General features: G+C 38.1%; 1 protein-coding gene and 1 long non-coding RNA gene across 6 annotated transcripts in view; both read left to right on the top strand.

The window, feature by feature from the left end:
• Positions 1–4061, top strand: part of LOC131941742 (uncharacterized) — a 4350-nt gene extending 289 nt beyond the window's left edge. The window contains exons 2-4 of the long non-coding RNA XR_009386673.1: positions 407–432; positions 1225–1252; positions 3908–4061. This is a non-coding gene — a long non-coding RNA (uncharacterized LOC131941742). The remainder of the gene's footprint in view (positions 1–406; positions 433–1224; positions 1253–3907) is intronic.
• A 58077-nt stretch (positions 4062–62138) lies between these two features.
• On the top strand, positions 62139–132971 carry LOC131941729 (uncharacterized). 5 transcript variants are annotated; one of them, XM_059301192.1, is made up of 4 exons: positions 62139–62283; positions 75905–76057; positions 93968–94100; positions 128415–132971. In XM_059301192.1, the coding sequence occupies exon 4, from the start codon at positions 129192–129194 to the stop codon at positions 132426–132428; it is 3237 nt and encodes a 1078-aa protein (XP_059157175.1). In that variant the 5' UTR covers positions 62139–62283; positions 75905–76057; positions 93968–94100; positions 128415–129191; the 3' UTR covers positions 132429–132971. The 5 variants fall into 5 exon arrangements, with proteins under 5 accessions (XP_059157175.1, XP_059157177.1, XP_059157178.1 ...); XM_059301194.1 differs by lacking the exons at positions 62139–62283; positions 75905–76057 and adding an exon at positions 82951–83058; XM_059301195.1 differs by lacking the exons at positions 62139–62283; positions 75905–76057; positions 93968–94100 and adding an exon at positions 97388–97716.
• Positions 132972–144179: the final 11208 nt, after the last annotated feature.

Below are 144179 nucleotides of genomic sequence, written 5' to 3'. Positions count from 1 at the left end.
GTTTTGGGAAATATTCATCCATCTATCAATTTATTTTCGACAGATATTCTTGCTATTTTATGATTATATGAATGTTTAACCCCCCCCCCAACCCTCTTTTTTTCTATTGAGATTGTGAATGTTTTCAAAGTTTTTCAAGCTCCAACCTACCGCATTAGTTAAAACAAGCCTTGTTTAACTCTTGTTAGTCTAGAAATCAAAAGTGTGAGAGAGTAGAAAAACTATTTTTAAAAAAGCACCCCTTTAATGAATTCATTTTTTTCCCTTGAAATGTATATTAACAGTAAACTTTATCTAGGCTTGTTTTAATTACATTTTCGTATCAATCTACATACAATTATCTATCTTTTCGTAATAATAAGAGATTTGATAATTAAATTTACCGACATTCTTTTGAACTCCATAGGACAAACCACAGCGTCACCAAGGGAGGTAAGAGTTATTAAGCCATCTAGCCATTTTTTAGATCAGGGGTCTCCAAACTTTTCAGTCCGAGGGCCGCATTAACTATGAAATATCAGTTCGGGGGCCAGAGTTTCTTCAAGACATCTATGGGGAGGGCCCCCCCCTCCAGAAGAACGTATACCCCCCCCCCCCCCCACGAAATATAATTTATATAGAAATATTTGCAAATTTCAAGTGTCCACCCCCCTCCCCTAAGATACTAGATTTCTCTCTCTTGCCGTTTTAGGTTCAGAAAATTTAAATCAATGCAGCAGAGGCCAATTTCTATACCCCCTCTAATGAACACAAAAAGTTGAGGTGGAACAACTGTCCAGCGACTCATCCATTGCAATTGAAAAATGGCGAAGCTTGCTTGCATATTTCGCTATTTGAGTCACGATGTTTTCACCAATGTCTGCAACACGGCCGGCAATGGTATTTGCACCCAAAGCTACATTTTCAAATTGTTTTGAATTTTCTGTGCAAAGTTCCTCAGTCACCTCTAACAACATTTATTCAGTGGACAAAAAGATCGCCGCGGGCCGGATGAAATGACCTCGCGGGCCGCATCCGGCCCGCGGGCCGTAGTTTGGAGACCCCTGTTTTAGATGCATCAGATCTTTATATTGTAGAACTTCTTGGTGTGGTGTGATATAGCGGTTGATCGTTTGAGAATGGACGTGTAAGTGAGTAAAAGAAAAGCTAATAGTAAGGTTATTAAATTTACTATAACAGATCTTATAATTTGTCATTATGTTATTTATTGTTTATCTTCTATAGGAATTTATCCCAGGAAAAGCCAAGAAACGTGAGATTTACACGAATTTTTTAACTAAAATTGTGCAATTCATTTATTTTTACGTATCGACGTCTAATTGTTGTACCAACAAAACAACTCATTAAATTGTAGTGGGTGTCAGTGGTCTATAGCAGGTCAGCAGTGTTTAGACTCGAGAACCGCTCAATCACAAATTAAAATAAATAACATGAAACAAATATCTTACCCTAGGGGGTTATCCATAAATATTTTTATAATGCTAAAGTGTGACGTCGCACCATCTGAACCCCCCCCCCCCTCCTCCTCATCACACACCGTCACAAAAATACGGACCCCCCTCCCCCCTACGAGTGTGACATTTATGGACGACCCCTAACCCAAAATCGACGAACCCTGATTTCTTATTACCTTTAATAAACAATATTTAAATCATATTCAGTTACTTGACCGTAACCTCCTGGTCTATTCCATTTAACGGCGACGCTGTAGCTTGACTGTTATCTTGATTCTTTGAAGAATAGTTGACTCGGCTCGTAGATCCTATACCAAAGTAAAGCAAACGACAGCTATGTTTACACAATTCTAATTTGTGATTTTAGAATTTTTACTTTCTCATATACAAAGTACAGAAGAAGTATTGTAATCGTGAAAAAAAATCGTGATTTTCCCTTGGTCGGAAAAAAAAAAGTTTTGCAATTTTGTCCGTATGACTGTGTGTGTGTGTCTGTGAACATGATAAATTGAGTACCGTTACAGCTAGGTTGATGAAATCTCATATATAAGTATTATATTAAATTTCTAGTTCTGTATCAACTTTTTACCGATTTCCGACAACCGGAAGTGAAACTTATTCTACTTTTAGTTTTTCAAAATCTTATAACTTTAGTACTGTTTCAGAGAAATAAATGACATTTCAGATGTAAGAAAAAGATCAAATTCACTGCCTTTTCTCAAATTGTAAGTAATTTCCGTTGATATGGAAGTAGTAATTTACGCTGTTTCCGATTTCTCAAAAATACGAATAAGAATTAATAAAGTACTAATTCTACGCATTATTATTCAAATATTTTTGCCGTTCACTTAGTGCGTATTTCTTTTTTCTACAAAATTCTATTCAATTTTAAAATAAACCGGGAGTGATCTCCCCTAAACTTTCTCGAATATTCTTATATAAAATAACAGGTGATGGGAACTCGGGCTATAGACACGATTTTTAATCCATTTTAAATACTTAAAGTTTTAAAAATAGAATAAAATCTCGTAGACAAATTAATTGCACACCAAGTGAACGCCAAATAAAAAAGTGCATAATAGTGCGCAATATTATTAGTACTTTAAAAATTTACATTTGTTTTTTGAGAAATCGGAAGTAGCGTAAATTACTACTTCCGGTCAACGGAAATTACTCAAAATTTAACAGAAGGTAGAGAATTAGATCTTTTACTTACATGTGAAATTTCATTTATCTATATGAAATAGTACTCAAGTTATAGGCTTTTGAAAAATTCAAAGTAGGAAAAGTACCACTTCCGGTTATCGGAAATCGCTCAAAAGTTGATACGGATCTACGATTTTGAAAAAATACTTATAAATGAAATTTCATCAACCTAGCAGTAACGGTACTCAAGTTGTTATCGTGTTTACACACGGACAGACAGACAGACAGACAGACAGAATTACATACATACGGACAAGATTGCAAAATTATGTTTTTCCGTATCAGTGAGGTGTAAAACGTCGAGATTTGTAAAAATCTCGTTTTTTTTTTTGCACTATTACAAGACTTTCTCTATACTTCGTATATACGAGAAAGTAAAAAAGTTTAAGTAATTAAAAATTAATTAAAAATCATGTCTATTTCTCGAATTGCCATCCCACGTAGTGTTAAGAAGAATATTCGAGAAAGCTTAGGTGAGATCACTCCCGGTTTATTTAAATAATAAAGTAGGGCCTATATGTTTAAAGAAAAACATCATTTCTTTTCTCCTCTTTAGTGCATTGTGACGTCAAGGTTTGCAATTAAAACGTTTTTACAAGCTATTATTTAAATTGCTTTCTATGCCGTCAGTCTGTCGTCAGTCATAGATCTAAACGCCAAAGTGAAATTTAGGGCAATTCTAACTGACCGATTTCATTCAAAGTTGGCACGTGTGTCAAGACAAAAAGACAATGCAACATGACATTAAATATGACATAGTGGATGCTTAATTTAAATTTTTATGAATAAATTAAAATTGTTTCCAAATTATTAGGCTGTCATACCCAACTATTTCGCACTATTATACGAGTGTTATTATGTTCATTAGGTGTGCAATGGTTTTTAGTCACACAACTCTACTGTAAACTTAAAAATTTTAAAGTATTTTTAATTTTTTTTTATAAAAAATGTTTTAACAAGCTTTTATGTAATGATGCACTAAGAAGTAGAAAATAAATTATATACTACTAAAAATAACTTTAAAGACAAGCGTGGGTCTCTTCCTAAATATTAGTAAAGGTATCCAATAGATTCTAAAGTGACCCACGCTTTTTTATAGTTATTTAAGTAGTAGTGTGTAATTTATTTTCTAGTTTTTAGAACATTATTTCATAAAAGCTTGTTATTAAAACGTTTTTATGATTTTTTTTTGTTAAAGAAGTACTTGCAACTTTGGTAGATAATGTATTATTTTGTTTACCCTACAGGATGTGTCAGGGTCTGTGCTAGATGGGGTAAATTTGGTGTCTGTTTGGAATGGAGATGTAGTTAAATGCTTTCGAGACGGAAAGACAATACATCATGTCTGCTTTGGATTTAACCTGAAATCCTAGCGTAATTAAAATTAATTGAACTGCTTAATGTGTCTTTTTGGCTTTATTATAAGCTTTAATTTAGTTTATAATGCATTTTTGTTTGTTTGTTTGTATGTTTTTGGGTTTGTGTCAAAGCTTGTGACGCAATTTTGACACTTTTCTAATGTAGTGATTTAGTTCAATCTTCCTGTATACATTTTACTCTGGTAACAATGTAACAATGTAAGTGTATCAACCTTTAATCTAATTATACATTTGGAGGGCTTGGACTTAGCGGAAGAGCGCTAAAATGCGTATCGAAAACTTTCGCGTTTTAAACCAGGGTTCCCCTCAGTTGAACATAAAGTCCACCCAGCTCTATTGACGTCTACCTAATGTTAGGGAAAGTAAAGGCGGCTTGGGCAAAGTAGCTGACCACACTGTAAGTTTATATGCCGAAGCCAAGAGACATATGAACTCTACTTCATCTACCTACTGGATCGCTGGGTCAAAAGTGTTTTTTTTTAAACGTTAAATTAGTAATTAAAATTAAATTTATCTATATATACAATTCTCTTCTGGGAGACGCTAGAAAACAAGCTGTAAACGCGCTCCCTACCATCCCCACCCCTACATGGTCTTAGTGAGCTGTGGTTCACGCTATGTTTACCTTCGTGGAGTCGGGTTTAGTGACGGCTATTAGGGGCAGATAATTTAGTTTGAAACGATTTTAAACGTTGGGGGGGGGGGGGGGGGGTGGGGAAGGAAAGGGGGGGTGGGTTATGGTCCTTAACCAGCTACTTATAGTGTTTTAAAGAAATATTTTCAGTGTCAGCGTTGGTACTGTCGAATTCACAAATTATGAATTACTGAAAAGTAGAAAATAAAACAACTAAATAGCGGCGTATGTTATGCCGCGGGCCGGCTTGTAGATTATAATATTCATGTATAAAAGGGGAGAGAACAAGATTAAGTACTGGCGATAGTTTTGTCACGGCTGGTTGATTTCTAGCCAGGGAGTCGAGTCCGAAAAAAAGGGAGAAATAATTGCCTTCTAAAGAGTGTAAGTTACTAATTGAGATTTTAAAAAAAATATTTTAGTATTAAGTGCTGTCGACTTCATTAAGAATGAATTGCTAAAAAAAATTAAAATAAAACAAATTTGCAAAAAGCTATATAATAATAAGCTGCTGAATTCAGCGATATTTAGAAAAAAGGTACATAACCAACGCAAAATGTTAAAAGTGTAAAAAACATGAGTTATCCTCCTTTAATAATTCTATGGTTAAAAGCAATATTGCAACTTTTAACTTAATCACAGTTCGATGATTCCTATAGGGTTTCTATAGTGCTGATACCACAAAAAGACATAATTAAGTGCTCTAAGCTTTTGATTATAAGGACATCTGTGTTTTATAAAGGACTGGAACGTAAAAATTTGCATAGGATGGCAAGTTTGGCAAACATTGTAACACTAAGGCAAAAGAGAAAGGGTAAAGGCTTTTAGAAGTTGCCAAATATAACTACTTTTGGGGCTATCACTCTAGGAACACACAAAGCGTCGAGAATCAGCACACGGTCTAGTCAAAAAGGAGTATCTTCCAGACATCTTTGGAGGGGGCGGTGTGGGGGGGGGGGGGAATAGTGCGAAATAGAATGTTGATAAAAAATATACACTTTTACCTGTTTCCGCCACCCCTCAACACCCGGAATATTTAGACGACACCCCGCTCCTCCCCAAAAGTGTGTCCACTTCCTCCCCCCCCCCCCCACTCCAGAGAAAAATGTCTGAAAGAAACACTGAACATCACTCACAGATAGAGTATATCATGTTGCAGAGTCGTTCAAGATCAAGCATTCACACCTTTACGACACGGAGTTTCCCATTGGAAATTTGAAAAAGCCATCTGTAATGCCCCAAATACACAGGACTTTATATGTACACTCCAGTTCTGTATCTATACACTCCAGTTCTGTATCTGTAGACTCCAGGTCTCCATCTACACTCCATGTCTGTAGCTGTACACTCCAGGTCTCTATATGTACACTCCAGGTCTGTATCTGTACACTCCAGGTCTGTATCTGTACACTCCAGGTCTGTATCTGTACACTCCAGGTCTGTATCTGTACACTCCAGGTCTGTATCTGTACACTTTAGTTGTGTATCAATAACTACAGGTCTGTATCTGTACACTCCAGGTCTGTATCTGTACACTCCAGGTCTGTATCTGTACACTCCAGGTCTGTATCTGTACACTCCAGGTCTCTATATGTACACTCCAGGTCTGTATCTGTACACTCCAGGTCTGTATCTGTACACTCCAGGTCTCTATATGTACACTCCAGGTCTGTATCTGTACACTCCAGGTCTGTATCTGTACACTTCAGGTCTGTATCAATAACATCAGGGTGTATCTGTACACTCCAGGTCTGTATCTGTACACTTTAGTTGTGTATCAATAACTACAGGTGTGTATCTGTACACTCCAGGTCTGTATCTGTACACTCCAGGTCTGTATCTGTACACTCCAGGTCTGTATCTGTACACTCCAGGTCGGTATCAATAACATCAGGGTGTATCTGTACACTCCAGGTCTGTATCTGTACACTCCAGGTCTGTATCTGTACACTCCAGGTCTGTATCTGTACACTCCAGGTCTGCATCTGTACACTTTAGTTGTGTATCAATAACAACAGGTCTGTATCTGTACACTCCAGGTCTGTATCTGTACACTCCAGGTCTGTATCTGTACACGCCAGGTCTGTATCTGTACACTCCAGGTTTGTATCAATAACTACAGGTGTGTATCTGTACACTCCAGGTCTGTATCTGTACACTCCAGGTCTGCATCTGTACACTTTAGTTGTGTATCAATAACTACAGGTGTGTATCTGTACATTCCAAGTCTGTATCAGTACACTCCAGGTCTGTATCTGTACACTCCAGGTCTGTATCTGTACACTCCAGGTCTGCATCTGTACACTTTAGTTGTGTATCAATAACAACAGGTCTGTATCTGTACACTCCAGGTCTGTATCTGTACACTCCAGGTCTGTATCTGTACACGCCAGGTCTGTATCTGTACACTCCAGGTCTGTATCAATAACATCAGGGTGTATCTGTACACTCCAGGTCTGCATCTGTACACTTTAGTTGTGTATCAATAACTACAGGTCTATATCTGTACACTCCAGGTCTGTATCTGTACTCTCCATGTCTGTATCTGTACACTCCAGGTCTGTATCTGTACTCTCCATGTCAGTATCTGTACACTCCAGGTCTGTATCTGTACTCTCCATGTCTGTATCTGTACACTCCAGGTCTGTATCTGTACACTCCAGGTCTGCATCTGTACACTTTAGTTGTGTATCAATAACAACAGGTCTGTATCTGTACACTCCAGGTCTGTATCTGTACACTCCAGGTCTGTATCTGTACACGCCAGGTCTGTATCTGTACACTCCAGGTTTGTATCAATAACTACAGGTGTGTATCTGTACACTCCAGGTCTGTATCTGTACACTCCAGGTCTGCATCTGTACACTTTAGTTGTGTATCAATAACTACAGGTGTGTATCTGTACATTCCAAGTCTGTATCAGTACACTCCAGGTCTGTATCTGTACACTCCAGGTCTGTATCTGTACACTCCAGGTCTGCATCTGTACACTTTAGTTGTGTATCAATAACAACAGGTCTGTATCTGTACACTCCAGGTCTGTATCTGTACACTCCAGGTCTGTATCTGTACACGCCAGGTCTGTATCTGTACACTCCAGGTCTGTATCAATAACATCAGGGTGTATCTGTACACTCCAGGTCTGCATCTGTACACTTTAGTTGTGTATCAATAACTACAGGTCTATATCTGTACACTCCAGGTCTGTATCTGTACTCTCCATGTCTGTATCTGTACACTCCAGGTCTGTATCTGTACTCTCCATGTCAGTATCTGTACACTCCAGGTCTGTATCTGTACTCTCCATGTCTGTATCTGTACACTCCAGGTCTGTATCTGTACTCTCCATGTCAGTATCTGTACACTCCAGGTCTGTATCTGTACTCTCCATGTCTGTATCTGTACACTCCAGGTCTGTATCTGTACACTCCATGTCTATATCTGTACACCCCAGGTCTGTATCTGTACACTCCAGGTCTGTATCTGTACACTCCATGTCTATATCTGTACACTCCAGGTCTGTATCTGTACACTCCAGGTGTGTATCTGTACACTCCAGGTCTGTATCTGTACACTCCAGGTCTGTATCTGTACACTCCAGGTCTATATCTGTACACTCAAGGTCTGTATCTGTACACTCCAGGTCTGTATCTGTACACTCCAGGTCTGTATCTGTACACTCCAGGTCTATATCTGTACACTCCAGGTCTGCATCTGTACACTATAGTTGTGTACCAATAACTACAGGTCTGTATCAGTACACTCCAGGTCTGTATCTGTACACTCCAGGTCTGTATCTGTACACTTCAGGTCTGTATCTGTACACTCCAGGTCTGTATCTGTACATTCCAGGTCTGTATCTGTACACTCCAGGCCTGTATCTGTACATTCCAGGTCTGTATCTGTACACTCCAGGCCTGTATCTGTACACTCCAGGCCTGTATCTGTACATTCCAGGTCTGTATCTGTACACTCCAGGTCTGTATCTGTACACTCCAGGTCTGTATCTGTACACTCCAGGTCTGTATCTGTACACTCCAGGTGTGTATCTGTACACTCCAGGTCTGTATCTGTACACTCCAGGTCTGTATCTGTACACTCCAGGTCTGTATCTGTACACTCCAGGTCTGTATCTGTACACTCCAGGTGTGTATCTGTACACTCAAGGTCTGTATCTGTACACTCCAGGTCTGTATATGTACACTCCAGGTCTGTATCTGTACACTCCAGGTCTATATCTGTACACTCCAGGTCTGCATCTGTACACTATAGTTGTGTATCAATAACTACAGGTCTGTATCAGTACACTCCAGGTCTGTATCTGTACACTCCAGGTCTGTATCTGTACACTCAAGGTCTGTATCTGTACACTCCAGGCCTGTATCTGTACATTCCAGGTCTGTATCTGTACACTCCAGGTCTGTATCTGTACACTCCAGGTGTGTATCTGTACACTCCAGGTCGGTATATGTACACTGCAGGTCTGTATCAGTACACTTCAGGTCTATATCCGGACACACCCCCTCCTTGTAAATCTATGTTTTTAAAATAAGCGTTATACTTCTTCTATAGCTGATTAGATATATTTAAACGTACATAAAACAAAATATATTAAAGACCTACCCAATGTAGACAAAGCTTACTTGGCTTCTTCACTTTCTTTCAATTAAATTAGATGGAATTTGTTTTTACTCTTTTGATTTGACTGTGTAGTGCACTGAAAATGTTTCTTCTCTCTGTTTATAATAACTTTATAAATGAATTTCTTGTCAATGTGGAAATTTTTCTGTGCACGGCAAAGCAAGACTTCTCACTTTGTTCTGTTAAAGACATCAGCAGAACTAACTATGGGATCATTTTAATTCTCTTTTCCTTATGTAAATACTTTTACTATAATTATACCAAAACAATTTTCAAAATTAATTTGGTTAGATTTTCAAAACAGATAAAAAACGCAATAAATATAATTTTACAAAATGAAACATTTTTCAAGAACCACTGATCTAAACTTAAAGTTTATTTTAATTAATTAAAATTGATATTGTTAATGTGAAACGTAATTACGACACCGTCACAAACCCATTAGCGACAGTGTGAATATTTGGGTAATGAATTCACTTTTATTAAAATCTTCAGATTAAAGGAAATTCACGATATTTTAGTTACAAAGCGGAATTAGAAAGTATTAAAATCTTTTAAAATGGTATAACGAACTTCAAATTCCATTACGGAAGTTGAGGAATGACGTCAAAATTTATAAATATATCCATATAGCCTACTTTTTATGTATTTCATTATTCTCACGAGTAGAATTTTATTGTGAAATATTACATTTTTTTATCAATTTTTTTTTCCTAATTCAGCATAAAACTTAAGGCAAATGTTAAGAGTCGTATGGCCTTATATTCGTATTGTGAAATACTTCTGTACGCAAAAAATGAAGAAAAAATTAATCTGGTCCGCAAGGCACGATTACACAAAAAACCGGCTTAAAAAAAATTCAATTTCGACATTTCGTTACTTTGATGCGGGCTGTCTATTTTGAGAAATATTCTTATATAGATGAGAGACAAATGGCGTAAATTGACAGGACGTTGTGGTCTAGCGTTAGGTAGCGTACTGGTCAAACCTAAGGTCGTCCCACGACAGAATAAACTGTGATGTTCCTGAACCAGATGCGCAGAGTTTCTTCCACTCATCTCTCATGAGAAAGCCCACTTTCCTCCCCCCTCCCCCCCCCCCCCTCCGGAAACCGTCTACCCTTCCGCCTTCCATGAACGAAATTCAATTTATATAGAAATATATACTATTACCCAGAGGCGTAGCGACCCTTCCCGGCGCCCGGGAACAAACTTTCAATTTTTCGCCCCCCCTCGGGAGCAAATTTTCGATTTGCACCCCCCCCCCCCCTCAAACTTTCGATTTGCACCCCCTCCCCCGCTCCTCAAACTTTCGATTTGCACCCCCTCCCCCGCCCCTCAAACTTTCGATTTGCACCCCCCCCCCCTCAAACTATAATTTGTTTTTCGAACCCATTTTGGCGCCCCCTAAGGTCGGCGAACGGGGACATATGTACCCCGCCCCCCCCCCGTCGATACGCCTCTGCTATTACCAGTGTCTGCCCCCTCTCCCCGGAAATTTCAAGTGCCCACCCTGGAAATTTTAAATGCTCCCCCCCCCCCCCGAAAGAAACTCTGCCTGTGTGCGAGGTGCTGAAAGAAAAAGTCTGACAGAACCCCCTTGTCTAGCGATTGGTAAAATGATTGAGAGGAATGATCGATTCCCATTCTGTTTGTTAATTGGCGTTGCTTTTAGTAGGTTATTGCCGTTCTATGGATTATGGGCAACCCATGATAGCTTTATTATAAGCGGTGCTCACCCTGAGATTTTCAACTTTCCAAGTTACCTCCATTGTACCCGTACCAAAAAAAATAATTGTTCTGTTGTGGGAAATGAGTTGCTCTTTTGTGGGAAGATCATTAGATGTAGTCTTATGCTACTCGCCAAAAAATTAAATGCTTTGTTACATACAAAGATGAATAAGTCCACTCCTATTGCGGTTTTTATACTCCACTATCATTATAAGTGGAAATTATTTTTCTTTCCATTATGTAGTTATTGAACCATGTTGACCAAAACTGTACACCCCAAGGCTCTAGATTGTTCTTTTGAAATTTGAAAATCTGAACACTGTACAAACCTATTTGCATTTTTTACGCTACAAACTGTATTCATTCTATGTATTCACAGAAAATAAAATTATCTAAATATTTGTTGGTTGCTATAACTGTTAGGGGTCGGAGTGGTCGAGTCGGTAAATGCTCATGATTACTCATGAAAAGTCCCGAGTTCGAACCACAGGGGCAATGAGGCTCGATAGCTATAAACAGTCACCCATCTAGGATTTTTATTTAAAACACCCACAAAATAAAACAAATGCTGCATTGTAGTTTGTTCTAGGGTTTACCCCAATCCAGAAAGAAAAGCAGGCTAAAGTCGAAGTCAACAGCTTATTTGTCACATACGATTTCGATGTGTAATTCGTAATTGATTTGAAGTTAATACCGTCCAACATTACAATTTAAAAATAAAGAAGAAAAAGAAAATATAACTGCAACGACGCAATCCCCTAAGATTTTTTTGCGAATTGGATACATTTTATTCCGCCATATGTGCAATCAATATTTGTATTATGTTTTTTTAATTTCTTTAATTTAGTCTTTAATTTAGTAATGCCACAAGGAACACAACACCGTCAAAACAGTTTTATGTAAAGCGTAGGAGTCAGGAAATCTTCAGAGGCTAAAAAATAAATACCCAACGATCCATTATTAACAGCTTTTAATTACCATTATTAACACTAGGCTTCGCTAGACAGAGAAAAACAAATCAGTAAAGATCACGCGTATTAGCTTTTAATGAAGGCTTTCAGTAGCCCGTGAGTCAGCTGGATTATAAAACGGACAGGTTGTTTGGTTTTTTGGGTTGCCGGGCAAAACAAAACCAAAAAAAAATATTCGGCACAAAACAAGTGTTGACCTAGATAAGCAGCGATGACGTCAACACCTTGACCCAGATATTGGAAAATGCTACAAGACGCGGCAACTCTAGACGGAGGGAATCGACGGAAAATTAAAAGTCGGAAATTTGAAACTTCTCTTTCTCCCCCTCCCCCTCTCTGTCTTGATGTGTGTCGGTGTCATATTGATTGTGTGTTGTTGTTTTCTTTTTTTTAAATAAGCGAGATGGGTTTTTTTCTTTTACGTTGTATTGGCTGCGTGAATTTTTTTTTTACAAATAAGCAAGACTGTTTTTTTTTTTTTGTTGGTTGTTTTTTTGTGTGTGAAATCGATTGTGCTGTTGGTGTTCTGTTTTTTTTAATAAGTGAGATTTTTTTTTAATTACAAAAAGGTAAATAATAGAATAGGAGTAATTCCTGTTTTTTTTTTTAAACTGGTGTGTTAAGAATGTATAGATCTGTTGTAACAATATGGTTGAAATGTGTTTTTAGAAGAAATACGGTTATCTTATGTGTCTGCGTGTGTGCACTAGCGTGTGTGTATGTGTGTGATTGTGTCAGTGTTTCTGCGTATTGTGTTTGATTGTGTGTGTGTGTGTGTTCGTGTGTGAACCTTTGTCGTATGATCATATAACGTGTGTATTGGAGCAGTGGCGTAGCGAGGTCGGGTGTCACTCGGTGCGGCACTAAATGGTGTCACCCCCCAGAGGCGTAGCGACCCTTCACGGGGACGAACTTTCAAATTTTCGATTTGCCCCCCCCCCCCCCCCCTCAAACTTTCGATTTGCAACCCCTCCCCTCTCAAGTTTTTCTCTATATATATGCTATTTTTTGCCTTGGTGTCACCCCCCCCCCTAAATGGTGTCACCCCCCTAAATGGTGTCACCCGGTGCGGTCCGCACCCCCGGCCCCCCCCCCCCCTCGCTACGCCTCTGTATTGGAGTGAGGCCTTGTTTTTGTGTATGTCCTTATCACTGCGTTGTATATAGAAACAGTAAGTTATTTATATATTTGTATGTGGGTTTGTGTCATTAAATAAGTGGCGTGTGTCAATGTGGTTTAGTGTGTTTGTAGAAAAAATATACGTGTACGTCATTCTTTTTTGTGTGTCTATAAAGCTCTATATAAATATTGAAGTCTATGTAATTACGCGTTTTTTTTTATGTTAGAATGTGTGTATATATCGTGGTGCCTGGGTTAAATATATATATACTTCAGTATGTGTATGTGTGTGATAAAGTTTGTGCGCTTTGTGCAAGGCGAGATTGCATACTAGTACATAAAAGCGTTTCGAATGATAGATCTTTGTCTATATGTTGCTTTAATTAAATCTATTGAAAGTAATTGGCAGTGTGTCAATGGGTATATCTCAGCGATATATAAGCCGGCCACTTCTGACATTTGATATCTTATCCAATTCTGACATTTGATATCTCAGAGATATGTAATCTAGCAAATACTGACAATAGATATCTCAGCCAATACTGACATTAGATATCTCAGCCAATACTGACATTAGATATCTCAGCCAATAATGACATTAGATACCTCAGCCAATACTGACATTAGATATCTCAGAGATATGTAATCTAGGAAATACTGACATTAGATTTCTCAGCCAATGCTGACATTAGATATCTCAGCAAATACTGACATTAGATACCTCAGCCAACACTGACATTAGATACCTCAGCCAATACTGAAATTTGATATCTCAGCCAATACTGAAATTTGATATCTCAGCCAATACTGACATTTCATATCTCAGCCAATAATGACATAAAATACCTCAGCCAATACTGACATTTGATATTTCAGAGATATGTAATCTAGCAAATACTGACATTAGATATCTCAGCATATACTGACATTAGATATCTCAGCAAATACTGACATTAGATATCTCAGCCAATACTGACATTAGCAACGTGAATGAGTGTTGTGTTAGTGCCACTGTGTGCTGCTAGGGATCGGCGAGTATCGAGAAAACTCCAAACAAATAACAAAACAAAAGGCACGGCTGGGAGAGCTCATGGTTGCCAAGTCTAAAAGTCCCGAGTTCGAATCCCCTGGCAGATGAGGCTCGTTATCTAAAGACGGCAATACATATATGAGATCAAACTCCTAAATCAAACAATTATTGCCTTGAAGATTTTTCTTATGCGGAAGCAAATCTGTGGAAGCAATTCCATATTAAGTAAAACTAGCTAAAGACTGTGTCTACTAGCATTTTGCACGGAAAATGCAAACACGTAATATTCAACTTACTGTATTGCAGGAAATTTCATCCAATATCTATCTATATATATATAATTCTCTTCTGGGAGACGCTAGAAAACAAGCTGTAAGCGCGCTCCCTACCACCCCACCCTTACATGGTCTGGTGAGCTGTGGTTCACGCTAAATGTTTACTATCGTAGAGCCGGGTTTAGTGACGGCTATTATTGGCATATAATTTAGTTTTAAAACGATTTTAAACTTAGGGGAGGTAACTAAGAGGAGCCTGCTTTAACGGGGGGGGGGGGGGTGTAGGGTAGGGGTTGGGGGAAAAGGAGGGTGGGGGTAGCATCGTTCTTAACGACCTACTGATAGTGTTTTAAAGCAAATACTTTCAGTGGCAGCATTGGTACTGTCGAATTCACAAATTATGAATTACTGAAAAGTAGAAAATAAAACAACTAAATAGCGGCGTATGATATGCCGCGGGTCGGCTCGTTTAAAATAAAGAACTAAGAAAAAAGAACAGATATCTAGTTAGGTAATATAGTACGCATGCGTAAAACTATCTTCTTGTATTACAGGAGGCATAAACAGCCTGCTGTAACACAACCACACGTTTCCCATTTTAAGTGTAGCAATCACTTTCACATTTAGGTGTATGATAGTAATCAAGCAAGCGTCTAAAGATGCGCGCTCGATAATTGGTACCTGACTTACAATTTTGTTACTTCCTGGAAGGCAGTGGAATGTGAACAGTATAGCGTGCGTGTGTCTGTGTGTGTGTATGCGTGCGTGTGGTATGTGTGTGTGCATGTGTGTGTGTATGTGTGTGTAGGAGTGGGGCGTGATTGCTTTATGAGCCATGGACTCGTTGTCTGGACAAGGTTGATTTTACGAGGAAAGAAAAACAAAATCCTGTTCCTGGTTCAGTAGCAGTGTTTCGTCCAGGTTTTTTTCTCCGGGGTGGGGGGGGGGGGCGCACTTATTTTGGGAGGGGGGGGGACTGGATTTTCCGGGGAGGGGGGCAGACACTGGTAATAGGATATATTTTCAATATAAATTATATTTCGTTCGGGGAGACGTTTTTCGAGGTATGGTGGGGGGGGGGGGGGGGGGATGGAGTTCGAAGAGATGCCTGTAAAAAAAAACTCTGTTTAGTTGTAGACGGAGAAATTTCTTTCACGAAATACGGCCAATGAAAAGGGTTTGGATTAGCCAGTAGGTTAATGCATATATGTTCGGACAATTTACATGGTTTGGATTAGCAAATTGGTTAATGACTGTGTGCACGATCAATTAAAAAGGTTTGGATTATCCAGTAGGTTAATGACTGTGTTTACAGGGTTTGGATTAGCCAGTTGGTTAATGACTGTGTGTACGGGCAATTAACAAGGTTTGGATTATCCAGTAGGTTAATGACTGTGTTTACAGGGTTTGGATTAGCCAGTAGGTTAATGACTGTGTGTACGGGTAATTAACAAGGTTTGGATTATCCAGTAGGTTAATGACTGTGTTTACAGGGTTTGGATTAGCCAGTAGGTTAATGAATGTGTGTACGGGCAATGAACAAGGTTTGGATTATCCAGTTGGTTAATGACTGTGATTACAGGGTTTGGATTAGCCAGTTGGTTAATGAATGTGTGTACGGGCAATGAACAAGGTTTGGATTATCCAGTAGGTTAATGACTGTGTTTATGATTCATACGGCTGATAACATTCCACTGCGCGTGACTTCCCCCCATCCAGTGAATTGATTGGTCGAGAGATCCCATGTCTGAAAGTGTTGTTGAGAAACTACTCCGCGAAGTAGTGCGGGGGAGGGGGGGGGGGGGGTCTGATTATTTTCATGGCGTGAATAAAAATGTGTTAGAGTGGGAGTGAACGAGAGAGATGTTAGATATTTTTTAGAGTTAATCGTTGTGTGGTTTAATGTGGGTTTTATGTGGTGTATTTTTAGGGTGTGTGGGATTGTGTCTAGGGGGTGTAGTATTGGAGTGGGGGAACGATGAGGTGGTGAAGTGGGGTGGTTAATCTGTGTAGTGTAGAGGGGTGGTGTGGTATTGTTTAGTGAGGTGAGGTGGTCTAGTGTGGTGATGTAGTGTAGTGGTGTAGTGAGGTGTTGTAGGGGAGTGGTATGGCTTAGTGTGATGGTGTACGGGGGGTAGTGTGGTATAGTGTAGTGAGGTGAGGTGAGGTGGTGTGGTGTACGGGGGTGTAGTGAGGTGGTGTAGTGTGGTGTGATGGTTAAGCTGGGTGGTGGAGTGTTGTGGTGTAATAAGGTGGTGTAGTGGGTTGGTGTAGTGGGTTGGTGTATTGGGTTGGTTTAGTGTGGTGGTTAAGGGGGCAGTATCACCCAGAAATTTGAAAATTGACGAAAAAATTTGCCAAAAAAAAACTATTATACATACACACATAAATCTTTTACCATAATAGTAAATAGCAAGGAGCTATAAAACAGCAAATAAAAGAAAGTTAACGTATGATGCAAACATTTTTTATAAATAATTTTACCAAAAAATGTTTACTAAGTAATTTTTGGCTGCCGTTTTTCAACATTTAGGCCCTTCCTTCTGAAAATACTCTAGGAGATGCATAACAGGGTTGCCTATGTCCGGGGCTAGGAGATATCAATTGTGACACTTTTTGAAAACTTTAGAATTTTTCAAAGTCAGACCAAAATTATTGAACTTTGAAATTTCCTAAAAAAATTATCTCTCAATAGAATACTATTATCTTAGTCTCGGACGTAGCCAACAACGCAAGGAAGGTTTATACCAAATTTTAAGTACTTTACTTATGGTTTCGAAAAAATGTTTACAACAAATTAAAAATGTGATAAAATATTAACAAAATAATTTTTTGACAATTTATTGCCATACATATACCCTACAATTTATATACTGTATTATAGCAGAAGAAACGTTACTATTGCTGTAAAAATTTGACATGTGTATGTCAAATAGTTTTTTTTTGGTGATAGTTTTTGTTTCCCTCCCTTAGTCTGGGTGATACTGCCCCCTTAAGCTGGGTGGTGTCATGTCACCATTTGATTTCAGCCTGGATTTTTTTTTTATCATCTTGCAAATCATTTTCCACCACACCACTCCACCACACCACTATACCACACTACACCAACTCACTACTCCATCACACTACGCCAACCCATTCCACCACTCCACTAGACCTCTAAACTACAACGCCTCACTACGTTAATAAACACACAACATTGACATTCCATAATGATGTATTTAGCGACTATTTGTTTTGAAATAAGAGCTGCACGTTGAAACGGTCAAGTGGGCGACAAAAACTTATTTCACGTAAAATGTTCCGTGTTTTATTTATTTATTTTTTTTTTTAAATATTCATAAAACTCAATTTTTTTATTTAGTTAATTTGGCCACTATCTTCTTTAAAACCACATAAAAACTGCGCTAAACTGCTACTATTTCTAAGCTGGTGGTGCAATATAGTCGGATGTTCTGATTTTGCCATTATCTATAAAATAATTGTAATGGCCGAACTATCGCATGGCATTATGAGAGAAAACTTCTTTGTCTTTATAAAAAAAAAAGTAAAATTAAAACAGAATTTTGTAATTGCTTAAAATCAATATCAACAAAAAATGGGTTTTTATACAAAGTGGTATTAAGCGTCCATTAACTGGAATCAATTTCCTTTCAAATCTACTGAATAATTTATCAAATTATGTCTATCTAACACTATAGAGTGTTTTCGAGTTTTTATAAGCCCTGTAGACAATAAGAGTTGTTGTGAACTCTTTAAGTGATGGGGGGAAAGTCGGCCTGATGCTTTGATTACATTTTAACCCGAAAACAATAAAAGAACTCTTGAATATAATCATATTTACGACCAGAGTTTCTTCCAGGCATCTCTTCGGGCCCCCCCCCCCCCCCCGAAGAAAGTCTACGCCCCCCCCCCCCCCAGAACAAGATGAAATTTATATTGTAAACATACACTTTTACTAGTGTCCGCCCCCCCCCCCCACCGAAAATATCAAGTGCCCCCCCCCCCCCCCCGGAGAAAAAAGTCTGGAAGAAACACTGTATACGACAAATTATTTTCATATAAACCGGCAAAATATTTGATTCTAAGATTTTAAATTTTGAATATATATAAGTCTACTGCTCGACATTTTTTAAAAAACTTGGTAATAAAATAAACTTTTAAAAATCATCTCTTTTTTCATAAGTTGTATCTCAGTGACGTCACTTGGCGGGAAAGGTCACGTGGTGGTTTTAGCAACGGGAGTCAGCCACAACCCCACTCTCCGGTGGAGTTACGTGTCGTCTTTATTGAGGTTTTTTTTTTTTTTTTTTTTTTTTTTTTTTTTTTTTTTTTTTTTTTTTTTTACTTTAAAATAGTTTTTTTTTCTTAGTGTCACCCCTAACAAAATCACTTGGTTTATTTAAAAAAAATTGCTTAGTGTCACCACATTGCTTAGTGTCACCCAATTGCTTAGTGTCACCCAATTGCTTAGTGTCACCACATTGCTTAGTGTCACCACATTGCTTAGTGTCACCACATTGCAAGGTGTCGCCACATTGCTTAGTGTCACCACATTGCTTAGTGTCACCACATTGCTTAGTGTCACCACATTGCAAGGTGTCACCACATTGCTTAGTGTCACCACATTGCTTAGTGTCACCACATTGCTTAGTGTCACCCAATTGCTTAGTGTCACCCAATTGCTTAGTGTCACCCAATTGCTTAGTGTCACCCAATTGCAAGGTGTCACCACATTGCTTAGTGTCACCACATTGCTTAGTGTCACCCAATTGCTTAGTGTCACCCAATTGCTTAGTGTCACCCAATTGCTTAGTGTCACCACATTGCTTAGTGTCACCACATTGCTTAGTGTCACCACATTGCTTAGTGTCACCACATTGCTTAGTGTCACCACATTGCTTAGTGTCACAACATTGCTTAGTGTCACCACATTGCTTAGTGTCACCACATTGCTTAGTGTCACCACATTGCTTAGTGTCACCACATTGCTTAGTGTCACCCAATTGCTTAGTGTCACCACATTGCTTAGTGTCACCACATTGCTTAGTGTCACCACATTGCTTAGTGTCACCCAATTGCTTAGTGTCACCCAATTGCTTAGTGTCACCACATTGCTTAGTGTCACCACATTGCTTAGTGTCACCCAATTTCAAGGTGTCACCCAATTGCTTAGTGTCACCCAATTGCTTAGTGTCACCCAATTGCTTAGTGTCACCACATTGCTTAGTGTCACCACATTGCTTAGTGTCACCACATTGCTTAGTGTCACCACATTGCTTAGTGTCACCACATTGCTTAGTGTCACCCAATTGCTTAGTGTCACCACATTGCTTAGTGTCACCACATTGCTTAGTGTCACCCAATTGCTTAGTGTCACCACATTGCTTAGTGTCACCACATTGCTTAGTGTCACCACATTGCTAAGTGTCACCCAATTGCTTAGTGTCACCACATTGCTTAGTGTCACCCAATTGCTTAGTGTCACACAAATGCTTAGTGTCACCACATTGCTTAGTGTCACCACATTGCTTAGTGTCACCACATTGCTTAGTGTCACCCAATTGCTTAGTGTCACCACATTGCTTAGTGTCACCACATTGCTTAGTGTCACCCAATTGCTTAGTGTCACCCAATTGCTTAGTGTCACCCAATTGCTTAGTGTCACCACATTGCTTAGTGTCACCACATTGCTTAGTGTCACCCAATTGCTTAGTGTCACCACATTGCTTAGTGTCACCACATTGCTTAGTGTCACCACATTGCTTAGTGTCACCACATTGCTTAGTGTCACCCAATTGCTTAGTGTCACCCAATTGCAAGGTGTCACCACATTGCTTAGTGTCACCACATTGCTTAGTGTCACCACATTGCTTAGTGTCACCACATTGCTTAGTGTCACCACATTGCTTAGTGTCACCCCATTGCTTAGTGTCACCCAATTGCTTAGTGTCACCACATTGCTTAGTGTCACCACATTGCTTAGTGTCACCCAATTGCTTAGTGTCACCCAATTGCTTTGTGTCACCCAATTGCTTAGTGTCACCCAATTGCTTAGTGTCACCCAATTGCTTAGTGTCACCCAATTGCTTAGTGTCACCACATTGCTTAGTGTCACCCAATTGCTTAGTGTCACCCAATTGCTTAGTGTCACCCAATTGCTTAGTGTCACCCAATTGCTTAGTGTCACCCAATTGCTTAGTGTCACCCAATTGCTTAGTGTCACCACATTGCTTAGTGTCACCACATTGCTTAGTGTCACCACATTGCTTAGTATCACCACATTGCTTAGTGTCACCCAATTGCTTAGTGTCACCCATTTGCTTAGTGTCACCCATTTGCTTAGTGTCACCCAATTGCTTAGTGTCACACAAATGCTTAGTGTCGACCAATTGCAAGGTGTCACCATGCACGATCAGAACCCACTCCCTCGTAATACGGCACCACTGTTTTAACCCGCTACATCAAAACTTTAATTTAGGGTAAATAAATAAAGCTAGCAAAACTGTTCAACTCCCTATGATTTTAAATTTCTGAATAATAAGGGTTCATCCATAAATGACGTCACGCTTTTTTGGACGAATTTTACCTCCCCCTTCCTGCTCATCAAACACCGTCACAAAATGATAAACCCCCCTTCCCCACTACGAGTGTGACGTCATTTAAGGACGACCACTAACGCAATATGCACTTTTTGGTCTTCAATATCATTGTAAAATGTTTACAAAATATTTTTCGCCACACAATCACTACCACAAAACACCCCTTGGTTCTTTCAACGCCCCGCACCACCTCACCCACATCACGTTAAAACCACCTCACCCACATCACGTTAAAACCACCTCACCCACATCACGTTAAAACCACCTCACCCACATTACGTTAAAACCACCTCACCCACATTACGTTAAAACCACCTCACCCACATTACGTTAAAACCACCTCACCCACATCACGTTAAAACCACCTCACCCAAATTACGTTAAAACCACCTCACGCACATCACGTTAAAACCACCTCACCCACATCACGTTAAAACCACCTCACCCACATTATGTTAAAACCACCTCACCCACATCACGTTAAAACCACCTCACCCACATCACGTTAAAACCACCTCACCCACATCACGTTAAAACCACCTCACCCACATCACGTTAAAACCACCTCACCCACATCACGTTAAAACCACCTCACCCACATCACGTTAAAACCACCTCACCCACATCACGTTAAAACCACCTCACCCACATCACGTTAAAACCACCTCACCCACATCACGTTAAAACCACCTCACCCACATCACGTTAAAACCACCTCACCCACATCACGTTAAAACCACCTCACCCACATCACGTTAAAACCACCTCACCCACATTACGTTAAAACCACCTCACCCACATTACGTTAAAACCACCTCACCCACATTACGTTAAAACCACCTCACCCACATCACGTTAAAACCACCTCACCCACATTACGTTAAAACCACCTCACGCACATCACGTTAAAACCACCTCACCCACATCACGTTAAAACCACCTCACCCACATCACGTTAAAACCACCTCACCCACATCACGTTAAAACCACCTCACCCACATCACGTTAAAACCACCTCACCCACATCACGTTAAAACCACCTCATCCACATCACGTTAAAACCACCTCACCCACATCAAGTTAAAACCACCTCAGAAATATTTTATAACCTAATTCTTAAGGTTAAAACACACACAATTCAATGATTTCACAGGTAAATAATTTCTAAAGGTTAAACCACACATCTTTAAATGATCCCGCATGTAACTCAATTCTAAAGTTTATAACACGTACATTTTAATGATTTCGCATCCAACTTAAGTATAATGGGTAACACGCACATTTAGAGGATTTCGCATTATTTAAAATATTACGCAAGTAATACATGCACAACAAATCAATACATTTTACACTTAATTAAATTTTTTTTTTAAAATGTAAACGGAAACCTTAACGGAAAAAAAAGAAACGCTATTTTGTAAGCAAAATATTTGTCACATAGAATTGAAAAGGTAATTATATATCTCATATATCGGTCAAAATAATGAGTTTTTTTTCATTAAATTAGAATTATAAAATATTAATTAACAAAAGAGTAAATAAAGATAGGATCATATTTATAGGCAAGGAAATCTAAGCGTGGGTTAACTGAGTTATATAACACAGAAGAAAACAAAGTAAAATGTGTCAAAGAAGTCAGCTGAACTGCATTGGATTCGTGTCAGAAGCTGATTGATGTTCACAATAATTGTGAAGGTAAGGATTAACGTGAAATCTTATAAAGTGGGACATCTTATAAGATAAGACGGGGAGGGGTAGATGTCTAATAGAAATGTGTGGACAAGGTCTAAAGGGGCGTTTAGTAGAAATGTGTAGACACGGACTGGGGGGGGGGGGGGGCGTCTAATAGAAATGTGTAGAAAATGGCTGGAATGGAGGCGTCTAATAGAACTGTATAGACAAGGAATATGGGGGACGTCAATAGAAATGTGAGGAAAAGGGATGAGGCGACGTCTAGTAGAAATGTGTAGAAAATGACTAATTGGAGGTATAAGAGAAATGTAAACACAATAGGAGGGGGCGGGGCACGGCCCATTCGAAGTGATTGGCTCTGTAGATTTTAGATATCAGGCATCAAAGTTTTCTTTAATTTCGAATGGCGGTTCCTTCTTGCGGTTGACGAGAGGAACTGGCGAGGTCTTGAGACCAGAAGACCAAGACAAAAGGCCATGCTCTGACCACACTGCCCCTCACGTCCAAACCAGATGGTCCCATGCACTTAGATTTGGGAGATGAGCCCTGCCGGAAACCAACTGGCGTAGCGGCTGGTAACAATGGTCGTAGTGGCTGGTATCAAGGGTCGTAGTGGCTGGTATCAAGGGTCGTAGTGGCTGGTATCAAGGGTCTTAGTGGCGAGAGACATGATCGGTTCCTTGCCATGTTCGAGTTAGCCTGGATAAAGCGAAAAACGCGAGCTGGTAATAATCAGATACATAGAGAGAGAGAGAGAGAGAGAGAGAGAGAGAGAGAGAGAGAGGGAGTGAGGGAGGGAGGGAGATATCAAATAGCATCTATTGTCCAAAAAACATTTAAATTTTTTACCATAAAAAACCAACAAAATCGAAGCTTTGAAACAATTTTAGTTCTAACAGTTGTATTTTTCCTGAGACTTAGATTTAACTTTGTAATGCACAGACAGTTTTAGAATTCACTTTGAGTTGTGATAGGTTCTAGAAATAAAAAATTCAGAAAAGACTTCAAACAGTACATAACATTTTCCTGAAACTTGATATATTCAAACTGCATTTGAAAGATTTATTTTTTTTTTAAATAAGGTGACACCATATTTGGACTTTAAATGTCTTGAATGTATCTATTTTAGTCAGAAAAGTGATTTGCTAAACTGAAAACCGATTTAGAAAATCGTTAAAAAAAGACCTGCCAGCTCGAGATTTTTACTCGGTTAAATGTAGATAAGATTTTGTTGTGAATACGATTAGCGACACAGGTACAGAAAGAGTTATTTGAAGACATTGTTAGGTAAATATAGAGATTCGCTATCGCAAGTGGAAGATTTAATTCATTAATTTGATATTTAATTAGCTTTATAAATGTATTTATTTAAAAGTATGTCTAATTCTGTATTTATCTTTTTGTAGTTGCCACATAAAAAAATTGAAGGAAAAACCAGCGTTACACCTCTGGGCAACTGCCCTCAGTCCTTTCAATGTCCACGGAATGTTCTTTCGATCTTTTGCACCATTGATAAAGAGTACGGTTCTAGACTGGACGCCTGATGCTTGAAGTAACTGCTAGGTCCCTTTACACAAGCGCATCATTTCCATGAGAGTTTTATTTTACGCTACACCATCTGCACTTAAAGAATCTTAAGATAGTAATAATGAGAAAAAAAATGAACAAAGAAGTTAAAATTCCTTTTGTTTTAAATTCAAAACAAAAACAGAATGTAATAAAGTACTAAGGTACTAATACCAAACACGTGTACGCAATAAATTGCAAACACAGCAAAATAAAAACAAAATGCTTAGACACCAAACACTCAAAATTTAATAAATCACAAAGAAAAAAAAAACACCGATAGTACAAAAATTATTAACCAATACATTCAACAAAGTATACATTGCCACATTAAGTTTTCATACATTTGTTTTCATGAAAACAAAAACCCAAGGACAGAATGATTACCGGACTAAGAGAAATAACAAAGCCAACTTATTATTTTCTTGGTCTGTGTGCGTCACACGTAAACTTGACCCAGTAGTCAGCTAATCGAACCGCCACCCCCACGGGCCATCGTACGCCCGCTGAGGTAAACATCCCCGCCCACACGGGGCTGGAGAATGTACTGGTCTAGGAAAACACGTGACCACATCAAAAGTTCTTAATCTCGTGGACAAGCTCCCCTTTTGTGTACATATTATATTGAATTGGGTATTCCTTCGATACTATTCAAAAACATAAGCGTTTAAGTAACGGGATATTGAGTTTCTTTCATGCATCTCGCGGAGCCCCCCTCGAAGTAAATCTAACACCCCCCCCCCCCGAACCTATTGGAATTTATATAGAAAACATACTTTTATCAGTGTCCGCTCCCCCCCCCCCCCTTCAACCGGAAAATTTAGTCCAGCCCCCCCCCCCCCACCCCTTCTTAAAATATCAAGTCCCCCCACCCCACCCTCGGAGAAAAAAGTCTGGAAGAAACACTGGATAGTGAGAGACTCTGTTCTACAAGGAAGTTAGTTGGAACAAAGAGTTTCCCAATGGGAAATGGAGATTTGATTTCCCCCAAAAGGCTTCGATCAAGAAAGAAACGAATAAATAACCTTTTCTTTAGTTTAACATTTTTAAAAATTATTTTATGACTACTAGTCTTATCTCTATTTAGTTGAAGATACTTTTAGTAAAAGTTTTACAGTGAAAAGTTAACTCATCTTTAAGATAGGCGTTTCACATGCTTTTATTGTCTTAAGCAAAGCTTAGATAACCCTGGATATAACTGTAAAAAAATATGATCGATTACACTAAATCCGGATGTGTTTAATTACAATCGCTGTAACCTCGGTATAAAAAGAGAAAGAGTTTTCAGTTATGTGCCGCCTTTTATTTTTTTTTCAATAAGCCAGGCACCCATTACAGCTGAGTAGACTCAAGGAAGTCCAAAAGATTCGAGCCAGTGATCCGTTCTTCAGACTTCCAGGTTAACAAACGTGCGCTATACCACCCAACCACGCCCTCTTGCGGTTTGGCTAAAAGACGCCCATAAATTCAACCAGGCGTTAAGGAACCAGACCATAAGTTTATTTTCAAGTAGTTGACCACAGTGTTGACCACAGTGTTGACCACAGTGTTGACCACAGTGTTGACCACACTTATTGACCATAGTGTTGACCATAGTGTTGACCACAGTGTTGACCACACTTGTTGACCATAGTGTTGACCATAGTGTTGACCATAGTGTTGACCATAGTGTTGACCATAGTGTTGACCACACTTGTTGACCATAGTGTTGACCATAGTGTTGACCACAGTGTTGACCACACTTGTTGACCATAGTGTTGACCATAGTGTTGACCATAGTGTGGACTACAGTGTTGACCATAGTGTTGACCACAGTGTTGACCACAGTGTTGACCATAGTGTTGACCAAAGTGTTGACCACAGTGTTGACCACAGTGTTGACCATAGTGTTGACCACAGTGTTGACCACAATGTTGACCATAGTGTTGACCACATTGTTGACCACATTGTTGACCATAGTGTTGACCATAGTGTTGACCATTGTGTTGACCACAGTGTTGACCATAGTGTTGACCACAGTGTTGACCACAGTGTTGACCATAGTGTTGACCATAGTGTTGACCACAGTGTTGACCACAGTGTTGACCATAGTGTTGACTAAAGCGTTGACCACAGTGTTGACCATTGTGTTGACCATAGTGTTGACCATAGTGTTGACCATAGTGTTGACCATAGTGTTGACCATAGTGTTGACCATAGTGTTGACCACATTGTTGACCATTGTGTTGACCGTAGTGTTGACCACAGTGTTGACCATAGTGTTGACCATAGTGTTGACCATAGTGTTGACCATAGTGTTGACCATAGTGTTGACCATAGTGTTGACCATAGTGTTGACCACAGTGTTGACCATAGTGTTGACCATAGTGTTGACCATAGTGTTGACCATAGTGTTGACCATAGTGTTGACCACAGTGTTGACCATAGTGTTGACCATAGTGTTGACCATAGTGTTGACCATAGTGTTGACCATAGTGTTGACCACAGTGTTGACCATAGTGTTGACCACAGTGTTGACCACAATGTTGACCATAGTGTTGACCACATTGTTGACCACATTGTTGACCATAGTGTTGACCATAGTGTTGACCACAGTGTTGACCACAGTGTTGACCACAGTGTTGACCATAGTGTTGACCACAGTGTTGACCACAGCGCTTACCATACGATAACGTCACAGCATCAACCTCGTCATCATCGGAACCATTAGATCGAAAGTGGTGATAATTTTTTTTCACATTCCCTTTGTTTGGTTAAAGGTAAAGTACTAAGATTTAAAAGTAAATCAATCCTTAGAAGGAACTTGTTTTAAATAGGAAAGGAAGAAGAAGTAGAGTTCATCTGTTTTTATAACATCGGTACATGAAGTGATAGTGTGGTCGGTTATATTCCCTAGTGCGTGAATTATTGTCAAAAAAAAAACATGCGTTACCTGACGTACTAGGTACTAAAATGGCGGTACGTCTAACCGACAAGTTGCCTACCTATTGAGCTTAACCTGAGTTGCGATCATCAGTTGTCACTAGTTGATTTAACAACTTACCGGAGTAGTTTCCCCTGAAACTATTTTTAAAAAAAACACCCAGGGCTGATCGATCAGAGTCACGTGACGTATGTTGACTTAAACTGCTTGACCGCGTTTCCCCACACCCCTACCCCCCTGCCCGCACTCCCCACACACACATTCACAACCCCCCTCCCCATTCCGCACGCTTCATAATACAGAATTTATCTGAAATCAATGCACGGGTTTACTAAAGCGTATGGGTAGGAGAGAGGGGGAGGGGACGCTGCTACGAGTTGTGGGGGCTGGAGTGTGGGGAGTGCGTGTGGGGTGGGGAGTGAGGGATGTGATTTAGCGCTGTCCTTTGTCTCCCAGACGGCTTAAGTCTAGGTAGGCGACTGCTATGACGTCATCCAAACAGCTGCCGCCTCCTGCCGGATCGTTCCCACGCAACTTCCTGGTCTCTGGGGGGTGAAGGTCACTGACCGGTTGGGGGTCAAGGTCAGGCTATGGCTGTAAAATAATAACGGAGGGTGGAGAGTGGTTTTCTAAGGTTGCACGCGAAAAAAGAGGTCATGTTTGATTGCCTGGAGAGAGAAAATTAGGTCAGTCATGGCTGAATCAGGTGGTGAAGACGTGAATGTTATGTCAGATGGGTTGTCCGAGTTGGCCATAACTGACCTCACGCGCTCTGACCTTTAAACTTCTTCGCGGCATAATGGGGGGGGGGGGGGGGGGAGCAAGTACAGTAGGGAAGGAGGGGGCGGGGTTGGACAATATGTCATTGAATATATTGATTAATATATTAGAAATAAAAATAAATACATACATGTAAATATTGTGAGGGTTGTTTTTACAAAGGCGAGCCCTTTGTGTCATTATTTTTAGGGGAGGGTCATGTAGTTTAGGACTTTGCGGAGATCATTCCAGGAAGGAGCGTTAGAACTGGGTCACGTTTAGAGAAGCCTTTTTTTGCAAGGCCTCGTACTATTGTTTTATTACAGACTTTCACTTTGATTAGAATGTCAGTTTGGTAGACGTGTGTTCAAATCTTGTAATTTAAATAAATCCTCTTCTAATACAGGTATTTCGTGCAAAAGTTCCTGGTATATGCATTTCCAATAACAACGTAAAAATCTAATTTACATTGGTGTATTGCTGCTATCAGATATTTTTCTCCTGGGTGTGTGTGGTGGTGGGTAGGGGGTTGAGGGGGGGGGTATGGAACATCTGGTGTCGAACTGCAGGTTGAGGGGTGGACACTGATTAAAGATTATATTGTTCGGCGGAGGTGCTCCACCCCCCCCCCTATATAGATGCCTGAAAGAAACTCTGTTCTGATGGGCTCTCGTAGGGTTCAGTGATTTATTTATTTTTAAAATTGTTCGCAGTTTTTTTAAAATATGTGTAATGATAAAAGAACTATTGCGTGATTTTTGTATGATTACTTTTTTTTTTCTAAAGATTTTTTAACATATTTTTTTTATTTTTATTATTTTTGATAGCGTAACAGAAAATGATTTAAAAGTCAAAACAAGTTGTTTTGCCACTTAGTACGTAAATGCCATCAAATATGACTTAACTAGGTTATGCTTTCTTTTAAAAGTATATATTCTACTAAATATTTTTATGTTTAAGAAAAGAAGGGCCAGAGAACTGGAATCTTGGCAAGTGATATAGCCTATCATTTTGTCTTACTAAAATGAAAAAAAATTAGCTTAAAATAATATTTTCACGTTTTTTTTTACTTATTCTTAAAAGGTTATACCTTTACAATTTTTGATTGATTTGTTTTTTGAGATTTATTAAATGTTTTATATGCATTATTGTCTTCGTTGTTTTATTTTTTAAATACTATTACCCAGAAAACAAAATTTAGAAAAAAAAAGTTTTTAGTCAATGTCAACAAAATTGATCCGGCTACTTTGACCAAACATGATCGATGCCCTTAGAATTTAGATTAGCAAACTAGTGTTTTTAATAACAAAAGAAAGAATTAGGAATACGTGAAGGTTCTCAATCAGTCACGTGAACTATGCTCACAGATGTTTACAAAAATTAGAGAAAACCCAAACTTGAATAAAATGCTAATAATTGTTGTTTAGAGTCACTGGTGGGTTTTGCATTACATCATTATATATCAAACGGAATTAAAATAGCAAATATTGTACAAATCTTTTTTTATTTTTTTGTATATTAAATTAACTATCTAATTAGGCCTACCTTGTCGCTTTGTAATATTCAAATACTAAAATGTGGAGAAGAATAAAAAAAGAAATGAAATCTTTTTTAATAATAAACACAAACCTTTTTCTCTGATTTTGTTTAGCATTAATTGATAAAAACGTTTTTAAAAAAAATGAATTTTAAAACAAATCTGGAGCGACAGATGATTTTGAAAAAAAACCATTTAGTCTCAATTCCGTTTTAATTTAATTAAATATTTTCTTCTGTATTTCTAGGTAATCGATTTATCCTCATTCTTTCTTATTCTTTAATGTTTGTGTTTTTGTTATATTAAAGTTGTTTATGATAAACAAAATATTGTTGTTGATTTTCCGAAATATCATATTTTATCATTTTAAATTAATTTTTTCCTTCTGTTTTTAATCTTTGTTATATATTTCTTCTGCCATGAACTATCCAGCACCATCATCTTGATTATGAATTGTACGTTTTTTTCTCTTCTAACATGCTATTTTGTGTTTTAATTATTTTATATTCGTCTACATAGCGTCTTGTTGCTGCCTTTGATTGTATTTTCTTCTTTTAATGTTATTAAATAAATGTTAGATGGAGTATCGCTATCTTAGCATTACATTTTTAAGAAATAGTTGCTAGATGTGTGTTTTTTTCAGTATTGCTCCGTATATTCGTTTATCATACCTCCTAGATTGATAAACTAGGTAAAGGGTGCTTAACGCCATCTAAATGTATATCTGTTATATCACACAGTTATCAAGATAATCTTATTTTATTTACATTTAGGTAATGAAACAGCCGGCAGGCTATCAAAGCTTTACAACTGGTACTTTGTCATTCATATAGACATTAATGGCATAGAACACAATTAAATACACTTAATAAAAAAAAATAGGGTTTCGTAAAAAAATTTGATTTGAAATGCTTTTAGAAGGAAATTTTAAAATAAAAAAAAAATATTATTTTAATGTAATGATTTAATCATGTATTTATTGTTGCAGAAGAAACGTATTAGGCATAATGATAACTTATATGATTCATCTTTAAATAAAAATTGTTAAACAATAAAGCAACTTAAATGTATTTTAAAATACACAAGCGTAGAATAATAAATGTTTTTCAATGGCTGATTTTTTTTAATTAAAAAATTTTGTTTGAAAAAAATTGTTTTAAAAATCAATCCTCGATTTATCTACTGAAAAATAAATGTGTGCATAATAATTTATAATGGCGTTTCTATAGAAACGCCTGGTCCAGAAATTGTGGTTTAATTTTATAAGTTAAAACATCGCCTACAAAAACAAATATATTATACGAGCCGACCCGCAGCGTTTCATACGCCGCTATTTAGTTGTTTTATTTTCTACTTTTCAGTAATTCATAATTTGTAAATTCGACAGTACCAATGCTGCCACTGAAAATATTTGCTTTAAAACACTAACCCCCCCCCCCCCCCACTTTCCGCTAACCCCGACCCTACACCCCCCCCCCCCCTCTTAGTTATTTCTTAGTTACCTCCTGTAAGTTTAAAATCGAACTAAATTATCTGCCCCTCATAGAAACCCGCCTGTACGGCTCTTCGATTTGTAAACATTTAGCTTTGTAAAAATTTAGAGTGAACACCGCTCACCAGACAATGTTGGGGTGGGGTGGGGGGTGGTAGTGATAGTGATAGAGAGAAAGAGAGGGGACTGCAAGGAGGCGCTTGCAGCTTGTTTTCTACCTGATCCCAGAAGAGAATTATATATATAGATTCACAAAATGTGTAAAGAAATAATATAAATTTAAATTAAAATTTCGCGATTTATATTACTCACCCCCTACACCGTTTGCGGTTCAAATTTGCTGCAAAAAAAAAAAAAGAAAAAATTGAAAGAAAACAAGAAAATAATATTTCCGTGCTTTTCTTGTATTTCAATAAAATCTTGTATTTTTTTAATTTTAATAATTATTCCACATTAGCTTAGCTTCTAGCTTTGGCTTGCGAGTAGATTTGCAAGAGAAAAATGTGTCAACTTATGACGACCTAAAGAGTAGATGTACGGTAAATAATTTTCCAAAAAAAAAAAAACAACTAATTATGAAACGGAACTACAATAAAGTAAACATAAACATGTTAAATATTCAAACAGCTATAACGAAAAACAACTATTTGAAATTAATACAGCCGTAAGAGAGAAAAAAAACATTAAAATTAACTATCTAAATATTAAGTAAACGCAATACATTTTAAAAATACACATAGGCCTACTTATGAAGCCAATTTAAAGCTTTTTGTTGTTTTATTAGTTTTATGTTAAAATACTAATATCTGTTATATTTAAAAGCCATCTTTAAAAGTTCTTTATGTTAAATATGTGCTGGTTTTATTGAAATTTTTTGGATGAATAAATTACATTCTTGGCAGGGGTCGACTGGACCACAGGTCTATCAAAAAAATGTCCGGTGATCCCCCTTGAACAAGGCTCTAATAGGCTTATTAGTGAAAACAACATTATTAAGTATTTTTCCCTTATAACCATCCTTATTCCTTCATATCAAGGTGCGAATTCAATGTGATGGGGGAATTTATGAAGTTTAGGGCCCCTTTTAAAATATTCCATATTCTCTTATTTCGTCTCACTCTTTAAATAGCTAAGCATAGGGATTTGCAGTAACAATATACTTTTGATGTAGAAGATTCAATGCAATATATATATATATATATATATATATATATATATATATATATATATATATATATATATATATATATATATATATATATATACAATAACAAATGGATCCCAACAATTAAGTCGCATCGAAATCTAGAGTGTAGTGGTAAGAAGTTAAGTTGTTAAGTCTACCTTGTTGAACTTTGTTGGGAGTAGCCATATGCGTTAAAATTCACCTAATTTTGAATTTACAAAAATGTAAATTTGAACAAGGGTTCAAAACGGTAGATTCCAGTAAAAGTTATCTTCCATAATGAATCAGTAGAAGGAAAAATGTTGTTGTAGCCAATACCTGCAATCATTTCTATGCAACGTAACAAGCGCGACAGTAAATCGTCTTTCTGGAAATCAATAAATGGGATAAGTCTTCTTAATTAATAGGATTACAATGACGTTTGTAAGTCTTTTTTTTTCCTCTCAAGTCTGTTCCGTACTTTGTTTTTTTTTCTTTTTAAGTTAATTTTTACTTCGTAAGCAATTTTTAAAGTCTCTTTTATTTTTTCCGAAAACTTTAATTTTTAAAAACAATTATTTGATGAATTTATTTATTTTTAAATCTGTTCTAAAGTCTGTTCTTAAATTATTATTTTTTTTTTTTAAATATTCAGTTTGTCTGTTCTTAAGTGTACTTGCGATAATTGACAGCAAATGGTAATGAGTTTTGTTTATATTATTGCCACTGGTCTTTTTCTCCCTGCTGTCGTGTTTCGCATATAATTTACCAAGAAGAGAAACTTGATCAGACGACAGTTTTAATTGTCTGTTGACATGGGTTAAAAATGAGGTAGGTCACTGAGCTGGGGTCAGCATGACATAGCAGTAATTGAGGACAAGTACTCTATTAGTAAGAGATAATATATCTCTTAATATAATAATTATTTCAGCTAGCGAAATAAGTAAAGTCACATCAATGTAATTAGCTCCTCGTAATTTGATGACTTTTAATTCTATTTCGTCATGTGGAGATCATGTTTATATGTACAGGAGCAGATTGATTATTTAAATATTAGTTTGTTTATTTGTTGCAGATTTGTAATTCAATTTAATAATTTTTTGTATTGAGAAAACAATTTTTTTTTAATATTAAAAAGCAATTTAACAATTATATAAACCAATAAGCCGTTCTTAATATAGACAGCAGTAGCCATTTATACAAAAATAGTCACATTTTGTGAAACAAATATTTGGACAAGAAAAGGGACATATAGACAAAAAAAGATAAGACACTCTTATTTTGACGAAAAAATCTACCTTTGGATTTGGGAATTGAATTACTACAAGAATAATCCACTCTCGCCCATGAAACTAACCGTACGAGTCACATCGTCAGAAGAAAAACAAATTAACATAATTATTATCACAAACTAATACAATAATATTTTGATATTTCGACGAGTTAAAACAACAAAACAGAAATAATTGAAGTAACTGAGTCGCACTGCTGTTAATTTGGGAACCGCTGTCCGGCACTTCCTACGTCATCGACAGCGTAACCTCGTGGAACTAAAAGAAAACAAGGCTGCGCACTTCTTTCTTTCCGCGTATTGATTTATCCTCGCCATTTCGGTTCCAGAGCATCTAGGTCACAAAGCTTAGAGTTATTCATTAAATATTCCGATAACTCAGACAGGTGCCGGGCAGACTGGGCGGACCGGGGGACCTGTGTTCGGAACATCATGATGTATGGGGTTTCGTGATCATTTTAACATTAGTTTTAAAGCGGAGTGTAAATGAACCATCAAGGAAGTTAAATATTGTTGTTGCTCCATTTATGCACTTTGAGACAGTCGTTTATTCTTAAAGTGTTATTCAAGCTTATTCAAAAGTGTTGGAGTGGGCGTGCCCTTTCAAACATATGCTATATATATATATATATATATATATATATATATATATATATATATATATATATATATATATATATATATATATATATATATATATATATACGAGATATTGTAAAGATACAAACATGATTTCAAGCATTTTGTTTTTACTATTTTTAAGTTGTTTACTAAAAAAATGTATTATACATTTACACTTTAATTTTAAATATGCAAATGTGGGGTCATACTCACAGTAGGGCACTTCCTAATTGTGATGACGCAAGATTACGTCAGACATGTTTAGCAGATATAGGTTAGCAGAAACAGACTATAGGCCTAGTTGGTTGGTTAGAGAGGCCAATGGGCGCACAGGGCTGACCGGTCACGTGGGACGGTCAGCTGACCACTGAAGCGTGGGCCACTGTTAGGCCGGGGGATGAGGATTAGCTAGCGGGGAGAGAAGGTGTTAGGTTGTAGAATGGAGCAGACGTAGTTATGTAGAGAACAGTTAGAATGTAGATAGTGGTAGGATTGGTCATGGAAGGGCGTGTTAGTAGAGTTAGTAATAGTAGTGGTAGTGGATATTATTTAACAGGCTAGTTAGGTAGAAACTTGATTTTTATAATTTTAATAAAGAACTGTGTATTTGGAACTGAACTGTGTGTTATTGGATTCATTCGTTCCGCCTTTCTTAAACATCCCCACCCTCACAACTGGTGCAACAAGAAGAAATTCAAACCAGATTCTTACGTACCATTACAACTGGTGGAGCGCGGGTCGAGGACAGGAAAGACAGTATATCGGTTACTCATGACGGAGTGTACTGGTGTACAGCTTCCTATAACTCAACACAACAGCGGGTTTCTTCAACCGGAACGAGTGGATTACCAATACAAGGGAACAGTCACCATGTCCAAAAAGATAAGTACCTTCCATCATTTTTTTAAACGTTTGGGTTTATACCCGTGCTGGATAGTTTGTGCCAGCGGTTTTTCTGCCTTACACATTCTATTGTTACGCCCTGTTGCCTTAGTTATTTTGACTTTCCTCAACACACACACATACACATACACAACCATGGAGGCAGAGTTTCAGTGCTATAAACAGGGCATACCATTAGACAAAACAGGAGAAGAAGTTGAAACATTTGTAGAGAGTAGGTTAAGAAACAAGATAGTCAAGATAGTAAGAACTGTCAAGAACAAAAGCAGAGTTAGCGTTACAATTAGTGAATCGGAGAAACAAATAGATAACACGCAACTGCCCTAGAACATCAACCCCATGACCAAGAATGTGACCCGGACCGCCCCCATAAATGATTTTGAACAACGGACATAATTGTGAAGTCAAGTCGAGTATTTTTTGTGTTAATCTAAGTAGTCGAAAAAATCGGCGTGAAGTCGATATAGTTGAAGTCGAAGTCAGTGTAGTCAAACTGAAGTCAATTGTGTTATTGAAGTCAGTGAAGTATAAGTCAGAACTGAAGTCAAAGAAGTTATTTGAAGTCAGTAAGTTGTTGAAGTCGTAGTTGAGGTCATAGTGACGTAGTTGAAGTCATGTTGCAGTCAAAGAAAAGTCTTTGAAGTTAAGTCAAAGTGAAGTCTTTGAAGTCATATTGAAGTTGTTGAAGTCAAAGTGAATTATTTGAGGTCATATTGAAGTCGGTGAAGTCAAAGTGAAGTCTTTGAAGTCATATTGAAGTAGTTGAAGTCAAGGAAAAGTCTTTGAAGTCAAAGTGAAGACGTTTAAGTCGTCGAAGTTTAAGTCGGTCAGTGAAGTCTTTTAAGTTGAATTGAAGTGAAGTTAGTCGTCAAGTTGAAGTAATTGAAGTCGTCAAAGTGGAATCAGTCGTTAAATTGAAGTCAGTGAAGTTACTGAAGTCAGTTAAAGTGAAATAAGTCAAGTTACTGAAGTCAAAAGTGAAGTCAGTCATTAAGTCAAGCCAGCCAGTTTTTGTCAGAAGTCAGATAGTGAGAGCTGCTCCACTATATGATTACGTGTTCAAATATTGATTTGAAATGGCACTATATTATTGATATACACTCACATGTCTATTCTTTTTGTGAAGCTATTTCTAAGCTCTAGTAGTGTTTACGTCTATTGAGTTTATTAGGCTTTACAGATTGTTGTTAGATTAGAGTGTACTGATTTTTTATTTGGTTATTTTTGTAATGTTATATTTGTAATGTTATTTTTTTTAATGTTTGTTATGCCGCCAGACAAATGTTCAGCACGTTTAAATTCGGGATTGAGGTTTTTTTAATGGAAGGTACCTCTGTCTGAATACTTGTCTGCGCGGACACTAAATTGTTCACGTAAAACCATTGCTCATAGTCTCGAAATACAATTTTCAGACCCACTACGCTTATTCAGAATGAGACGAGATGAAGCAGACACTTCAAAGAATGCCGCCACCTGAAGCCCTGATTACGTTGAATTACCTGGACAGCGAACAGCCCTGCTTAACAGAGAATTGCCCTGGTCAAGACAGCGGACGCATCGCCACCGCTTCGCCCCCGCACTGGGGTTGAATAACAGACCGCCAGCTACGTACACCTACGTCGGCACATACAAAGGGTAGAAGACCCATCGTCCAAGTTCCCAGCGTCGGAATGTTACGTCATTGTTCACCACCGCATCAGACAGCTCCAGTTCATCGTATAACCACTCTACGTGGACGTCTCAACCAGCGTTGAGTTTGTTGCGTCATCACATTGACCAACGAAGTTACGCCTACACCCGCCTCACGGGAATTTACATCAAAACTCGCCACAACCCACCCACCACAGAGGAACGACAACAACTACATAACACTTCCACATACACTTACACTGCTCGCAGAGACCGTTCAACCAGTTACACATTCTACTAAGATTAGCTCAAGGCCAGTACACGACAACCGAGCCAGAACTGAGTTGCACATGATTGGATTCACACATAACATAACATAGACGTACATTATCAAGCAGAAACACTACAGACGTCAGGATACTTACACAAGAACTAGAACAATGACATTTTTTTTTCAGGAACACAGACACAAGATTTTATGTTTTTGTAAACTGTGCTGTCCCATTTTTTTATTTTTGATTTATATGATTGATGTTAGGGATAGAATAGAGTAGTAAGATAGATAGTTGTTGATGTAGTAGATAAGTAGTAGACGCTGAAAAATATAATTTGTCAGCTACAGAAAGGGAGGGAGATATGTGATGACGCAAGATTACGTCAGACATGTTTAGCAGATATAGGTTAGCAGAAACAGACTATAGGCCTAGTTGGTTGGTTAGAGAGGCCAATGGGCGCACAGGGCTGACCGGTCACGTGGGACGGTCAGCTGACCACTGAAGCGTGGGCCACTGTTAGGCCGGGGGATGAGGATTAGCTAGCGGGGAGAGAAGGTGTTAGGTTGTAGAATGGAGCAGACGTAGTTATGTAGAGAACAGTTAGAATGTAGATAGTGGTAGGATTGGTCATGGAAGGGCGTGTTAGTAGAGTTAGTAATAGTAGTGGTAGTGGATATTATTTAACAGGCTAGTTAGGTAGAAACTTGATTTTTATAATTTTAATAAAGAACTGTGTATTTGGAACTGAACTGTGTGTTATTGGATTCATTCGTTCCGCCTTTCTTAAACATCCCCACCCTCACAACTGGTGCAACAAGAAGAAATTCAAACCAGATTCTTACGTACCATTACACTAATCTACTTAGCTGATACTTATGAAAAATGTTGATTAGCTACTTACAAACACTGACAAATTACATTTAGAACAGGGACGGTATTGTGGGATGTTCGAGTATATAACTGCTAACCCGAAAGTCTCTGTTCGAATTTTGGGTTCGTTTCCGTGAACTCTACTTCACCCACCCCAGTGGACCTTCAGGTTTACTTCACAAGGTACTTCACTAGAAGTTAAACTAACTTTTAACTTTTTAGCAGTCTTGATTTTTGTAGTAATACTTATCATCGTAAAAAGTTATCTATTTTTTTTAAATGTGACTTTCTAGATTTAAGGAAGAAATTTCAAGTTATGTAGTCAACATAAGCCACAGGCTAAGACCGCATTCGAACAAAAGATACCCGTTGTGCTGTAGCATTTCTCTCATTATATCATTTAACTTTTTTTCCTTTTTTTTCTTTCGTCACATTGGTTTTTGCCTGACACAGATTTTGAACATTGATTTTGACCTAATTTTTTTGTTAATGCGGTATCCGGTTTCTGTTTTTTTTTTTCGGATTCCGGTTACTGGAAAATGTTTGTTGTGGCTGTTGGTTGTAGCTAGAATTTTTAGACTGCTGTTATAACTTGACAGGCGAACTTATGTTTCAGTTAAATGTCAGTTGACATTGTGGGCTAAATTACATATACATAGCGAGTGACCTAAAATCTAACCCTGGCGAATACATCGCTAATATCAGATTAATACCTGACTAAAATCAGAATAATATCTGACTAATATCTGACAATAGCTGACAACTACCAGAGTAATACTAGGCTAATATCTGAGTAAAACTTGAAAAATACTTAACTAATACTTGACAAATATAAGTCTAATACTTGACCAATAACTGACAAATACCAGAGTAATACTAGGCTAATATCTGAGTAAAACTTGAAAAATACTTGACTAATACTTGACAAATATAAGTCTAATACTTGACTAATAACTGACAAATACCAGACTAATACTAGACTAATATCTTACTGATGCCTGACTTATATGTCATAATATCTGTCTAAAATATGTCTAATATCTGACTAATACCTGACAAATGCTTGACCAGTACCTGACCAATACCGGACTAATACTTGACTAACATCTGACTAATATCTGACTAATACGGTACTAATATAGACTACAACGCAAACAAGATGTACATCGTCACACGTCGCCAAAAAGTTAGCCCCCCCCCCCCCCCCACCTTTCCCTAAATTAATCTGACGCCATTTTTAAACAACTTTTATGTGTGGTCCGGTGATAGAGCTCTCGAATCCTAGCCCGAAGTTCTCGAGTTCGGATCCCGGACCTCGCTGAGTCCACCCAGCTCTGATGATTAGCCCACTCTCGTTAGGTAAAGTGAAGACGTATAAGCAAAGTGCTGACAACACCATCCCTTTATATGCCGAGGTCAAGAAACACATGAACTCTAGTTCATCTGCCCTATGGATTGATAGGTCTAAAAGGGAATCTTTACTTAGGTCATTGACACAGTGACCTGGTCTAGTTAAGACGAGGTTTAAAAAAAAACCTGCAAGATGTAGGCGTTGAAAATGATACTATTTGAGAAATCTTCCAAGTGGATGAAATAAAAAGGTGAATTTTAAGGACAGTCACACTGAATTTTTTTTTCATGGGATAGTGTGGCCTAGCATAGAGCGCTAGACTGCTAAGTTTCGAGTTCGAATCCTGGTTCAGATCAGAAGGTGGTCTTGAGTCCACCCAGCTCTAATGAGTACCTAAATAATGTCGTCCAGATTGTACATTAAATACAGAAGATTAGTTACGATCAATCGCACTGCTCAGTAAATGCTGAAACCTATTTGAGGTCAGTCATTCACAGGGTGTCACTCTACCCCTCCTCTCCAACTCTTTAGAATTTTAAGTTTGGTGTCACCCTCCTTCGCTTTCTATTTTATTATGTTTACTGTTTTGACAGTACATTCTATGGTTTTTTGTTTTCGACTTGGTGTCACCCCCCCCCCCCAAAATGGTGCCACCCGGTGTGCAGTCCCCCCCCCTCCCGCCCCTGTCTTGTGATTCTATGGACCCCTATGCAGGCTGCTTGTACTTTTAAAGTCGGCCAACTGTTAATCTCGGTAATCCATATGACAGCTAATCCACCGCATTAAACATTAATCTCTTGTTTAAATTTGGATTATCTTAATTCATCAGCAATGTGGTTGTCAACGCCTCTAGTGAACCCTTGTTCTGCTTGGTTAGATTTGTGGTCAATGGTGGACTGGCATCAGGCCTCCGGAAAAAAATCCGATAGACCTCAAGGATCGGTGCTTTTTTAGACCTTCATTCCTTGTAGTTGTTCTTCTGCTAAACTGTTTCTTTCAGGCATCTCTTTAGTACTCGGGTTATCGTATTCAAATTCACAAACACAGTCGGAAAGGACTGCAATACATTAAAAAGTGTAAAAATCTCGATTTAGATTTTCGCATAATTATAGTACATCCTTTATATTCCGTATAAGATAAAAATACGGAGATGTAAAACAGCGAAAACTGTCAAAATAGATTTTAATTATTCACCACGATTGCAATACTTTCTCTATACTCTGTATAAAAGAGTAAAAACAATAGACGTGTATTTTTTAATGTTTAGCGGAAGAGGAGGGAGGCTGGTAGGCAGAGTGACGTTTGAATTCAAACGGAATCTGTGTATCAATTAATCAATTATCGAGAGACCAATTTTTATTTGTTTTATTAGAGAAATGCATTTACAGTTTAATATTTAATGCTTTTCAATTTTAGAGAAAAAATTAAGTTGACGCATATAAAATTTTAGCCAGCCATCTTGTATCACACATCACATATTTAAACGGCGAAACGAAATTTGGTTCATATGTGATTTTGGTTTTTTCATTTGCTGAACGTAAGTCGGTAATTCTAGTTTGACTAAAAAATGTATTTAAAAATTTCACCTTTATGACTGATTGTGCAATTCCAAGATTTCTGGAAAAAAAAGACTGTCCCTAGGAAATAGTTTTATTCAAGTTTTAAACAAGGAAGCGACATATTTTAGTGTTAAGTGATTGTTGTAATTTTTTTCGTTTGAATGTTTTCAACTAAGGCTTTTCGAGTGACGCTTGCTTCACTGTATATTTTACTTCACCATCTTCTCCCGTTCATCTGTTTCAATTACCTCGGCATATAGAGTGAGATCACCACTATGCCCAGTCGATTTTTGCTTCCCTAAAGTGAATCATTTACGTATTTGAGCTAGGTGGACCAGAGTTTCTTCCAGGCGACTCTTCGCCCGAAAAATGTCTACCGCCCCCCCCCCAACTAAATAATTTACATAAACAATTGTATACTTTTACCAGTATCAAACCCTCATCCTCCCCCCCCCCCCAATCGGAAATTTTAGTCTTCCCCCCCCCCCCCCCCGATATTATTAGTAACGCCCCACCCCCCACCCCCTAGAAAATTATAAGTGCCCCCCCTCCCCCTACCCTCCGATAAAAAAAAGTCTGGAAGAAACAATGGGGTGGACTAAGGGACGTCCTAAAGACCCCAGCTCGGGATTCGAACTAGCAGTCATGAGCTCTTACATAACTACCGTATTGCTTGATACCCAATCAGTCGTCGATTGGCCATGTCCAAGAGGCCCGGGATATCTGAGAAAAGGTCCCCAACACCTGATTGAAATGTTCATTGTGCTTTCTGTACTCCACCAATGTCAGGATTGTACACCATGTTGGTTAAAGAATGGTAAAATTGTAAAAAAAAAAACAATTTAATTTTTTTTTAAAAACACTAATTGCACTAATACACCACCGTTCCACAGGGAGGGGGGGGGGGCACCCAATGGTATTTTTCCCGGTTGACTTCCGGGCCAGGCCACCCCTGCACCCAATTATAAAATGATGATAATATTTTCTCTCATAAATGATAATAATATTTTCTCTCTCTCTCCCGGCAACACAACTAGAGTGTTTTCCAGTCAAAAGTATTTTTTTTTTTAAAAATTAACGGTCACTTCAGTACAAATCGTTAAGGTTATTGACCTCACAGACACCAGCTGGATTACTGTACTTGCCCAAGTGAATTTACTGGAACAGTAATTGTACTTAGCCCCCTCTAATTGCGGTATTTTCATCATGGGAAACAACTGTGTCACCAACGCCCACCTCGTCATTATGGACGTACATTTTTCGAGCGGTCAAATTGTTGAGGAATATTTAACTGGTTCATAGAAGGGAGGCTCATGTCGCGATTTACGACGTCCAGCTAGGTCAGTGGTTCACGGGTTAAAATAACCGGCTACAACAATCAACCAGAGTTTCTTCCAGATGGAATTTATATAGTAAACATATACTTTTACCTGTGTCCGCCCCCCCCCCACCCCCTTCTTTCCCCCGGGACAATGTTGACCCCCCCCCCCCCCGAAAATATTAAGTGCCTCCCCCTCCTCCGGAGAAAAAAGTCTGGAAGAAACACTGCCGTCAACAAATGTAAAATTAAATATCCTTATATAATTATCTTATTTTTTTTAAAACATCGATTTGTTTATTTTTGTCCCGGTATTTTTTTTCCAAAATCGTTTCTTCATTTTGGTAAACGGGACCCCCTCGCCCCTATGACCCTCCCCCCATAAAATGGGTTGTTTCGTTTATTGACAAACGGGTGAATACGGTATAATGTAAAGGATACTTAATAGAAAGGTGTACTGGGTTGAACAATTTGTATGTAATATAAAACCTTGGGGGGGGGGGGGGGGACGTCGACTCGTTGTCTAAAACCTAAGTCGGGCCGCCAACTGAAAAAGCAACAATTACAGTTTTAAAGTCTTCCTCTCTTTTGTCCATAAAAACTATAATTAAATAAATGTAGATCTAGTTTAAACCACCACCACTTACCGCCAATCACGCACAGCAAATTGTCATCAAAGTAAATAACTCAGTTGGCGTGTAACACAATTTTAAAAAAAATTAGAATTAATTTTTTTTAAATAGGTCTATTGCTTTAGAATCGGCTATATGAAGCTTATGAAATAAAAAATAATTTACTTATTACAGCATTAATTAACCGTACGAAATATTTCACATGCGTTTGCTTTTTTTTTATACAGTTCTGAGTCTTTTTTTTTAAAATTCCACTCATTTGGATATTGAAATGTATGAGTAGAGAATACTCATTTTATAGTGTATTATAAACCATTGTAGCTAAGCAGTAGGGCGTTGTTTATCACAAAGACCAAAGAATAAAGTCACGACAAAGCCTGAATCGAATTATATTTTATTAAAGTATTGGGAAAATAAATAAATTTAAAAAAATACATTAAAAAAAAAAAACAACCCACCAACGCCTCTGCCTTTGCACGACCAGAAAACCTACGTCACCAGGTTAAAAGGCTGGTCCTATATTCTAGAATCTTCCTACACACTTCATTACAAAATAACCTATTTTTTAGGGGTGGGGAAGTCGTTTTAGTTATTTCCAATGAATACATTGAACGCCCATATCATCACAAGGAATTACATTTTTTAATAAAATTTCCAACTGCGCATTTGATATCCATCCATTCCATCAGTAAACTATTGTAGTCAAACTCGTTCTAATATTACGTAGGGGTCCGTTCAATAGCCTTGATGGGTGCGTGGGTGAACAGGCAATATGACAATGACGTGCTTTTTAGATAATGGAATCTGCATTGAGAAATTTTAATTTATTTTTTTTCAAACGCGGAAGACCAACTACCACGCATGATTGTCAGCAACATCCTTGGTTGGTTGATGTTTTTTTTTTTTAACGGGTCATCAAGCCCACTCGGGTCTATCGGGTACAAGTTGGAGGTTGAATCCAATGTTACCTAAATAGATCCTTCATTTGAATGCACGGTTTCTTTTATTTAAAAATATTTATTAACTGACTTCGACATGCGGGAAAGCATACTAATGCTACTGCACAATTTTATTTTTGCTATTTTCTTTACATTTTCGTCACTGTTTAACTCTTTATTATAAGAAACATGCCCCCGGTGATAATTTTCTTCCTACCTTTTTTAAAAGGGGTCGGCGTGGTCGAGTCGGTAAAGCTCAAGGTTGATAAACCGAAAAGTCTCAAGTTCGAACCCGCAGGCAGATGAGGCTCCAAAATCAAACAACTGCTGCCTTGTAGTTTGTTGAAGGCTGAATCGGAGTCAATGGCCTCAATGACACGTATCCTTAATCCAACACTAAAATTAAGAACGAAGAAGAAGAAAAATCTGTTGCAGTAAAGTTAGTACACGTCTATGTTGCAGTCGCAGTTTCTTTACAGGTCGGGTGTAGGGTCATTCGCCCCACCCCCTCCACTCGATCACCCGATCTGGTTTACTATATCTAAACATTTTTGCTCGATTTCCAAAGGTAACTATCGCTCGCTCGACGGCTCGTAACTCGAACATTTCGTATGCGATTAGCCACTACATATATATATATATATATATATATATATATATATATATATATATATATATATATATATATATATATATATATATATATATATATATATATATATATATATATATATATATATATATATATATATATATATATATATATATATATGTGTGTGTGTGTGTGTACTGTGCGTGGTGTATGTGTGTGTGAGTAGTATATTAGGTCGCTTTTGGACCGCATTTTTGGCGGAGGAGCGCAGGGTGAGGAGCAATGACATATAGTAAAATACTCGGGAGCAGGATGCGCGGGATGCGCAATGACATATAGCAAAATACTACGCCAACTGGCGCATCGCAGGGTGAGGTGGATGCGCAGGATGCGCAAAGACATATAGTAAAATACTCACCCACCCTAGGGTGGGGGATGCGGATGCGGAAGTAGGTCACCTTTTGGTGACCTTGTGACGTAATCATTGACCTTGTGACGTAATTACTGACCTTGTGACGTAATCAGTCACATTGTGACGTAATCATTGACCTAGTTACGTAATTTTAATGTGTTTTTAATTAGTTTGAATTTAATTACTTTGTTTATATTGTGTAATTTTAAATTTTTATTGAGTAGTTACGTGATTGGATTTTAATTTTTTAAATTTTTAAATTTTTTTAAATTTTTAAATTTTGTAATTTTAATTTTTATAATTAGTTTGAATTTAATTACTTTGTTTACTTTTTAATTATTTTTATTAACGAGTTACGTAATTGGAGTTTAATTTTTTTTTTTTTTTTTTTTTTTTTTAAATTTTTAAATTTTTTAAATTATTATTTTTTAATTTTAAATTTTATATTTGTTTATTTGTTTACTTGTTGTTTAATTTAATTACTTTGTTTATTTTGTTTTGTAATTTTTATTGACGAGTTACGTAATTGGATTATTTGTTTGATTTTTAATTAATTTGATTTTAATTACTTTGTTTGTGTTTTGTCTGTTTATTTTTAATAAGTTTAATTAATTTGAATTTTATTTAAATTTTTAATTTTTTAAAATTTTATTTTATAATTAGTAATTATTTTAATTTGATTATTAGTTTGAAATTCATTTTATTTCTTTGATTTCAATTACTTTGTTTAATTTAATTACTTTGATATATTTCTTTTCTTTGTTGTTTAATTTGTTGGTTTGTTTGAATGTATGTATGTTTTAAATAAAAGACTAACACTAGCCGTGTACTTTGTGAATAACATCCATTAAAGATAACGATCAGCCACAGCTGTTACGTATCGACCCGCCCGCGAAGTTTTCTCACCGCTGCCCGTTTTAATGGGAATGTATTGATCGCAGCCGCTGGCCCATCACAGCATGATGTCCCACCTAATTAAATTTTTTTGTTATGCTTCACCGAGTTACCCCCGCTCGGTTGACGGGTTATGGTAATTAACGACATACATTAAGTAGCTTTCCGCGAAGCACTTAGGTCATTATGCAACAGCTGTTGTGCGACAGCTGGTGCTGTAATTAGGCCGTTCAACCGGATAAATGACCGCGAAAATTGTGTTCTAATCACTTCAACTTCGGACTTCAAATCAAGCGTCACCGCGACTTATCCAGCCTGCGACCTCGGTTGACTCCTGAGACTAAACCCACGCCAGCTTTACCAACCATCACATCCACCTAACCCTATACGGACCACATCTTTTGTGCGTGTTTATTCTATTAAAGGTAAGGTTAATATTACTTTTTGTTTTAAGGGAGCTAACCCCATTAAAATACCCTTTAAATAAATAAGTATCTAAATAAGTATTCATATGTATTCCTTTTAGTGTACAACCGACCCTACGAGACAGACTAACCATCGACCGAACCTATTGAGCTACCTACCCATCCCCGAGGCACCCACTGAACCAAACGTTCCAGCTACATCCAACTACACCATTTCGGATCTCCACACACAGCTAACTTCACGTTCAGCTTACGCGTTCAAACCCATAGGTACGTTCATTTTTAATTTTGTTTTAAGTATGATTTTTGTTTCATGCATTTTATTTTATGTATTTATTTTTATTCTACAGCCAGTGACCTACCCAGTCATCCAACTACTAGACACTTCGTCAATAATGCAAACCGCCCAGTCTACCACCCATCCAGCCATGAGCCGTAACAAGTGTGACATATGCAACCGTGTGTTCACCCGCAAAGACGGTTTGACAAGACATCACGACTCTGTTCACCGCCGACAAGGACATCTCTGTACAACATGCGGGAATCTATTTACACGACTTGACAATTTAACAAGACATTGTAAAACAACACACACCAACCAAACATCACCGACCGACACCCCATCAGCAACCGATAGACAAACTCCACAACCACTATACGTGACCGACAGACAAACCATGCAACCCCTAGCAGCGATCCAAACAACTCGTACCATGACCAACACTATTCCATTAAAGCGACATACGATGTATGACGACATAGCAAACAACAAACGCGTAAAGACTAACAACGACAGTAACGTTAATTCACACACCACTATTTTTCCTGTAGACGACCTACCCATGATACGTTATACATGTGACATATGTGAGCATGCATTCACCTGCAAACATGGTTTGAAACGACATCACGATACGGCACACAGACGACGAAGACATACATGTAGAGAATGTTTGCAAGAATTTACAAGAAAATATAATTTAACGAACCACTATAAAATACCACACACCATCAAAACATCACCAGACGACACATCAGCGACCGACACGAATATCCCATAGGATGACTTCTCACAGACATCTCCTTACACCCAACACAGAAACTCACTTTCTTACTTTTATATTAAAAGACAAGTAGACACAATGTGACATCTCCCCTAGACTGTAGACCGATGGGGTTGTTTTTATTCAATAAAAATTTATTATATATGGTCTTTTGTGATTTTTTAATGTGTTATTGTTTTGTTACTTGTCCCTGAAAGTTATGTAACTCGGTATCCTGTATAAGAGGTATGACTGGAATCAAAATCACGGGAGAGAACGTGACGTACATCGCGATATTTGAAAACAGGGCGATGTTTAACCTCAACCAAAAAAGACAATGAACCTAGAAGGAAGACGAATATATATCTTAGTCTTGCAGCAGATTACCTTCCCATGTTCACTTTAGTATTACAGTTTTCATCAAACTTCTTTTTGACTTGAACTTCGTTAATTTTTAAGAAAGTTTACTTATACATAATACATTACGTCTAATGACAATTTTTTATTTTTACCACTCAATGTATTTTCTTTTTCTATATCTTACATTGTCATCTTAATTTTTGATCACCTTAGTAAAAATTTGCTTAAGATTATAAACTTCAAGTTTTAAAAAACAACAACGTTATAGTACGTCGTGTCAAATGACACACCGTTTAAAATGTCTACATTTAAAGTTCACCAAAATAATGACGTAAAATCTAAATATGATATGACGTTAGCATACATATCATTCAACCTAATCACTCTAAAGTACAAATCAATAATTTTTATTGATTAAGGGGCTGGTGAGTTATTTTTATCACTATTCGCCCTTCCCCTTCCCTTTGTCCGCAACCCCGTTCCCCTTCTCCCATCCAACCTTGCGTCTTCACACTAACCTCAATACCAACCGTTAGATAAACAGACCGTACTACTACTACTACCCGCACTATACCTATTCCATTTAAGAGACAAAGGCTGTATGACAATCCTACAGACAAATATTTATTCAACTAATATCACAACCCCCTAGAAACCACTCCAACAGACTGGGATACATAACTTGTAGACACCACTCCTCGTTGAATATCTCTTGCACCCTACCTACATCGACAACTTTGTCCGCCGCCCTCGCCCCCGTCCATAGTATGAACTCGGTTACCAACAATTTCAAAACATGCATGTTCCGAGTTCAAAACCAACCTTCACCGACACTACTATGAACTCGGCCCCTAACACTTCCAAAACATGCCTGTACTAACTTTGAAACCACCATCGGTGAAAACTTCACCGACCTTAGTATGGACTCTACACCTACCGATTCCAAAACATGCATGTTCCGAGTTCAAAACCAACCTTCACCGACACTAGTATGAACTCGGCTACCAACAATTCCAAAACATGCATGTTCCGAGTTCAAAACCAACCTTCACCGACACTAGTATGAACTCGGCTACCAACAATTCCCAAACATGCATGTTCCGAGTTCAAAACCAACCTTCACCGACACTAGTATGAACTCGGCTACCAACAATTCCCAAACATGCATGTAACAACTTTCCAACCTGCCTCAGTGCTAACAAAATTCCCCGACCCTAGTATGAACTCGACTGCCATCAATTCCTAAACATCCATGTACCAACTTTGTAACCTACATCGGTGAAAACTTCACCGACCTTAGTTTAACTCTACCTAACAATTCCAATGATGCATATACGAACTTTGTAACCTGCCTCGGTGAAAACACCCCCGTCCCTAGTCTGAACTCGGTTACCAACAATTTCAAAACATGCATGCTCCGAGTTCAAAACCAACCTTCACCGACACTAGTATGAACTCGGCTACCAACAATTCCTAAACATGCATGTACCAACTTTGCAACCTGCCTCGGTGTTAACAAAAACTCCTCTGACCCTAGTATGAACTCGGTTACCAACAATTTCAAAACATACATGTTCCGAGATCAAAACCAACCTTCACCGACACTAGTATGAACTCGGCTACCATCAATTCCTAAACATGCATGTGCCAACTTTGCAACCTGCCTCAGTGTTAGCAAAACTCCCCGACCCTAGTATGGACTCTACACCTACCGATTCCAAAACATGAATGTTCCGAGTTCAAAACCAACCTCGGTGAAAACTTCACCAACCTTAGTTTAACTCTCCCTAACAATTCCAAAACATGCATGGTCTAGATTCGAACCCTGCCTCGGTGAAAACGTCACCGACTCGTGTATAAAATCTGTCCCAACCAACTCCAAACCTTCCCTGGGCACCCGAATAAAAATAACTCACCCAGCCCCTTAATCAATAAAGATTATTGATTTGTACTTTAGAGTGATTAGGTTGAATGATATGTATGCTAACGTCATATCATATTTAGATTTTACGTCATTCTTTTGGTGAACTTTAAATGTAGACATTTTAAACGGTGTGTCATTTGACACGACGTACTATAACGTTGTTGTTTTTTTAAAACTTGAAGTTTATAATCTTAAGCAAATTTTTACTAAGGTGATCAAAAATTAAGATGACAATGTAAGATATAGAAAAAGAAAATACATTGAGTGGTAAAAATAAAAAATTGTCATTAGACGTAATGTATTATGTATAAGTAAACTTTCTTAAAAATTAACGAAGTTCAAGTCAAAAAGAAGTTTGATGAAAACTGTAATACTAAAGTGAACATGGGAAGGTAATCTGCTGCAAGACTAAGATATATATTCGTCTTCCTTCTAGGTTCATTGTCTTTTTTGGTTGAGGTTAAACATCGCCCTGTTTTCAAATATCGCGATGTACGTCACGTTCTCTCCCGTGATTTTGATTCCAGTCATACCTCTTATACAGGATACCGAGTTACATAACTTTCAGGGACAAGTAACAAAACAATAACACATTAAAAAATCACAAAAGACCATATATAATAAATTTTTATTGAATAAAAACAACCCCATCGGTCTACAGTCTAGGGGAGATGTCACATTGTGTCTACTTGTCTTTTAATATAAAAGTAAGAAAGTGAGTTTCTGTGTTGGGTGTAAGGAGATGTCTGTGAGAAGTCATCCTATGGGATATTCGTGTCGGTCGCTGATGTGTCGTCTGGTGATGTTTTGATGGTGTGTGGTATTTTATAGTGGTTCGTTAAATTATATTTTCTTGTAAATTCTTGCAAACATTCTCTACATGTATGTCTTCGTCGTCTGTGTGCCGTATCGTGATGTCGTTTCAAACCATGTTTGCAGGTGAATGCATGCTCACATATGTCACATGTATAACGTATCATGGGTAGGTCGTCTACAGGAAAAATAGTGGTGTGTGAATTAACGTTACTGTCGTTGTTAGTCTTTACGCGTTTGTTGTTTGCTATGTCGTCATACATCGTATGTCGCTTTAATGGAATAGTGTTGGTCATGGTACGAGTTGTTTGGATCGCTGCTAGGGGTTGCATGGTTTGTCTGTCGGTCACGTATAGTGGTTGTGGAGTTTGTCTATCGGTTGCTGATGGGGTGTCGGTCGGTGATGTTTGGTTGGTGTGTGTTGTTTTACAATGTCTTGTTAAATTGTCAAGTCGTGTAAATAGATTCCCGCATGTTGTACAGAGATGTCCTTGTCGGCGGTGAACAGAGTCGTGATGTCTTGTCAAACCGTCTTTGCGGGTGAACACACGGTTGCATATGTCACACTTGTTACGGCTCATGGCTGGATGGGTGGTAGACTGGGCGGTTTGCATTATTGACGAAGTGTCTAGTAGTTGGATGACTGGGTAGGTCACTGGCTGTAGAATAAAAATAAATACATAAAATAAAATGCATGAAACAAAAATCATACTTAAAACAAAATTAAAAATGAACGTACCTATGGGTTTGAACGCGTAAGCTGAACGTGAAGTTAGCTGTGTGTGGAGATCCGAAATGGTGTAGTTGGATGTAGCTGGAACGTTTGGTTCAGTGGGTGCCTCGGGGATGGGTAGGTAGCTCAATAGGTTCGGTCGATGGTTAGTCTGTCTCGTAGGGTCGGTTGTACACTAAAAGGAATACATATGAATACTTATTTAGATACTTATTTATTTAAAGGGTATTTTAATGGGGTTAGCTCCCTTAAAACAAAAAGTAATATTAACCTTACCTTTAATAGAATAAACACGCACAAAAGATGTGGTCCGTATAGGGTTAGGTGGATGTGATGGTTGGTAAAGCTGGCGTGGGTTTAGTCTCAGGAGTCAACAGAGGTCGCAGGCTGGATAAGTCGCGGTGACGCTTGATTTGAAGTCCGAAGTTGAAGTGATTAGAACACAATTTTCGCGGTCATTTATCCGGTTGAACGGCCTAATTACAGCACCAGCTGTCGCACAACAGCTGTTGCATAATGACCTAAGTGCTTCGCGGAAAGCTACTTAATGTATGTCGTTAATTACCATAACCCGTCAACCGAGCGGGGGTAACTCGGTGAAGCATAACAAAAAAAATTAATTAGGTGGGACATCATGCTGTGATGGGCCAGCGGCTGCGATCAATACATTCCCATTAAAACGGGCAGCGGTGAGAAAACTTCGCGGGCGGGTCGATACGTAACAGCTGTGGCTGATCGTTATCTTTAATGGATGTTATTCACAAAGTACACGGCTAGTGTTAGTCTTTTATTTAAAACATACATACATTCAAACAAACCAACAAATTAAACAACAAAGAAAAGAAATATATCAAAGTAATTAAATTAAACAAAGTAATTGAAATCAAAGAAATAAAATGAATTTCAAACTAATAATCAAATTAAAATAATTACTAATTATAAAATAAAATTTTAAAAAATTAAAAATTTAAATAAAAATGAAATTAATTAAACTTATTAAAAATAAACAGACAAAACACAAACAAAGTAATTAAAATCAAATTAATTAAAAATCAAACAAATAATCCAATTACGTAACTCGTCAATAAAAATTACAAAACAAAATAAACAAAGTAATTAAATTAAACAACAAGTAAACAAATAAACAAATATAAAATTTAAAATTAAAAAATAATAATTTAAAAAATTTAAAAATTTAAAAAAAAAAAAAAAAAAAAAAAAAAAAAAAAAAAAAAAAAAATTAAACTCCAATTACGTAACTCGTTAATAAAAATAATTAAAAAGTAAACAAAGTAATTAAATTCAAACTAATTATAAAAATTAAAATTACAAAATTTAAAAATTTAAAAAAATTTAAAAATTTAAAAAATTAAAATCCAATCACGTAACTACTCAATAAAAATTTAAAATTACACAATATAAACAAAGTAATTAAATTCAAACTAATTAAAAACACATTAAAATTACGTAACTAGGTCAATGATTACGTCACAATGTGACTGATTACGTCACAAGGTCAGTAATTACGTCACAAGGTCAATGATTACGTCACAAGGTCACCAAAAGGTGACCTACTTCCGCATCCGCATCCCCCACCCTAGGGTGGGTGAGTATTTTACTATATGTCTTTGCGCATCCTGCGCATCCACCTCACCCTGCGATGCGCCAGTTGGCGTAGTATTTTGCTATATGTCATTGCGCATCCCGCGCATCCTGCTCCCGAGTATTTTACTATATGTCATTGCTCCTCACCCTGCGCTCCTCCGCCAAAAATGCGGTCCAAAAGCGACCTAATATACTACTTGTGTGTGTGTGTTTGCAAGTATGTTTGAGTGTGTTTGAGTATGTGTGCATATTTCACAGCGTGTGTATGTGTGTGTGCGTGTATGCAGATGTATGTGTGTGTCTGTGTGTGCTTGTGTGCGTGTGTGTGTGTAAAAGTACGACTCTCTCACACCGCTACCTGATACGTACGCGGGGAAATTAATAATTGAGAAGAAAACCTTCGCCTTGTAATGTATCTACCCAGTTTATGAAAGACTAGATATCTCCCACACACAATATTTTTTAATCACCCGAACAATTCATTTACCGCTTTACAATTTGCCAGCTAACCCAGTTTCCACATAATGTTTACATTTTCTTTTTATTAGGAAAATAAAATATTACCGTAGGGGTGTTGTGACCTAGTTTTTTTTAATAAGGTCACTGTATAACAAGGAAAATCCGCGCCTACGAATTTATGTTTTTTTCCCCCTAATTAGTTTATCCATAACTTCTTTATATAAGTAATGAAATATTTTGTTTTATATGTGTCATTTCAATATTGCCTTGTTTTTTTTTAATATAATCACGTGGTGTGCCTTGTGTTGGATAAGTCGAGCAAACGGTGGTTGACATACAAGAGAGATTTGACTGGTATGTGTCACCTTGTACGCACACAGACATACGCATACGCATAGGCATGCACATGTACATGCACATACACATACACATACACATACACATACACATACACATACACATACACATGCACATGCACATGCACATGCACATGCACATACACATACACATACACATACACATACACATACACATACACATACACATACACATACACATACACATACACATACACATACACGTACACGTACACGTACACGTACACGTACACGTACACGTACACGTACACGTACACGCACACGCACACGCACACGTACACGTACACGTACACGTACACGTACACGTACACAAACACGTACACGTACACGTACACAAACACGTACACAAACACGTACAAAAACACGTACACGTACACGTACACGTACACGTACACGTACACGTACACGTACACGTACACACTTATATACACATGCACACTCACACGCATACGCATAGCCTCATTGCAGTATTACTTTTAGTTAGCAAAATGAAAATAAAATTAAGACTATAATGCGACTAATATCAGGAGTAGAATTATAGATATATTTTGTTTTTAGATTAAGACATTATTCGTTAATTGGATACACATAGTAACTTAACACCCCTTTGTCAAGGAAGAACCCATTTTTATGGTATGACCCAGAATATGGTTAAAATGGAAACTCCTCGCATTGTTGCGACTTTACATGAACTCTGTGAAATCCAAAGTGTCATATCATATGATTAATACTAAAAGCTATGATTATTTCGCAACACATACCTTTTTAAATTTAAAAAAAATAAAAGTTTTACTTGATTTTTTCCTTCCTCACACAAATACAATATGAATGTAAGACTTCACGCATTTGCTCGATTACACAAATATTTACCACACACTGATTGCTGATTTACAAATATCACTTTACTTTACTTACAATACTTTACTTATAAAACTCTAGTGTGTGTATACATGTGTATGAGTGTGTGTTTGTTAAATTTGTGTTATTTATCAATTTGAAAAAATATATTTTAATCCCCCCCCCCCACCCCCCACCAGAATATTTAGTCAGCACCCCCGAAAATTTACCGTGCACTTCGGAGAAAAAAATGTTTGAAAGAAACACTGCCTTGGTGAACTCATAAATTCGAAAAAACAAAACCCACAATTTTTTAATGAGATAATGTAATAGTTGTAAAGTGGGTTAAGAAAATATGTATTAAGGTGACCCAATAGTTAGATCTAAAATGTGGGGGTGTTGGGGGGGGGGGGAGAAAATTTTGAAGAGAAAAGGTCACATATTTAATGAGCTGATCCACTGGTCATACAACGAGAAATACTTTTTTAAAAAATCAAAAAAAAAAAAAAAAGAAAACAGAGGGCGACCTGAGGCGAGTGACGTCATGACCCGGAAGTCAAGCCCAGGTTCTGGTAACATGATCCGGTAATTAGACGTCACGTGGTATGGTTTTTTTCTTTCTTATTTTTTTTTCTCCGCTCCCAGGAAGAGGGGAAGCCCAGAGCAAAACACAGGGGAGGGGGTCATGGGGTGCAGTAGTGCCCGGGGTGACAAACATAAAATGTCACCGTCTACAGATGTGGGAATTCCGCAGAGGCGGAGCCTGTCGTCACGTGGAAGGTGGGATACATATTTCAAGGTCGCGTCTTCATTTTATTTTTATTTTTTCTATATTTTTTTTTTTGTGATTTTTTTTTTTAACAGACCGGATCTAACGAACAAGACATCTGCTCATTTACACGTAGGATTTGGGCTAATTATTGCAAAAAAAATGATTAAAGTGAAATAAAATAAAAATTAAAAGCAAAAATGAAATGAATAAAGTCATATTTTTTATTCGAAAAATAAAGTAGAGAGGAAAAATGTGAAATAAATAAAAATGTTACGTACTCTAGAATATTCTAGTTTTTTTAAAAGTTCTTTGTCTTGACCGCATCTCATTCATTACGTCGCACTCATATTTTTAAACAATAATAACTAATTAGCAATTTATTGAAACCAGACGTCAAAAGATAAAAAAAAAACACAACGAAAATGAAGATCTTTAATTCGCTTATGATGCATGTTAGTGTTGAATCCTGGTATTTTATTGTATGGGTAAACAAACAGAGCGAAGTCTGTCAAATGCAGCGGATATATTCACGGTGGCGTCGCTAGGTTGGGTGTCACCAGGGTACGGTACCTAATTGTGTCAGCCCCCGCTCCCCACCTCGTGACGCCTCTGTATATTCATACTTACTTCACTATAATAATTTTCTACTGTAACAATTTTGAAAAAAATAAAAATAAAATGATCTTGTTACAGTCAAAATAATTCGGAATATATTTCAAAAATGTTTACCAAATTGACTAATCTACCCTTTTCCCATTAATCTCTAGGAACACTTGTACTACCCAATGATGTCTATGTTTATTTTGCTGTTCTGACACTTGATTCATGTTATTAGTTAAACAAAGATTCCCAGCTATTCTTGTTTATACGACTATGTTCCAGAAACGGATAAATATTTAATTATGACAGGAGATTAACTTTACTTAAAACTTATTTGCGTTATTTTAAAATGCTTAAAATAGATAATACATTTGTCATTTAAAACTATTTTGATTACGATAATTGGCCTACTGGAAATTCTTTTTTAATTTATACATTTTTGTTATTTTATTATTTGGAAATAGTTTGCTTTGGCCGCTCAAAGTGTTAAAATATTTTATGGCCTAAATTTTGGAAAATGATTTTCAATTATTAGAATGTTGTTGAAGGGTGTGTGTGTGTGTGTGGGAGGGGGTGAGTGGGGTGTATCTTTGAAGACTTTTTATTGTTATCATAGTTATAGTCTAAACAAGAATGTCTTTATATATTCTGTATATTTTTTTTCTCGAGTCGACTTAAATTTGTGTCCAATATTTGGTGTAAAATAAATAAAATCTCTCTCTAAAGCGTGTAATGTTTCAAATTTGTTTTTGCGGCCTGTTTTCTGTTGTAAGCTGATCCCTAAGTAGACTTGTATCCTCATCTTCGGGTGAATTAGAAATAAGAATCCGGCTTTTAGTTACAGGACAAAGACATTATTCACTGAAATATTCAGATCTGTTTACAATTGGTGGTGACATTAGAAAACAAGAGAAGGCTGACAGTAATTTTGGGAAAAATAAGCTTGGAAATATAATCTACGTTGTTATGATGGTGAGACAGTGATCACGTATACTACTGATAAAATGAATTGAGGTGTAATATTTATATGTGGTGACGTTTGGTAAACTACATTCAATTGTGAATCAGATTTATGGCGATGAGTAGGCCTATCTCTTCATGCTTTTGAGTATATATTTTTGTATTATCATATATACATATATATATATATATATATATATATATATATATATATATATATATATATATATATATATATATATATATATATATATATATATATATATATACTAGCCGTCCCGGCCAGGCCCTGCTCTGCTTTTGTGAAAAACCTTTCTGTTAAAGACCATTACCTGTGTGTTTAGTAATCATCATAAACCCGGCATTGCCCACCCAAACCACCACCAACCTAAACAACAAAACGCAAACATAACGCTAACACAATTACAAATACAAACAAAAACAAAAACCTAACAACAAACCCAACCACAATCACAAACACAAATACAAACACAAAGAAAAAACAAACAAAAAAGCAAACGAAAACAAAAGCCTAACAACAAACCCAACCACAAACACAAACACCATACGAACACAAAGAAAAAAACAAACGAAAAAGCAAACGAAAACAAACCAAATCCAAACGCAAAACCAGCCACAAACACAACCCCAAAGAAAAAAAACACAAACGAAAAAGCAAACGAAAACAAACCAAATCCAAACGCAAAACCAACCACAAACACAAACCCAAAGAAAAAAAAACACAAACGAAAACGAAAAAAGCTTAATAATCGACTATAGTACCCTAACTTATTCATAGTCTTTTTGGACTCACTTAAACGAACGTAGGTGTCAAACCAAACCAAATGAACAATTATAATACTCCAAGCTTATCCGTAAAATACCTACAACATTTGCACTTAATCAATCCCCGCTAATTATGTAATTATTTTTTTTCCCAACACCAAAACAAAGTAATAAAAAGTAAATTCTTTTCCGCGAATGCAATGTTTTATAAAGGGAAGTAATTGTGTTTTACTAATTTATCAAAGGGAATTAAGTGCTAAAGGGCTAAACATAAATAATTTTCAGACATAATTAGAACTTTTGTTACTTTTTAAAAATTGTGTTTAATGAACATGCCGACAATTATTACTATCAGTTTGAAAAATGAAAAATATTTCCCAATTCTTTCAACAGTAATTTTTTAACTCATAAATTTAGACTGTGACCACGGTAAATAGTCTAACACTAAAATCCATAGAAGTATGTCAACGACAAACAAAATTCTTACATGTTAGTTACATACAGAATTGAGCTTTATATATTAGATATATATATATATATATATATATATATATATATATATATATACAATTTGATTTTACGTGTTCAGTAAGTAAATAGCTTCTTTTGGGACCTAAAAGAGAACTTTATTTATAAGTTCTAGCGGCATAAGCAGAATATTTTTTGTCAGGGTGCTGAACCCCCTGACACCCCCCCGCATATGCCGCCAATAAGATATGTTGCATTTCGTTATTTCTAAAATCAATAAAATATTTCACCTTCTAAGTAGATGCGTTTTTATCGAAAGAAATAGATGAATGGATACATAACTTTACAAATTACCCCAAGAAAGTGTGTTCAATTATTTTGCTTTAATGAAATTTAAATTACCTTATCATTTGAAAATCGAATAAAATATTGTTTATACTCTTTTAAAATTATTGCTTCAATCCATACCACGTTTATTCTTATATCACACAATTTTTACATTTTTTTTACCACTGGTACAAATATAACCTTCGGTAACATCAAGAGGCGTAGCGAGGGGGGAGGGCGGGGGGGGGGGGGGACATATGTCCCTGGGCGCCAAAATAGGTTGGAAAAACAAATTGAATGTTTGAGGGGGAGTGCAAATCAAAAGTTCGAGGAGGGGGGTTCAAATCGAAAGTTTGAAGGGGGGGGGGGGGTGCAAATCAAAAGTTCGAGAAGGGGTGCAAATCGAAAGTTTGTCCCCGGGCGCCGGGAAGGGTCGCTACGCCTCTGGTAACATCTCCATTCTCCATACACAAACACCTCTCACATAACATCGAGTTTCTAGGAGCAACATCCGAAGCAATACAATTTTTCCACGAAACATTTATTCCACACACCCCCCCCCACCCCCGGGAGAAAAAAAAGTCTGGAAGAAACACTGTTTGGGGTAGGTTAACTATCCAGTCCTATCATTCTTTTCCTGATATCAGCACAAAGTTTTCCCGTTAGTACAAAGTTGTCCCTTTCTTCTCCAAATGTTGACTAGACTGATAGTGTCTAGACAGCGGAACTAGGGTTTCTTATTTCTGACTGAATATTTTTTTGTTTTTCTTTTCAAACATCCCATATCTCAAATACTGCCACACGTTGTACAACGCAAGCTCTGATCAAATGTCTAATTTGCTTTTTGCAACGAGATATTTTCTACAATTAACATTTAGTCTAAAATCTGTGTAAACACATAGCAAGTCCTACTTTCGAAACCCTTCGTTGTATTCTTATTAATTTTATAATTATTATTTTTAATTGAAATAAAATAAAAACTTATTGTTTTGTGTGTTTGTGTTGGCGTGGTTGGGTGAAAGAGCGAAGAAATGCTAATCTGACAGCGACCATCTAGGAGAGAAAAACTTCGAAATCAAACAGGAGTTCCTGAGGCATCTGGATCTCCAGTCTAGGTTTCCTTTCGTAGTGTCTGCAACCGAAGATGGTACCAGCATTCCTTCGGATCTGACCCCCAAGGATCGCCATGTAAGGGCAGTCTATGATCCCTTTATCTGATTCCTGGATGCACGCCCTGTGGGGCGCTGAAAGGAGACATATTTTACAAATGTTTTATTTAATATGTGATGGTATGGGGTTCGGCAAGGGATATGTCCAGAAACCAAAATCTTTGCTAACCTTATGTAGGTTCTTAGGTTGCAGGCAAGTGTGTAAGTGACTGTGTGGGGTTTGAAGATGAGGGTGGGGGGGAGAGAGGGGGGTATGTCCAGAAATAAATATTTTTTGCTACCTAATGCAGGGTTAGGGGTATCAGGCTAACCTGATGTTGGTTTTAAAGTACCAGTTACTGGGATTGTGAATGTGTGGGGGTTAGGGTGGGGCTTTGTCCAGAAACCAAGAAAGCAATAACCTATGCCAGAGGCGTAGCGAGGGCGGGGCCGGGGGTGCGGATCGCACCGGGTGACACCATTTTGGGGGAGGGGGGTGACACCACGGCAAAATATTGCAAAATGTACAGAAGAAAAATGCTTTTTGCCAGTTCCATTAATGATTAATTAAAGTTAAAAAGGCTTTTAAGTACAAATCGACAGTTATAACAAAAGGGTGTGGGTGACGCCATGACGTACACGTGCTAACAATGGAGAAAACAATGCTACATCCAACTGTATTATCAACAGACTATGGATAAACATCGTTACTACTAAGTCGGCAGTGATTAAAGCTTATAAACATATATACTCACACACACACACACACATATATATATATATATATATATATATATATATATATATATATATATATATATATATATATATATATATATATATATATATATATATATATATATATATATATATTTGGGGGGGGGGGTTGACATCACGAAGTGCCGCATCGGGTGACACCCGACCTAGCGACGCCACTGAGCTATGCTAACCTAATGTAGGATTTTAGGTACCAGGCAAGTGTGAGTGAGCGAAGTGATCCCCCGGGCAATTTAGGAAATAAAACGGCACCGTTCCGGCGAGGCTTTGGCAAGATCGGGGTAGTCATAAAATATTTTTTTTAGCAATGGTGTGTGTCCTGTTGATGTAAAGATTTTTAGTACAGAAATAAATAGAAAAAAAATAGAAACAAATAACATAAATAAATAAACAGAAAAAAACTCCATAAAATTTCTAATTGTGAATTTTAAATTAGGCAAAGGCAGAATATTGCAACAAATAGATTGCGTTAATAAAAAAAAATATAATTTATTTACTCTTGTCGCTCTTGGATCACCTTATCATGTGGTATTCTGCTATCAACGCGATATTTCATCCTCCCTTCCCCCACAACACATCTGCGACTCCACCCCCCCCCAGGGGGAGGGGGGGGGTTCATTCTCGAGTGCCTTTATAATAATTAAAATCAAATATTAAATCGATCTCCAGCAGTTGTGTGTTTGACAATATCCCTAAAGCTATTGAATCAACTGCAGCACAGTTTAGATTTATCAACATCCCCTATTCGAATTAGAGGCAGAGGCGCAGCGAGGGGGGGGGGGGGGCGGGGGGTGCGGACCGCACCGGGTGACACCATTTAGGGGGGTGACACCAAGGCAAAAAATAGCAAAATATATAGAGAAATTTTGCGGGCGGGGGGTGCAAATCGAAAGTTTGAGGGGGGGGGGTGCACATCGAAAGTTTGAGGGGGGTGCAAATCGAAAGTTTGAGGGGGGGTTGCAATTCGAACATTTTAAAGTGTGTACCCGGGAAGGGTTTCTACGCCTCTGGGGGTTGACACCATTAAGTGCCGCACCGGGTGACACACGACCTCGCTACGCCACTGATTAGAGGTAGTTCATAAACAAGGTTACAGTTTTTGGTAATGTTTTTACCCTCACAGTACCCCGTTGTCACACATCGCTACTAAAAAAAATGGCGCTAAATATTATCAACAGGTTTGCTTAATTTAAAAAAAAAAAAAAATATCGTTCTATAATATTAACCCACGTAGTTCAAAACTGGGTATATTGATCAATAGGCATTTTTATTACTTTTTTTCCCCAAGAACGTTGTTAAAAAGCGAAATATCTGCTAAAATCAAGTTTCAAAAATTACTTTTATAAATAATGCACTATGACGTCAGACTTCCCATATCACAGCATATCGACTACCCCTCATTCCTCTTAGTTGGGCCATTACGGCCTGGTAGTTTTGAAAACGTGTTAGGGGGATGGGGGGGGGGGGGGGGGACACAGCACACTGGAAATCGGTCAGTGGCTTTTCGATGAGGCTATTTTTTTTTTCAACAATGATTTGTTTACAAAAAAAACAAGTGAGATCTGCACAATTTAATTTAAAGCAATACGAGGACATCCATTTTTATTTCAGGTTTGTAACATAAGCGAGCAACGTTATTCAGTCCTTACACGGCCCCCCAGAGGTTTGCTCACAACTATTTATTCCACTTTACGCTGTCTGCACTTAACTATGACCTCTGACGCGATGCTTTAGCCTGTCCCGCCGTGATCTGACTTGACCTAACCCTGGACGTTATCCGCCCGCGCCGCCTGCTGACTTGTGGTTTTAAACTGGGTCAAATAAAACAACCCCGAAGCTTCTACTTTTATGCTTTATATTTCATTTCTAAAACACAAGAGAACAAAACTAATACACATTTGACTAATTATATAATACCAGCTCAATTCTCGAGTATCGAACGAAGTAAATTGTAATGCAAATGTGGTTTAATATTTACATATCCCCGAAAGAGCCTCCACTGACGTCACAGATTACGTAAATCATTGCTTGGAAACGAACGCTCTAAAAATCGATTTGAGTGATCTCAGAGCTCAACAAAAAAGATCGTAGCATAACTAAATAAAACTTCTAATCAATACAAATTGTAAATATTCAAAAAAATCAGGCTTCTACGAAATAATTGTGTATATTCAAATATTTTTCTTCCTTTTTATAAAAGTTTATTTTCTACGAAACTGAGGCTCGTAAAACTAGTGTCTATGTTGACCACCGAGTAAGCAAAAGGCTCCAACCACAACATGGCTGATCAGTGCGTGGGAGGGTGGGGCGAAATTCAAATGGTTGTAGCTTGCTGCTGTACCTAAGAATTTAAAGTTTTCAATGTCCGTGTAATTTACTTATGAAATTCTGTTTTACCTTCCTATACAGGTAAGAAAATGCATTTTATAGATTGCAAATCATAAACAGCGTAAAGTGTGGTGTAGAATCCATGCATGCAGTGTGTGTGTGTACGTGTAGTCTACAGAAGTGTGTCACTGCCTCCGTGTAGCTGTGTTGTAGTCATGTTCATGCAGGATAGACTAGTAGTTGAAGTACCGAATGTGTTAATATTTTTAATAGACTGTTACGCTAATACATACCTACATGATAATAGATAGGCCCTGTAGTATAGAATTTCATAGATCTAAGGGGGGGGGGGGGGGGAAGCGGATAGATCCACATTCGGGGGGGGGGGGGGGGGGGGGCGGAGGACCACCGACCTCGCCCCCCTCCTAAAAAAAGAGATGCGTGGAAGAAACTCTGACTACACTACAGCTGTGACTTCAATTTCTAGCTCAGTCCTAGGGCTAGATCTAGTTAGTAGTAATGGTTTAAACTAAATAGTAATACACTTAATGAAGTTAATACACTAAACTGTAGGCCGCCTCATTGCTTAGATGGCTGGATTGACCTCTGACCCTGAAACGTCACGCGTCGTTTTCTGACGGTTTTTACGTTTATTTTAGGGTCCAATCCACGACAAATGAAAAAACTGTTAATCTCGCAAATTCTTATCATTATTTTAACACAAGATGCTAATAAAATGGATAATATGCCTTAGAATGCCAGAAAAAAACGCTAGAATTGTAGTTGTAAATAATGAGAGGATTTCCAGTGGAGCACTCTCCGTATAAACTGAACCGCGGCCAAAAACGACCGTATAACGGGGAAAACGGCCCGTATAACGGTAGATTAATATATAATTGAGATATTTACCATGTATATTTACAGTATTATGGATGATCTTTACCAAAAATCCAATTACCCCGTAAGTAACCATGCGACAATTTCTCTCTGCTATTTTTAGTAACGTTGCGTCATTGTTACGCTAGTTGCCAGACAGAAACAACTAGTTTTTGTTTTTTACGGAATGAACTGTTAAGTCTAGTATTTTAATTATAATTCAATTGTAGCATGTGTGGAAAAAGTAAAATTATGGACATTATTATTGTATTAGTAATTTTATTAGTATATTGATTTTTTCTTCACTGTGGGCCGACAGTTGCTGCATTCGTGACCGGTGGTTAACCTCGTCAACGCTGCGTGGCCTATTCGTTTATATAATCAGTGATGCTCGTTCAGTGGCCTTTTTCAGAGCTAGGCCTAATTACTGGCGATTTTTAGACTTAATTGATCGGCCGTTAGCCCTTTTCATTGCTGCGTATTTTAAAAAAATGCTCGTTCAGCTGCCTTTTTTTGGCGCTAAATAATCTGTTTACGGTCATTTTAAGCGTTTATTTATTTATTTTTTTAAGCTAGACGTAGATCTAGTTAATTTTTTTTTTATACAGCTGGCTGTCTAGCATGCCTGATATGTGAACTTTAAAAAAAATGACCGAACTTTAAAAAAAAAATGACCAGAAGTAGGGAAGTAGGTCTGTAATTCAATTTGCTTGAAGAAGGGGGGGGGGGGGGGGAGAGAGAGAGAGAGAGAAGTGAAGACACCGACCATCTCGTGTACGCGTGTTCATTCTATGACGTGTACTATAGGTCACGGTGACCCCGCGACCGTGGTGGGATTTTTCATCCACAGGATAGTAAACGTAAGCAAGCAATCACGCGAGTGACGATGTTTGGAGATTTTATTTTAAAAAAATAATCACATACGTCATGTTTTCAAGATGAAAAAAAAAATGTAATGTAAAAAAAAAAAGACACTAATACCATGTATGAACCTCAGCTGCCACGCTGTTGACTCAATACAATGTGAATTGAGTGTAAAATGTATTTGTATTTATAAACTATCATAACTATTACTATCATATTATTTTAAGCATATTTATTATTTAAAATTAGAATTTGAAATAAAAATATTTATTATGGTCATTTGATTTATGCAGGTGTTCATTACTTCATAAAATGGTATGAATATCATGTGGAGTAGAATTTAATAAATAATAAAATAACTAGATACAGTTTTATTATTAACGAGTTGCTTTTTGTTATTTTCCGGTGAGTAAATTACCTAAGCTGACGCAATTACCATGGCGGGAATTAAAAGCTCGTGCACACAAGTCCACGACGTCATGTTATGCCGGTCGAGGGCCAAGAACGCTGATTTGTCATTCATTTTCCTTTTTTGATTAATTTTCAAATTCTCTATTTTCTCGTCAACCGAGTAAGCTAGATATTTAAATGAGGTGTCACATGTTCTCTTAAGGGGTAAGGAAGTTAATGGTGTATTTGAAATAACAGAATATTTTATTTTAAAAAATCCATAATTCAACCTACTAAACTGGAAAACTCTAAACTTTAGAGTTTCCCAGTTTAGTGTATTACTATTTCGGGCCCACACCCAATTTTGAATTGGATCATACATCTAGATCTAGATCTAGATTTAAATCTGATCTAGTATACTAAGTATATTATACCAGGACTAAATCTCTCTCTTAGCAATAACCAATACTTTTTAATATCGGCCCTAAATCTATCCCAGATCCAGAAGTCGAGATTTTATCAACATCATTCAATGAAGTGGGGGGGGGGGGGGGGGGGTGACTCTTTTATTAACTATTATGTGTGTGTGTGTAAGGGGGGGGGGGAGAAGGAGATGGAGTACCTTTTGGAACCTCACAGTCGATTGGCAGATGAAGTAGAGTTCACCTGTTTCAGTGACCTTCAGAATTTGGGATGACTATGTCCAGCCTGGGAGGAGGGGGTGAGATAAAAAAAATGTCATGCCACATGGTTGCATTTTAGAAAGTTGGAAAATGCATTTTTCAAATGTTAGCCTAAATGTTCTATTATCAAGCCTACATATTTTGTATCAATCACTCAGGCCTATTATGTAGGCTAATGATACTAATAGCCATTCCTGTTATTCTCACAAGTCTACCTTTTAGTTCTGAATCTACCCTTACACATATTGGATAACATCTGTACTTTGTTTTTAAATTGTCATAGATTGTAGGCTTATTTAGTCTAGATATTTTTCATATGATAATAATATAGCCCAGTTGAGTATGCCTATATAGTTTAAAATAAATATATTTTACTCAGTTCATTCTCATTGTATGATTAAATTGTTACAATATGATTTATATTAAGGGGGTCGGCGTGGTCGAGTCGGTAAAGCTCATGGTTGCTACACCGAAAAAGTCTCAAGTTCGAACCCTCGGGCAGATGAGGCTCGTTAGCTGGGGACAGCCACTCTTCTAGGAGAGACAACTCCAAAATTAAACAACTGCTGCCTTGTAGTTTGTTCTTGGTTGGACAAAGGCTATGGAAGCAAATCCAAAAAGAAAAGCAGGCTGAAATCGGAGTCAATGGCCTCAATGGCGCATAACCAGTTGACACGTAACGCTTAACTGTGTTGGAGGCGTGGTCGAGTCGGCAAAAAGCTCATGGTTGATAAATTCGAACAAAGTCTCGAGTTCAAACCCACTGGCAGATAAATCTCAAACCCCTTCAACACTAATAGTTAAGAACGAAGAAGAAGAAGATTGTAATTATTTACACTGCAAGTGTTAAAAGTAAATCTGTTACTATTTTTTGTATTGATAATATGGTTAGAGTTCACACTTGTTAAGTCAAAATTTGTCAAATACAGAACACTAATTCATATAAGTTTAGCCTGAACTGACTTGGGCTACAAAGAGAGTGTTTATATATTTAGGATACAGTGTTTCTTTCTCTATAGGGGGAAGGCACTATTTTGAAAAAAATCTAGAAAGTATAGTCCCACTATAACTCGTGTATTCTCCTTACAGTCACTCACAACTTACTGAATGAAAATGTCTGAAGAAAGCCTGCATACAAATGGGCCTTAAGTTAAATGATTACAGTGGCATTCCAATGCTTATTTTTGTGACCTTGGCCTAAATGACCCTGATTGACCTAAAATGACCCTGAGCCAGAAGCTGTCTGTCTTACTTTATCTCTAACTCAAACAATGAGTTCCTTCATTCAACTCCTTTTGTCTAGTATGACTATGTGTATATCAGGGATTTTCTATTTGGATATTAAAAATGAAGGCATAGTTTGTCTAGAAACAGATGAGTGGAATAATTTACTTAAGTCTATAGAGATAATAGTTATATTCATTGTAATATCACTTTTTATAAATGAACCATGAGATTTAGTTTTGCATGATTTAGTGACAGCTAAGTGATAATGTTACAGGTATATGACAAGGTGTATAAGGGATCATCCTTTATGTATGGTTTTATTTATTCCTGTTCAGCAATCACAGCATGCTAGAAAATGGCTTGAATATTTTTGAGCCCATCTACACATTTATTGTTTAATTAAAAAGCATAGAATACAAGCACAAGAAATTACATACAAACATAATTGTGCATATTTAAATATTAATTTAAATACACTTTTTAAAATAGACCTTAAAAAATATGTTGGTACATCGACTAATGCATTTGTAGTTATTATTTTTGGTATTTAAATAAGGTTTATGTATTTACATAAAATTTGAATTTTTGAAATTAAAGCTTGAAACATCCTGTTTTGTCATTGCCCTTAAGTAATGAAAACAAAAAAATTTAAAACATGGATTACAACTTTTTTTTATATTGCCACCAAGGAAATCATTTAGTCTATGGATAGAGATGGCCTACAGCACAAAAGAAAGGTGGTCCTGGTTAAATAACCAATCAAATTTTGGCTATGAATGTCAAGGCAACATGTCAGATGTACGCTATGAATGTCTTGGTAACATATGGGATGATACTGCACAATCTTGAGTACTCTCTCTGGATAGGATTTGGCCATATTAAATGCCCTTATTTACACCATCCCACTGAGTTCTCCCTATATTTTAATAGCATAGTACCACATATTTTTTTAAAGATCACTTATAATTCTGCCAGTAACTATTACATACATGTAAGACATTTCAGGTTTTGTGGTTAATGTCAACATGATAAAACAAACATTTCTGATTGTACTTTAATTATTGCACAATTAAATCTGTTAAATTATACATCAGATTTTAAACAAATGCTGAAATGCCCACACAGCATGTAGAAGGTATTATTTTTTATTAAAAATAAAAACCATATTGCTCAACTGTGATTAACAGCTTATAGTGCAGTTCTGTTGGGTTTTTATTTCGCATATCAGTCCCTCCTCAAGCACATCATTTTAAGATGATTTTATATAGGCATATATGACTTTAAAACAGTTTGTTATAGTAAACAAAGGTATTAGTCATTGCAGCTGGTATTTATTATGGTTAGTGGCCCAGAGGTATTTTCATGGCTTAAATAACAAGTGATCAGTCTCTGAAGGCAAATTGTCCTGTGTTGAGGTGTTGCATTTCACTTGTGTGATCGGATCAATTGAATGTTTTCTTTTTCTAGTCTTTCATTCCTGGGGTGACTGTAATCAATATTTTATTTAAAAGTAATACTATCCTCTGGTATATCCTCGTTTGAAATGAACTATTAGCACTGTATTTTTAACGATGTTTTTGTTTCCTGTTAAAGTGGTGGGAAAAGGTCCCAGTGTTTAAGTTTTTTGCTTGTTCATGTGCAGTTATGTGATATGCATGGTTTCTCATTTGTTTCTACAGGGATGCCTATTTTGAAAGTTTTCAAAAATATCCTTTCAGTTCGGTCACAAAAAATTAAGGAAATTGCGCTTAAATTGTCACTATACTTTTTATTAACTTGTTTTTAAATTATTGCTTGCTGTATTACCAATTAGGTTTAAAAAAATATTGCAGTTAAAGTTTGTATTATGTTACTTCTTTTAAATTAAAGTTTAAACAAACAAACAAACCCGCTATGATAAAAGGCTGGGCTATGCCAGTGGCGGTTCTAGGTGTTGTGGTGGTGTTGCTCCAGGCAATATTGTGGTGGGCGGGGGGTATACTAATTGAAAAATACAGACAACCCCACCCACCTCATCCCTATTCAGAAGGTTATATCGGAGCCACATTGAATTACGTCTAATGAAGAAGGGTGCAAAATACAACCGACCCTTACAAATGTCTCTCTATATACTCTGTTTTGTTAGTCTAACTAGAAATACAATGGCAGATTCTCCATAGTTTTGATGGTCTACATTTTAATAGTAGAGGTTTTGGTTCGATTGGACTCGTCCAGTTTTCATAAAAGGTGTCAACAAGGGCTTCTTATACACCACTGTATCCTCTCCCCACTCCCCAGTCATTATCTCCATATGAATACTGTCAACAATGTTAATGCTTGAAACTTTGACTGCAGACTTTTCCAATTATGCCTTCATTACTTTGTCGGATTGATCGCATTGAAGTCTCGCTGGCTAGCCAATTATACAACAGGCCAGCACGAACTAGATGTAAGGCTGTCCCGATGAAATGTCGCATACTACTATTAAAAGTTTAATGCTTACTCATGACAAAAACAGATCCCCGCCTCCTCTCTGGCAAATCGAATAATATCTTCCTGTTATATGATACGAATGACGTCAGTGGAAGCTTCCATTTGTTTTTAAAATATTTTGTTTGTGTTTTGATGGAGATATACCACCTACATGTTCACGTTTTTTTTTTCTCCCCCTGAAATAATTGATCTTCTGTCTCTTCCTCGTCCGCATAGACTAGTTTCATCCCACCTCATGTTTAGAGAAATGTCGGGATCATTTGGGAGTCTTTGAAAAAAAAGGTGACTTTAGCATGGTTAGAGAAATAACGGGATCATTTGGGAGTATTTGAAAAAAAAATGGGGTGACTGGTTTTATCATGTTTTGTTTTTGTTTTTTCAAGATACTTTATAAAAATATTTTGATAATTTTGGCCTTACATAATGCTTGCTCCTAATTCTTTCCGATATACTGGGCCTAATTAATGAAGTGGCCAATGACTCGTATGGTATACCGTGAGTAAAAGGAGGTAGTAGTAATATTTATGTCATAACAGTAACTATATCACACACTAAAATGTTCGCTGTACACAAGTATGCTTCATCTTTCTTCTTCTTTCTCCTTCTTAGTTGTAATATTGGAGTGGATTTCCTCCGACACAATTCAGTATTGCCTATCAAGATGTCATGGGCTGTATTTTCCGTTGATTCTCTTTGCTTCCATTACTTCCATAGCTTTTGTTCACCTAAGAGTTATATGCAAGGCAGCAATTGTTTGATTTAAGAGTTCTCTCTCCTAGCGGGGTTGCTTAATTCAGCTAACGAGCCTCGTCAGCAGGAGTCCAAACTCAGGACTTTTGGAGTAAGCAACCACGAACTGCCATTTCCCATCACTTCACCATTTAGCAACCACGGACTGACATGTGCGATCACATCACAATTTTGAACACAAACATGTCATATTTAACTTCCATTTTAAGCTTTGATTAGCTGTTAACAGTAACAAGGTTACTTTAAAAAAATATCCCTAGATTCTCTGGCTGACCCGATGATCTAAAACTACTCCAGTTTTTATTTTGGATTTTAGGATAACAATTTTAATAGTTTAAAACAAATGTCTGCATTAGTCTTCTATTTATATATTGTCTCCGAAATCCTACTATGTTTTCTTTCCCTGTAACTTTCATCAACTATTTTTGTTGATTATATCAATATCCAAAGAGGAAGTTTAGAAATAGATTGTCTGCGTGTATTTCTGGTCGGCCTGTTGTATACCTTGCTACTTAATCAACAAATGAGTTTTGATAATTTTGATTTTAAATTTGATATGATTAAGACTATTTATAGCTGTCACTTCTAAATCTAGTTCTGAGCTTCGAATTCCTCATTGTGTTTCTGTTTGATTAATGTGTAGGTATAATGATCTAATCAGCTTATACAATGGTTTGTAAACGGAGCACAATGCCGTGTCTTTTCAAGACACTGGTGTATTTGTTAAAGCAAACATTTCGATGTAACTCACTCGTCACATTCTTAGGAATCTTGTTTTAGGAAAGTTGATAACCCAGCCCACTTGTTTCGTTGGAAATATAAAATATGGTGACCGGACAAGTTGCGCAATGGAAAATTGCGCATAGAGCGTGTGCAAAGGCATTTTTGTTTTCCTAGATCGAGAATTTATAGACATTAACAAAGAGTGACTACATGTACACTGTAGCATACTTCCACGAAATATGACAACATTAAAGTGTATTAGTATAAATAGTTTGTATTTGCGCAGTTTTCTGTTTGCACAGTTTTCTCATTGCACATTTTTCTTGGACCGTAAAATATGCACCCTCAAAAATATTTTCTCTTTTTCTTCATCAAATACCTGTGCTTTCATGCTAATTTTGCTTTGTGTAAAGAGTGGACCTGTTTGTAAAAGTAAAAGTACATTTTCTCAGTTAATACGCTGACTGAAATGTAAGGGTAATTAGAGCTTCTAATTACTCTTTACTGGAAGCCAGACAATGTAAATAGTGTACATAAGAGAAGTGCTGCCACACTGTTATATGTCTGCCTTCTATTATTATAAATCTACCTTACTATAACATGAATTCAGAGTTAATTAAAATGTGTACTTTGACTTTTGTTGTTTAGTTTCATTAAATATTTATCAAGTGTTTCTCTTGTATTTGTTCTCTAGACTTTTGTTTTGTGCGCTCTGTATTTCTAGATGTGGTTTGTTTTTCTCATTTGGAAAAAAAAAATTGACGGATCGACTCCCCTTAAGATATGGCTATGTGGGAGTTAATCATCTATTAACGGAATGTAATTTTTTCTCATATACGGGGTTAGCAGGAAAATAGCTTTCTGCTGTTAGTATATAAGTACTCGTACAAGTGACTTAGCTCTAGCTTCGTGTGCTTCTTTGATCTCGGCATATGATTATAAATGGAATAGTGTGGGCTGCGCCCCACCCCCCCCCCCCTCCCATGAATAAAAAGGGCCTGCTGGCAAGTGTCTTAACCGCGAACGTCCGGCATGCCGAAATACAATATTGGTTACCAATCTTGCTCAGCATTCTCGCAATATAATCGTAGATGGCTTTATTATAGCACTTGACGAGCGATTTCTTTTGTTCTTGTACGAAATATGTACTCATGCATGTACTCATTTATCCTACTCTTTTGTCGCAGCGTAAATATAATTACGTCACTTTAACCATTGCCGAGTAATAGTTAATGGCATTTAAGAGTTAAAGACGAGTTTCCGAAAACTTTTGATACGTTAAGATCTCATGTTTCGTACTCCGCACTTTGTACTTATCTTGTGCGCTCCCCCCCCCCCCTCCCCCACACTCACACATACAGACACATACACATACATTTATATTATTTTTAAGTTTGAACAATTTTGTGAACGCTAGCACACTTTCTTATTTATTAACATTGGCGGCGTGTTCGTGTGTCAGTAAAGCTCATTACTGCTCAACCGGGAAGTCACGGGTTCGAACCCCGAGTATGGGGTAAGCATACTCCATCGAGGCATGAAAGTATCAAAGTCAACTGCTAACTTGTTGTTTTAAAAGCAGACTGATATTGGAGTCAACGGGCCATACTTAATTATGTTGGATTAAATCCCGTCCAATTTTACAAGAAAGAACGAAGAAGAACAACATTTGTACTTGAGTGATTATTGTAAATACATTTTGTAAAAATTATATTGTAAAATTATCAGGAAAGCAACCCAAAATAACTTATCCAGTATTTCTGTGTCTGCGCTTATAAGTTGCACTTAAGCCACGCTGTAACCGATATTAATTAATCTGTATCTCCACAAGACAAATCAAGCTTGCGTGCGTTGCTGGGCCCATACATATCTTTACATACATAAACAGTCCGCCTCCGCAATGGGACCATTTGTATCGTCCGCGGATAACAGTGATGTTAATTTATTCTTTGGAGCAGGGAACCAGGAAGTGACTTAACATAAAGTCATCTGCTGTTGTTTTATGGTGACTTTAATACTGTTTTACGACGGGTGTTGATTGCATGTTGTGTAGACTGACTGTACTGACTTATAGTGTCGGCTTACACCAACCTATCAGTATTTTGTTCATGTATTTTATCTTATATACTTAAGTATAGATGTTGAGATAGTGAGATGTTTTATTATAACCGACGTAGAGAATGTGCCACGTTTTTAGACCGAGCTAGTGATAATCTTCTTATCTAATATCCCTCGTTCGTAATCAGATTTTTCGCGTTAAGCACTTGATAACCTGCGTACGTTATTCCCACGTTCGTAACCCGAGTTCAGCGCCAAGCATGTGATGCATGTGTTTGCCCTTCAACCCTCGAACTTAATTTATTATTGCACCCTGCCCCCAGCTAGAAATTATCCCGATTTACTTACCACGTCAGTGAATAGCAATTGGCTTTTTTTTCCCCCCGGCGAAAAAAAAAGGGGGGGGGGGGGGGGCTTCTGTGCCTACGTATTCTTTAATTTGAAACTTTAAAAAAGATGTGCCTCTTGTGTGGAGGTCACTCTTATTGTATTAACAGCCAACGTTTTCACTTAATTGATGGATTTCTTTTTAAAATCCAGCTTATTATGAGTTACATTTCATTGTTGTAATATTAATTTCAGTACTGATTATTACTTGAGTTTGGTCTCTACGTAAAACAGTATCTGGCATTGTGTGATATTATTTGTAGAATTGTCATGATTGTTTTGACTTGGGATCTAAACATACGAAATACTACCTGATGTCCTGTAAACAATTGATTTAAAGTTGACCATACCACGTCAACGCTGCTGATGCATCGCAAAAATGGACTTGTTTTACTTTCACACGATTGCGAAATAAAGGAAATCAACTCATCAACACAATCTAAAATCAGTGTTAACTAAGCCCCCGCATCCCCGTAGCCTTGATCTCATATTTCTCTAGGTACGCCGCTATCCACCTGGGATATTTCAGGGGTTTGTGATCTCACGAGCCGAGGGTTTAAGAGTGCGTCTGACGTTTGAAATAACTAAAAGTGCATCCCATGTACTTTGATGTGTGTGTCAAACCCGTTTTAAACTCGGCTTACTATAAATGTCTTGACGCCTATCGCTGTCATCTCAACGTACCCCTTTCTCGTTGATTTCGTTTCTTCTATCTAGTCGCTAGTCCTTGTACTGCTTGTTTTTCTCTTTGTATCCCATATAGGTCTGCTAAAGTACATTTTTGTGTCTTTTTTACACACCTATATTCTAATAGTGACACTTGAATCTGGGTTATGTAGGTTAGTAATATAGGTTAGTAATATAGGTTAAAATTATATGTTAGTAATAAAGGTTCGTAATATAGGTTAGTAATAATTAACAGCATAACACATTTTTGGTGTGTTTTATTCATAATGAATAATATTAAAGTAGCGTTTAAAAATGGATTATTGTGTGCGTGGTGTTGTAGACAAGGTTTCTGTTATTCCTTGGCCAACGGTTTTTGGACTGAGAGCTCAAACAAACGCATCGCCAGCCATATCTTTTGTACTCATTTAAAAAAAAAAAAATTATGAATAGAAACACACTTAATCGTAAACAATATCCACATACCCCGCTTTTTGAGTTTTTAGTACTTGGCCTACTGTGCTACAGTGTATCTTTTATGTTTAACTATTTGCTGTTTGATAATTGATGTAGTACGGTAGTCAATGCAGTTATCTTCTCTCCCTTAAGTAAGTATGAAAAGTCATTCCCCCCCCCCCCTTTAACAGTTGTTCCCACATGTATTAGTTAAAAGCCGAACACTTACAAAAGTATTTAGATCTAGCTCACTAAAATCCACAGTAAGGTAGTGTGCGCATTGGATCAAAATTTAAATAAAATCATTATCGAAAGCATCTAAACCGACCCTTTAAAAATGTTTTTATTATTTTGGCGCGTTTTGCCAAGGACACCCTTCTCCAATGACACAGCTCTTGGCCTAGCTGGGAGCTTATCGAAGCGTGTTGCGGTTTTAGTTTTCCTTTACACCAGACACTTATAAAAGCAGAGCCAGCGGCGTAGCTTACACTAACCCACAGAATCTAGATGTGGTTCTAGATTTAGACTCCGGATATATGTTTTGTAAGTGTTGATGTGGGCGTATTGTACGCAGGATTTTGTCTGCTTTTAAAAAATAGTTATTGAATTCTATTTAAAAATACACCCGGGTGGGATGACCCTATTGTAGCTACGCCCCTGAGTGTCTCTCCTCGAACAGCTGTTGGTGGAACAATGTCCTTGTAAGTTCCGCTGCAGTACAGGCGCGCCATATCTCGCTGTGCCAAAACTGAATGTACCTTGCCGTGTGACTGGGCCGATGACACTTGGTGTAGGAGGCAGGCGGGGGAGACACGGTTTTTTTCTCCCCTTTACTACAGCCCGGGTTATAATGTCCCGGTAGCGGGTGGTAGAGGGCGGCAGTGGGAGGGCATTAAACTTGGCACCTCTCCGCAACCGAGGCAGCGTGACACTGTTGTGCAGGTGTGTTCAGGTAAACAGCGGGGGAAAAAAATCCGTGCGCCGTATCGCTACAGGTGTAGATAGTGTTACAGTTGCATCAAGTTTCCCTATACATAATTAAAAAAAGACCTTCTACCCTCGAGTCTTAGAGTCGTGTTACTTAGAGTATGGGCGGCATAAACTATGGGGATTTATATGTAGATTTTTTTTTCTATTAGCATCAAGACATTATCAGGGGACTAACATTTATAAAAAAAAATGGGGAACGGGGGCTGTCTTTTCTATCTAAGTGAAGCCAGGTTATCTTATACATTTTTATTTTCTTCCTCGTTCATAATTATTATTAGGGGGTGTTTTTCCCCAACATAATTAAATAATACGTGTCAAGATATAATGCGCAATTTATGGTCCGTTGACTTCTGCTTGCGGTTCCATCTGGGTTAGCTTCCATAGCAAGGCAGCTGCTGTTTGGTTTTGGAGTTTTTCCTGTCTTACGTGGGTTGCCGTACACAGCCTTATCCGGTCGGGTATCAAACTCAGAACTTGTGTGTTTGAAGTCATTCGCTATGACTTCCGACTTATTCTCTTCTCATATGTACTTTGCATTACACTGAAATCTTTCTTTAGGCTCTGCATGATATTGGCCAGATCTTAACATTTTGATGCCAGCTAGTAGACCTCTCCCTCAAAATCCATTTTGTTTATTAATTTCTACCATCTCTACAACTTGCCCATATTGAGTCTTGCGTTGGATATTTTTATTTATTTATCCTGTAATCCTGTAAAATCCCCAGTCGTTATGTATAGCGTATACAACTATGTCTTGGTCTAGTTAATGTCCCCTGTAATCTCCGTGCTTATGTCCTCATCAAATTATAAAAAAAAAAAAAATAAAAAAAAAATGAAGAAGGCTGAAGGTAACTAACCTACTTTATGCTAGCCTGCCGTATCCTGTTGTAAAAATGCAAACAATAGTTGCTTTTTTTGCACCCCGTCCACTCACTCCCACAAACCATTGTGATTACGCACCATGGGAGATTCGTAATCGATATAATGCCATTGATCCCGTGTCTGATCAATTTTTTTTTATTGCTAGGGTTGTTGCTTTACCGCTGGGGACATAATTAAAAATTAATTGCCTGGAAATGTAAATGATCTTCCGATTAAAAAAAAAATTAGTTCCGTGGTTGCTACTTTATCTAACTACACTTAGTTACTTTCTTCCACAGTCAAGCGGACAACGAGTCGTGAAATTCGTCTACCCTGTTATCACGTATGAGTGCTTGTGATTGCTGAACAATATGATTGTTTTACCTGATGGCCTTGAAGATTAGTCCTCTACGTGGCTCTGTACGCGACAAAGTGGAAACTTAGCTTACATGGTAAGTCCTCAGCATTACCATCTCCAAATATTAGACAAGTTTATAACCCCTGTAATTACACCTAGTGGATGACAGTGCATCTCTGTCAAAGACTACAACAACTTGAAAAATAAAGACAATATCCTAAGTTCTGAATAGATTTGCAGCTACGAAAATGATTGATACAGTTTCATATATGCACAATGACAACGTAGTCCTAATACCAGGTAATTTGTTATCAGAAATTGACGTGGTACCGATTATACATTTTACTATATGTTGAATGGTGTTTATACTTCAGTGTTGTATCTTAGAGTTGAGCAGTGTTGTATATGAGAACAGTGAATATCTTAATATCTAAGAACGGTGCAGTGTGGTATTCCAACAAGGTGCAGTGTAATATCTCAGAACGAGGCAGCGTGTAATCAAAACGGTGCTGTTTGGTATATCAGGACGGTGCGGTGTATTATCTCAGAACGGTATATGAGAATGATGTAATATCTCAGAACGGCGCAGTGCGAAATCAGTACTGTGCTGTGTGATATATCAGAGCGTTGCAGTGTAATATCTCCGATCTGTTCAGTGTGATATCGCAGAACGGTGCAGTGTAATATCTCAGAACGGCGCAATGTGAAATCAGAACGGCGCAGTGTGGTATCGCAGAACGGTGCAGTGCCTGTTGTTAATTACTTTTATTATTATTGTTACCTCGCGTGTCAGGTCACTTCCCTTACAACACAAACACAAGTGAGTCATCCTTCAATGACCTTTAACCTGCTTGATTTTTATACTGCTGTCACGTACACACCACCCATTTTGAAACCATTATTTATTTAATTAACGTTTAAATAGACGTTTTATGATCTTGTTTATTTTTAAACCGCCGTTTTAATCTGTTTACATGACAAATTCTAGTTTAGCTCAATGTTGACTTTGGAAAAGTGCGCCGTTGTGACCTAGTTTTCGATCAGGCCGTAAACGTGTTAATGAAGACTTCCCCAACTTAGTAGAGAGAAAAAAAAAACAAGAATAGGGCAATTATTGTAAAAGTCAACAGCGAAGTATCAGTGATGAAATACTTAACGAGGCGCTAATTTCACCATACCTCGGTATTGTTTGTTTTCATAGAGATGTGGAAATCGATTGTCTGGTCTGATAGAGTAATAATAAAAAAAAAACCACTGAAAAACACTATGCGTTGTACGTTGGTGATGAACTTGGACCTTTTAGGGGTTGACTTTATCAAGATATGATGCAATATTTAGGGGTTGGGGTGAATAAGGGTATAGTAGTAACGGATTTTTAAATTTACTTATCGGTTTTAGTAACTTTTATATTAAACATAAACAATTTATACCGAATCTGTGATTGCATTAAATTATACATACATGTATAATAACAATTTATTAAAGTGTTGTGATGTGATGTGTTTAACCATTATCCACTAATGTTTGTGTATATTACTTAGTTATTTCTTTAAGTTTCTTTAACGTTTATTCTGTGTCTTGAAGTAGATGTTTATGAATGTTCGTTAACAAGGTTTATTGGACGATTCTGTATGTACTTATGTGCCGTTTACTTAACTGAGCTGAAATAGACTCATGAGATTAGTTTCGATATGTTCGTGCACACTATGACTAACCCACTCCCAACAGCTGGCCAGTGTGTGTGTGTGTGTTGGTGGGGGAGGGGGGCATGTTGTACTGTGACAAGCTTTAAGTAAACAACTGTTCGCTATGTACGCTTTGTCCCGGACTTTACACTGCTAACGCCTGGTGCATTATGGTTAGCCTTAACCATATTATTCGTTAAGTTTATATTCCGTATAGCGAAGCCCTAACTCTTGACACTAACCATAGCCTAACCATAAATGCCACTAACCCTAGCCCTTTTCTTAATCATAACTCTGTGACGTTACTGAATCGCTTTTGTTATTTAAAGCTAGACCAATACTTATATACAGCTAATCATTAATAACAATATAACGTTCTCTTCAATCCTTACGGTCAATGGGGCAAGTGAAGTAGAGTTCACCTTTATCTATATGAAGGGATAGTGTGGCCACCCTATGCCCAACCGTCTTTACTTTCCCTAACATGAGTTAGGCACCCATCAGAGCTGGGTGGACTCTATGACGTTTACAGACTTGATGAACCCGGATTCGAACTTGAGACTTTCGGGTCGTATGATCTACCAATCGACCACGTCGTCCCATCAGTAATAATGTAGTGCCCAAATATTTACAGCTTTGTTTGTACTATTGTAGCCTATATAGTTTAAATATCTACCACACATATATCTACACTTCAAGTCTGACACATGTGTTTCATCATCGGGCATATTTACAAAACATACTTTTGGTTCCCTTAAAATATACCCACTTCTCTCTTGAAGAAAATATATATTTAGACATGTAAGTAACCAACCGACCATAGCCCTGTTTATTTTATCGTCTAAAACAGCTTTTCGGATGACCTATTTTTTTAAAAACACGACTGAGTTAAGCATTGCGTAACAAGGTAAACACCTCCAGGTAATAATAGCCGGGCCTAGGCATCGTTATGTCAGATGGTGCCGTCTATATGGAGTTATTAAAGCATAATTCCCCCCCCCCCCCCCCACCTCACCACCTACGGTATTTTCGAGGTGATGAAGTCTACCTAGCCAATTAATGCGGCGTAGGTTTGTTTGAATACAGAGTTTCAGACATTGATCAGAGACTGCTGAAGTCGTGCCTATGGATTGTTTTAGAGTTTAGTCAAAAGCTGTTAGATTTTGAACTGTTTTACTAGTTTGAGAGATTAGTCACTTCTGTGAGTGACTTGTTTTAGAGATTTATCCAAGCGTTGAAGTCTGACTTTTTTTGTTAGAAATTTGTCACTTTATTTTCAAAAAAATTGTATAGTTTTAGAGATTTATGTGAGCGTTGAAGTCTATCTTGTGTTTAAAGATTTGTCAAATCTGTGAAATCTTTTATTGTTTTGGAGATTTGTCAGCTAGTGCATAACTCACTTATTTTTCATGATCTGTCAAGGATTGCTTTATAGTCCCAGAAATGTATTTTCAAGAATAGTTTTGGGCCTTTAAATACGCCACATGATTGTGGAAATGATACACGAAATGTCGTAATATGGCTACCTTCATGTTGCCACAGACAGTCACTATTTTAACCCGTGGTGTCTCCCCCATTCCGTCACCTTCCTAGTACTCGTGAAACGCTAAGCATTCTATCTTTCCCCCGGAGCCACTCCATTGTTTGAATACAGTCTCAACATACACGCTTGTAACTGTAACAATGAAACAGCTGTTCGTGTAGGTAAATACTAGACCCTTGCGGGCAGCAACAGGTTTTAATTTTAATTAATGCATTCTAAAACATTTTTTTATATCGCATTTTTACTATACATTTTATTATATCAATATATTGTGTCCTTGTGCATTTTTTAATTCAGCTGTAAAAGCCACTTTCTTGTGCAATGTTGGCCGGTTGAAAATTGAGTAAAACTGGGTTGTAGTTAACATTTGCAAGAGAAAAAGAGAATAAAAAAGAAAAGAGAATTAGGAAGTGATGAATACGCCCTAAGGGTCTGCCCTCCCCCGCTTTTGTCTGCTTCTGTGTTGTTGTTTTTTTTTCCCTTCCCTTTAATATATCGTCTGACGACGGTGTAATGACGTCACTAGGATGTCGTAATGTTCCGACCGTTTCACCTCGTTTTCCAGCTGTCTTGGTGGATCAATTGTACTTTGAGTTTTCACGTTTAAATTAATGATCAGGCTGATCGATAACACCTGTGATAGCCGACGTGTACCCACGCTTCAGCGTTTCAATCATCATGTATGCCGTATTTCAATCATTTTAAACCATGACATTTCAATCATCATTTTAAACCATGACATTTCAAGCATCATTTTAAACCATGACATTTCAATCATCATTTTAAACCATGGCATTTCAATCATCATTTTAAACCATGAAATTTCAATCATCATTTTAAACCATGACATTTCAATCATTATTTTAAACCATGACATTTCAATCATCATTTTAAACCATGACATTTCAATCATCATTTTAAACCATGGCATTTCAATCATTTTAAACCATGACATTTCAATCATCATGAAAACCATGACATTTCAATCATTTTAAACCATGACATTTCAATCATCATGTAAACCATGACATTTCAATCATCACGTAAACCATGACGTTTTGATCATTTTTTCATGATGTAAAAACCATGACATTTCAACCATCCTGTTAGCATGACACTTTTTCTAAACCGTGACATTTTAAATTATTTAAGTCACGACATCTCATTCATTTAATCCATGATTTTTCAATCTCTAATCCATGCCATTTTAATTTTCATTAAACTCATGACATTTCACTCGTCATTTAAACCATGACATTACACTCGTCATTTAAGCTATGACATTACACTCGTCATTTAAACCATGACATTACACTTGTCATTTAAACCATGACACAACATTCGTCATTTAAACAATGACATATCACTCGTCATTTAAACCATGACATTACACTTGTCATTTAAAACATGACATTTCACTCGCCATTTAAACCATGGCATTACATTTGTCATTTAAACCATGACACTACATTCGTCATTTAACAATGACATTACACTCGTCATTTAATCCATGACATTACACACGTCATTTAATCTATACCATTTAGCATTCGGCCACTGTTTACATTTTAAAATCCTCTATTTTGTTGTTTTATTTTTTCATGCCTTGATTACCTTACGTTTCTCTATCATTTTTTTTTTGTCTCCTACTTTAAGTAAACAGTTTCACATTGCAAATAGTAGGCGTAGTTAATCATCGGCGCTTAAATCGATTGTTGGACAATGCTGGGGGTAAATCGATAAGGTGATGAAGCCTATCGCTAGATAGAGATCGTGAAAGCAATACCGAATCTTCTGGCTCAAGTCCGCTTCATTGTTTCAATTCATGCAAACTTATTTTTTTATTTGTTGTTTAGCGTGAGCAGTGTTGAATATTCAAGTGACATGAATATAATTAGTTTTAAATAGGGAGTTGTCCGAGTCTAACACTAATGAGGTATTGTTCCCTTGTGTAGATAAGCGGTTCTAGCTAGAAGTGTAGCAGTATCAGGGAGTTACTGGTACAAGGTTAATGATGGAAAGTGGAGGCACATTCGACATAGTAGTAATACATATATTATATATATATATATATATATATATATATATATATATATATATATATATATATATATATATATATATATTATACATACGTATATATGTTCTCTTTTAGAAATAGAAAATGAAACCTAATAACACATTGCGGAAACGGAAAGATCCGATAGGTTAGCTTAGTGTTATCTATGTTCTCATTTAGAAATAGAAAATGAAACTTAATCAACGTAGCGGAAACGGAAAAATCCGATGTTTGCATAATGTAATCTATATGTTGTCATTTAGAAATAGAAAATAAAGTCTAGTAACAATATACGGAATGGAAAGATTTTTAATGCACACACAAACGGTTTCAGGTATTCCAACAGTCAACGTATAAGTAACACGAGTAGTGTCAGAATAATCCCCTCTTTAACTATACTCCTCCTGAATATACTCCCCTTCCCTTGCATGTTATCTTAATTGAAGGAAAAAATCATACTTTGTATCACTAAACTTACACTACTTTGCTATGTTTTGGCTATGAAGACCAACGTAATACCGAAGTGCTGTTTCTGAAGTGACTACACAGTTTTTAATGCATTCTCCGGCATATTTTCTTTCTTATTCGTACATTCAAAGAATGATCTACACCAGGGGTCTCCAAACTGTTCAGTCAGAGGGCCAAATTAACTATCACATTTCAGTTCTGGGGCCAGATTCTTCCTGACATGTCTTTGATTTTTCTGGATAAAGTTCCGCAGCCATCACCAACAAACGGTTTTTCCGTGGACAAAATTTTCTCCGCGGGCCGGATGAGAAGACCTGGCGGGCCGCATTCGGCCCGCAGCCCGTAGTTTGGAGACTAACATTAATTGAGAGATGAAAACGGTAAGCCATCAATAAACAGTCTTTTGAGAATACCCGTCCCTGGCCTGTCTTGTGTAGACTGTCTCAGCTCACCACAGTGGAAGTAGCAGATTATATCTCTCAATGTTAGAAGTGATTGCTTTCACCCTAATATTATTCTCTCTTAATCCAGCCCTCTAGGAGGTGTGTAATCCGATCTTTAAATCAGGGATAACGTATGAATAACCTTGACCTAGTACTCGTTACTTTGTATCCCGATCCCGTGTAAGGGGAGGGTTGAGACCACCCACCCCGAGGCTGAGTCAATGCACGCGCCTGTCTACGCTCACGGACAATTATTTCAAGCTGGATGGTTGCATCGAGCAATGAAGCTTCCGGTAGTACTATCTCACGTATTTCGTTTCGCCTTTATAACAGTTGTGATGTTTTCTCTTTTCTTATTACGAAAAAAAAAAAACGTTTGAGAAAGAGAGAGAGAAATGAACTCATGGCATGCACCCATTCTTCAAATGTCTGGCATTCGATTCCACAACCACAGCACGATTGCTTCAGAACCTGCTTGACGCATCCGGGTCACCTACTCCCCCCCCCCCCCCACCCTCTCCATCTCCCTCGCCACCATCCCCACACTTCATCATTGTTTGTTTGTTTGTTCCCTCCCCTCCCTCTATCATCTCTACCTCCTCGCCTTCACGTCAACTCACTCTCATCTCGTCACAACGCCGCCGCCTCACGCGGCCTACCCCCGACTCTCCCGTCCCCCACCCCTCCCATCCCCACCACGGCCCCTTTTCTTTTTCCCATTGACAAGGCAGTGGGTCAATATTGGCCTATATAAAGTGCGACATCGGTTGACAATATATAATTATGACACAAGCACGCTTTACGTGAGGTTGTGCCATCTCTCTAGCTACAGTCGCACTCGACGTCTTCATTCCACTTCCAGCATCGCGGGCGGCGGGGAGTATTCCATTCATCAAGGTAAGATTCTTCTAGTTGTTGTTTTTTTTTTCCCTTTTTTTCCCTGCGTGAGTTTTGTGATTTCTTTCTTTGATAAACGTTTTCTGAGTCAAGTTAACATTCGGATAGGGGCTATAAGAGGCGTGTTTTTGATTTTCTTATACAATTTTTCCCAATCGATGTAGTAGTTGTGTCAGCTGTAGGTTCTATATAGACTCTTCTCTCAGTCCTTCGCTGTTTTTTTTTTTTTACGTTACCCTAATTATACTAGCAGTTCATTTAAAATAAGGAAACAAAAAAAGTTTAAACCCATTAGGTAACCAAAAAAAAAATGCATTATCTTTTATAAACGATGCAAGTTTTTTTTTACCAATTCGTTCGTGTGATTAATTTTTGTAAAGTGCTAATAGTATAACCTTAATCTTCAAGTTGTTTTTTTTTTCAAATTAAATACGTCATTTATTTGTCAGTAAATGAAACAATTATCAACCTTAATTAAGTAGAGAGTGTGCGCTGATGTCTCCCCCCCCCCCCCCACCACCACCACTTGTTGAAATCCGTTGTCCTGTTTGTGAGCTGTGGCATTCCCGTGTTGCCAGTTAAGTGTTCCCCCAATCAACACAATCCCGTCAACACCGCCAAGAGTCATTGACCTATCGTGCACGCTGCGGAGGTCACTGGCTCCTCCGCGCGTATAAAAAAAACAATGGCCAACTAGGGGATAATGATTTCTATGGGAACCGATACTGTAAATTAACCGAATTCCATGTCGGGCTTGTATACTTTATACCCCCTCCCGCCTACACGTTATTTAGCGAGTCAGATGTTAGTATTCCTATAGGATTTTTTTTTCTTTTCTAGACGTGTTTTATGAATGTTTTACAGTATTACTGTCATATGATTGACATTAATGCTCCATATCCACCCCAACAATAGGACGGAGTAATCAAATGGTAGAGCTAACGACTGCTAAGTCTCGAGTTCGAATCCGGGTTTAAGTCCGTGAAACGTCGACCCAGGTTTGTGGGTATCGGACGCACGTTAATGAAAGTAAAGGAGGCTGAGCATAGTGCTGACCACACTATCCTTTAAAATGTCGAGGTCACAGAAACAGGTGAACTCTACTACACTTGCCCCATAGACCGTCAGGTTCGAAAGGGAACTTTACTCAGCCACGCTTGTTAGCTTGTTGCCATGTTGTCTATATAGGCCTACTCGTAAACTATTTTCTCCCAGATATAATGATTATATTACTACATCCACCCGTAACATAAATGATACTCTAATATTTCAATTTTGTATATCATTCCATTTGGCCGTACATAAGAAAGTGTTCCTATCATTACATCTAGCCACTGAACACATTGTTCCATCCATTGGGCACTCGTTCCACCATCTATCCATTAAGGAATTATTATATTGCTTGAACAATCGTTCCAGCCTTTTTAACACGTTCTCATTCATTCAACAGTTGTTCTATCTATTAAGCTATTGTGCCAATCTGTTGAGCATTTGTTCCATCCATAGAACAGTTGTTTTATGCATTGAGCAATTGTGCCATCTCTTGAACAGTTGTTCTATCCATTAACTTAGCTATAGTTCCTTCTGTTGAGTAATTATTCCATCCACTGAACAAATGCTTAATCCATTGAACAATTGGGCCATCAATTGAACAAAAATTCGAGCCTGTGAATAATTGCCCCATCAATGAAACAATCGTTCTATCAATTAAACAATCCTTCCATCAATTGAACAATCCTTCTATCCAGAAACCAATTCTTCCATGTATTAACTCCCCCCCCCCCTCGTCGTTACAAGCCAACTATCTTGCTACCATTGCATTTATCCATTGAACACTCATCCCATCCATTCATTTCTCCCCATCCAGACCGTACATTCACATTGTCTTGTTTTGAATCCTTTCAATTATTTTACTCGCACGGCAAATCGATACAACGAGAAATGGCATCGTGTCAGATGACGTCAAACCGTCTCGTTGTTTTTTTTTTATATCAAAAACAAGGGTTGTAAATATAAGAATTATATGATTTTTTTTTACCTCTTCTCGTGGGCATTTAAAACAAGAGGAAATTAGGAAAATAATATTTTGTTGCCCTACTTTAGCGTTGCTTGCGAAATCTTTTACGTGAAAATATTTACCCAATACCCAGTTTAATCATGTGCACTGTGTTGACTTTGGTAGTAAAATGGTGTGTTTTTTTGGCGATATATTTTCATTTTTTTGTCGACTTTATCGATACCATATTGATTTGCTTGAAGTAATCTTTATAATCTTAAACTATGTGACTACGTGCTCGAGTAACTTTTCCCGATTTAAATCTGTAAAACGTACCTAAGTACGCTCAGCACCTATGGGGGTACATGGCTAAAGTTAAATAATGTAGCATCTCCTTTTAAAAAAAATAAAATTGGCCTTACCACCCCTTTATTTACCGATGTTACAGTAACCGAATAAAAACACTTAGTTTACCTTATGAAAAGTTCAAAAACGATATTATGAAGATAAATTATAGTAGACTTCTGAATGTCAAAAATGATAGTGACAATGATATAAGCCCAGTTTTTTTTTTTAAAAGTGATTGCAATTATGGTTCCGATAAACGCCTAGTACATGCCTTAGACAGAACCACATCTAAAGATAACAAGAAGAAAGACAGACGGGTCTTTTACAAAATAAAACCTCTCGCTGTATACATCATATCTGTCATGAAATAATATAAAATCGTACTACATCCGAATTACTTTGCTTCCGCAAGGGATAGGTCACCCTAACCCGTATGTTAATACATCTCAGCATCCCCCTATAATAGTTGTCGTATCGAAGTAGGGAATATGCTATCCCCACAGCCGAGAGTCCAATGTTATAATTGGCCTTGCTCTTTGCGTTATTGATTCCTCTAATGTTTATGTGCCGGGGTGTACGTTTCAGTAGTCGCCACGATGTGGAAATTCCCGGTAAGATCTCTGACGTAGTAAGACATACATAGCTTCCATATTACTACACCACAATGCAAATGCAGCAAATGCAAACGTTTTAACAGCGTATTAGGTGCGATCTTCTTACGATTATCTCAGAACTTGTAGCAGTTTACATAAGGTTCCTTAAGCAGTAACATCCATACAAATGTCTATTGTACATTGTTGATTTGATATCATTATACATATAATATATATATATATATATATATATATATATATATATATATATATATATATATATATATATATATATATATATATATATATATATATATACACATTTTTTTTCCTCTTTCAAATCTTTTTTTTTTCTGAGCCCACACTCCTCTATTACGTATACTATGACATGTGGTTGGCAGACCATTTACTCTTACGGTTAAAATTTAAATACCCGATCTTCTTATATTACTTTAGCCAAGCTACGTGAGCTTGGTGTTTGTGTGAAGCGAGTACTTTCAACTTACCACACTAGCTCAGTAGGTTGGATAAATATTGCTGGTCAACAGAGCTGGATTCAGGTATCCAGAGAATTGAAAAATGTAGAGTTTGTGCCAGCTGATGTATCGGGGAGGGAGGGGAGGTGTTATAGTACTCCAACAAGTGAAACCCAAGTATCGAGTGACGATGAAAATTACTTCATAAACATGATCTCTACTTTAATTAAATTCAAAATTCGCTTTAAAAAAAAAAAAAAAAAAAAAAAAAAAAAAAAACTTTTTCTTTCTTTTCTCTAAGTAAAAAAAATATTTAAAAAATCAATGTTTAGGCTTATGAATGTGGTCGTTTTAAAAAAAAAAATGTGAGTGTTAAAAGATTTGTCGGTTATTTGCTTTTTGGTTATCTCTGTGTTATATAGTTCTTTTGCGACCCAATGTAGCGCATCAAGACTTTGCGTAATGATTATGTACTTACGGCATGTTTAATTTACTTACTATCTATAAATGTTGTTACCTTGACTGATCTATAGGTCACGTGGGATTCAGTGCTATAACCAGGTTCAGTCAGTGGGTGAGGGGGGGGGGGTGGGGGTTAAGGTCAGGGTTTCCTTGTCTGAAGTCTTCTGGCACTGCTTATACTTTCGTGGGCATTCAGCTTGTATATGATAAAACTCACTTGCTGGGGGTGGGCAATGTAATTGGTTTGTTGTATGACGGCTTATGACAGTGCAAATCTTGCCATGGGCATTCAGTGTGTATGTAATATAACCTGGTACAGTTAGTGGTAATGTCAGGGTTTTATTGTATGACAGCCTCTGGCCGCTAAACGGCAGTACTAATCCTGTCGTGGGCATTCAGCGTGTATGTGGTCAAGAGGAAGGATAATCTTAGCTTTGGTATGATCCCCCAATAGGCTAAATAGGGTAAGCTACATGTTGGCAATTTGACTGACGACTAGTTAGAATAATTCATTTGTTTGGCGGTTATATTGAATGAAATAACATGAGTTGGCGAAATAACAGATAGGGAGAATACATGCGTTAGATAAAAATATTTTTAAGTCTTAACTACAGACACATTTTGTATATCTGTGCATCAGTACAATGTATTTTTATTGTAGTCATGTCTACGTTATTACTAATATACTCATAATCTGCAGTCATAATGTATTCTTTATACAACTGTTTATGTAGTTACATCTACCCCTCATGGTAATCGTTTTGTAGTAGCTCTAAAAGAAAATAATATATATGTAGTCATAGCTTCTCTAATGTGTAGTTGCATCAAGTCTCATTAAAGCTCGATGTGAAGTAATTCAGTGTAGGTAGTAATAAACCCGTGTTGCGATTATCAGTTTAGTTTAATGGAGGACTAAGACTTTAAATAACAGACGTCATATTGTTTTAAGTATATATCAGGTATAGATGATTATAGGAAAAAGACCTACTGCTCGTAAAAGAAAGTGCCTAGTATTACCTTTGTAACAGACTTGGTAATGCAACTGTCTGACTTGATAACTTCTGAACTTTGGGTTTTTCCAGTGGTTATGCTTGCTGCTTTATATACAACACAAATCGTACGCTTGAACAATAATAATGCATGGTTGCGTTACCTCAGTCACACAATGGCCGCTAACCAATTTTTAAAAAAAAATGTGGTGAAGTCGGTAAATGATGGAAAATTGGGTTGTGGAAAAATTGGGTTAGTCGTGTAGGGCGACAGGAAGTGAATCGTTGCCGTTCGATGTGAGTTAATGTAATCAAGGTGTAGGCGGAGAAACTGACATTTCGAATGGTCAGGTCAAGCACAAGCGAAACCGGAGTGCTTGATTAGCGGTGTGGGATTGTAATGTCTAGACTAGAGTTGTGGGATTGTCTAGACTAGCGCTAGGTGATGTTCTTGACTAGTGGTAGGGCATTTTCTAGACTTGCTGTATTTGACTATCTAGGCTAGCTGTAGGGTATTATCTAGACTAGCGGGAATGGATAATCTAGGGATGTTTTAGACTTGCATCTGGAGAAATTGTGTGTAAAAATGAGCTCGTTCTACAATTCTAGCGAAGTTGTCACTATATCATAATACACAAACTGTTGTTTTTTGAGTAGGTGATCATCAGAAACTAAATAGTTTAAAAATTAAAATGCACTCATTTTATGTATGTCATTACGCCAATTGGACTGAAACAAGCTCTATTTTTTGTACTGAGAGTGGGTGGTTCAAGAAATAGTAATGATTACAAAATCGCACTGGTTTTATATTAATTTCGTAAGGCCCATTGATTCTTTAAAATGACCACAAAAAAAAAAAAAACTAATATGTTGTAGCTAAAAAATATAAAGCTATTTAATGTCAAACTGATTCCGAATGGCTGTAAAATTGTCTTGCAAAAATTAATACATGGCGGAAAAGCACACATTTGTTACATTGCTTTTCGAAACTAAAACTTCAAATGAGTGACCGTTACTAAGGAGCAAACAGAAACATCAAGGCTGTTTAAATTAAATATTTAACAGCAATTCTAAGCCCATTATTGATGGGCACCTTACCGTAAACAACTCAATAACACAGCGTTCATACATTCTGTTCTTATTGGTTTGCAGTACCATGTTTGTATTTCATATGTAGCTGATAGCCATAGCCTTGACGATAAAGCGAAACCTTACTAGTACGGTATTATCTATCCCGTTTACCATAGCTCTGACAAAATCTAACGATGACGGCTAATACCATCAATATTTTAGCTATTTACTATTTTAGCTATTTTACTGAGTGCGTCAGTAGATATGGTTTCAAAATTAGATACTAAAATTTCTAGACTGACCTGGGGAATTTTTTTTTTTTTAAATTCAATTTTTTTTTTTTTTTTTTGTTTGTTGTTGTTGCTCTTGTTGTAATGGTTGAAATACGACACTGCACTTTCCCCAAGCATTTGCCATCGAGCGTATGGCTCTAACCCCAACCTGTTGCGGTATCGTCCGACCGCCGGCATGATTCAACCTACTCACCGTGACACTAAGCCCCGAGTTAACACCGCCCTGGTCCCGTTGCCAGCCCCGCTAGCCGTGCCACAGCTGTTGACGGCATAATCCCCTCCTGTACGCGTGAGCTGTTAATCGCATGCAACACTTCTGTCACCGTGCATCAGCTGGGTTATTTCCCACCCCCACCCGCTCCCTCACTACTCACCGCCCACACCCCCCACTCGGCGCGTGACCTTTAACATTGCCATCATCCGGGCTCAGACATCTCTACTCATTTTTTGGCTCATGCTTGGCTATGGGCGTTTATTTGTGTGTGAGAGTGTGTATATATATATATATATATATATATATATATATATATATATATATATATATATATATATATATATATATATATATATATATATATATAGTATTTTATAGTATTTTATAACTTCTGCGTTCTTAATTGCAATATTAGAATAACATCTTCTCCAACAAAACTATTAAATGTTAACAAGTTTTGCGCCATATAATTATAAGGCTAGTTGACTCCGACTTCAGCTTCATTTTGATCTGGATTTCCTTCCACAGCCTTAGTCCACCCAAGGGCATACGTTGATTAGTTTTCAAGGGTTCTCTACTAAATTGTTCTTTTGTCCTTTAAACTCAAGACATTTGTAGTCAGCAGCCATGAGCTCTGCTCCCCAACCACGCCTCCCGTGTACACACTTGCTTTCAAGCAAAGTCGGCTTTAGATATGGGTGTTATTTTCCCCATTGATCTACATTGTCGCCGTTCAATAAATATCATCAAAACCTAAGATCCCGACGGTGTTGGGCAAAACTGTAATGTTCTAATGGTTTAACTCAAATTTGAGTGTCCTGACCATTGAGTACTCACCCCCGGCGTCATTAAATTAATGACCTTAAGAGTATCGGCCAATCGTTAGATCTGAGATACTTTACACGTGAGGTGAAGCAGCAGTTAACGCCCACTTGTTTCTATACAGCTGCGAGACATTGCAGTGTCAGTTTGAGATTAATGGTCGTCTCCCTCTCCCAAGAGGTTGGTCACAAATCAGACTGGCGAGTTATCTTTCGTGGTGGGGTTGTTTTTCCTTTCTTTAGCCATCAGGCTCTGACCGATGGATATTAATTGTTGAATGGTAAAGACAGTGTGCGGCGATTAGTGGAGTGAGGTCACTGTGCTACCCACAGTACAGTACGGTCAGCGTGCTACCTAAACTACTTTAACTTAAGCTTTGCGTTCTACTTAAACCAGTATAGCTTGTTTTGCTACACACACTACAATAAGTATGTTTGATTCTACACACACCCCAATAAGGCTGGTTTGCTATTCGCACTACTTTAAGATGATTATGGTCAGCGAGCTGCCCCCACTAAATTACTGCCAAAGCGCTACTTACACTACAGTAAGGTCACTGTACTATTTACATTGCAATAAGTTTTTCGTGCTACCCACACCACTATAAGGCTAGCGAGCTACCCAAACAACTTTTCAGCCAGCGTACTACCCACACCACATAAGGCAAGCGTGCGACCTATTCTATCCCGTCTCAACCTTATAGAAAGGTCAAGAAGATGAACTTGGTTTACACACACCAGTAATTAGATGTATATTACAATCGATCGGCCCCCAATGTTACGTCACCTTGGTCTCTGTGTACGGGCTCTTTTGTTCGCTTTTATAGTATTCAGGATATATATATTTTTTTACTGCCATCTATTCAGTAATGCAATGCTATGCTATCTGGGCTGTGTATAGTGAAACGTAAGTGTGTAATTAGTCTAATGTTTAGTGTAGACTCTGTTTATTTATGTTTGGTGTGGTACTCAGAATTAGCTGCCTAATATAAATGGGTACCCTTTGCATAGTATTGCTAGAACGCGAACACATGTGTTGATGTATTTTGGATCTCGTAATTCTGTATAACCCATCTCGCTTAACCAAGGCTAAATGTAACTTTCAGTTAGCCAGATGTCCAAAGCTCGTGTGGTTAATTTATTTTCATCTAATCGTTGTAGGGTGTTGTTTACCATTTTGTTGTCATTTAATCCACGATCAAGTGCTTGAACGGGTTAATTCCATATCATCGCCGACTAAATGCTATAGCAATGTGATGCCGCGTCACCTATTAACCCCCTCAACCGTAAAAAAAATAGCTACATTTCTAGGATTTCTTTACATGGTAGTAAATCCTCTTCCATTAGCTATTTGTATTAGTTTCGTTTTCAGGCATTAAATTTGAAACTTCCGTGTATCAGATATACACCCATGGCTGTGTTATGTACGCCTCAGATGTTTTTTTCTAGAGCGAGCACTAGGTACCCACTTAGTATAAAATCCACCCAAGAGTCTTTCTATCCCCCTAATAAGCACGCCGTTGTCCTGCACTATAGCGTGTAGGCCTGATTAATTGTGGTCCATCGATTCTTGCACGGACCTGTTGCACAGGGTGTACTCACAACTCAACCGTTGGTGTAGTGTTGTGTTAATCGTGTGCGGGAGTGTTGTGTGGAACTTTTCATTGTTATTAATTGAAAGCCGTTTCCTGCATTGCTTGTCTTTAATTGGTGCTAGTTGGCTTCATACGGTAAGCTTTAGTGATATTCTTTCGACTCCTTGACTTAACTATTACATTGTTTATGTATATATATATATATATATATATATATATATAAATATAAATATATATATATATATATATAATGTGTGTGTGTATTTACCTATACATATATACATATACCATATACTTACGTATATATTATGGCTGCCCGAGTTGTAATATATCGAGAAATCAGTGGTTGTAAATTGTAAAGTTGGTCGTGCTAGTTAGCTTGAGACTAGCACATGTCTATATAGGCGAAGGTGCATAATTGATCAAGTGGACCCACTTGAACGTGTTCTTCACGCTCCACTGCCGCCGAAAACAGCATGCCTATACATTTTTTTCTATGATCTATTTTTAAATACATGATGGAAAAGGTTACTGATAATTGACAGTTGTATCCATAGGTTGTAGCGCGGCCGTTCACATCAGATAGGGTTCGTGTTTCGTTTTGTTCACACTGGATACAATGTGGTTTTCTTTTCCTAGATAGAACACACACAGCTTTCTGATAAACTACATCTTTTGTCTCATTGAATTCCACGCCGTATTCGGAACTGTAAACAATCTCTGTATTATTTATTAGTTTCTACAAGTCAAGACTTAAAATTTGGACAGTATAGTTCGAGGAAAAACACGTTTTCGTATTGTTTTTGTCTCTATGTATATTTGTATTTTCTATCTCGATAAACTACATATTTTGTCCCGTTGAATTCCACGCCGTATTCAGCACGGTTAACAACCTCTGCATTATTTAGACGTGAGTGCAAGTCAAGCCTCAAATTTGGATACTAGAGGTCACGTTTTCATGTACTTTTTACCTTCTATGTTTGTGTCTTTGATCTTGATAAGCGACTGCCTTTGTTCCATAGAATTCGATGCCAACTTTGGCTCTATTAAAACGCCATATTTACTTAGCTTGATTCCTTAAATGTCTTCGAACCGAACCGAAGGACGCAAGTTCAATGTTTTTTTTTCTTTTGGTATGTTTTGATATTTCAAAGTGATTAATTTCTTTATTTTTTCCTTCATGATTTCCAATCCTTGGGAGATAAATGAAAGCTTGAATATTTCATGACCCAACTGAAACTGTTTTAAATGTCACGCCGTTGCTTATCTCAGACCTCAGATTTAGCTTCGAGTTGGGTGCTAATTTACCCGGTATAGAATCCAACTCGGGTTCATCTGGCTCACCCACCCTCCTCCCCCCCCCCACTCCACACATTTGGGTAACCTTTTTTTTTTCCTTCTCTCAACCATCCCATCCTACTTTATATGTATACGTTTTGTTTCGCAGCTTACTTCGCCGATTTTTTTTTAAAGTAGATTTTTCTTCTGGGGAAAACCCAGCACCTTCCTTATTCTCGGTACATTCTCTTTGTCTGGGTTTATTTTTTTTAAAGTGAAATTGATTGCCTAGCGAGACTGTATTCCGTATATAGAACTAGTGATGCGGATTAATCTGCGGGGTAATGATATCTCATATTGTTCGCGTTTCGTATATTTGTAGATATTATTAAGTTGATGATGAATCTTTATTGTCACGTATTTGAACAGTTATGGAAAGCTATTTGTTTCGGCATGCGTGATTAGGTTATTATTATTCTCTTTTATTACGAGACCCATTTTCGCAAGGGTTAGACAGTACAATATTAGTGTGTGTGTGCTTTGTTTAGGATGGGTGGTTGCTGATGTAAAAATGGATGCCAATGATGGTATTAAATCTATATTTAACGTGTTAGTTTATTATCTTCTACTGTTTCCTATCTATAGAGCGATATAATATGTACACGATTTGATTTTTTTTTCTGTAAAATGTGTGTGTAGTTTTTATTGCCTCCTTTTTCTTGAGTGATTTGTATACCTTGTAAATAAACTGTCCGTCTCTTTTTTCTTCTCAGGTTGGGGAAAACCCGAAAGCAAATCATCCAATAACCGAAACTAAAAAAAAAATTGCGGTTGAAATCGATACTATAAATCGATACTACGTTGGGCTTGAAAAGGTGGAGTGCACAAACCAGTACACACAACAAGGTAAGAGAAAAAAACAAAATCTTCAGGTCAAGATTGGTGGGTGAGGGCGATGTAGAGTACGCTAGTTTTCTTCGCACTCTCTGTGGGGGTGGGATGGAGGGGGGAGGGGTTTTTCTAGGGCATGACGTCAGACATTCGTCTTTTCTTGAAATGGAGGTTGTGTACTTTAAACTTTAGAATATTAAGGAGTAAATCCTGGATTAGGTTGATCCGCATACCTCCCCTTCCCCCACCCGCCCTCTCTCAATCATCACGTCAAATATGTATAATTTTACGTGTCTCTGCGCTATTTTCTTTTAAATTTATTTTGTTGTAAAACGTGCCCACTCGGCGACTTTCATTTCTTATCAGCTACTCATTTATTGAGTAGTCTGTAGAAATTGTATGCCGTTTGCCGGAGGAAAGGTATACCGGCGGGACTAGACGGCCGCTAGACGATTGACCGAGCTACTGCATTAGTAATAAAATCACTGGAGAACTTTTACAATATGTGTAACATTAAGTAGTCCTGGTCTGATCGTGAATGTGTGTTTTACATATGTGTAACATTATGTCGCGCTGGTTTGATCGTGAATTAGTGAGGGTTTGGTGGACTTTTACATACGTGTAACATTAAGTCGTCCTGGTCTGATCGTGAGTGTTTGGTGGACTTTAACATTTGTGTAACATTCTGTCGTGCTGTTCTGGCGTGAATTTGTGAGTCTTTTACATATGAGTAACATTATGCCGTCCTGGTTTGATCGTGAATTTGTGAGTGTTTGGTAGACAGAAACATTACGCTGAGTTGACTTACACAAGGCTAAAATGTACTGGTTTAGTTGTAATTTTGAAATGCAGATTTGTTAGGGTTTTTCGTTTATTATATACGCCTTTTGTAGTAGCTACACGGTAAATGTGTATTTTATTTTTGGGAACGAGGTGTGCTTTGCGATATAATTAGCTGTAGAGTGTAATGTGTTCTTTATTCTGGAGTACAAATGTATTATTTGTTCACATGTTATACTGCGAAACCCGAAAGTCTAGAGTTCGAATCCGGGTTCAAGACAGTAGAACTTTCAATTACCACTACATACAAAGGGGATAGTGTGTTCAGTACTGTACCCAGCCGCCTTTGTTTCCATAACGTGAGCTATATATCCGTCAGAGCTGGGCAGACTCAGGCCTGGGATCCGAACTCATCCAGCAGTCGTAGGCTCTGCCATCCAACCTTCAGTTTAGAAATTCATTTTTTTTTTAAATTTAACAAATCTCCCTTTCCCCCTGTACCCATGCTGTTCGCTGTTCCTTCTGGCATAAGAACACCGTCTTCTAACATCCTGTCCTCGGTACCGTCGTAAAATTATCTACATAGAACAGTACAGTCATATAGAAATTCTGTTTCCCCTAGGTAGAAGTAGCAGTCCCAACCACTTGTAAGTTCCGTTACTCTGACACGCCCCGTGTCTACTTGTTTTTGGTACCTCTCCCGTCAACCACTTCCAGTATACGCTATTCTCAAGAGGGCCGAATACAAACTGCATTTTATTTATTTATTTATTTTTTTTCCTTCTACGCACATATGTATCCGCCCGTGAATAAATACGATAACATTGACATGCATTGTTAGCTTGGAATGAATTAAGACTTTTTTGTTTTCCTTATTGCTTCATTGAAAAGATTTTTTTTAAAAGTAATGTGGATAAAGATAAAAAAGCAAAACGAAAGCGGAATTATGTTCTAAAAATAGATTCCCCGTTGACACATCCTTGATTGATGCGGAAGATTTCCTGGTTTTCTAGATAGAAAGAAAATGAAAATGCGAACTGCACAATAAAAGGGGGATTTATGTACGCTTTATACAATTGCGTCCTGATTTTTCATTGGTCTATGCGAGAGATGTGAGTTCATTGAACGGTCGTGCCGGTGATTTCTCAAGCCAATAGGATCTTGTCCACTATCTTGTACAGGGCTCCGGTTCGTACCAAGACATCTGATCACTGTATTGTTCTAGTCACATCCGGGTTGTTTGATTGTTGTTTTTTTTAAATAACACTAGACCAAACATAGCACCATACTTGTCGTAATAGTAACCAAAACATACTGCCTTACACATAGCATTAACCTAAATATACCATTGCTCTAGTAACTCTAACATAGCACTACATTAACATTAACTTAAATTTTCCATGACACTATTCATACAATACCACAACCGCAACTCATTTCAAAACAACACTACCAAGAATATTATGACCAACGTTTCCCTTTCGTGACTTAATAGCCTGAAAGACCAAGTACAGCCTACCAAACAAACTCTTAATAAGACGCCGAGATGTCTCGTCTGCCACCAGTGGTCAGGACGACCTAGCTGGGGCGATGACCTGAGTGAACCCTCTCACGTGATACACCCACGTAATGCTCCCTCCCACGTGATACACCCACGTAATGCTCCCTCCCACGATTCCAGAAGCACGGTGTCCCTGTCTTATACAGACCCACCTACACGGAAGGCACTGATTGATAGTTGGTAAACGGCGTGTAGCAATGCTTGACGAGCATGTGCACTGACAGTGTGACGTGCATGCAGCTGACACTCGCCATGTCGTCATGAACTTATTTCATCATTAACTCATTTCATCATTAACTCATTTCATCATTAACTTGTCACCATACAGAGAATTTCAAATTAAAAGCAAAGAACCCCTCCCCCCCCCCCCTTAATACTCTTTATTTGTAGTAGTTCTCTCTACCCGAAGTAAACTGACCCAGCCTATAACAATTCCAGCTATCAGCCCTTTTCCAACACGACAAATAACTATTTATGTCCACTATACGATGGCCACTTCCATTAGGTATTTTTTATTTTTTTTATTGATAAGACGAAAAGAAGGACGAAGGAGTCAGCTCTTGTATAAAAGAGATAACCCGGTTTTCGAGGTGAGGCTCTGTCGGGGATTTTCCCAGCCGAGTTTCGTCATAGCGTAGGGCCGAGTACTCGGGTCGATTAGGTTTGCATGTTTGGAAAGAAAATAAATTAAGTGCTCTAGGAATTTCTCTCCATATTTCGAGTGCTGGCGTCTTGAGTTATATTTTTTATTAGAAAAACTTTTAGTCTTTGAGCGCAGGTTGTGTGAAATATTTTCAACACTCTATTATATTTAATATTCACGCGAACAGAGAATAGCCGTAAATAACTGTTTGCTTTTTTTTTTCTTTTTAATTAAAAAAAAAATAATGTGTAATGTGTGAATTGTGGATAAAGAAAGAAGAAAGTTAGCGACGTAATCGATTTCAGCGCTGCATAGTTGAAAGGTTACAGCAGGTTGATTTTACGCCGCGGCTACGCTGACGCCTGCTACTATGCAATGTACGAGGGCGGGTTCACTTGGTGTCTGCTGGTTTGTTTGGTTTGCCAGCTGATGTTGGCACAACTAGGTCTGTCTTACGCACACGAGCTGGGGGATTTTTTTTTCCACTTCTTCAAATCGAGATGTAGGTTGTGTGTTGCTTTTTTTTTTACTCTCAAGTATCGACTTTGGTGTGTTGTGTGTGTTTGGAGTGTGTCGTTTACACTTCAGCTAGACTTGTGTTTTAAAGGTTACACGTTCATCGTTTGGATGTGAGACACGCGATGTAGGTAGGTCTCTTACAAACTGTAGAGGATTATTTTTACTTGTCCTTGTCTAGCAGTTTAAAATTTAAACATACTTCTTCTTTCCCCGATCTGTTTTATTTTAATTTAGTTTTCATATAGGCCTACTTAAGTCAGTCGCTTTGAATTATGTTCCATTCGACTAACTGTATTTCTATTATTTTCATATTTACTTGATGAAATCACCATGGACTATTTTATAGTGCTTATAACGTATTATCTTTATTCTTCTTTATAAAAGGACCTAGGCCTATACATTAACTCATACGTAACTAATTTGAAAAAATCTCTCCGTGTTAATTGATTAGTACAACCGGCAGAGACGTGTAGACAAGTATAATTCATTAATTAGTAGTCTGGGTACAAAAAAGTCAAACTTAAAAAAAATATTATTTGTGCTTTGGTCTATATCGATTAACAGAGTTCAAAAACGTATGTTAAATATGAATATAATTTCATATATTGTAAGTGTTACACATTCACTTCAGACTTTTACTACAAAAAGTCTATTAATAGCCAGTCTATTTATTGTGATTAGTCATTTCCCTCGTAATACCGACATATGACCTCCGGTTCGACTCTGCTAAATGTGGGGGGTTCGTATAGTGTAGAAAGTAGGTCAATTTATATTTATCTGCATACGTTAGCTTTTTGCATAACTCTGGGCTAGTACAGGTGGTGTGTTGGCTTAGGTCACGTTCGGCTTACTTGTCTACCCTGGTTTTTTTGTGTCATGACCTATATGACGTTATGTTTATTTGTAGGTGTATTGTGGGGGAAGGTTGGCCCATATCTTGGTTAGCTAGACAGTCCATGTTGCGCGTGTAACCGTGTTTTGTTTCGAAGGCGGGGTTGTATTTTGTTTCTAGGTGTGTTTTGTAAATCATGGATCCATACGTTATTTTTTTAATAGATGCATTATGTGTGTGTATATGTAGGGTTTTATTTTGTAGATTATTTTGATAATTATAGGACAATGCATTTAGGCCAATTTTTTGTTGTTGTTTGTTTTGTATTAAATTTTCCACGCAACAATCTCTATTTGATTGTAGAAAGGCTGGTCATATATATATATATATATATATATATATATATATATATATATATATATATATATGCAACTCTTGAAACGCCTGGGTATACCTATTAAAAATGTATATATGTTAAAGTTGAAATCATAGACGTTAAACTTATAGTGTCTCTAGGGTCGGATATGAGTTCGTATCCGGGTTCAAATCAGTGGAACGTCCCTGAGTCCACCAAGCTCTGATGGGTACCTAACTTACGTTAGTGAAACAAAGGCGGCTGGGCATAGTGCTGACCACACTATCCCTTCACATGCCGAGGTCAATGAATCAGATGAACTTCATCTGCCCCATGTGTCCTCGGCACGAACGGGACTAAGAAGAAGAAGAAGGTTCGGATATCCCACTATTTACTAATTAAGACACTAAACTCACTGTGGCTCTAATCTAGGGCCGTATATTCCCCTATTTACTAATTAGAGGTTAAACTCACTGTGGCTCTACGGCCGGGTACCCCATTTTTTTACTGTTAGCAATTTAGCAATTTAAAGTTAACTGTGTCTCTAAAGACGGATGTCCCAACCAACCGTATCCATTGCACCATTGTTCTCCTCCCTTCAAGCATATTCTCCGTGCTACAGTGCCGCCAGCCAGTCATGGGTACAACCTGCTACTTATTTGCTCAACGTAGGCGGTGAAATGTCTCTATTAGTCCCTGCACACGGCATTCCCTGCACCCCCCCCCCCCCCCCCCAACGTACGGTCACGGGTGCAACCTGCTACTTATTTGCTCAACGTAGGCGGTGATAATGTTTCTATTAGTCCCTGCACACTGCATTCCCTGCACCCCCCACGTAGGTCACGGGTGCAACCTGCTACTTATTTGCTCAACGTAGGCGGTGATAATGTCTCTATTAGTCCTTGCACACGGCATTCCCTGCACTCCCCCCCCCCCCCCACGTACCGTGTACTGCTGAAATATGACGGCATTCCCTGCACCCCCCACGTACCGTGTACTGCTGAAATATGACGGCATTCTCTGCACCACCCACGTACCGTGTACTGCTGGAATATGACTGCATTCCCTGCACCCCCCCACGTACCGTGTACTGGTGAAATATGACGGCATTCCCTGCACCCCCCACGTACCGTGTACTGCTGGAATATGACTGCATTCCCTGCACCCCCCACGTACCGTGTACTGCTGAAATATGACGGCATTCCCTGCACCCCCCACGTACCGTGTACTGCTGAAATATGACGGCATTCCCTGCACCCCCCACGTACCGTGTACTGCTGAAATATGACGGCATTCCCTGCACCCCCCACGTACCGTGTACTGCTGGAATATGACTGCATTCCCTGCACCCCCCACGTACCGTGTACTGCTGAAATATGACGGCATTCCTTGCACCCCCCACGTACCGTGTACTGCTGAAATATGACGGCATTCCCCGCACCCCCACGTACCGTGTACTGCTGGAATATGACGGCATTCCCTGCACCCCCCCCCCCCCACGTACCGTGTACTGCTGAAATATGACGGCATTCCCTGCACCCGCCACGTACCGTGTACTGCTGGAATATGACTGCATTCCCTGCACCCCCCACGTACCGTGTACTGCTGAAATATGACGGCATTCCCTGCACCCCCCACGTACCGTGTACTGCTGAAATATGACGGCATTCCCCGCACCCCCACGTACCGTGTACTGCTGGAATATGACGGCATTCCCTGCACCCCCCCCCCCCCCACGTACCGTGTACTGCTGAAATATGACTGCATTCCCTGCACCCCCCACGTACCGTGTACTGCTGAAATATGACGGCATTCCCCGCACCACCCACGTACCGTGTACTGCTGAAATATGACGGCATTCCCTACACCACCCACGTACCGTGTACTGCTGAAATATGACGGCATTCCCTACACCACCCACGTACCGTGTACTGCTGAAATATGACGGCATTCCCTACACCACCCACGTACCGTGTACTGTTGAAATATGACGGCATTCCCTACACCACCCACGTACCGTGTACTGCTGAAATATGACGGCATTCCCTACACCACCCACGTACCGTGTACTGCTGAAATATGACGGCATTCCCTACACCACCCACGTACCGTGTACTGCTGAAATATGACGGCATTCCCTGCACCACCCACGTACCGTGTACTGCTGAAATATGACGGCATTCCCCGCACCACCCACGTACCGTGTACTGCTAAAATATGACGGCATTCCCTACACCACCCACGTACCGTGTACTGCTGGAATATGACGGCATTCCCTGCACCCCCCCCCCCACGTACCGTGTACTGCTGGAATATGACGGCATTCCCTGCACCCCCCCCCCCACGTACCGTGTACTGCTGAAATATGACGGCATTCCCTGCACCACCCACCCACCGTGTACTGCTGGAATATGACGGCATTCGGTGCACCACCCACGTACCGTGTACTGCTGGAATATGACGGCATTCCCTACACCCCCCACGTACCGTGTACTGCTGGAATATGACGGCATTCGGTGCACCACCCACGTACCGTGTACTGCTGGAATATGACGGCATTCGGTCAGCTGCTCGTGTACTGTTTCACAGAGTGCGCTCATTCCGTGTGGATGGAGATGGACTTGAAGGTTTCACTTAACATTCGTGTGTACTTTAAAATCGACGCGATTTCATGATGTATTGTTGTCATTTGATATCTACACTTTTCCATAAGAGTAAACAAAAAAAGTAATTTGGTGTCGATTTTAATTTAAAAAAAAAACAACTTGACGGATATGTTTGGTTAAAAAAAAATAGGTGTAGGCTATAGAGAACAAAAAAAACCCATTTACAATTAGAAAAGTAACGTAAGCGTCCTCAGTGGCTGTATATCCCATGAGGTAACTTCTCAGATAAGGACAGATTCGAGGACGTTTTATGTTTGCCCGTGGCTAACAATTGTCTAGTCCCCAAGTTGCTATTAATACATCGCAGGGACTAAACAAACCGGCGAAAAAAATTAACTTTATATTCGGACGCGTAAATTATAATTGTAGTCCGGTCCGACACCATCCCCCCACCTCACTCACACACAAACACCACCCCCCTCTCACACCTCCACCTCTCTCTCACACCTCCACCCCCCCCCCTCCCTCTTACACACACACACTGAAATCGCAATTACTATCGTAATCGGCATTATGTCGTGGCAGAAAGCGCTAAGTTATAAAAACTAATGTAACAACACCGTGTTAAATCATGATTTGAAATGTTTGCTATGTATATGCATGTCAGGTAGATGTATTGAAGTATTGCTCTGCAAATATCATTACAATAAACACGACCCTAACCCTATTCTTGAAGCCATCAATTATCATAGTCATGACCTTACCTTTTCTTAACACTGAACCAAAGAACGATGATTCCATCAAACAACACCTCGAGCACGATAGTGCATTGTTCTAGAATCTTTTTTTAGAAGAACACCTATGTTCTTTCGTGTCTTATTAATAAAGGTTTTTTTTTTTTTTTTTTTTTTTTTTTTTTTTTTTTTTTTTGTGAATAGCAGCGTATAAATGGGGTCACTTCGTGTATTTTCTGTTGCTACTTGCTTATCTTTCGTTTATCTTAGTTGCTAATGACGATCACCACATTTTGCGAGGTCGCGGCCTTGATGAAAATCTAACGTTAAACGTGACAGCAACATGACGACGATTGAATATTTAAAAAGTCAACCGAGGTCGAACAAAAGACTTACTTCTAGACATGTCAAGCTTGATTGTGGGAAACTATATCTAAGTGACTGTCATCTTTTTTTAAAAACTTAAAAAAAAAAAAAAAAAAAAAACTTTTTATCGTGAGGTCAAGATCCATAGGTGCCCTATGAGATCATTTTTAAAACTTTTTTTTAATTGAATTTTTTTTATCTTGAAGTCAAGATCCACATGATGGACTAGGTCAGGGAACCTTCGTTCAAGTTCACAAAATGGCTGTCTGGGTGACCGATATGTCATGTGACCTAGTTTGTATAGAAACGACCAAGTAGATCGACAGCTACGATAGCTTTATTAGAACTCATACCAACCCAATTAACGCAGTTGTTTCTATTCTTTTATAAACATTTCAACAATTACGCCCCTGTGATGTCATTGTATTTCCCAAGTTGCGTAACGTAATTTGTTTTCGTTTTTTTTTTAAAATGAAAAATTGAATTCGATTAAAGTCGGCCTGGACAAGGCTCATTTATCTAATGAATGTATTCTATTTCAGTTTAATTAACTCACTCTCTGGCCTCGTTCTAGAAACGAGAGTAGCAGGCAGTTTTTTTGCTATTTACATCATCGAGAGATATGCCGTTGTCGTGTAGTTAGATGTGTGTGTTCTTTTCTGGCGTAGGTTTTGAATTGTGAAGTTAAAACACCTGTCTTAAGATTGAAGGCTTGTTAATTTTAAATTATTGAAATGATCCAAGATGATGTGTTGTTTACAGTCATAGTGTGTTTCTGATCCAGCGCTGCAAGCTATTTGTTTAGAAACTTTAGATAGAGATTTTTTAAAAAGTAGTTTATTCTGGTGTCAAGTGCGTATTGGTTATACTTTCATTTGTTTGGTTCTTGTAGGTATTACACTCTTTAACAATACTATATTATGGTTGACTGAGTTCTTGGTATCTACATAATACACTCATATTTTTGTTGTTTAAATATAGACATGCAAGTCAGTTTCTTTTAATTTTCATTATAATGATCATCGTACTTAATTTTGTGCATTGCTTCATCTAATTACCACACACAAAAAACGTGTTTAGTTTACGCTTTCAGTAAATATTGAAAACCCCTTCAGTGTCTATTTACAGATCTAAATAAATATAAAACGTTGTTAGATTTTTTTTTGTATCCCTTATTATAAGCGTCAACTATCTACAACTCTAACTAAAGACACTATAACGATTGCGTGGTATAACAGTCAAATACCGCGCGTTGACATTACATACACCATGCACCGATCTGAAGCAAACTCCGTGATCGTATGGCATAATTGTGTGAGAGCGTAGCTTGACATTACAATTAGATCACATTTAGCACCCTGGGTGCTGTCAGGCACACGTCAGGGTTGCACTGAGCGGCGCGGTGTCAGCGGATCGAACTCACCCCGCGGCGATCCGCGATTGATTCTGTAAGTGCCGTGACGTCATCTCCAGCTGTTTACTGAGACCTTGCCAAAATGTCTGAGCTGCATCCAAAACCGCATCACAGTGTTTGTTTTCGACTGGGTTTGATAGTCAATATTGAAATACTTCCCAGCATTGATCATAACAATAAAGTGACTATCAGTTTGATATTTAGTACACGACACTATGTAGAACCCACGTATTTTTCGTAGTCTGTTAAGGTTAGGTTTGAATGTGTTGTTGTCATAACATAAAGTTAAAAATTGAAATTTTCTATTTGATTAAAAAATGCGTGTATTATTGATGCTTTTTAAAGGCCTTTTTGTGTGAATATTTTAAATGTGTTTTTAATGGTAAAGTTCCCTTTTCAATCCTGACGGTCCATTGACTGGTAAAGTAGAGTGCACCTGTTTCTGTGACCCCGCATGATGAAGAGATAGTGTGGTCAGCACTATGCCCCCAATGCCTTTACGTTCCCTAACTTTAGTAGGGTAACTTTCAGAGCTCTTGGCCTCAACTGACTTTCGCCGAAATCGCGTTAGCAGTCTAGCGCTCTACCTCTAGGCCACGCGAGTTTCTAATAGTCGAGTATAAATACAGTATTTCTACTCTTATAAAGCATCAGTAAAAGAGTTTCCGTCCACACAACATATTAGAAACATGTCTCTGGCTTCAGTCTCCTCCTGTAAAGATCTGGAACAGTAATCTATTGTAAGCCAAGCTGCACTTCGTATTTGTACGGCAGCTCTCCTCGTTCTCTATTATATTTATAGTCATCTGATGTTAAAATTAGCGTGCTCCATTTTTTTTTGTTGGCTGGCAGTTGGATGGAGCTCAACACTATGTGTAGATGGGTGGTGAGGCTGACGTACACACGCCGTTAGGGAGGGGGAGAAGGTGAGGGGTGGTATTGTTTATTTTTAGCTCAATTCTCACGTCTAGGGATTGGGATGAGGGAGGTGGGGGTTGTATACAAATCTACCTCCCCCCCCCCCTTTCACGCAGGTTCTGGAAGAAATCAGGTGAAGTGGAATGGGGGGAGAGGATTAAATGGTATGTGTCTGTTCTGCTTCGGAGGGGGGAGAGACGAGGTGTCTTTTGCCGTATTGAAGAGCTTAGGCACCAGGGGTGGAGTAATGTACTCATATATATGTAAATAAGTACATTTATATAGACATAGATAGATAGATAGATAGATAGATAGATAGATAGATAGATAGATAGATAGATAGATAGATAGATAGATAGATAGATAGATAGATAGATAGATAGATAGATAGATAGGTAGGTAGGTAGGTAGGTAGGTAGGTAGGTAGGTAGGTAGGTAGGTAGGTAGGTAGGTAGGTAGGTAGGTAGGTAGATAGATAGATAGATAGATAGATAGATAGATAGATATTGTATTTAGATAAAAAGTCCCGACTCGACACAGATATGATGGGTGTGTATGTATCTCTAGAAATTTACTCTGTTCATATGATAGAATTGTCTCACATCCATTCTGCTATCTAAGCGACACATCTTATAATAAACGAATAAGCTATCTCATTTATAAAAAAAAAAAAAGAAAAAGAAGAAAAACAATGTTTTTCATCCCGTTAGTCAAGTCTAAACCTTGTTCTAGGTGTTGTTAGACACTTGGTTAATGTATACCGCACGTCATTGCCTGGGTTAGTTTACTTGTCGATCAACTTTTTCCTCTCCCACAAAGCTGTACAGAGGTTGACATCCACGCAAACTGCACTCATGCCTGTTCTTTCTTTTTTTTTTTTTTTTCCCTGGCCCTTTCCCACTCTTAGCATTTTTTTTTTTACTTTTCTTTGAACTGATCCCACGCGTCTCCTTATTGGAAAATGTAAGAGATTTCCACAGCTCACCCCCTCACCCAATTTCTCCTACTTGATTTTTAAAGGACGAGTAAAATGCTCCCTGGAATATTCAATTCGTCCAGGGCGAAGAATCTATCGCCTTTTACCCTTTAGTTGTGATCTCATCAGTACTAGTAATTAGGTTCTGTTTGATCGGTATTCGATCAGAGTCTGATTTTATAAGAAGCTACGGTTAACATTGTGCTTTATAGATTGTAAGCCGAAGTCTTTAACAAATATTCATTTCATTGTATGTAATTTATGCTACTATGGATTAGATATGGTCGCGTGGTAGATCTTGCGAAAGCTAACCCGAAAGTCTCGAGTTTGGATCCCGGGCTTTAGTCCGTAGTACGTCATTGAGTCCACCCAGCTCTGACGGGTGCCTGAATCACGTTAAGGAAATCAAGTCGGCTGGACCAAGTGCTGCCCACATTATTCCTCCTGTATGCCAAGGTTATTGAAATATTTGACCTCTAATTCATCTGCCCCCGTGTATCTTTGACACGAAAGGGAAAGTTTGATAATGCATTAGCCGTACTTACGAGTATTTATAACTCGATAATTCAATGTTTACGTTTAGCATTGGGTGCTTCGGTTTATGTAATTTAAATACTGCTTATTGGTTGTATGAACATTCAAATATGAATATCTAGATAATTATAACTTTAAATTTGCATAGAAAACTTAACCTACATTAACCATTACTGCGTGGTCGATAATTGTGAGGTAAAATCTCACATTAATCTGACCCGTTGCATGTGTAGTTCGATACGTAAGCGCCCTATCTCCCTGTGTTAAACACGTTTTTCCCCCCGTGTTGTAGACTGAAACAAACATTCACTTGCATCATAGCAGGTTCAACGTCAATGATAGGCTAAACTGGGTCGGTGTGAGTAAACTTCTTGTTGTTGTAAGAAAAAAGTTATCGATAAAATAATCCCTGCAGTGAAGGTTAGGGCTAATCGATAGGAACCCGTACGTTCTCTACTCAAGTAAGGGGCGGGTAAACATAGTTGTTTAGAGGGTTAGTGTCAACATGAGGTTTAGGATTAATGTTAAATTCAGTTTTTTTGGTTGTTTTTATTTTTTTTTTTAAATTAGTAATTTTTTTTTTGGTGGGGACAGAGTGGTCTAGCGGTAGAGAGCTAACCCGTAAGTCTCGAGTTCGAATCCGGGTTCAAGTCAGTAGACCGTCCCTGAGTCGACCCAACTCTGATGGGTAACTTACTTACGTTAGGGAAAGTAAAGGCGGCTGGGCATAGTGCTGACCACACTATCTCTTCATATACCGAGGTCATAGAAACAAGTGAACTCTACTTCACTTGCCATATAGACCGTCAGGTTTGAAAGGGAAATTTAATGGTTTTTGTTTAGATAATGTATAAAACTTTGAAAGCACTATTTATTGAGTTCTTTCTCGACTCGATATCACCAACCTGCATATTCTCGTCGCCACGCCATGGAACCGATTTATAGAAATATCGTAACACCTTTGCTATGATGAACTAACTACCAAGTACCAATGTCCCTAACTAGGCAAGCCACGCAATGTCTGTTGGTAATGCAATTAAGACCAGCTATTATGTCGTGTTTTCGACACGCGTTTTTTCCCCTATTAAAAAAACACCGCCGCCTACAAAATAACCGTGACCTACTTACAGACTTATGCTGAACACTATTACATTCTGTGAAAAAAAAAAACCACACGTAACAACAACAAAAGTGCTCTCCCTTTCTTTCTCCAATGACGTCAGCATCGCTTAATTGATCTCGGCTTTCTTTTTTTATTTTTTATTTGTATTATTCCCCCTTCTTACTAGTTCTAGGCCATCGGCAAAGCTCGGCTGATGACGCCGTCCAGCCGATGACGTTTGTGTTTCTTCTGTCTCTCTGACAGAGATATGAAAGGCCGGACTTAAGTCAGGAGGCATATAGATTATTGGAGAGGGGTGTTTGTGGGAGTGTGTGTGTGTGGGGGGGGGGGGGGATTGAAATATTTAAAATGTATAGCACAAGAGGGAAAGAAAAGAAACCGTTAGGATAGAAAGAATAAAATGCAAGGGGGGATAACTCACTTGCAGCGAGGGGAACAAGGGAGATAATCGTCATTTGCTTCATTTGTGTGACATTTCGATTACTTGTTACTGGCGGGGAGCAGTCGTGGGATAATGATGACGTCAGCGAATTCATTAACACGGAAGTGGATGATTGTACGGTGAGGGATTAATGTTGTTAAAGCAGAAGTGGGAGAACACAGGCGCGTAAACAAGAAGTTTGAGCTCCCCTCCATGTTTTTTTTTTTTTTGTGATGATCGCCTTAATAATTAATCTCTGCATTGATTTATGAAATTGTCGGCTGCTCAAACACGATGAAACAAAATCAAACTGCTCCTTGTACAGGATTTTTTTTTCACTTAGCTCTTCTGTACACATCCTTATAGCTTTTCATTTTCAATCTTACATGCATGTGTGTGTATATATATATATATACATATATATATATATAATATATATATATATATAATATATATATATATATATATATATATATATATATATATATATATATATGTATATGTATATATATATATATATATATATATATATATATATATATATATATATATATATATATATATGTATATGTATATATATATATGTATATGTATATGTATATATATATATGTATATATATATATATGTATACGTATATATATATATATATATATATTATATATATATATATATATATACATATATATATACATACATAAATGCATGATACCCGTTACAGATACATGCTTCTGCTTCTGAATGTATATTTACACACTGACATAAATATATAGATATATGTAAATTACATTATGAGAAAAAGAAACGTCGTTTACCATTATGTTTAAAGTTTTTATTCCCCTATCACGTGACTGTACCATCAAACACCGTCTTAACATCCTTTAAACCCCAGTGACGTACTCAGACTGTACACTAGGTTTAGTGTTGTTTGATGTATAAGCCGGGTAATCACGGTACACATCTGTACCTAAGTGTGTCCCCCTCCCCGGGGATATTCTACTCAGAGACCCGCCTACCTGGGGTTAGTTTGACACCTTGTGTGAACTGTCGCAACCTTTTGGGTGAACCTGTCTCTTCGTGTGCAATCTTGCACGGTATTACATCATTTGTCACTCTAGAATAACGGGATCCTAAGTGCGAAATTTTTTCGGATGTGAATTATACATTATTTTTTAAATTCATTTTATACCTTAGAAAATGTGTTATTAATTTTAACAGATTTATCTTGTGACGTTATAATATCCATGCGTGTTTGCTCTAAAACATACTAATCGTAACTTTTGAATCCAAACAAGTCAGCTTGCTTGGTCTTGGTCTGATTTCTTTAAAATATAAACAACTCTTCTTTAAGCGTACTTTGAACTAAGTTTACTTGGGAACAAACAAATCTCTTTCCCACTTTAATATAAAACTATGTATCGGTGCTTGTATATCCCCCCCCCCTCCCCCATTATAGATCGTCAGGTCAGAAAGGTGACCGATTTTTAAAACTAATTATAATTTTTTTTCTTATTAAAAGTTTCGTTCGGTATGGGCCTACACTTTTACTCTCAGTTTAATTGTCTGATTCCGGTACGGTCGGTCATTGCACTTAGTAAATAGTAATATCTAGTTGGTCAATTTGTGTAGTTCAATTCAGTGGTCAAGTGTGGCCTGTTGATTAGTGTAGACTCAATACTAGTCTCAAGTTTTAAACAAACATACAGATGCGTGGTTGACGAAGTATTGAATACAATACTACTTACAGGGGATTCCCGGATGGCTTTGATATCGCGCCATTAACTTCTACTAAAAACTACTATGATGGTCTTGCTACATCTTTGAAATGTTCACCTCAGATCGTTGTATCCCACTGACTATTAAAACAATACTCAGTATACTTATCTAGCTACTTTAATTTGATACCGCACCATTAACTCTTACTGAAAACTTCTATTATAGTCTTGTGACAGCTTGCAAACGTCCATTGGAAAATGTTTGTATTCTACTCCGATGATTTATCAAAGTAAACAACACACTGCAGTGCGGCTGAGTTTAAATCGAGTAATTTGTTTTAACAAAGTGTTCACTCATTGGTTGTCAAGAAGTCAAGTGACAAGAACATTTTGATACATATCAATATGGCTATTGTTATAACAAAACCCCGCCCCATAATCAACCTGATTCAAGTTTGTTACGGATCTCTATTACTGATAGAAGTAATCTGAAACAAGTTGCTTGGTTTCTGTTTGTGTACTTGACTATTCCAAGTGATATTGTTGGCTTACCTACACGAACTCGCTTACTTTAGTGGAGACGGTAGCTGCATCTTTCTTAAGCTGGTTAAAAGAGAAAATAAATAAATATAAAATTTGAGTTGTTTTAAGTGACTCCCCTCTCCATTCCCCATCCCTTGAGTATTTTATATTTGTTTACAATCACCGCAACACTGAACCGGACCAGATAAACAAAGCTGTTTCACGTTGTTGAGATGGCTGTCTCTACTACTACTCTATTGACTGTCATTAACGGCTTAGGTCAAGCGACATCTTGGATGTGTATAAAGACTTCAAATGCTGTTGTGTAGTGTTCACTCATGTGTCTCGAGGCTAATACTTCAAAGAACACTAATCTCTCCCTGAAGATATATACATTCTTAGGATCCTACTGAAAACTTAAACTGTTTTTATTGATACCGCTGGATTTGTTTTTTGGTTTTTTTTTACTGTGCACCATTAAGCCTCACGTCAAACAGTGAATTCGGTCAAGTGGCTTCGTACACTCGATCGATAGAAATTTGAAATTTAAAAAAAAATATATACAAGATGTAGTTGTAGATATACAATGCACGTAGTTTTGTGACATGATGTACCATCCTTAGTTATGGCGGTTGGACCTAGTGCTGACCACATAATCCCTTTATCAACCGTGGTCAAAGAAACAGATTAGCCCTGCCTACTGTATCTACCATATATGAATTGTTAGTTAACCCTTTGGATCCGGAGGTCAGTAGTACATATGTGGTAGTTTGGCCAGGTATATGCCCAGCCGTACCCGTCAGAGCTGAGTAAACTCCTATGGACTCGAACCCGGGATCTGAACTCGAGACCTTGTTAAAACTAGTTTGATACCGTTGGCTGACCTTCTACAGCTTACATATCTTGTCCTCAGAATATGCATTTTTTAAAATTGAGTGTATAGCTCTGATAAGCCATGCCTTAATGGCTAATGGCACTGCCAACTACATCTTTAAAATCATCGTAGCCGCAAAAAAAAAAAAAAAAAAAAAAAAAAAAAAAAAATTACGAAACATAAAAATAAAAAAAAAGGTTAGTAGAGGTTTAGTGTTACTTCGTTGCATTTTTAAAACGTCATTTTGAAATCCTTGCTGTTTAGTATTACTTCGTTGCATTTTTTTATTATGTGGTTTTGAAATCCTAGTTGACTGTTCCGATGGTGTAAAGTAAATAATTTGTCGACTCAACCAGACAGAAAGAACAATTGATCGAGTTTAACTGGCAGGTTAGCTTGTCCTCGCGTGGTACACGATGACCGCTACTCTATACCCATTACCACTGCTTGTTGGTTGCCTCTCGTATGACCTGTCTGGCTTTCCTACTGTGGCAGTGAACTTTGCTGCTTGGCCGTCTACATTTGCTGCTTGGTCGTCCACATTTATTGCTTGGCCGTCCACATTTATTGCTTGGCCGTCCACATTTATTGCTTGGCCGTCCACATTTATTGCTTGGCCGTCTACATTTATTGCTTGGCCGTCTACATTTGCTGCTTGGCCGTCCACATTTATTGCTTGGCCGTCCACATTTATTGCTTGGTCGTCCACATTTGGTTTTTAGCCACTGGGTTTAGGATGTCGGTGTCTTAGCTTTGGCACTTGTCGTCCAAATTTGATATTTGGTCATCCAGCTTTGCTACTTGTTTGTGAATGTACTGGAATGTTCTAACTATATGGGCCCCTCTGTTGTGAGTGGTGGTGATCGGGCCGTATACCAGAAACCTTGAATATGTACAAAGACAAAAGCCATATATATATATATATATATATATATATATATATATATATCTTTTATTTGGACAGTGGCACACAGCACGTCGTTCGAGTCTGTCATTTGGTAACCGTGTACTGTCCAGCTCACGACACCCCCCCCCCCTCCTCCCCTCCATAGCTTCAATGGCACTTGGGAGTTTGGCTAAGAGTTGAAGAACTGCATTCTGTTCTTTCAATAGGGTACAATGAAGTTGTGAGCAATTAGCAGTTAACGGAGGCTGGGGGGGGGGGGTGTAGGTACATTGAGTAGATAACACGACATCATGTTTTTTTTTTCGGGTGATTATGACTGCCTATTCTGGTCGGGCTGACACGGTAATGACAATGTCATTTGATGTACATGTTCGTTTTTATTCTCAGGATTTAAAAAAAAATACAGTGTGTTTTTGTTTTGACTCGTATGAAGTCTAAACACCGTTTTAAATTTAACTAGCTTTTAGAAGAATTTTTTAGCTCGTCTGGTGGTTTTCTAGGTTGAGATTCCGTTGACTCTGACCCAGACTTGGGTACGTTGGGAATGTGGGACAGTCGTGTGTCACGGGGTCGTTGACCGGGAGCAGGTCCAATGGGGGATATCTGGACCACGCTAGGGCGAATGTGGACATGTTAAGGCTGCAGACTTTGACGGGCAGGTGGGATTCTGCTGGTGTCTTCTTTGTTCATGATTGCAATATTGCAGATGATTTCCGTCAACACAATTCAGTATTAGTGTCAACATGTTATGGGCCATTAGAACGACTTCATCAACCGGGTTGTGTTTCAAGATTAGCTTCCGTAGCCTTTGTCCATCCAAGCACAATCTGCAAGGTAGAGGTTGTTTGGTTTTGGAGTTTTTCTCTCCTGGATGAGTTGCTGTCCCCAGCTAACGAGCCTCAACTGTTTGGGGTTCGAACACGGGACTTGTGGAATTAGCAACCATGAGCTCTCACGCCCGACCACACTGCTAACTGTATCTACTGTTCTGACTGTTTACACTGTCCTGTTACTACTGTCTCGAGACTCTATCCACTGTCCTGTATTTAATGCTTTAATCTCCTATATTTACTATTGTCTCGAGACTTGGCTAATTTGCCGTAATCATCTCACCTGTTACACTGTGGGGAATGTGTGCAAGTGTGAAACCAACCGTGACAGTAACAGTTGGGGGAGTGGGGCAGGGGGGCTCGTCTGCACGGTTGACATTGCGCATTTTTAACAACAGAATAAACAGAACTGTTTCTCTCCTGCCAGCTGGTTGCAATTATTCAAAACATTCACCACCAGATGTTCGTTATCGATAAGTCATACCCATTTATTCGAATATCTAGTACCGCAGGTTACGATATTCTCTCAGCGATAACGATTCCCTAACCATAAATCTAACACGTCTAACCGAACCGTAACTAGTTCTTACATCAACGATATCAGATATAGACATAATATGTGGGTATAGCTAAGCGATAACAACGTGTTAGAGTGTTGCGTCACATTTAGTTTAGTAAGGGTTGTTGAACTAAAGAGATGCGTAATAATTTAGAGTTGTCGTGAGTTCTCCCTTGTTTATAAAATAAAGTGTATAAATTATATAGTCAAGTCACGGTTTAAAAAAAGTTTATATTATATAGTCAAGTCACTGGTTAAAATGTGTATAAATTATACAACCGAGTCGCTTATTAAAAAGTGGATACATTATTTCGCCGATTTCGTTTTTAAAGTGTCTAAATGGTATTCCCGTCTGTCGCCAGACTTAGTTATAAAATAGTTGATCCGGGTGGAGGGCGGACGTAACGCTGCATGCACGGCGGTTAACTGTATCACGTGTCCGCAAACCATACCTTGACCTTCAATTAGCGGGAAATTCCGAAAAAAAAAACCAACGCAAAAAAATTAACCTAGACACGAAGCTGTTTTCACGCATGGATGAACATAGCAAAAAAAAAAAAAAAAAAACGCTATCGACCGCTAGCTAGACCTATACGTGTATATGGTAATCCCAGCACCAAACACTGGATTCTATCAAACAAGTCCCGTGACCCTGTCTGTACCTAGCGCAGTCGTTTCCCCTCCCTCTAGTTTTGTGGGCGGTGGATGGCTGGGCAGTTTTTTTTTGTTTTTTTTTTTGGGCAGGGGTGGAGGAGGAGGTGGGGGCGAATGACGCAACACAAAAATCAATAAGTCGCCGCATATTTAACCCACTTCCTCTCGCTAGAGCGCGGGGCTGTATCGATCGGGTCGATGCCAATCACGTACTATTGAACTGGCCTCTGTGTGGGAGCATCATCCATTCTTACCCCGTCTCCGTCCCTATAACAGACCACACACACGCTCGCACGTACACACGCACACATAAATGCATACATAAATGCATACATATAAATATATATAAATATAGTTTAATATATATAAATATAAATATATATAAATATAAATATATATATATATATACACACATATATATATATATATATATATATATATATATATATATATATATATATATATATATATATATATATATATATATATATATACACAATAAATTCTGCGTCTACTTATGAACGTGTCCGGTGTTTATGTATATAGTACCACTACGTCATTGAGGGAGTGGGCTGGAATATTTAAGGACCTTAAGGACATTTTACCTTTATAACTACACGCAATACATGAGACTATGAAGGTTGTGAGCAAATCAACAAAGACAAATGTTTCAGTGTCTTGTTGTAGCTCGACTATACCATCAGTTTGGCATCATACAGTCGCCCTGTAATGGGAGCTAAAAATCACATTCAGTAATTAACAAAATATTGGTTTACCGTTGGTGTCGGAAATGGTTGATGTCGGAAATGGTGGAGTGATCCGACCTTCCACAACTCGGAGATCGACTTGGAATGTTTATTTTACTCCGATCGCCTTGACAGCTAGGCGTGGGTTGTGCTGAAAATAAAGTTGGAGTAGGTTAGTGCTAGTGACCGCCACAGTACTAAGGGAGACAACTTGAGGTGGGGAAGGAGGGGACGCGACACAAATTATATAAAAATTGACATGACAGAATCCTTGCTGGACATTTAAAAAATAATCCCAGTTATAATTCTCAGTTTTAACTCGACAGCACTTACATTATTTTATCCATTGACTTATTTATTGGAAGGATCTAAAAATCGGAACAAGAAAAGCTTTGAAGCTATAATGTGTATGAACTATAATATAATTGGTTTATAATTAGTTGAAAATATATAGTTTATATTAGGAAGGCTGGAATTTTACGAAGAACCGTTGAATTTTAATCTATGCAACGCAGTGTATATATTAATATGGAAACTAGCCGTTCTGTGCAGGATATAAACGGTGGCAGCTGTTTCTTTAATCCAATTTCACACATTACGGTTATCTGTATAATATTTACGCTTTATACCAAGTTAAATGTTAGCGAACTCAATGTGATTTATGTTTGCTAATGTGAAGTTTGTTTGTACATGGCACATGTTGCTTTCAGTCATGCTTGACACTTTGTTATGGCTTGCATGTTTCCCAGACCTTTTCGATAAGTGTCTGGAAACCTTGTTCCCAGAGCATGCTAAACTTACTGCACGAGGGACATGCCTCAGTCCGGTTAGGATTAGACTAACGTCAGAGTCTGGTTAACTGTGGGAGCGATGCGGCCTTGATCTCACTTCACTTGGCTTATCTGCTGAATGGCTTTTTATGTTTGTTGATCGTTGAATTTTTGGAAAAAACAAACAAATTAAATTATCGTTAGGCCTTACTTCCCATACACTTAAGTATACACAGATCGTGTTCTTTCGTAACTGAATCTAGCGTCAAACAGTTTTAGAACCGTTCTTGTTCGTGTAATAAAGAAGCATGTCTAGATCAGATTAGATATAACTGTGTCGGTGACCTCGGTATGTGAAGGGAAAGTGAGGTCAGCACTAATCCCAGCCGTCTTTACTTCACCTAACGTTATGAAAGAAAAGGTCTAGAGGACTCACGCACTCGAGACTTTCACAGCCGTCCCCTACTGGTGTCGTATAGTATTTTATAATATATAAAGCTCGTTCAAGTGTTTGCAATAGACTATGGATACATTGGGGTATTATAGTCGTTTACTAAGCTGAATTAGGCGGTTCCACCGGCGCCCCGGCAGGGTGAGATTTAGCGCCCCAGGCTATTCTGTAAGTTTTATGAATTTATGTTTGCATTTAAGTTTGTGTTTATGTTCTGCGTTATTGTTTGTTTGCGCTAGTGTTTGAATGTTTGATTGTGTTTGCGTTACGTTTGTGTTTCCGTTTTTATTATTTTACGTTTGGGTTTGCGTTTATGTTGTTTGTTTTCGTGTGTATGTTTTGTTTTCGGTTGGTAGTGGTAAGGGTTAATTTGAAAAGTAATATATGTCCTAAACCCGAGCAAAGCCGTGTATACGCTGTTTTATAAACACACGTCATGGTCATTTACTAATAGGTTTTTCACAAAGCCCAGTGCAGGGCCTGGCCGGGACGGCTGGTAATGTATTAAAGCTTCGTAATGAGATATGAGACCCGCTATTGAACAATCAGGTTCAATGACCCCCGCTTTCACCAGCACTAGCCCCCAAAATTCTAGTAAAAGTGGAAGAGACAGTAGGGGGTCTGAGGGGTTGTTCTAGAACATTTTCCCTTGGCGTGGACAAAATGCGTAAATGGAGCTTCACAGTTTTATTTATTTATTTATTTATTTTTTTCGGAGATCGTGTTCATATTTAATGTGTTGATTTATTTATTTATTTCCACTTCAGCCATTCAACACAAACCTCATGCGTGTTTTAGATTATTTATTTTTAAAGACTGGCGAGTTCGAAACAGGTCCGTTGCTGTAGCTTCAGACCGTGTATTATTTCAATGATGCTATTGCTAGTGGTTTGACCGTGATGTTTGACAAGTATTGTTCACCGGTTTATATTGAATCCACAAAGTATGTACAATCGTATGGCTCGTTCAATTGTTGTTAACTATTAAAGATTGGTTGTGAATTGTAGATTTTACACGAAATACAATTTCTTTAAAGTAACTGGTTACTATGTATGTATGTATGTATGTATGGATCTATCTATCTATCTATCTACCTATCTATCTATCTATCTATCTATCTATATATATATATATATATATATATATATATATATATATATATATATATATATATATATATATATATAAACTAGATAGCGGCGTATGCTACGTCGCGGGTCAGCTCATATATATATAACCGCCTATGGCTACCACCACTTTGATATGGCTGGATGACTCCCCGTATCTCTAGGATCACCTTATAGCTCAATGACTTCTCAGATTACTACGTAGTTAAACGGCACGTTTTTGTATGTGGGTCCCTCATGTCTAGTGAGATATTGCATAATGCAAGGTAATTTAGACATTTTTTTCTAAAATAATATAGCCTGCAATGTCAATTAAGTTAATTAATGCATCCGAACTTTTTGTTTTCTTTAAATAAACTTTTTCTTTCTGTCTAGTCATTACATTAGCTAACTTCAAACTTAAGACTAGTCGCGTATTCGAAGCTTCAGTTTTGTTATGGTTTTGTGTTTAAAACATATTGTATATATTACATAGAGATAAACACTCATGTTTAAAGAATAAGCCACGAAAAAAAAAAACATAAGCCCTTCTTCCTGATGATCAGAATGGATTAGATTTAAAAATTGAAAGCAAAAATAGTTAAGCCGCTTAGGAGACTTGCGAAATATGACATAAAGTTTAATTATTTTAGCCAGTGAAACTTGGAGAAATCGGAGAGATGGGTTCTAAATTTAGTAGTAGAAGGTTATTTTAGCTCTCGTGGTGGATAATGTATATATTTCTGTTAGGATATTGGAATCAAGGAGGGATCTAAATTAGAATTTATAGAGTAAGTGTATAATATTTCATTCCTTCTTTCTTTAAAATGAATTTCATTATATCGTGATTAAATATTAATTATTTGGTTGGGATGTCCCATTTAATTTTAAACCTGCAGTTCTATAAAATGTATGCCTTGACCACAAGATATTGATTGGCTCTATCGAGGTTTTAAGTGTTCTAGTAACAGCCCGTTACTTCCTGGTGGAGGGTGGTTGTGATTTCAGATGTATCGGTTCGGAACCAGCGTTGTGTTAGCGCCCGTGGTTCGTTAGCACCGGTGTTTTATTAGCACCTTTGTCTTGGATGCACCCGTGTTTCGTTAGGACCAATGTCTTGTTAGCAACTGTGATTGTGAGCACCATTGTCTTGTTAACACCCGTGATTGTGAGCACCATTGTCTTGTTAACACTCGTGATTGTTAGCACCATTGTCTTGTTAGCACTGGCGTTTCGTAATTATCCGTGTTTTGTTAGCACCGGTGTTTTGTTTCGTTTGCTATTTTATTCATAATCATGCAAGATTCTCACCACCTATTGTTTACAAGACCAGACAACACAATATACATTTTTTTTTGTTAGAATAATCATTTTCGCTTAATTCGCCCTCCCTTACACACACACACACACACACATACACACACTCACTCACTTATTATCATTGGTATTGGTATCTACGTATTAGTTCCTAGTAAACGTTAATCCATCAAAGGCTATAGCCTGTCAGATGCTTGTTGAACATTAACCCTCATAAGGCTGCTGTCTCTCGTAAACCTATCAACGGTTGTGACGTGTAGAATGTTAACCCTCTGAGAGCTGCTACCTGTTAGACACGAGTCAGGCCCAGCCAGTCGACCTTGCCAGCAGACGGCCAGGGAGCAGTCCACGCCTCCATCCCTGGGGGAAAACTAGGTCAGGTTAGCGGGTCAGTGTGGCCTTGGTTCGCTGGTCTACATTCCCTGGTGTGTTCACACCTTGCTTGTAATCTTTCTGCTCAGTGTGGTCAGCTGGAGGGTCGCTTAAGTCCACTCTGGAAGTTTATGGCAGGGGACACAAGTAGGGGAACCTATGCCACGTCACCGCGCTACTTCCTGGTTGCTGTTGTGGTTGTTGGGTTGCTGGTTGTTGTTCCGGTGTGGTGGTTTTTTAATGAGCGACCGTTCCGCGTCAGCTGACTAACAATACTATGCTAAAAAAAGACCAATTAGTAGATAATTAAATTAATTAACCTAGTTGGTAAGGTATATTTGACGTTTCTCATCAACCTGTACACCTGTCGCACTCACAGTCAATAAATACTTTACACAAGACGTCACGTACAACCTTTTTGTATTTTTTTTTCACAAATGTACATTTTATATAAAAGGGTTTCCGCGATTTTAGATCTATAAACAAATTAGGTTAAGTGTGCGGGGATGAGTAAGCATATTACCTATTATTTATCCGACTACCTGTTTGTGTGTGTGTAATACATATTACATATGTAATGTATTTAGTCTGTCCTAATGAACATTCCTCGCGTATTACCTGGCCACATGCACATTGTTTACTTAAGTCACTTGTGGATTGTCTATAGCGGCTTCTAAACTACCAACTTAAGATGTATATCGTTCACAAATGTGAGTAAAGAAATATGTGTAATCGTGTAAATTTTTTAAATACGTTGAAAATATGCTGCGTTTTATTTTATGAAATCCGAAGAGCCTAGCTACATCAATAGAATGTTTTTGCTAACGTGTCATGATATAACGCAGAATTCGAAACCTATTAACACAGTTCGATCTGTGGTAAGGGTTAAGTTATTATACCCACCTCTCACCAGTACTGAAATTACGATGTTATCTTCTCCAATGATCGTTTTCGTATATCGGTTAATTGAAAAAGAAACTACCCACACGCGGGTCAACTAACAATGAGTGAGTACTGGGGTCATTGAAAGTTGAGTCACCCCCACGGGGAGAACAGGTGCTGGCAGGCACGTGACTAGCACGCAGGGGAGGCGCTGGAGGAGGGGGCTGCGTCGACAGGTGGTTGAAATAGCTCTCGGTCAGGTGAGCAGACTGCACGTGGTTAGCTCAACACGAGCGTCGAGTGTGACACGACACGCGCATACGTATTGTATGTCCATGTTGTATGTCCATATATTGACCCGTTGATCTTATGAGGACGTTATACTAATTACAGACACAGGTATCGAGTTGTTTGTTTGATGTAGGAACTAGCCGGAGTACAGGGGGTTTGTTCCTACAACTCCTAATACTTTACAAAAAAGAATTAGTAGAGCCGTCATGCTAGTCTATGTTACAGATAGATAAGACTGATTCTAATTGTATGACTATACCATGACAAAACGAACTCAATTATCTAATATTATTGACCCCCCACCTATCCCCCACCCCGTCTCCTGTGTCTTGTACTTGTCATGTGAGGTAGGTGAGGGGATGTTAACAGCTTACAAGATCACTAGTTCGTCTTGTTTTTAATGGGGAATGTTAAGTTTAGCAGTGACTCGCCATTGATAGGTATAAGAGCAGGGTTTCTTAACATTTTTTTCTATGCCATACTACACTTAGGCTTTCCTCAAATCCCTCCTCCCTCCCTCCCTCCCTCCACCTCACCCCCCCCCCCTCCACCTCCCCCCACCACAGTACCCAAAATATGTACTATTAAGAAATCTCAAAAAATTAAATGTCACCTAAATTAATACTAGTAAACAAAAGAGGATACACAGTTAATTTTCAAAACGTATACTGGAGAACTAAAATTGAGTTTTAAAAATAATTTTAATGTAAGATGTTGTTCTATATGTTAATTATTTATTAATTAAATTTAACGACACCCAGAGTGCTTGCAGCCAGTGGACTTTAAGCCACGTTCCGATTTAGTTACCTTCATTGTCAAGTCTCTTTCCCTCTTTGGTATTTAATGTAACATTTAGCAGACAATCATGTAGGGCGCTAAATATAAATATAGAAACTGTAAGACTTGATCTCATGCAACTTTGGTCGAGTTTGGGTATTTAGTTTCAGTTTAATTGGGTTGTGGTTTTGTTGAGTGTTAATGACAGTTTTAACCGCACCTGACACACGCACGCACGCACGCACACACACACACACACACAAAGAGACACACACACGATTAACTTATGCAGTATCGTAATGACAGCATTAGCCGCAGCTGATATCGATACAGACATGTTAACTGAATCTATATCGTAATGAGTGTTAACCGCAGCTGATACTTGCATAAACACACGTTAACTGATGCAGTATTGTAATGGCAGTGTTAGCCGCACCTGATATCGATACACACATACGTAAACAGAATCTATATCGTAATGAGCGTTAACCGCACCTGATGCACACACACATACGTAAACTAATGCAGTAACGTATGGCACTTTTAACCGCACCTGATATCGATACACACATATTATGTAAACTGATGCGGTATCGTAATGGCAGTGTCAACGCAGCTGATATCGATACATACACATGTTAACTGATGCGGTATCGTAATAGTAGTGGGAACTCCACCTGATATCGATACATACACATGTTAACTGATGCGGTATCGTAATAGTAGTGGGTGCTCTACCTGATATCGATACATACACATGTTAACTGATGCGGTATCGTAATAGTAGTGGGTGCTCCACCTGATATCGATACATACACATGTTAACTGATGCGGTATCGTAATAATAGTGGGAACTCCACCTGATATCGATACATACACATGTTAACTGATGCAGTATCGTAATAATAGTGGGTGCTCCACCTGATATCGATACATACACATGTTAACTGATGCGGTATCGTAATAATAGTGGGTGCTCCACCTGATATCGATACATACACATGTTAACTGATGCGGTATCGTAATAGTAGTGGGTGCTCCACCTGATATCGATACATACACATGTTAACTGATGCGGTATCGTAATAATAGTGGGTGCTCCACCTGATATCGATACATACACATGTTAACTGATGCGGTATCGTAATAGTAGTGGGTGCTCCACCTGATATCGATACATACACATGTTAACTGATGCGGTATCGTAATAGTAGTGGGTGCTCCACCTGATATCGATACATACACACATGTTGTTGAGTGACGCAGAAATCGATCTGTGATGTGGGTAGTTGTACCGCGTTGGTGTGACGTCATTTCTAACCACGTGACCCGGACTACTCACTCCAATACACATCTACTGACACTAATGGCCTGTATACTTCTTAGGGTGGAGGGGGGGTATAGGGACTTGGGGGAGGGGGTGTAAACAACAGCTGTTGATTTTGTTAAAATTTCGTGTACGTTTTCATACACGTGGTGTTCTAAGGGTCAGTGGAATTTGTAACTCGCCTCTTCAGGTCAGTTTTTGTTTCTCTTTGTCTTTGTTCAGATAGTTCGACAGTTACCTTAAGTATGTTTTTAGCCGAAGCATTGTTGACTAAGTCTAGCGAGGGGAGTGTGGCATTAGAATACATGCCGACTAGACGGGGTGTTCAGTTACTGACGGCTTATTAAGGCAGACACCTCTGATGCCCCGGCTCCTGACATTTGTCAGTTGTTCATTGACCCCGCTCACATTTAAGTTGCCGTAAGTGTTGGGTATTGTTTAGCTCGTGGCGAACATTGAAACACATAAATAATAAACATATAGCTGTTGGTGGGCTTGCTCGATTTGGTTACATCGTATTGGGTTACGAGAGGGGGGGGGGGGTGTGAAAGGTGGGCTGGGTGTTTTAAACAGCGTCCTATTATCAAAGTAAACATCGTGTTATGCGGATATATCAGGTTCATTATTTTAAATTCATGACTGAGTCACTGTGATGATATGTACATAATGATATATATATATATATATATATATATATATATATATATATATATATATATATATATATATATATATATATATATATATATATATATATATATACATGAGAAAGAGAGAGTTATTAGATAGATAGATAGATAGATAGATAGATAGATAGATAGATAGATAGATAGATAGATAGATAGATAGATAGATAGATAGATAGATAGATAGATAGATAGATAGATAGATAGATAGATAGATAGATAGATAGATAGATAGATAGATAGATAGATAGATAGATAGATAGATAGATATCCATTTAACATGTTGAGCGAGTAAAGAGGCCAACCCCAGCACACGTTATGTAGACATACTTGTCACGTTGCTGTCCTCACTGTTTAGGTTCACGTGTTGTTGTTGTTGTGACAGTGTCATGTGGACAAGTCTTATAAACAATGGTACCACACCTGCTGGTGGTGTTGTTTTGGTGTGACCTGCCAGGCCTGGTGGTATTCACCTAAATGTCGAGATGGTGTTGGTACCTCACAGAAAGATGGATTAGTAATTTGTGTATGTAAGATATTCTCTGGCAAGAGACTATTACCTCTATGTAAGCTCCGCTAAGGTATAGTAAAGGCGAATGTTTTAGATATTATTTGTTTCTTTGCTTGAGAATTGTATTAAAGGGGCGTCTATGAAAATGGCAGCGTAGAATGTAAAACATGTAGAAAAAAAGTATTATAAGTGATACAACTAAAAATATGTTTTTTCTTCTTAAGTACATCAGACATTTCCCTACCAAATCAATTTGTTTTTAAATAAATTCTTACAGTTAAATACTTTTGGTTGCGACTTATTAAAACAAAAATTGTCCTGGCTTAATGTCCATAGACCCATGTAATGTGTCATACCGTGGAAGTCTGGAATGGCAAATATTTAGCTGTTGTATATTATTGATGCAACATTTCAACCTTTGACCCGATTGCATCATCAATCGCTGTCTAATTTGTCATAACAACAACTTTTTTTTTTCTAAATTTTTTATCTTTGTCTCATTAAGAATTGGATTATTTGTATACGTGTTATATTCATCAAAATTAGCGATACTTACACAGTGCTTTTTATAGTATCGATAGTATGCTCTATCGATATAGTACTCTATTATCGTATCGTTACTTTGTAAATTTTATATACTGCTATCCTATGTAGATTCTAGTATTATTTGGTTTTTTTTTTTTTGCTTATTGATATCTCGACGTATCTACATCATGATGTATTACCTGGTATTGATAAAATTATTATATCGATATGCTGTCGTATCGATCAAGTTGGTTATCTGTAAAAATATAAAAAAAATGTAGAAACCATTATACAACCCTGTATGCTTATGTATGTTACAGATGTGTACAACGATTTGTGTCTTAAGGTTTTCTTTCAACTTGATATGTAAGTACGGCACTAAAACATAAGGAAGTGTGTGTCAATAATCTGAAGTTGAGTCTAAGGGGAACGGCTAGCTAACGTTTTGTAACTATGTGTACCTTCAAATACTGCACCAATTAGCACCAGGAGAGCGCTGTTGGCACAAAATTGCATAACTATCTTTAAGTACTGCTTCACTTTGCTGTGAGTTACCTCTCTTGGCAAAGTACTGTATCGTTTGTGTATGTTTAAGTACTGCATTAATTAATATTCAGAGATCCCTATTGGTGTAACTGTTACACAAGCTAGAGTGTATACAAGTACTGTATCAATCAGCACTTACAGACCCCTATTTGTCAAACCATTAAACAAGCCAGTGTATACTGCATCAACTCGAGCCCATCTGTATTAGACCCTCTCATTGACGGTCGTGTTCGTGTTAGACCCTCACATTGACGGTCGTGTTAGACCCTCACATTGACGGTCGTGTTAGACCCCCACATTGACGGTCGTGTTAAACCCTCGCATTGACGGTCGTGTTAGACCCTCGCATTGACGGTCGTGTTAGTGTTAGACCCCCACATTGACGGTCGTGTTAGACCCTCACATTGACGGTCGTGTTAGACCCTCACATTGACGGTCGTGTTAGGCCCTCACATTGACGGTCGTGTTAGGCCCTCACATTGACGGTCGTGTTAGACCCTCACATTGACAGTCGTGTTAAACCCTCACATTGACGGTCGTGTTAAACCCTCACATTGACGGTCGTGTTAGACCCTCACATTGACGGTCGTGTTAGTGTTAGACCCTCACATTGACGGTCGTGTTAGACCCTCTCATGGACGGTCGTGTTAGTGTTAGACCCTCACATTGACAGTCGTGTTAGACCCTCACATTGACGGTCGTGTTAGTGTTAGACCCTCACATTGACGGTCGTGTTAGACCCTCACATTGACGGTCGTGTTAAACCCTCACATTGACGGTCGTGTTAAACCCTCACATTGACGGTCGTGTTAAACCCTCACATTGACGGTCGTGTTAGACCCTCACATTGACGGTCGTGTTAGACCCTCACATTGACGGTCGTGTTAGTGTTAGACCCTCATATTAACGGTCGTGTTAATGTTAGACCCTCTCATAGACAATCGTGTTAGATCCTCACATTGACGGTCGTGTTAGCTTATTGACGGTCGTGTTAGACCCTCACATTGACGGTCGTGTTAGACCCTCACATTGACGGTCGTGTTAGACCCTCACATTGACGGTCGTGTTAGGCCCTCACATTGACGGTCGTGTTAGGCCCTCACATTGACGGTCGTGTTAGACCCTCACATTGACGGTCGTGTTAGACCCTTACATTGACGGTTGTGTTAGGCCCTCACATTGACAGTCGTGTTAGACCCTCACATTGACAGTCGTGTTAAACCCTCACATTGACGGTCGTGTTAAACCCTCACATTGACGGTCGTGTTAGACCCTCACATTGACGGTCGTGTTAGTGTTAGACCCTCACATTGACGGTCGTGTTAGACCCTCTCATGGACGGTCGTGTTAGTGTTAGACCCTCACATTGACAGTCGTGTTAGACCCTCACATTGACGGTCGTGTTAGTGTTAGACCCTCACATTGACGGTCGTGTTAGACCCTCACATTGACGGTCGTGTTAAACCCTCACATTGACGGTCGTGTTAAACCCTCACATTGACGGTCGTGTTAAACCCTCACATTGACGGTCGTGTTAGACCCTCACATTGACGGTCGTGTTAGACCCTCACATTGACGGTCGTGTTAGTGTTAGACCCTCACATTGACGGTCGTGTTAGACCCTCACATTGACGGTCGTGTTAGTGTTAGACCCTCACATTGACGGTCGTGTTAGACCCTCACATTGACGGCCGTGTGGGCTATGAAACAACCTCTCACACCGCCGGCACATGCTAGGTTTGGGCTGAGCACTACAGCGCGACGACTGCAACTTTCGTGCGCATGTCCTCACCGGTGCAGTCAAGTGTGCACTTGCGTGAGGAGGGAGGGGGAGGGGAACAGGAAAAAATATCAAGTGGTTTTATTAGACGTTAGCGTGTTGGCCGTGGGAGGCTTGTGTGAGTTGGTTCGTGTCAAACTTTATTTCGCGTGGCTGGTGTAACTAAACATGGGGGTTTCTGTGGGGATTTTATTGTGGCTTCTCGTTGAAGGTGTGGTGTTGTCCAGATGAATGGATGTTAAGGTGAGTTATCTGAGATAGTTGCATGGCAGTGCTGAGGTATTATTGCGGTGTCACCCAGCTACCTAGGTGATGACACACCGTGGTTCGTATGGACTTAAACGTTATGCGTGTGGTGTCACAAAGTTAAATATGACGTCACCAAGCTGTGTGCCGTGACGTCACCCATATACGTGTGTGACCTTAAACGTTATGCGTGTGGTGTCACAAAGCTACCTGTTGTGATAGCCCCAAGTTACCCGTTAGACATCAGTAGCTACTTTTATGCACGTTCCCGCTTTAAACATCATCTTGCTTGTCTATTCTAGTGGCTAATTTCATCATTAATTCCATGTATCTAATGATGACAGCTTTACTAACATCGGCCCTAGAACCCACCAAGCTTACAGTCTATAGTTGTCTTCATGCTCAGACTGCCCTCTACTATATAATAGGTCAACTTTCTTTGTCATCAATACTTGTCTGTAATAAATCAATTGATTCCCCCACCAGTTTCTTTGCCTGTCATCAATATTTGAGCTTGATCGTGATTTACTTGGGGGATGTGTAGGGTGAGATTGTAGGGAGTGGGGGGGAGGTAGAGAGAAGAGTGGGATACGTATGTAGAGAAGATAGCTGAGCGGATAGTTGTGGGAAGTGAGGGCGGGGTGTGTGTAAGAGGGTGAGGGTGGGTTAATGCCTAATAATGTCTAATATACTGTAACCCGTCTCCGTAATTTCAGAGATCCAAGCTACTCACTAAGTCCGTAAACACCAAGTGTGTCTTTGTACGGTCCAATGATTTACGTTTTACGTCCACAAACAACTGATCGAAGTAGCAAGTCGTTAAACATCCATGAGCTTATATTGATAATTTCATAAAGAATAAGATCAATGTAAATGTAACCCTATGTATAAATGTAGATAATATATGTGATGCTCTTCACTCAACCTATTGCAAAATGTCTTCTTTTTTTTCCTCTCCTTTTTCACAGAAAAATGCAATATGTATTGTATTTCTAAATTTTGAAATGAGAAATAGTATTTCAAATTCTTACACTGATTACGCAATTCCATTTCTAATGAGAAAAAAAGCAAATGTCTGTCGTTTTAATAATAACATATTTTTCAATGCTCATGGGCATGTAGAACTTATTTTTTTATTAAAACGGATATACCCATATAAACCACAAACAGTTCGCGGCCTGCGGTTAGATATTCTAGAACCAGAAAGTACGAACGCGTTTAGGATTTCAGTTTGTCTCCCAAACACACTGCGGCTTTATTTCATCGGCCCCTTTGGTGTAGGTAGGTAGATAGTACTTACCCGAGAATGTCACCATTTTCACGCATCTGTTCTTTGTCACTCCGCATATAAAATACCCTGCGATTAATGACGCCTGCAATTATAATTAATTAAAAAAAAGACAACTCTACGTGAACAATTGTGACACGTTTAGAAATGTAAATTGCTAATGAAGGGTTTAGTATCAGCTATGTGGGTGTTTATGCTAGCGTTGGGTAATTTCACCGGGATGGGCTAGCAAGATGGTGCTCTCTTTGGTATGCCGCGTTAGATTAATTGACTGAATATAGCCCGTACAAATTGATTCGGCTCAATTGTTATCAGTTATTCACAATACATTTTCGATGGTTGTGTTTTTACATTGTAATGTACACGATAGTCACTGCTACAGGACACTACAGCAGCCCTTTGATGTAGATCAAAGGACTGGTAGGGTTTATGAGCCGCGCGTTGCACTCAAATTGGGTCAGTGTTTTCCAGACATTCGGGGAGTTGCTAGACAAAACATGACACTCCCTCTGTAGTAGACCTCGTCTAGGGAAAAAAAACACATTTTTTTGTTGCTACTGCGCAGAAGCACATGTATGTGATTATCTTGCTACCCCATCCCTTTTAATCTCCCCTGCCCCCATCTTTTTTATGGAGCACCCACAGACCTGTATAATTTGACAAATGGGCCCCTATTAATGTGGGTCCCTACAACCAGATATGCAGCTACTTGAATAGAATTAAAGCAATCTACCTGATCAATTATTCTTTATGTCCTTGTATTTTAAAAATGTCTTATTAGTATAACCTAAATAATACAATAAATTAAAATTAATATATTTAAGCCTAAATTAATTAAAATAATCACCACTATCCTTTTTTTTTCAGAGTTTGGACAATGCAAAGCAAGTTTCAATTTCATTTTGGACCGCAACACTTTCTCGACTGGAGAATTTAGACATGGGAATTTTAGAGCTGGCTACAGCAGCTGAGATAAGAGAGTTTAACTCCAGTCACCATGCACCCTGCCCGTCTACGTGAACACGTCAGGCACTTCTAGACCGGCCTCTGGTGGAGGAAAGTGGACCTGAGAACACCTGGCACCATGGTCCAGTTCCAGCCTGCTGCGTGTTGAGCTCACAAACTGGATCAATAAGAGAAAGAAAAAAATTTGATGGCACTTACTTTTTTTCACGTTCTCTGTCAGCTTTGATAAAACCCAAAAAAAAACAACTAAAAAAGCAACAAAAAAAAATCATCCCAAGATTATAGTGGTGTGGTGTTTGCCTATTACATAGGGTTTAGTTCCCCAGAATTGTCTCAAAAGTTGAAGTATCTGATAATGAAATTTGAAACAGGATTGATTTTCTTGCACCTGAAGGGTTTACCAATAGACCAGTTATTTTCATAACCTCAAACAATCCAGTAGCTGGATGAATCATGAGGATAATCCAGTTATGTGAAAAGGAATGAGTGTGGAGTTTCATTTGTTTTATAATTTAAAGTATAATTCACTTCACAAGAAGAAGCATTTCAGTATTATTCGCACTGTGCCAAAAAAGGATTGTGAATATTTGTGAGGTAAAATTCTCATTGCCTATCAAGAGGTAAAAGTCTGGATAGACTGACTAGCCTATACTCTGACTAGCCTATACTCTGACTAGCATGACCCATTCTCCTAGAGAGCAGCCAGATGAAAGCCCGCAGCACCATGTAGTCCATCGGCCGGCCATGTTTGTATCCACCCCTGGCTACCCAACCACAGATAACAAGGAGAACAACACTGGCCTGCCCGCCGGAGAAAGGGAAGAAAGGCAGCAGCTGGCTCACACCTCTGTCCCCCCGATGCATACAGCAGATCCAAGAGAAGAGTACTGTGAGGGTAAAACTGTCTTGTCTACCGAGGCGGTCTTCAAGCATCCAAACACACTACAGGGAGTCCACTACCCACAGTTTCATCAGCGCCAGGCTGGTTCCAGCCAAGAGTTCCATGGCTCACCTCAGGCGTCTATGACCGTGCGTCCGCGGCATTTCTCCGGCGGAGAATCTGCATCGGATCCTCAAGGAACTCGCTACACTCAGTTCTCAGAGTTTGCTGGTCAACCCGCCGCCAGTATGAGTTACCCTAAAAAGTCTGAACCTTACCCAGAGTTCTCCCAGTCCTACAGGTGCCAGCAGAGTACCTGGCACACCACACAGGCTGGGAGACACCAAGAGCAGATGATGGAACATTCTCATCAGGCGGAACATTACCATGTTACACAGTCCTCTGAGTATCAAAGACCTTCCAGGTCTAGCGGAGGTGATTCTGAACTTACCTCGGGGTCCTACACTTGTTACCTAACTTTACCAGAGGCTTCTGGATCCCAGGGTCAAGGATTTATTTCTCAGAAATCTGGCATGCCCAACTTGCCAGAGATCCAGATGAGCGAGCTAACAGATAGTGGGATGACGGCGCCGTGGCTCTCCCACACGCCAGATAACTTGTCACCCACTGTGCAGATTGTTCAAAAACTGTCCCAGGCGACAGTCAGTGACAGTCAGAACTTGGACAGTCCGTTGACCACTTCTTCAGGGAATACCTCACCGCGGACGTCCACGTCAATGGTGCTGCAGGTCCCTGGTCAAGAAAGGTCCCCATCTCTGAGTCCCATAAGTGGACACAAACACAGACAGCTGTTTGTGTTCCCTGACGTCAACCAGATGCCAGGGAAATCATCTTTTGTGCCAACACTGGAGGCAGCCGGGTTGAATGTGTCAGTTTCTGGGATGAAATCTGATACCCAGAGGTGGCGCCATGTTTCCTCTGGGAGCAGTGGTGACTCTTCTAATGCAGGGGACAATTCCAATGTGGCGCGACCTGCTGTTAGCGCAAGCAGTGCCAATGTTGTATCTAGGGAAAGGTTTCTTAGTGGAGACACTGATGTAGACGATACCCTGGTGGACTCAGAGACCAGTTCCAGTGTTGTTGAAGACAGTGGCAGCAGCAGAGAACAAAGTCCGTTTTCAGGGACGGTTGAGCCTGGACGTACACACTCCCCAGGGAGTCGGAAAACTTCTCCCTTGAGACATATAGCATCGCCGTCGGGTAGGAGAAGCCTTCACAGGCAGCAGGTTGTTATGGGGGATGAGGACTGTGAAGGAGTGCATGATGCTGAGCGTGGGCATGGTGGGGAAGATGAAAAACTGCAGCCTCCGAAGTTTAAACGCAGGCTACACCAAAGGTACGTCTCCAGCCTGAAGGAAGAGCCATCGACCGGCTCGGAGCCTGGGTCTGACGGCTCCTTGTTGTATGTCCACCCAGACTGTTCTGTTGACATTAAACCCATCCTCAAGCTTGAGACAGTTGGGGATGAACTGGACGCGGTGGAGAGCTCCATGCCCAAGAGTCCCAGACGCTCGTTAGCTGACGAGAGTTGCCGGGGCGACTCTCATGACTTGAGCGCTGATGAAGGGGACGTCTTCATGGAGCCGGTCAGAGCCGCCCAGAAACCAAAGCCCAGGAACCAACAACAACCACTGGACCTATCCCGCGCGCCTGTTGGCTCCTCACCATTCCACGCCATGTACAGAACCGCCTCCCTCCCCGAGTCAGAAACACCAACAAGCTCCCCCGGCCCCAAGTCTCACTACTCCCCCCTCTTCCGTTCCTCTCACAGGTTAAACTATTCTCCACACGGGCTTCTCTCCCCCCAGTCTCAGTCCCCACTGTGTTCTGTACCAGAAGGAGGTAGGATATTCAGTTTCAACACATACGAAGCCGTAGGAGCTCACTCTGATACAGATATCATCTCCCCCAGCCCCATGTCCCCCAGATTTTTCACATTCCCATCCATCAACCCCTCACATACCACCACCCCCCTACTGAACCCCATGTCTGAGGTCAACAGACTAGCTGTCTCCCCTAGGGCCTTGTACCCCACCTCCCCCATCCAATTCTCTCTCAGGTCTAAGTCAGTGGCCCATGTCAAGTGGGAGAACTTCCCCAAAAGATCCTTCTCCGACTCAGACGTGGCCTACCAGTGCCCTGTGTGCAGTCAGGTTTTCCCATCCAATGACAATCTAGCCAAGCACATGGCCAAGCACCTGCCCACAGAAACCATTCGCTCTGCTGACAACAACAAGATCCACTACTGTAAGGTCTGTGAGAGATCTTTCTCACGCTCAGACATGCTGACACGTCACATGCGCCTGCACACCGGGCTCAAGCCCTACGTGTGCATGGATTGTAACCAAGTGTTTAGCCGCTCAGATCATCTCAACACGCACAAGCGCACCCATACAGGGGAGAAGCCGTATAGGTGCCCACAGTGTCCGTACGCTGCCTGTCGTAGAGATATGATCACCAGACATATGCGTACGCACTCCAAGCGGGCCCCGAAGCGTGGGCGTTACCTCTCTGTGCCAGACGAGGGGACTGATAGGAAAAACTCTGAGGCTTCTGAATCCCAGGACATTTCAGTGGTCAGACCATGCTCGTCTTTATCTAGCATTGAAAGTCTCGACCTTGAGATGGGTCAAGGCCACAGGCGGTTGATGCAGGCTAGTGTGGAATCACTGCCGTCGACAGATGACCCCAGCAACCAGGCCCGCACCTCCACCAGCAGTAAAGAATCCGAAGACCTGGACGACTACGCCACCTTCTCCCCCACCCAGTGGATGTCGGGGAGGAAGATGAGCGAAACCGGACCATTCCAAGATCCCAGGACTCACCAGACGTCTGAAGATGACCCGTACGGCCATCATGACACTATATCAGACACCCGACCCCAAGAGCCCCAGGGTTACATGTACAGCCCAGGGCCCAAGCACCACCTCCACCAGCGATCCCACCAGGGTGGGTCTCACTACGTGACCAGCGGCTCAGGCCCATCTTCTGGCACCCCCAGGGACACATCTTGATGAGAGTTTCCTCTAAACCCTGGCTCGTACCAGACTTTCAGTACTAACTTTAAATAAAACCAACGCGCACATTGTTGAAGACTAGGATTTGTACAGCCATCTATATCAACCTTTCACACAACTTGCATCAAGAATATTGTTGAACTGTTATAACTAGCTACTTGTTTATTTTTTAATGCTTACAGCGTTCATCTCGTTCATGCACGGCCCATTCCTGATAATCCACAACACATTTTCTTACTTGTCAACACAGTATTGCTATGTTATGATTCATTTGATGTAGACCGGTAGTTTAAAAGAAATCTTGTGTTAAAATGAAAAGATAAAATGTTAATTACCTAACCTTTTTATAAGCCTTAAATAAAGTAATTAGTGCCTCTAATTATTTAGCAGATGCCTGTCAAGGTATCCAGCTAGCTTTATTATTCTTTAATTAATTGGGTTTTTGTTTTCTATTTGATTTGTCCACTGACTACCCTCCCACTAGCAAGGCTGTGACTCATGCAGTTCTTACAAATGTATTCCCAGCTGTCAGTTGCTGTAAGAAATTAAAATCATTCTCAGCCTAGGCTGTGTTCTGAAAAAAACTATTAAATTAGTTATTCCCTCACCATTGCAAATTAATTAAATTGGTGTAAGTTACAGTATAGAACAACTCATAGTGTTAAATTTGAGCTTTATAGGACATTTTTGTTTGTAGTGATATTTTGTTGGTTTGTATTACGAAAGTTACTAAATAAATATTGGAAAGTAATTAAGTAAATATTGGAAAGTAACTAAGTAAATATTGGAAAGTAACTAAGTAAATATTGGAAAGTAACTAAGTAAATATTTGAAAGTTTCTAAGTAAATATTGGAAAGTTACTAAGTAAATATTGGAAAGTTACTAATTAAATATTTGAACATTACTAGGTAAATATTGGAAAGTTACTAAGTAAATATTGGAAAGTTACTAAGTAAATATTGAAGTAGCCAGATGCTAATTGGCAGATAAATTGTTATTTTAACTTCAGTCAGGCAACGCCCACAACTGTGTTATATTTTTAATTAGCTTCCTTCAAACTTAATTTCTGTATATTTCGTTATGAAGGATTTTTTTATTTGTTCTTTCTAAGGTATATTTTTAGAGCCCATTAGTCCACCCATATCAACCTCCTCACCCCATGAATATGATATGTACACTGAATTATAATAATAGATCTTATTCTCATCCATTTATTTCACACTCTATTAATGCACCTCCTTTTTTTTAAGATAACTTTTACTTTTAAGAAATGGTGATTGCTTTTCATTTAAAGATACACATCAGAAAAATAAAAAAAACCTACACTAATGACTGTATACTATCTAAAATACACTGTTATAAAGGTAATATCAAAATGTAAACAAAAATATTGGACCTTTAGCCATGTGTAGATTGACCTTCCATTCAGTATAAATTTTACTTTACACTTGTAAAAAAAAAAAAATATGAGACAGTTGTTTCATTTTTTTTAACTGCTTTTAAATTTTGGTGGAAAAAACAAAGTGATCAGAAATTTGACAAAAGCAAATAGCTTTATTTTTTTAATGCTTTTAATTTCAAACCATCTGTTTTTTTTTTGTAGATCTGTTGTTTTTCAACCGGTGATCTTTGTTATTGGATGTACATTTTTATGCTAACCATTTTTTGTTACTACAAATCCACTTGTTAAATAGCATTGTTATTTGACTGAATGATACTTGAAAGGTTTTATATTTCCTTTGCTTGTAATGAGATTGTATAAGGCACTGTTGCTGGATTGCTTGTTATAGAAGGTCGGTGATTGATGCAGTTAGACTTGTTGATATATCCTCTACTGTTTGTTTGCTGTCTATCTTACAAAAACTGTTCATGTTTAAACAAAAGTTTATGTTACCAGCCATGTTTAACTCTTCTAAACTAGAGGAAATTGTGATAGTTAAAACAATTTTTTTTTTATTTACAAAGTTGTATTTTTTTTTTAAATTTATATATTTTTAAAATTTTATTTTACTGTGTAGTTCTAAATAAAATAGCTCTATTATGTCTTACAAATTTTTTTGTGGAAGCTGTTTACTTTGTGAGGCAAAAACTGGGTTTTGAACCCACTACCTAACCACTCCACCCTTGTACTACTGTATATCTACAGATATGCCAAATATTATTCAACACAGTTCATAAAATATAGTAGCAGCATAGCGGATCATAGATCACTACAACACGTACATATATATTTTGTATGATATAATATAGTTTCAACACATGTAACAAACTATAACTAATACAGCTATGTATATCTATATCAGTTGTAAGCTATAACACCAGGTATTTACATTTAATTTTAGTTACGTTTTCAGCTTGTCTTTATCTTACTTCTAGCTTCTGATATACTTTTCTCCATGCTAAATCTCGGTTCACATATTTCAACCAGTTTACAGCCAGCTTTAAATCAAAGAAATTGTTTTTCATCAAGAAAAGATATTTCCTGAAAGATATGGTTTAAAATTCTAAATTTACTACTACATTTTGAACTTGGTGTGAATGCATATTTTTTTAACACTTGTGCCTTTAAGCAGATGTAATGTTGGTCTGTCATATGTTGGTCTGTTATTTGTTGGTGTGTCATATGTTGGTTTATCATGCGTTATGTTACTCTTGTTTTATTTGTTTTGTTGGTATGCTCTATCAAAGTGCGTTTATTGTGATTTAAATTTGTGCAATATAAAATTGTTCACATTTTCTAAACAAAATGTTCAAGGGAGGTAACAAAACAAAAACAAAACAATTTTTTCCTAGAATAACATGTTTCATTTTTAAAATAATTTTTAGCATTTTAAACCCGAAAGAAAATTCAATCATCAGTTTTTTTTTTATTAAATTTTAATAACCCAAATTGTAGTCAACAATTTAAAGAAAAATGTATTTTAATTTCTTTAAATTTTATCAGTTGAATTGAGTTTTTAGTTCACAGATCACTAATTAGCTTTTCTTTTTAAAATTGTTAATGGAAGTGATGTTAATGACATTTGCTGTAAGCTTACATTTTTATGTTATAGTTCTCACTTTGTACTCATTACACATGGGTTGGGCAAAGGCACCTTGTTATACCACACCTGTGGCCCCGTGTTACACCACACCTGTGTGACGCTGGGCAAAGGCTGTGTGTCCGGCACCTTGTTATACCACACCTGTTTGACTCTACTGTGATTTCTAGATGCCATATATGTACATTGTCTCTTACCTTTTGTTGCTGTAGCCACTGTGGTGCCGTGGTGTGGTGGTGGCACCAACACCAACAGGGTACCCACATAGGGGGATGGTGTATTTTCCGTGGATTCATTTAACATTGCTATAAATGTACATTTTTCTACCATCTGTCTACATTTAAAAATTGTATTAGCTAATTTGTTTCAAAAAGCATTACAAGGCAGCCTAGATATGAATCCTTTTATTTTTTCTAAAATGGAACCAAACATTCAATTGTAAAAAGCTACAACTACAAAGTTACTTTTATTTTTTTTTTCTTAAGATTATTTGGGGTGCCATATTGAACATTTTTTAACACAAACTGAAAATGTATATAAAACCTTAATATATATTTAGCTGACATGGTAGTTTTCTTTACAAACAATACAAAATTTTCGTTCAATTTTAAAAGCTATTTTTTGTTTTTGTTTCGAAGCCTCCTAAAAAGACTATTTTAAAGAAAATAAAATCATAAAATTTTGTCACACCAATGTTTGTGGTCAAGGACTGGCCTGCTCACCTGTTAGTCTCACCTGTTCGTCTCACCTTGTCTCACCACCCCTCACCATGTCACCACTGTTGCTGTTGAATATTTCTTGTATTACTGAGCCCAGTGAAAGAATAAATGGGAGACAACTCCCGTACAATTGTTGGTTCTGCCTTCGTCTGAACATAGTATTTTGATGTACATCCCTGCACTGTCTCTGCCCATTGTAAAAAAAAATTTCAGCGAACCATTTCAACAAGTTTTTTTAAAAACTTGTTACTTTCTTTATGCCATTTGTTGTTCACCCATTTCATTATGTTGCCAATTTTTTTCATATTAACATACATGAATGTAATTAAACTCATTCAATGGTATTCTTATGAGTTGATAATAAACTGTAAAGTCTTAATTGAAAATGTTTTCTTATTTTGTTTTTTAACATAGTAGATGTGTGTATGTCAGTAATTCAGTATCGAGTAATTAAATGCTCTCATATTAGAATTTTGTTTTAAATATGGGCAGCTTTAAAAACAAAAATAGTAATATCTAACAGCGCATAAATACAGCTTCATACTAGTACAACTCAAACGCCCTATTAAATATGGTGATTTAGTGGTGGAGACTTAATCAAAGCCAAGACCCCTTTCACCTATGGTAGGTCTTTGTTTAAATATTGTACTGACCATATACAATAACCCGTTCACTTAGATGGTAGGTCTTTGTTTCAATTGTACTGACCATATACAAGAACCCGTTCACCTATATGATAGGTCTTTTTTCAATTGTACTGACCATATACAAGAACCCGTTCATCTAGATGTTAGGTCTTTGTTTCAATTGTACTGACCATATACAAGAACCCGTTCACCTAGCTGGTAGGTCTTTGTTTCAATTGTACTGACCATATACAAGAACCCGTTCATCTAGTCTAGATGGTAGGTCTTTGTTTCAATTGTACTGACCGTATACTAGAGTAAGAAAGGGAGTTGATATGAGAAAGAGAAGGGTAGGGTAGGGAAGGGAAAAACAGGGCGATAAGTATAGGTAACAACAATTACACGAAGAAGGATCTCAGAATTTAATAACATAGATCTTTAAGACCAAACATCTCACGACAAATAACCCCATACAAAAGATCACCAGGACAAAATATTTAGCTCACGACAAAATGATACCAGACAAAATACCCTAAACGAAATATCTTTAAGTCAAAATATCACACGACAAATAACCCCAGACAAAGATCAGTGGGACAAAATAAACCACCGACACATGATATCAGACAAAAACAACCTAGACAAACCCATCACCATTTTTTTTATTAGTTATACTAGAAATGTGATTGAAAATTGTATCAGTTCCAATATATATATTACACTTTTTTCAACTCTATTCGGCAAACTGGGTTCGGCGTAGTACAACGTCGACCAACCAGGAAATTCAGACGGCGAGGGTGTGTTGGCACTAGTGATGATCAACTTACATCAGCACTTCGTTTTGTTTTTTCGCTGGACTCAAGTTTTGATTTCATGCCTACTTTCTCTTACCATATTCTAAATCACCCACACGCCCTTAAAAACACACACAATTTGCACATAAATAAGCCTAGTAAATTTATCATTAAAAAGGTTACCATATACCGATAACCTCATCAGCTAATGATTAATATTGTAAGCAGGTGTACAAAACAATCATGTACAGTACTCTTGATAGTTTAGTATTATCTAAAAATATGGTATGCAACAAGTTTTTAATATTTTAAATTCTGAATTCAAGACTTAAGTTAAATTTGAACAACAGAAATAAAGTTTTTTACTGGAAAGAGTGGTCTGATGTTCGTTAGTTATTTAATCATTCGGAGGAGAGGCGTGCGAATTCATTATTGTTGTTTCATTTTATTTTCTCTTATACATAGTATAGAGGAAAAATTCCATGACATTATATCTCTGGACAAAATATCTCGGGCACTAAACATTTTGGTGGGGGGGGGGGGGGGGACTAAAATTTCCGGGGGGGGGGGGGGGGGGCGGGGGTGGACACTGTTAACAGTATATATTTTCTATAGAAATTCAATTTCGTTCAGATGGGGGCGGTAGACTCTCTTCGGGCGTTATTGAATAAATTGAATAACTAAACTGCAATTAAATTGCGGTCACCCCCTCCTTATTCTGCAAGTGTATGTGTAGATATTGTATGAAGGGGTCGAAATAAAACCTATTCAGAAGAGGGGATTCGTCCTAGTTTTTCCACTGCTCACCATCGGCATCTCTAGGTACAGATGCAACTAAAAAATATAAAGGGCAATTCACCATATCGCTATAAAGGGGTCGTCCATAAATGATGTCACACTCGTAGGAGGGGAGGGGGTTTCCGTAATTTTGTGACGGTGTGTGATGAGGGGGGAGGTTCAGATGGTGTGACGTCCCTCTTTTGCATTATAAAAAAGCATTTTAAGAAAACGAGTTTTAGCCGTTATTTCGCGTTTTGGAAAACTGTTTTAATAAATTGTATTAGGAGTTGATTGAAATACTCTATGTTGACAGACCTCAGACAAGATTTTGGAAAAATATCGATGTTTTAAGAAAAATTCAACTGCAATTTTTAGAGGGTTGTAGGCTGAGGTGCAGAGGCGTAGCGATGGGGGGCAGGGGGGGGACACATGTTCCCGGGCGCCGACCTTAGGGGCGCCAAAATGGGTTGTAAAAAGTAATTAAAATGTCATTTTAGCTGCATTTTTGCAGTTTGAGGGGTGGGGGGGTGCAAATCAAAAAATTGAGGGAGGGGGGTGCAAATCAAAAAGTTGATGGGGGGGGGGGTGCAAATTAAAAATTTGCTCCCGATGGGGGCGCCAAATTGAAAGTTTGTCCCCGGGCGCCGGGAAGGGTCGCTACGCCTCTGCTGAGGTGTGACGTCATTTTAGAGGGGGGGGGTCTGGCTTTTTGTGACGATGTGTGACGGAAGGACGGGGGGGGGGGAGGTAAAAATCGTCAAAAAAGTGTGACGTCATTTATTGAAGACCCCAACGTAATGCTCCGACGCCATCTTTAAAAAATTTAAAAGCTAACCACGCGATGTCATAACATTTTACACGTAAAAAAATTAAACTCAGTCGAGTACGTTATTTTTTTTTCTTAGATTTTATGCAACAGGAAAAAAAATAAAAAAAAACATCTGCGAATAAAATATTCCATTCACTCGATGTATTTATCTTTACAGTTCAACGACCTAACATTTAAAAATAAATTCCGCATGAAAATTTTATCTACGTCGAAATTTTTGTATTTGTATTTTTAAATACTGCTACGTAATTCTAGATAGGGGTCATCCATAAATGACGTCACGCTTTTTTGGACGATTTTTACCTCCCCCCTCCCCTCCGTCACACGTCGTCACAAAAAGCCAGACCCCCCCCCCTAAATGACGTCACACCTCAACCTACAACCCCCCTCAAAATTGCTGTTGAATTTTCTTAAAACATCGATATTTTTCTAAAATCTTGTCTAAACTATTACAATTTATTAAAACAGTTATCTAAAATGCGAAATAACGTCTAAAATTCGTTTTCTAACATTGCTTTTTATAATGCAAACAAGTGACGTCGCAACACCTGAACCCCCCCCCTCCCCCTCATCACACATCGTCACAAAATTACGGACCCCCCCTCCCCCCTACGAGTGTGACGTCATTTATGGATGACCCCATATTCTCATATTACTGTTAAATAACCGAGCATTGTAACTAAGATTTCTCGCTTTCATATCAATGATAACTAAGATGTTTTCTTAGAAATCCATCCGGATGAATGTTTACACATCCACTGTTGTTCTCTAGGCATTCCGCAATTGATATCTTTTTCAAGACAAAAACATTTTTTTTACAGTGTGGTAAAGTACATTTTTAAAACCATTATGTGAACGATACAAGCGTTTTTCTTTGTAAGCTACATAAAAAATTGCGCCATTGTCAAATCCAACGTTTATATTTTTTGTATCTTTTCCAACAGTTTATTCGGTTAAAAAAAATACAATTTTTACTTAAATTTTTATTTTATTTTAATCTTTAACTGGCCAACGTTTGCGCGTAATATGATTTGGAGAAACCTTTCAATTTTTCACAAATGAAGAGTTCTTTGGCCTGACTAGAGTATAATCTATTTTTAGCAAACTAAACTCCCTTACATTTTTCTTATTTTAAAACACCTTTTGTCGTGGATAAAATCCTTAGTAACTTTTCTGATTTTGTTTATTAGATTTTCTTAGCCGAGATGATGTATGTCCAATAGTTTCTTTAGACTTTTGTAAAATAAAAAAAATTGACGTCGTTCTAACGCCCACGTCCTTATATTTAAACCCCTCAAGCTGAAATCAAACCTGCGTAGATTTAACATTGGCTTATGTTTATGACAATATAACACTAGTTTATGCGCATTTTATTGCACTCGCATGTAATGCGGATAAACCTTCATATGTCTGTCAAATTTGTAAAAAATTCAAGATAAATATCAGATTCAAATTTTAAATTTATTTTATGTTTTTTATACAGGAATATCAATGTTATTTTTGTGCTTGTTTCTTCTCAAAAACATTTAAATTTGTTTTTGCCACTTTTTGTTGTTGTAATCTTCAGATGATAAATCTATAATTTTTACTCTACATTTTTAGACAGATGTAGGATAAAGATACTTGACAGCTTGCCAGTCATTTAGGTCTTTAATCTTATTGCATTCACACATTCCCTTTATGCGTCTTTGTCCTTCTTTTAATTTATATTTTTTAAACTTCATCTAAAAAGTGCAAAATGAGGATAAAATGTAGCACTAATTATGAATTATTCAAATAATATGATGACTATCGTTATAGTTTTAGACAAGCCATGTGTCCCCGTCCCCGCGCTCCCTCCCCCACCCCACCCCACCCGCTTCCTACTTTTCTCGCGGTTCAGTCGAACTTGAATTTGTAAAGATTATAAGATTAACAGGCAACATCCAATGCCAGTGTACGTTCCAGGATGTGTTTTATAAATCTAGAACATTCCATGAATAAATAAAACCACTTTATAATGTTGGATAGATTTATTTCATCTTTAAAGAATTAAGCGCAGTTAAGTGCTTTTACAATTTGTTGCAAATATAATGAGTTCGGCTTAACAGGAGCGTATCTCTCCGCCCTAGTTATGTTAGCAGTTTCATACTATTGGGTCGTATATAATTGTATATTAAAAGTTTATGAAATCGGTAGGTAAAGCTCAAAACGGACTTAAGACAATTTTCCAAAGTTACACCACCTATTGAGTAATATATATATATATATATATATATATATATATATATATATATATATATATATATATATATATATATATATATATATATATATATATATATATATATATATATATATATATATATATATATATATATACATATATATATAGTAACTAAAATACTGCTAAAAGTGGATATTTTAAAAATGCATTGGCTATTGAATACCCTTACCCATAATGCATTATCGTCCCACGCCTTTTTACTTTCTCGTATATACGAAGTATAGAGAAAGTCTTTTAATCGTGCAAAAAAAAAAATCGAGATTTTTACAAATCTCGACGTTTCACACCTCACTGATACGGAAAAACATAATTTTGCAATCTTGTCCGTATGTCTGTTTTTCTGTCTGTCTGTCTCTGTGTCCGTGTATAAACACGATTACTTGAGTACCGTTACAGCTAGGTTGATGAAATTTCATATTTGAGTATTTTATCAAAACCGTAGATCCGTATCAACTTTTGAGCGATTTCCGATAACCGGAAATGGTACTTTTCCTACTTTGAATTTTTCAAAAGCCCATAACTTGAGTACTAATTCAGATAGATAAACGAAATTTCACAAATAAGTAAAAGATCTAATTCTCTACCTTCTGTTAAATTTTGAACGGAAGTAGTAATTTACGCTACTTCCGATTTCTCAAAAAACTAATGTAAATTTTTAAAGTACTAATAATATTGCGCACGATTTTGCACTTTTTTATTTGGCGTACACTTGGTGTGCAATTCTTTTGTCTACGAGATTTTATTCTATTTTTTAAACTTTAAGTATTTAAAATGGATAAAAATTCATGTCTATAGCCCGAGTTCCCATCCCCTGTTGTTTTATATAAGAATATTCGAGAAAGTTTAGGGGAGATCACTCCCGGTTTATTAAAAGTTTAAGTAAACAAAAATCATGTCTATATTCCGAGTTGACATCCCACGTAGTGTTATATTAGAATATTCGAGAAAGTTTAGGGGAGATCACTCTCGGTTTATTTTTCATTTAATCTAAATTTTTATGCATTATTATGTTTTAAGATAATACGTCATTTTATTTTCGTCTTTTTAAAGTAACAATAAAGCTCCTTTTTTCGATTCTGACGGCCAAGTGAAGCAGAGTTTACCTGTTTCATTAAAGTGATACTGTGATCGACTCTAAACCCAGCCGCTTTTATTTTCGTGAATTAAGTACCCATCAGAGCTGGGTGAATTCAAGGACATACTGAACAAACCCGGATTCGAAATCAACACTTTTGGGTTAGCATTCTAGCGCTCTAACACTTGGCCACGCCGTTATGTTATCGTCTTTTAGTGCATGTGTAAAAGTTTGTTATAACAAAGATGTGTAAAAGTTTGTTATAACAAAGATGTTTTACATTCTTTTTATTTTGCGGGTACGATTGTTAAGCTTTTGTGTATGTGATTGCCTTATTGTTCACAATCCTTCTCTTAGTATAGTTAATGATTGTTCGCGCAAATATTTACTTGATTGTTTGCATGATTGTTTACAAGAAGGTTCTCATGACTGTTTAAACTACCAAAACATAAAATCTACGATACATCATGAAATTTAAAATAAAATGACCATTATGTATCAAAATATCGCAACATTTCCAACAAAGATAAGTCACAAAAAATCGTGTATACAATCCAAAGTTCACAACGTACAGCCCCTGAAAAAAAACATACCTACACGACGCAAAAACTGCGAGGCCCATTGAATCGTCGCCTACGAGAGTTAAACCTGATATCTCCGTGAAGCACTTTTAACTGCTTTTTAATAAACCATATATATCCATTAGCAGTTTTTTATCTCATATGTCGGCTAATCTCTTAGGCAGGATGTTTACTCTATATAGCAAGTCATAATCCCGGTAGGGGCAAGCGTTTTTTATGTTAAATATCAATCAATTTACAAAAAAAAAACAAAAAAAAACAGCAATTGTTAACCTTTTCTAAATAGGCGGTGCATAGACAGAGGAAGTAGAGCTTATCTGTTAGTTTGACTTTGGCGCGTGAAGAAAACAGTGCGCTCAGTTAGAACTATGCCCGGTCATTTCAGTATTCCCCAACGTGAGTCAGGTACTCATCAGAGCTGAGTGGACTCAGGAAGGTCATTAGGCCTCGAGTCTAGTTTAGCATTCATGTGCTGTACCGTCCGACCACCCCGTCCCATATTAACATACAAGCACGCAGAGGCGTAGTGACCCTTCCCGGCGCCCGGGGACAAACTTTCGATTTGCACCCCACCCCCCTCAAACTTTCGATTTGCACCCCCCCCCCTCGAACTTTTGGTTTGCACCCCCCTCAAACTTTCAATTTGGCGCCCCCCCTAAGGTCGGCGCCCGGGGACATATCCCCCCGCCCCCCCCCCCCCCCCTCGCTACGCCTCTGCAAGCACGTGTATATATATTTTAGTTAAAGACTGAGCTAGACACATTTTCAGCCATTATATTTAGATTGATCAACACGGTGCATATTTTCATTTTTTTTTTGACTGTCCAGTTTTATATTCATTATACTGATAACCAACGTGTGTATAGTCACTGATAGACTGACCAAAAGAGTGTTAGTTTTTATTTATAGAGTGACCATTTAGTTAACGAGTGAGGGGGATGAATGACGGTGAATGTTGTTTATACTTGGTACCCTATCCCGTTCATCCTTGTTCAGTTCTCGTGCTGTGAGTTGTAATAGTCCGGTTTGTACCAAT

The sequence above is a fragment of the Physella acuta genome, unplaced genomic scaffold (genome assembly GCF_028476545.2).
Source record: "Physella acuta isolate Inbredline_101_S28 unplaced genomic scaffold, ASM2847654v3 ptg000371l, whole genome shotgun sequence".
NCBI classification, from domain to species: Eukaryota; Metazoa; Mollusca; class Gastropoda; family Physidae; genus Physella; species Physella acuta.
This window is presented reverse-complemented; position numbering and strand designations above follow the sequence as displayed.

Excerpts from the sequence above, each read along its gene's own strand:
- LOC131941729 (XM_059301192.1), top strand. The coding sequence starts at position 129,192 with ATGACCCATTCTCCTAGAGAGCAGCCAGATGAAAGCCCGCAGCACCAT.